Here is a 131,689-nt window from a genome sequence, read left to right as displayed (position 1 = left end):
CGGCAAAAAATACGGTACATCACGCATCCTAGGAGGCTCTGTGTGTGGGGGAATTTTTTCTACTAAGTGAAAGAGTTGCCGATCTCACCAGCGCAGTTAGATCTGCTCTCTTTTTTTCCCCTTTACAGCGGCTACGTCATTTATTCTTGCATCTGCACAGTGCAAGATCAGGTGGCGTGCCAAGAAAATAGAAAAGAAGAATACAAATGGCGGCACCTGGCACTTCCTAAGCACCAGGACAAAAGGGATATCTAGAACAACATAGGGCCAGATCGCGAGAAGGTCCAGCGCCATCGAGGGATCTGCAGGATTAAAGGTAAGTGTCATGTTTTTGTTTACAGTTTTACAGTTCTGCTTTAAATTAGAGAAAAACTGCAAGCAGACAGGTTGTTTATTTCAGAAGGGCCAGGCAGTGTTCCTACTGCAATAAAATAAACTTACAGGCTTGGTTACTTTTTTAATTACATTCACTTTTCTGGTTCTGTCCTCTCCAAGTCTTCCTCAGGGTTCCTGATCTTCAACCATTTTGATTGGCCGGGCCAGAATGATGTAACTTCCATGCATGGGCAAGGGAGTTAATTAACTTCCAGTAGCTGGGGGTATGCTGGGTTACCCAGCATTGTATACTGAGCTTTGCATGCATTAAAAAAATGATTGGGATTGTATATAATAAACCTTCCTGTTCACAATTTTTTTTCAATATATAGTTCTGCTTTATTTCCTTGTGACATATCTATAAATTATAGGTCATAGCAGGGTGTACACTGTAGATGATTGGTATGTACGGAATTACTATAACAAGCTCCGAAAACATTTTCTGATTTATATTAACCTCCTTGCCGTTAAGCCCGACCTTCGTACGGGCAAAAAAAAATGGCTACGATGGTTAACCCCGAGTTTTTTCCCATCCTTACTTACCTGGTCCCGCTGTGCTCATCCAGCGTCGTGTTCGTGTTCCAGCGCCGTCCTCCGTCGATCGTCGTCCGTCGATCTCCCTCTCCAGCGCCGGGTGCCTTCGTCGGGTGCCAGCGGGACCGGTAAGAAGCGGGCCGGCATCTTGTGTTCCCCCGGCCGGCGGTGTTGTGCAGGCTGGTATTTTTCACAAAATTTTTACTGTTGTCAAAAGTATATAACAAATAACAAAAAGTAAATAACAAATATTTAAAAAGTCAAAAGTATAAAATATAAAAAAATGTCAAAAGTAAATAACAAATATCAGCAAATTCCAGATGTCAGATAACCCACAGATACAATAAAAGAATATCAAGAAAATACTTCCATCATATCTAGGATTAGGAAAAGCAGAACATTTATGTGCGGTCATTCTACTTTTTTTTGATGACCATAAATATTTGATGTCAACTCATAACACTTTTTGTACAACCGTCCTTACAATTTTGAAATATCAGGTTTGGTATTTAATAAGCGTGTTCTTGATGTTCTATTAATTCAGAAGCATGACAGAGGCACAATGATGTTTGAAAGTACAATAATCTAGCTCAAGTGGCAGTTGTGAAGAGCTTGTTACCAAGCCATTGTCTGTTAGAGAGCTGTATTTAGTATTAACCTTTGGTCTGCAAGAAAATGCTATAACCCATAAGTGGTATGGGATGGGACTAACAGTCCTTGATCTATATGCAATGAAATTGTTTAAGGTGTGTCACCAGTTCAGGACCTGTAGGAAAAGTTCAACAAGAGTGATTAACATGTCTAGTCTTTCTCAAAGGCACAATAACCTCACCTACACTGACAGGGAGCAGTAGTATGTCTGCAGTGCTGCAGTTAGATTTTGCAATGCAATTCAATAATATCAGTGAGCCAGATAAAGAATAGTTGCTGGCCAAAAGAGAACCAGGTGCACTTAGTTTGAGATGCTACTGAAATCATGCAGAGTTCATTGACATCCATTTGACCTGCAACAAGCTGCTGTAAGTAGCTTTTGAGCTCTGTGTGAATTGTATGAAGGAAGAGGCAGTTCTGACATGGATTACCTTGCTGATCTTTACAGACAATGAAGGGGACATCTTATTCCCTTTTTAACTCAACTTTAATGCAGTTGCCATAATATTGCACGTTATGAATTATGTAAGCAGCCATAAGCAGTGTGGTTGAGACAGAACTACACATAGGAATTCAGTCAACTGTGACAGCTTTCAGCATAAGTATTCTTTGAATGTAACTCTTTGGGAAAACATTTAAATCAGTGAGGTTTTCCTCTACTTTAGGGTCGCCAAGGTCAACAGCAGAACTAGAAAAACAGAACAAATAGTAAAAACACAATAGACTCAGCAATGGCACTAATCTAGCCCAAAATATCCAAATATGGATGATAGAGAAATCTGTCCACTCTCCTATTTTAGTGTTTCATGTTACACTGGGATCCCATATCTTGTCCTACAATACCAAATAAGAAGATAGTTTTTTTCTTCTTAATTTTATTAGAAGAATACAGAGACAAATATTTATTGGACAAATAAAAAGAGACAAAGAAATATTTCTTTATTGTATATGGCATAAAATTGTATTCACAGATATAGGTCAAGTTGCAACAAAAGGAAATATTAATAGAAATTATTGGTGTAAACCCTATGCTCTTTTTATAATCTCTCTTCAAGCTTTTTTATATTCTGCCTGGAATAGGAAGTATTGTACCCACATGGAATTGTTGGTGGAACAGTGGATCCTAACCCTGATAATCATCAGTTCTGAAGACAATGTCAGACCTTAAAAAACTGGTGGGACAGGAGGAGACTTTGGAGTGTAAGTAATCTAAAGTGTTTGAGAGCACCACAGATAATTTGTAAGGCTACTTACACACGTGCAATAATTGTCGTTGGAAAGGATCTTTCATGATCCTTTCCAACGACAAATGACCGCACGATGCATGAATAAGAGCTGTACAGACAGCACCGTTCTGCTGTATGGGGGGGGGGGGGGGGGCAGCGGAGTGTTCGTGTCCCGCTGCGCTCTCTCCCCTTTACTTCCATTAGGATTGTTCCTTGTTCGTCATCCATCACAACCGTTCAGATGATGGATGATGAGCACTGTACACACGTAAGATTCTCGTCCGATATCAGCCAGGTATAATAGAATACAAATAAGCTTCTGATTCATAATGGCTTGTAGTAGAGAGAAAATGAACTGGACACTTACCTGCTTACAGGGGTTTCTAAATACAATATGTGGAAGGGTTCTTAATGGTCACCAATTTTAAAGCCAAAATGGAAAAAAAAATTGATTTATGCAGAAATCTGTAACAACCAATAACATACACTGTAATCTCTATTTCAAGTACATATTTCAGGCAAAACAATCATACTAAATTGGTATTAATTTATTGTGAAACCATGTAATATTTAGATATATTCTCTTCCGAATACATATATGCATTGAAACACAATGCAAAGCCAGTTCAGCTGTCAAATGGTGCTATTTGTACTAGGATTCCAGAAAGTTGGGCTACGTAGGCCCAATAAATACGTGGTTGGGTTCTCATATGTGGATGAACCCCCCACAGATCGTATCTCACTTGATAGAAACTTACTGCAGAGAGAGACAGATTGGTGACAGACTTGTATGAGCAAAACTAATATTTTGTTCAAACTAGATACAAGGTGTTTCTCTGCTAGAAAAAAATTACATGCCAACCACTTCTGTAATTTAGTTTTCAATGTATGTCTTGTTTGTTTTTGTAATGTAAACATTGTCCAGATTTGTTTCATGTTGGAAGAAATAAAGCTTGTTAAAGTCAGTTTTCAAAATAAGTTCTTATTTCCCTCTCCTATTTACTCTTTCTATCCCAAAAGATAGTAGAAGACTACACTCAGTAGTTATTGTTAACAAAAGTGAATGCTGCAGCAGAAAACTAATTACCTCAAACGAATAAAAAAAATCTTTTCTGTTAGAAAAAAACCTTGCATGACATTCAGAAAGAAACAACAGATGGGAAATGGAGTGCATGTTCTTTACAATGATACAGCTTTTGCAGAGTTTTTCTCAAATGAAACATTATTCTGGCTGTCAACAATGGTTTCTAAAATATAGCAGTGCAGTCCATTTTGCAAAGCTGCAAACAAACATAAACCTTGAGCCAAGACTGCAGCCTAAAGCTACGTACACACCCTCCATAATTGTTATTTAAAGGAACGATTCCTGACATATCGTTAGATAATTGTTTGTTCAAAAAGACATCCAATGTTGTCAAAAGATGACAATCCGCAGATCTGACCGATTTGTTCTTATCCTCCATTGTGGGTGCAGATATCCTTAAAGAATGAACAATTTGCCCACACAATCAGGTAAGCATGTCCAGTAGGTGTGTGATCTTTAAACAATCATAGTGCAGTTGCCTGCCAAGTTCTGCAAACAATTCTGTTATTGCTATATATTGAGCATCATGAGTTGACCTGTTAATATTCAAGGATCATTCATTTTGAATGATTATCCCACATGTGTATGACGTTTAAAGCAGAACTATCAGTTCTATCAACTAACAAAAAAAAGAAAAAAGACCATAAACCATACCTAAACTCAGAAATGTCACTTTACATAAAAGGGTAGACAATCGCCAATAAATGGGAGCGCAAAGCCCCCCCAGGAAACCTACATCACACATCCCGGGAGGCTCTTGGGGCTCCTTCTGGGCATGCCCGAGCATCTCGAGCATGTGCAGAAGGAGCCTTTTGGTGAAAAGAGAAAAATTTGCTACACGCATGCGCAGTGAGATCAGCAAGTTTTTTTTCCAACCTACGTCACCTGATCTCGCGCCTGGGTCAGGTGACGTAGGAAGAAGAACCAGGAAGGAGAGGTGAAGATGGCACCGCCCGGCGCGCCGGCTTGGAGACGGATACCGAGAGAACACAGGACCCAATGGAAGACACCTCTGGGCCTATCGTCTGCGCTGCGGGATTGGTAAGTGGATTTTTTTTTTTTGCACTTTTCAGTTTAGTTACTATCTAACAGGTGGAAAGCCCATAATCCCTCCCGATCTGATGGTGGTAAAGACCAAAAGTAGGGGTCTCCCTATCAAATGTAAAAAAATATATATAAAAAAACATTTTCCCTTGGGGTTATCCACCCTTTTATATACAGTGTAAAAGGCCCACTTTAAGGCTTTGCTACCTGTCACATCTTTGGAGAAATATTTACATACAGATTTTTTTTCTAAACATGCATAATAAAAATAAAATGTATCAATTCTTTATAGTATGCAACACATTGTATCATGTATACAGTTTGATGTGCAAACAATCAAATACATGATACTGAAATTCAAAAGAAATGCTAAACTTTGAATAACAAATCAGTCTGCTACTGTTTAATAAGCACATACCTGAGCACAGGTTGTTAACCCTTTTGATAGAGTAATCAGAAAAATGAAACCATTTTAACCCAATCACTCCAGAAGCCAGACAGAAAGAAGGAAGAAATGGCTAACATAGACAAAAAGGTAGCATATATAATTAGGAAAGCCCAACAGTTAATGAGCTAAGACGTGTTTAAGTGAACCTGTCATAATGTGAAGGTAACATAAGGGATTGTGTTTTAAATACATCTTTTCTCTTGAATTCCAGACATGCTTAAGAAAAGAGTAGAACACATAGGAAAGCCCACTGAAATCAGAACACAGCACAGGTGGAGACTAAATGGATTGGAACTTTTGTTGTGAATCACCAATTTTTCAAGTTTTTAGTGGAAATATCCTATACAAGTTTACTCTTGGGCTCAGGCAATTTCATCTGTCTCTATAAACAACATATGTTCAATAAACACACAGTGATTCTCCACCATAAAAATATTCTGTCGTCGTTCAATTGCATTACACTGTAATGAATTTTACTTTTACAATTATCCGCTAATTAGCAGCCAAGGAAACCCAAGAAAAAAATTGCCAGCCTACATTGCTTTTATTAGTACAGCATTGTAATAAGTTTTCAGCTTTAGATGTATCCAAGCCCATGGTGTCCAGCCAGCACAGAACAGGCTAATTTGCACTGCATTTCTGAAACTTAATTCATGTATTTTAAATTGAGACTCCTGGACTGAATTGTACCACCCTAGGCCAGCAGGATCCACCCATCATAAATTATCGGCTTATACAAATGGCAGGGTGGGGATGTAACTTTCTCTTTTTGTGCTGCTGGGAAAGCTATCTCTAACATGCCAAAGCCAAACTGCATCGGTGCTGTCTTATCCAAATGTCAATCCACAAAAACACCACCAGACAATTCTGTCTTAGTGCCGAAAATGAAGGCCAGTACCTAAAACTAGACATTTACCTTCATGTCTGCTGTCTCAAGCTGTAGATATTTTGGGTACGCTTTTGGCAGCAATCCCCACACTCAATAAGCAGTGAGTTATTGGGCCAGAATCCTATCTGCCAAACCATCATTCTGAATAGTAACTTCTAACCCTTAATCTCCCTATGACTGCAGAGGTGAAAGGTGACTATTTCAACTTTGCTAGGAATGACAAGCTTGCTGCTGTTTTGAAAGACTACTGAGTAGGATCCAGCCTGACTTGCTGCTGCCATGGCAGACACATTGAACACTGTTGGCTTTAATCTTCTGCTTGTAAGATCCAGCCCTTTCTAGGGTGTCAGAGGCTCTACATCTGGCAAGGGCACTGGAATATAGTTAATTATTGTTGCTGCCTCTTCCACCAGTTTCCTTTCTGAATGGCATTCCTGACGTTTCATTAAATTATCTTCTGGCTTGTCAGCATACTATGTGACAAGTTGGCAACCAATTTTAAAATGTGCAATGCTGTCCATCAATTTGACAATCTCCAGCTGTAAGCAATGTCAATTTCTTTTTCATAATTGGTTACAGACACAAATAAATATATTCAGCTGATTGCAATTCTACAACACTCTGGAAACACAGAAAAGTCAGTTTGCAATAAGTTCATATCTGACAATGTCAAACACAATCGCAAAACAATGACACTGTAGTGCGTTAAAGCAAATTTCTGTTTTTATGGTCAGAAGATATATTCCATTTGTAGGATGCAATGCCGACTCCACAAGTCCAGGATGGTAGAGGTGATCATTATGTATAATATCTGTAAAGACAAAAATGATTTAGGGTTTATAAAAACACAATATAATAACACAAAAACATGTATTAGGCAAATGTGCTACAGTACAACACAGCAATGCTGTAAAACAGAAGTTTTCACAATTTTAGGATTTAAAAAACACTGTCCATTTTTTTTACTACTTCATTGTCAGAACAATTTTCACTTCTGTGCTAAATCAGTTCTGTCTCAGTACTAAAAATCTTCCACTTAAAAAAAAGTGGAAAAAAAAAAACCTTCCACTTAATAATATGCGAATACTGTGATGGCTAGCAGTTACATCAGTCACCCCTATATACACTCAGCACATCCCACCATGCACCCCAATACATTCAGCACAAACCCTCTTCACATATCATACTAGTTTCTATAGTCTCTTTATCAAGTCATCAGGCTTACACTTGTCCGTTTACGCGTAAAAAATTGAAGTGCCGCACTGTTTGTACCATTCAGGGCCTTCAATTCCCCTCTTCATCAGGGCTTAAAGAACAGCTTTGAACTTAGTATAACAAGTATACATTGATAGCAAATCTATTGGGTCAAACAACACAATTTATATAAAGCATGACATTTATCAAAATACACATGAGCATAAATGTAACAAAGTAACACAACTCAGAATTATACAAATATTAATACATTTGAAGTATGTGTTCATTTTACATATTACAAAAGTGATATGTATGTAATATAAAATAATTCTATTCTATTTTTTACATTTTTATTAATGTGTATGTACTATAAATATTTATTCTCAATGACTAAAACAGTCCCTGCATATGCTTAACTCAGTCATGTAAGAGGGTATAGAAGGAAATACCTCTCATTTATTTCCTGAGTATTTACAAGAATATAACTATGGGATATGAGATGTTTGTTGACATACTTAAAATGGAATCCGGTTCCACGTCGTCCTGGGATTCTTCTTCGCCCTAGCACAGTAGAAGGGTTGGGTGCCGCCATCTTTGGTCTTCTCGTTCAGTCTTCTTGCTATGTAACCCTATCTCCCACTCCGCAATTGCGAGATCGGGTGGCGTAGCGGCTGAGAAGGGGAAAAAAAAGAGAGCATGCGTAAGATCGGCATTTATTTCCCCATGGTGAAAAAAATGCCCCTTCTGCACATGCTTCATGGAGCAGCCAGAGAATTAAAGGGGTGGTGCTGCTGTTTACTTTATTTAGAAGGGTTGTCTACTCTTCTATGTGAAGTAAAAATGTTGAGTTTAGATACTCTTTAGGGCTATAACTTGACTTTAAAAATAATATTAAAAAAAAAAAAAATCAATACATTGTTTCACAATATCGCTTCTAGCTAACTTTCCAAAAACATAAATGGCATATAAAATGGCAAGAATCAATATTTCTTTAGTAACGTGTTCTGTTTTTAAATAACTTATGAAATAAATCTCAGGCAGTCATTTATACTCCCCAAAATAGGCCTTGAACTGAAGCAGGTCTTGTACGCTAACCTGGTTTTAGGCATGCATAAAACAAATGCATAGTAAATGTTTGTTCTCTATACAGCTAAATAACCCAAGGCACTTTTATATATTTAGTATCCCGACATTGTGAAAATACTACCAGCATGCAAAAACAAGTTTTAGTAGTGTAATAAAACTATAAAACAACTTTTTTCAAAAAACACTATTTCAACACACTTGAAATAATGTTTCTGTTATTGTAGATCTAGTATTTAGTTAGTCATATTCAACGGACTTGATTTTGTAATGTTGACATTCTATGGCCTTGCAAGCTGCTTCTTCAGTTCTACCAGTGTAGAATATACCCCAGTATATTTATCTGCACATCATAAACACCTTATTCTACCTATAACCACGGAATGTGACACTGCAGATGTGGTTTTCCAAGATGGTGAGGGTTAAAATTAATATTAACATTTATTCCATCCTTGGTGTCAGGAAGTCTGCATAGGTGAAGCTGTAAATTGGTATTTTAGGTGTTATTTTAGGTATGTTACATATAAACAGTATGGTATATTAGGTATTTAGGTAATGTTTGAATTTGTGTTATTTTAGGAATGTAATTAGTCATTACAAATACCCAATAGACTTTTACAACTAATATGACATATTTCAACGACAGATATGATTCATAAAATAGCAATGATCGGAAATTGCACTGACCTGCAGCACTAATAAATGGACAAAGTTTTCAGAGAGCCATGTCTTAGAAAGGACAGTAACATGGGGGTAAGTATTATTAAGACACTGCACTCAGTCTGTTCATTTCAGCTTTATTTACTGTAGACGTTGAATGCCATTTTGTTGACAGCTTGGATTACACAGTTGTACTTTTTGCTGCACTCACAAACTGGCCTCGTAGTAAAGAATCTGTCGCTGCTGCCAAATTTACTTTCCACTGACAACTTGCTCAGTTCAGCAATACACTATGAAAATACTTTAATCCTCCAGTTATTTCATCCTGGACACACCTTGCCGTTTTAAAAGGGTTATGTAAAATAATGTCCTCAAAAAACCAATCTGATTTAGCAGGAGAAATAGATGAGTAATATGTGAGTCACGTGTAGTAAGTCCTGTAACAATCTCTAACATGCCATACAGCACTTTTCTGAACAGGTAATATATTTAGCATATGGGAAAATATATTAGCATGTCATTCTGGTAGCCGCAACAGCAACAGCAGGGCTCACGATAACTTGCTTACTTTTAATACTACAGGTAGTCCCCAAGTTAAGGACATCTGACATATGGGGACAACTCCTAGATATGAACAGGGCTTCCCTGCTCGCTGTGTGCAGGATGGAGGCTTGATGGGGGAGGGAGGTGGTTCACATGACTTGCGGAAGAACTCTTTTGCTAAACATAGCTGAGGTTGTGGGTCATCTTAAGAGATGAGATTTTCTGCAACATCTTGTAACTGTTTAATGACCAAGACAAACTCTGCAGTTATTTCTCTTTGCATATCAAAGCGCAGCTTGCTGCAGAAGTAAATAAATGTCTAGGGTCCATTAAGTTTTTTTTTTTTTTTTGCTTTGTTTGTGATTACCTCACAGTGAGTATTTTATACAGTAACTGACACCACGCTGTTTAATAATATATTGAGACAAACATCTGTCCTAATTGCATTTATTAAAATAATGTACCTGTTCCGACATACATACTAACTCAACTTAAGAACAAACCTACAGTCCCTATCTCGTATGTAACCTGGGGACTACCTGTATCTTTCTAGCCACTGTACTGTACCAGTTTTATAGAATAGTGGAAGAGCTCCTAATAAAAAACATTTTTTTTTGTTATTTTATAACAATGTTATGTTAAACAAAATGCTATAAAGGCAGGAAAAGAGCTCTTATGTTACTCCAAGTCAAGTTACTATGCATATCAGTGGAGTTGCAATCAAGAGTATTTCTAGGTTTGCGAAAGATAGTGTGCTGCAGTGAATAGTGGGGAAAGCTACATTGCAACAGTGGGAATTTTTTAATCATAGTAAATTTAATATACACCTGCTAACTGTATACATAAAACACATATTATAGTCCTTGTAGCCATAAAATAACAAATAATCGTTTGAGCTTTACCCATTCCAATTATCCTTCTTTTATACCTACCAACCAGAGCAATTTTTACATTTCCACTATGGCATTTTAATTCAATGATATCTTTGTCATTGCCTAGGATAACAAAGTAATACGTTTACTTTTAGTAATACAACCCTTTGCCCAACTTTACTATGCCAAAAGACAGCCACACTTTTTCTTTAGCAACCACCCAACCTTGGTACTTTTTAAAAAGTTTAAATTTGCCCCTGGTTAGTTTTCTGACCATATTTAATATATGTATGGAATATATATATATATATATGTGTATAATTTTAAAGCAGCTTAGTCTTTATCATTTTATGAATTAACAATCTTTAGATGAAGGAAATACAAACATGCATACCTGTTAGTAACAATAGGGTAGATTCTTCTATAAACTTCATTAATATCGGGCAAAATTACCTCATAAAAAAATTTACCTAATACCATAAATATCTGACCATTTGAGGAACAACCACTGCCGATAAAAACTGTCCATATTCCATATGTTTAAAAATATATAAATACGTTTTTTTAAAAGTCTGGAACATAATAAAGCACCTACTGTATCTCTAAAATGGGCTACTTCCAGGTATAATTGCAGTTATCTAGTCATGTCTACACAAACCTGCAGCTGCCTCCAGTTCTTTGTTATGCCAGAATAACAGGTGGATCTGGGCACAGATCTAATTGAAATTTGGCCACCGATCTAATATCTCACAATTTCTATTGGCCAATAAGGATTCCCATCCAAAATATAAAAATATGTGGGAGACTAAAGAGAGGACGCAAACTTTCCCACTACCAAAAGGCAAGTTCATTTGTTAGACCAGTGTATGTACACAGAATTAAATTTGTTCTATTGGTACTAAAATATCAGCTGTTTCATGAGATTCCTACTACAATGTCCCGCTATTATGTATTATGTACTCCATATTGCTTACAGTATATGAAATTGCTCCTGTCCTGTTCTTTCATCTGGCTGCTAAAAGCACAGTAAGTATATTTTGCCTGAATGCTGGAATAAGTAGCTAGCCACCTGGCCATTTAGGAATTCTGCAAGTATATCACCAATATACAGGTAGTTCTAATAGGGTTACATACGAGATAGGGACAGTAGGTTTGTTCTTAAGTTAAATTTATATTAATAAATGCAATTAGGACAGATGTTTGTCTCAACATATTATTAGGCAGTGTGGTATCAGTTACTGTATAAATTCCTCACTGTGAGTTAATCACAAAGCAAAAAAAACTATATGAAGCCTAGACATTAAATAACTTCTGGAGCAAGCTGTGATTTGATATGCAAAAAGAAACAGCTGCAGAGTTTGTCTTTATCATTAAAGTGTTACAACCAAAAGACTTCTTGTGCAAGTCATGTGAACCAACCCCCCCCCCCCCCCCCCCACCCCCCATCAAGCATCTGTCCTGCACACAGCAAGCAGGGAAGCATCGTTTGTATCTAGGAGTCATCTGTATGTCAGATGTCCTTAACTCGGGGACTACCTTTGCAAAATAAAAACTGAACTTGTAAAAAGACAGCCCCACTGGCACCATTTGCAGGTTTAGTGTCAGCAGAAATAAAAACTGAAAACAACAGCTATTATAAAAAAAATTGCTGCATAGATTTTTTTTTTAGCAAGGTAGCTTTAGCTGGGGGGCAGTTATCATAGTAATCATGGTGTCTGCTTTTATTCTATTACATCAGGAATAAATAGTATTTTTTCCTGCCATCTCTTTTTTATGAATGAATCTCATGCTCTGAACACTTGCAAGTAACAATATAGTATGCTTTTGTGTGTCAGTGCTACCTGTTGCACTAAATACCCTTTTGGAAAAGATTTTGAAGTTTGGGCAGGAATGTAGTGTCATGGTATATAAAGCAGGTGGGCAGCCTTGGTCCATCATACAGGCCCAAAAATCCATGGGATTTTGGGGTTTAGTGACTGTGGAACAATTAAGGTAATTGTTTACTTTTTACTAGCTAATAGTCCTGGATCTTTGAATCCTGTAGAAGCTGCAGCAGTCACTGTTTGTGATGTTGGTGGTGCTATCTCTCCTGCATAGACTGGAGAGGTGTGTCTGTGAAGCTAGAAGTGACAGTCTTTTGGTCAGGATTAGGAAAAGGTCAAGTGTTCTGGGTACAGAGCATGGCTTGATAATGTCACAATGTAGTAAAATCTTTCTAAAGCTGCGTTCACACGTCAGATTTTTCTCGCCCGATAATCGGCATCGGCCAGATATCGGGCGAGAATCTGGCGTGTGTACAGTTGGCGTCGTTCATCGTGCCTGCCTTATCAGGAAGGGCCTGGCATTTTCCCTCTCCATGTGCGTAGTTTTTAGGGTAGGAGGACAACTTTATTAAGGTAAAGTTATCCTTTAAAAAAGGATGCTAAAGAAAATCTCCTATGTTTTCACGCTTCCTTATTTGTACCCTCATGCTCACAGTTTTGCCTAAGAACAAGAAAACAGCAATTGGTATTTTAGGATTCATTCAGTTCCTTGTTGCATTCCATTACACTGGTACGAGACCTCTTTAATAAATGCTGTAAATGAGATGAGATTTCAATGTTAATGTCATTGTATAATCACCTGTGCTGATAGTATCTTAGAAAAGAGCATCAAATGAACTATATGAGTGTTTAATCACTATTGTTTGTAGAGCATACAAAAACTTTTATACCCATTATGTTATTACTGTCAGGTACCAACCAATACCAAACATCACTGATAGCTTTTCAGATCATTTTGTCAAGAGCCATCTTCGGAAAGTCAGCTACCACCTCTTGTTGCTGCTGTATTGACCAATCACCATCCAAAGTCATCATACCCCCACCCCTAATCAATAGTAACACCTTTATCCCTTTTTTCATTATCTTTATTATTTGCTCGTTGTCTAGGTAGATTTTCCTGAATGGTTGCAGACAATTTTGGAATTGAAAGAGAGACATAGCATCTTCCTGAACGTACAAAACTCCTAAAACATCATCATAACCGATTTACAGATTTGTGAGAGGAGCACCCTAAAGTTTGTATAGTAAGTCTTGGGTCAGATTCTGTTTTAAATGTTGCTGTTTCAGAAAGAAAACTGACCATGGAGATCATCACACTGTACGTTGTTTTGATATTCTTAAAATTCAGTAATTAAAGTATATAATGGTTACACCCATTACAATTGTTATTAATACTAGTTTAATGAGTAGTTTAAATAATGGGCGAGATTGCCATAAAGTTGCTTATACATCACTATTTACACTTGTAAAGGAGCCAGAACAATAACACAGAAACTCATTTAGCAGGGGACTATAACCACTACAAAGGGACTTTAAATGTTTATTGTCCTCCATGTCTTCCTATTGCACAGTAAGTAAAATTTGCCAGAAAATCTGTAAGATTTTAATAAATAAGAAACTTAAATACCATAAGGTGTTATTTGGGCCTTCTGTGATCCTTTTGCAAAAACTGCAGCACAACTGCAAAGCAACTGCTAAAAAGCAGAACTTCCCAAACCACCACAACGAGAACACAATCAGATACACAAAATAGTTTAAAAAATTAAAATATTTTGAGTAAATCTCTTACAATAATTATGTTCAATATTGTGAAATATGAATTCCTGATTTTTGTTTCTTTTTAGTTTGATAAGTAAATCTTCACTTAAGGAAAAAATCTTTACTTCTGGTCTCAGTAGCTAGCAACCTGAACATACATTTAAACATTTGGGTGATTCTAGCCTGCAGCTTAGAATTGCTGGTATGTAGGCGGAGGTGAAAGTATTTTTATTGGTTTCCATGCCTTTCAGGGAAAACAGGTGTATTTGGTTGGGAAAATCAACAAAACAAGAGCATAATTGCATAGTAATTTAGATTCCTTGTCTCTGATCTTTATTCAGTGTCATAGAAATCAGTACAACAGTGGGAGTGACTGGACCCCTGCTCTTGGTGGAATAGACAAAGTACATTCTTACACAGCAACTTTTCCATTGTCTCACAATTAATAGGTTTGGTCAGGCAGAGAGATCCTTTATCCTCTGCAGGAGGCTTTAGAAATGTGTGTTCAGTGCATGGCCATGAAACTTCATTGCACAGTTCTTCCATAGGGAATTAGGCACCTTTGTGTTTGACATGCAGTACAATATTCTGAGTTTATTAATTGGCTGTAAGGCAGGGGGATCTGTAAGGGATGATGAAGCAATGGAGCCCAGCAAGGAGAGACACAGCTGTGTACTATTTTAATGTCTGTGTACTATTTTAGGTAAATTTTTTATGATGTCATGTTTAATATATTTATTGGACACAAAGCACAGGTAAATCTCTCCAATAAAGGAAACATTTTTTATAGGTTGGAGAAGTGATAGAACCTTTGTCAGGTTGACATTTCTATTGATTTTCTTTTAGGGAGGATTTACCATCACTGGATCAAAATGTATGGGTGTATATCTCCAATAGGGGAGCACAGAACAATAAACACATATTCTGTATCAATAATAACAGAGCAAAACTATTCTGTGTCTAGGATATTTTTCAGTTGCGGTATGTTTGCTTTTGATGGCTTTTAATTCTTGTGTTTTTCTTCATTTGTGATTTAGTATTATGCCTATCTATAGGATATTCCTGCTTACCTGTGACTAAGCCCAGAAAAAAAGAAGTGGAAGGATCTTCCAAAATTCTTTGCACTTACCATTAAATAAAGCTGATTTTCTTCTGATGACTTTGTTCTGCGCTCCTCTCCTGTATCACACACCAATTATATAAATTATACAAGATATTTGACAATGTAGGTCTGATCCAAATCCACAGCTCATAACACTAGATCTGGTAAACCGGCAAACAAAAATGTAAACAATATGCAGTGGCTTAAAAAGGAATAATTAAATCTCTGTATACGCTACATACATATGCCACAGTCCTTGTATCTAGAAAACACGCAATAGCTGTGCCAATAGTGGTGCACATAAACATCAAAACAAAGAGTCATATAAACAAAATAAAACTGTTAACTGTTTGACTTCAGATTTGGTTCAGATCCCATCATCATATCAAACTAGAAGTAAAAATCTTCCCTCGTGTACTAGGCCTAAGGATATGTACACATGCTTGATTATTGTTACCTAAAACAAATGATGGTAGTGAGTTTTACATTCCTTTGGAGCATAGCGTAGTGCTTGTTCTCCCCCTCCCTTCATATTGAAAAAATTGCATTGTGTGTACAGTGCTCATTTATTCATGTTACTGGAAACTAACACAAAGGATTGTTTCCAATGACAGAAATCTAATATCTGTATCTAGCCTTTGATTTATAATCGTTCAAAGGGTATTTTTTTTATTTTACCTAGGACCAAAGGAATTTAATGATTGATTGCTATGTTTAATAAAGTAACGGCTAAGCCGTCTAGCAGCGTGTCTGATGAGATCCCAGTGCCAGACATTGATGTTATTCCAGATGCTTTGTTTCTCGTTTGATTTGTTCTCACAGTTTGACACAGATGGGTGGAACAGGAAATATCCCTGGGGCTCCAGACCGTGCTGCAATATGTCTGTACAGGTGAAAATTTTCAGGAAGAGCCCTGTCAATTATATCATCCGCCAAACTTATTGCTTACTATGTAAGATCTCTATCAGTACCCGGCCACTCATGTCTGTATGACGCATTAAGCAGGTGATGAATATCTGTTCAGAGCCGCCTGCTGTTTAGTCAGAGAATGATGAGCGTTACCAGCCTCATATCAATGGTAATTAAATCCAATCATTTCATTGTGTAATCGTCAGTTTCCATAAAAGGGTTGTCAAGGAAAAATATACTTCCAAGGAGCCTTGACGGAATTGTTAATACAATTACCAATATTTGACATTCCAGGAATCCCATAAAAGATAATTGTGTTTTGGACAAGAGACATGAAGCCCAACCTGGAACCAACTCTTTCATATTTCATTTGTAGAGAGCCTAAGCATAGAAGTAAGGATGAGTAGGGGTCGGGTTCAAAAGAAACATTTATACATCGAGCTATATTCATATAGAAATATTTAAAGGGACATTGGTTCTTATTATACAAATCAATCCTTGCATCTTAAAGCAGAACTAAACAGAAAATAAAGAAAACCACATTTACCTTTAATTCTGCAGATCCCTCAATCGGGTCCTGATCCATCCTGGAATTCTTCTTCACCCTAGTGCGGAGGAAACAGCGGGACTTGCTTTATCTCCTTTTTGACTATATCACCCGATCTTGCACTGCACGGATGCAAGAAAAGGTGACATAAAAAAATAAATAAATAATAAAATAAATAAATAATAAATAAATAAAGGTGACTTTAAAAGGGAAAAAATAGTGCCAATCCCATTGCGCATGCCTGAGATCGGCAGCCAGGGGCCTCCTGAGATGTGTGACGTAGGTATCCCAAAAGGCTCTGCGCTCCCATTCAGTCTTGATCACTGCTTCACCTTTTTTTGTTTTTGTGTGCAGTGAAAAAAAAAAGAATATTTTTACTGTATATAAAAGGGTTGTCTACTCTTTCTTTTTAAAGTAAAAATTTTAGTTTAGGTCTGCTAGTACCTTCCCTCCTCCAGAAAATGTTGTTGCTTGGATCATCGTTATCACAATGCCTTATTACTTCTGATTATACACTGACCCAAAAACTTCCGAAACTGAACAGTCAGAGTAAGCTTTCTAAGTTATTTATATATTAGTATCTGGGTTAGTACAGTATTGAAGAAAGAGCGTTAGAATTACAGCCAGACAACTAGCAACTGCAGAAAGCAGCCACCATGTTACTACTAAAAATGATTTCTTCAAACTGGATTTTAACCAGTTAGTAATGCAATAATAATAGTAATATTAGTTGTGCAGTAGTTTATTAATAACAGTGGAGCAATCAAAGTAGCAAGAAGGTTAACAGGGTCTCCAAATGTCAAAACTGTTATTCTAAAAAGGTATAGGACAAAATAAGGGCACACAACACAATCCAATGAATCCACACATTTATTTATTACTTTCACACATCCGTATTGCACCCAGTGCTGCACTTTGGTTGTGCTGCTTACTTTCCACACATACAAAGGGCAGCTTCTTTGGAACCCAATAAAGCTGTAGGGAAAACTGAGGTGCCTGTAGGAGATCCACATTAACATAGAGAGAACATTAAACCTTCTTGCAGATAGCTGGCTGGCTGGGACAAGGGAAGGTTGGGAACCTAGGACCCAGTGTTGCAGAGGCAAATGTTCTAACCAACGAGCAATCAAAACCACCCTGCAAGCATCATGCAATTGATAAAAAGAAACTAAATTTGTCTAAATATTAGCCTTTAATTTTTTTATAATAGAGGTTCAGGTTTTCTATGTGTTTGTATTGTTCCTTTGAATCACCCGTGGGATATATATAAAAAATTGCTCTCCACCAATATTTGGGATTACCAATGGGGCGTGCAAGTGAGGACGGAATGTATGGTGACACAAGTAGACAAGATACATATCCAACAATATTATTGGAAAAGTGCTTTGTGTTGGACTCCTCAATCATTCCAATGATAAGAATCAAAGGTTATTGGTGAACTCTATTGGTAATCTATGTGATTCATTTCAGATCCTTCTATATTAGAACAAATTGAAAATTAATGTTTTGAATTACGTATTTACCAGATGAGATTCATCAATTCATTTTAATGTCAGTCCTGTGATTCCTGAGGAAGCAGAATTTGTGAAACGCGTTGAAGATATTGGGACTGAAACTGTATCTGTACATTGGCACATTTGTAATAAAGATATTTTTCAGATTTTTAAACGTATAAATAAATAATAGATGATAGTTTTAAAAAAAGATTTACATGATACTATGATTTGATTAAGAAAGGTGCCTTAAAAGTTCTTGTTAATATATTCAAAAGTTATTGCATACCTTTTAGCCTTGTGTAATATCCTATACTCTACTAATCAGACTGAAAGAAGATGGGAACTTCTCACCAATGTGTTTCTGCTTCTTCATTCTCCAATCAACATGGAAATCAAAGTTTTCATGACTGTGTTGCATAAAGAGACCTGGTCACCTAGCCCATCCCTAGGAAGAAAATTCTTTCAAAGTGAGCATATTGAAAGTCTTTCAGCAATATCCACCAAAACATAGTAAGTATATTAAAACTGCCCCTAAGCACCTTTTTGAATAATATTTATCTCTGCCATAAATTAGTTTTCAAGCTGCCTTTTCTTTCCAGGCAGCGGTTTTAGCCAGTGGGCAGCTCTAATGACTCTTACATCACCTTTGTGGCAAAAAGAAGAGGAGAATTAGCTTTGCACTGAAGTCACCATTGTGGAAAATGGAAACATGGACCACTGACAATTCTTTAATTATTGCAGTCAAATGGGGCATTTACAGCTTAGGACCGGCAGGATCAACAGGTTAATACTTGTGAATTACAGTATTAATAATAATAATATTTAAAGCATGACTGTATTACTTTTATGGCAATAAAGTTTGCATTTTGTCTGGAGTTTCATATTAACTACAACAGAGCAAAGTCAGGTCACCCTGAGTCATACAATGTGTGTCAGAAACAAATCTACATTTACAACTATACTGATTACTCAGTCACCCTGATCTAATAAACATACAATAAATTATGTTAAGGAAGATAGTGACTGTCCAAGAACATGATGGGAGGAGTGAAAGTTTTATATCAACCTTCTTCTCATATACCTAACCAAACATAATTGTGTCATTATGTGAACAGTTTATTGTTCAAGTTACCTGGATGAGGGTTTGAATTGTTTGGTCATGCAGTTATTTATAAAATAACTATATTTTAAAAATAAATTGAAAGCAAGCAGATTATTTATTGCCAAATAGAACAGGTGATGTCCCTTCTGCAATGAAACAAACCTGCAGTACCTGTCTGTTCACAAACTTTACTGTGATATACACATGTTCTGGCCAGTTTATGGTTCTTGGTGGCCGGAAATGAATTAACATCAGTACAGCCCGGCCAATCAAAATCATGAACACATAAGAAGACTGAGGGAAGACCTTGGCACCTGCAGCAGAGAGGTACCGGTAAGTGTGCCTAAACAATTGTGAATAGGCAGGTACATTCTTTGAATTTTGTTTTCCTTCCTATTTTCAAATTTTTATTCTTAGAAAAATTATGGGATGTGGCATTGAGAAATTAGAGAGGAAACCCCATTTTGCTGTTTTGCCAGGCAGGTACATTTATTTCTTTTTTTGCCCAAGGGATATCATCTGTCCCTTCTGGAATAAAGAACCGGCCTGCTTGCAATTTTATATCTTCAAAGTTTATTTCTGCTTTAAATGGTTTTCTTGTTTCCCCAGTGTCCAGATCTTTACATTCTATGGACTGAATGCATCAGGTTATGTGTGAGATATCCTTGTTTATTATTACACAGTATTTATAAAGCGCCAACATATTACGCAGCACTGTACAAAGTCCATAATCATGTCACTAGCTGTAACTCAAAGAGGCTCACAATTTAATGGCCCTACCATAGTCTTTAATATAGTCTACGGTCAATTTTGAGGGCAATTGCCTAACTGTATGTTTTTTGAATGTGGAAGGAAACCGCACAAACATGGGGAGAACCTGCAAACTCCATGCAGATAGAGCCACTACAAAGAGAGTGCTAACCCCTGAGCCACCGTGCTGCTTTTCTCTGTTTTTATTTTGTTTGTTGTTTATTTAGAGCTTTTGTCCCTGTTAACACCATTTATCCAAACAGGCAAAAAGCAGATAGTGATCTGTATGTATGAGTGTTGTGAAGAAAACATGAAAAAAGTGAAGAACATTGGATGCAGAAAAGACATTTACTGCTAAAAACATTAAAAAAAACTTGTCAGTGGTGGTGTCTTAGATTTATGACTTAGGCGTACTTAAGTGATTTGCTCTGTTTTCATCACAGTTTTAGCTGGGGTATACACGAGGCCTGAGACCATGGTCACTAGTGATAGTATTTGAGCCCCTAACACTGATCACTGACGAGATCCCTGTCCACTTATCACCTAACTCAAGAAGCAGAGATGGAGTTGCCAGCTGTCTGCTAGAAGAAACCCGGATAGGAGGGATTGGGGTCATATAGGGGTGTACAGAATTGTCAGAAAATTGTATGTGTGTAAACTTTAAAAGTTGACCCATACCCTGTGTGTAAAGGAAAAAAAGTAGGATATCTGGGAATACATAAGGAGGAGGAAGAACTTTAGGGAGTACAAAAGAAAAATGTCAGGGCGAACAGATGGGGATGTTATAGCAAAGGGAAAAATAGGGAATGTAAAAGCAAAGTAAAGATAGATTAGGAGATGTAGTAGTAAAGAGAGGTAGACTAGGGGGTGTATAGTAAATAGAGGATAGACAAGAGGGTATGATATTAAAAAGGGGTATACTGGGGGGTGGTGATGTAGTAACAAAGAGGGAATAGACTAGGGCAGGGGTCAGCAACCTTTACTATCAAAAGAGCCATTTTGCCTCCTCTTCCACTAAAGAAAAATAGTCTGGAGCCGCAAAACATAACACAGTTTATAAACTTTTAAAAGTTTTAATATTTTTTTAATTTTACCTGTTACAACAAGTGTGCATGTGTAGGCCTACTTTGAAATAAATTAAACACTGAACTATGCCCCTAGAAGCCTCCAGCTTCTAACGTATTACATTAGAAGCTGGAGGCTTCTAACGTAACAGGGTAGAGTTTTTTGATGGGCAGAGTTCTTTATGTTCTGACGATGCCTTAGCGATGAAATTTTAAGGGGTGTTAGCCACAGGTGTCCCTCATTTGCAGCTTTAATTTTGTTCACCTGTACCCCCCAATCTTGAGTAATTGGGGTTCAGGTGCTAGAAGCCTCCAGCAATGTGTAACAGGGTAGATTATTTTGATGGGCAGAGTTCTTTATTTTCTGACGATGCCTTAGCGATTCAATTGTAGGTGGTGTTAGCCATAGGTGTCCCCCACTTGCACCTCTATTTTGGTCACCTGTACCGCCTCCCCCCCCGTTCCAGAGAAATTGGGGTTCAGATGCTAAATGCTTCCAGCAATGTGTAACAGGGTAGATTTTTTTGATAGGCAGAGTTTTTATGAATTTTTAGGAGGTGTTAGCGACAGGTGTCCCGTACTTGCACCTCAAATTTTTTTCACCTGTACCCCCGTTGTCAGATAAATTGGGGTTTAGGTGCTAGAAGCCTCCAACAATGTGTAACAGGGTAGGGGTTTTTTGATGGGTGGAGTTTTTAGGAGGTGTTAGCCACAGGTGTCCCCCACTTGCACCTCTAATTTTGTTCACCTGTACCCCCTTCCTGTTCCAGAGAAATTGGGGTTCAGGTGCCTCCAGCAATGTGTAACGGTAGATTTTTTGGATGGGCAGAGTTCTTTATGTTCTGATGATAGCCTAACAATTAAATTTTAGGGGGTGTTAGTCACAGGTGTCCCCCACTTGCACCTACATTTTTGGTTTTGTACATCTCCCCATTCCATGGAATTGGGGTTCAAAGGAGGGGGATGTCATTGTACACACCCATTTGTACACGCCCCGTGATAGATTTATTTCACTGGTAGATTTTTTTCATTAGAACACCGGATAGGGAATCCCCCTCCTCCGCAGTGTCTTGGGAGGAAGGGGATCCCCCATCAGAGATCTCCCCGCGGCAGCCGAAGGGAGCCACAACAAGGAGGCTGAAGAGCCGCATGCGGCTCCGGAGCCGCAGGTTGTAGACCCCTGGACTAGGGGGATGTAATAGTAAAGATGAGGACATAGAATAAGTAATAATATAGTAAAAAGATGATAAACTAGCAGTGTATTAGTAAGGGGGGGGGGGGGAAAACTAGAGGGGTGTATTAGTAATGGGGGGTTAAAGGGATGTAACAGTAAATGGATGATGGACTAGGGGTGTAATAGAAAAGGGGGTAGACTAGTGGGTGTATTATTAAAGGGGGGATAAAGGGGTGTTAAAGTAAAGAGAGAATAGACTAGGGGTATATTAGTAAATGGGGGTATACTAGAGGTGTAATAGTTAAAGGAGGTATACTAGGGGGTGTTTATCAATAAATATCCTATCTGCACTATTCAGTGAATGTTACTTCTTACTTGTTGTTGCCTGCTTTGTATCCAGGGTTATATTCTTGTGCAGGGATATAAATCAGTAAGCTCATTTTAACTTTTTGTATTATCCCGGTGACCAGTTATTGTTTTTAAGTGATTTTGGCTTTTTCAGAGTCACCTCTCTGGTCAGTACACCTTGTAAAGCTTTCTGTAAAATTTAATTTCCGAGTTGTCTCCTTTCTTAGTATTTCCCACACAATTGTAAAAGGTTAACTTGTAGCTACTCGTCTAAAAGCAGAAGGTGAATCTAAAAAGAGAATTCAACTGTATGTGATTTTTACAGTCTCTGCAGTTGGCATATCAATGAAGAAAGATGTGGAATCACAGGACCCCATCACCTCATCTGCTTTTAGCCATGTTCTAAGCATGGTGTCCCAGGATGCCAGGTAGGGGCATTATGTATGTAACCCAATACTTAGTGATGTTATATGTTACTGAAATGATGCTTCTGACATACAGGCCTGGAGCGGCCTCCCTTAGAATAGAGCAGCCTTTCTCTTTTTAACATGGGGTAACCCTTGACATAACTTTCAGGTCTTCAAGGATTTCTGGTAAATTGGGCAGTGGGAAGATTGCCTTCTACATTGCTGACCAGTGGAAAGAATTTCACCCTTACAGATAGCCAAAAGAACATTGGTGTCACTTAAACTGACCTGAGAAGTCATGGCTCAAGGAACCCCTGGCAGGAGGAACCCCAGGGTCCATGGAACCCTTGTTGAGAATCACTGGTATAAAGTTAATGGTACTGTTGGCTGGTTCTTGCATTAGTAACTGAAAGGTAATGGCCATATTAGGTAGATGATCCCCATAGAATGATAAAAGGATTAATTAATTACAGCAGAATATCTCCTCTTATCTACTGGGTATTATTGGCTCCCTACCAAGCCTTGTAACAGCATTCATTTTGCAGAAAGTTAATAAAATAATTGCTTGTGTTTGAGAAAAGCATATGAAAAATAAATTCACATCATTGTAAGGATTTTTATTCATACAAATGTATTTTACTGTAAAAACTCAGCATTAATTTGCTAATATGCACACATGTAATTAGTCTAATGGCTAGTCCTGCAAGAGATAATTGTCACACATTTTTGCAGCTAGATGCCCTTTTTGAACAAAATATATGAGCAGTGTATTTAGTAAAAAAAAAAAACTACAATGCACAGTGATTTGGTCTGCTTGGGTAGTTATTTAAAGCTTCAGAAATTTTCATTAATAAACAGAAGGAAGATGCAATTTATAATATGTAGGGCAATACAATTCTAGAACATCTGCTCTTTAGTTTTGGTAATTGGTGACTGCCCCATAATGGTGGGTTTTAGGTAGGTGCTGTTCATTAACTCACCAAATCTACAGAACATTTTACCAAAGGCAGCATATGTGATTTTGCATTTTCTTACTTTACCACAAGATGGCAGCAATATATCTCTGTTAGATATACTGATAAATGTTGTTATAAAATAATCCACAGGATGGCGCCAAAGCACAAAAACAGCAATCTCTATTACCTCCAAAAGGATTGGCCATGTTCTGGGCAGGATAAAGAATTGTATTGGCAGAAAACCTAACTAAGCAACAGAGGATAGCAAAATAGTCAGCTGCTTATTACCAAATATTGTAATAGAATGTTATCTGCCATTTTAGCTTTCTTTCCCTGCTCGGTACCCTCTCCATCACACATGCATTATGTTTATATAAAAGCACATGCACACCTGAGCACATACTTTTCAATGCATGTTGATTGTTGCATCAATACTCATACCTAACACACTTACAACATACATATCTTTTTTCTATGGATCCTTAACATAAAAAATGCAGGTGACCCCTTCTTGCCAACTTACCATGTAATGAAAGAGAACACCCAGAGATTTATGCACAATGTTTGTATAAAAGGCACACTTATGCACATTACAACACAGGTTCACCTACAAATAGCTGTGAATGGGTGAACGGAGCTTAACTCCACAATAAACCTTTTAGGTTTTGGATGGAAAATAGTACAGTTAGGACTTTGCTGTACTCATTTAAAGTAACTGATGTGGACTGGATCTTTGAATCCATTTTCACAATAATAAAGTTATCTATCCTACGTTGGACAATTACAGGGGCATGGCCTGAAATTCTTTATTCTAGTTTATTATTCTTTAGATACAATCCCGGAGAAGTGGAGCCTTTAAACCCCAGAAATGATTTGTCTTTTTGTGCCAGACCTAAATAAAGTTTATTTCTGGTCCTTCACAAAGGACAGGAAATAAGGGACAACCTTTCCACAAGTGTGAAAAATTTAGAAACTTGTGAAAATTTGTAAAAACCAGTGAGATTTATTTATCTTCCCAGTCCAGGCAATAGAAATCAGAAAAAAGAAAAGTTATATCTTTTATATGGAGGCACAGACATAATGTAAAATCTATAGGAGGAGTCCCATCATAGAGCCAGAGAGCCAGAGAGTGATCAAACCTGAAAAACATTGAAGCCATTCCTACTGTGTAACTCAAGTTTTTATATGGTGTTATGCTTCCTTCTCTGTAGTGGTATGGCCCAAGACAAAGGGTCGGACTTGTGCCTTCCATTAGTGCTTAACTCTAACTAAATAAGTCATCATCCTCAAGACTTCCTAAGGTCTAAATAAATTCTTTTTTTTAAGTGTTGGATAGAGCAGAAAATGGTGATAACCTGTCGGGTGTTTTCTTTCTATGTCCTAGGTATACAAATCTAATATTATGTTACATCCCAAGGCAGTAAGGAAGTCAGCACCATCCTTTGCTTCGGTACTAAGTCTGACTGTTAAGTACTTATATTGCAAGTTCGGTAAATGTGATATTCAAAAAAGTTTTTTTTTTTTTTTCTGTATGGTTGTATACTTCCATTTCCCCTAATTACTGATGAAGACAAATACATACAGTACAATCTGCAATCTGCCCACTTCTTATCCCGTTGCTTCTCTCTCTCCTTTTAACAAACTCTGTGGACAATATAGTTTCCAATATTGTGTACCCCCCTTTAGGAGGGGTTACTGAAAGGTTAAGGTCCACTTTCTGGATAGTTCTAGAACTTGATTGTCCACAGGGGAGTGATGGTCAGATGCCTGCTGCCACATAGGTGGTACATGGTTGGGCAACGCTTTGCTGTGCTAATGTCTGGCCTATGGGCTATATGGGCTAGTTTCTATATGTTTAAATATTGGAGAACTGGGGTGTCCCTTCTAGAACAATGGCATGCTGACAGGGTGATTGTTCAGGGAAGTAGGGCCTTAAAAGCTCAGGGTCCAGGGTAGGCTGGGGTTGGAAAGTGCACTCCTTATATAAGTACCCTGTGGAGGTTCTTAGTTTGGTATAAACACTTAGGGAGTATTGCTCACTCTACTTTAAAGAGTATATACTAATCCTACTGTCTCCCATGCAGACCAAATAATGTATTGTTAGTATCCAGTAATAATTAGCTGCTCCTATATTATTACTTTGCAGTCCCTAACAATTCAGTCCTGCACACGTGACCCACTCCATAAAACACAACATACTCAGCTCCTGAATACTTAATTGACTTTTGAGTTTAGATGTCAAGTGATTTTAATCAGAATGCATACAGAAGCACGGGATTGGCATGTTCTCTGCTTTTTAGAATGGATCACTTTGGAGGGCCTGAACACATATCCACTCCATGCTTCCCCAATCATAATGACAAATGCCTGTTCTTTGCCCACAGGAGTGTCACTCTAATTGATATGAACAATAGTGACAGTATCCTAATTAATGCAAGGCTCTGCTTATTTGCATATGTAAAGGATCCTAAAATGAGTAAAGTGAGGTCTTTGAGAACTGGCTAAGCCCCCGCATTGCAGAGGAGACCAAGGCAAATGGGAGACCATGCAGTGTAGTGGGGGTGAAAAGGGAGGACACTTTCCATTTTCTATCTCTTTTGAAATTGATTCTTCATACCAATATTCTGTGATTTCAGCCTTAGTATCACGATCACAGTGTGAGTTTTAGTAAAAAATATTTCCATTCTTATTGTATATTGTGTATTAACAATGTGAGTAGAAACTCACGGCCAAACTGGGACTGAAGTATGAAAAAATTTGATATTTTGTTGGAAACAATTATAAACGGTAAATTATTTACAATGTTTCCTGAATTTCTGCAGAAGAATAGCAGTACCCACAAGGACACTAAACATATGTCATTATGTGGAGGAAAGATTAGCTGCTGGTTGCCTATGGGCCAAATTCTAATAACTAGTCCTTTGCCCACTGGCTGCCATTTGTGCCAGCATAAGGCAGTCTTTCTCCAACAGGGCAAGCTTTTCTCAAATGGTTAAATCTTAAGGATAGTTTGACACATGTTAGTCTATGAATGATCACACAATAATGTGGGTGCTTGTGCAGTGCTTCGCTGTGTTCACAAATGGGAAAGATCAGCAATTGCAGCCTCTCACTTTATGACTTACTACAAAGCAAAAGTCTCTGGTGTAATCTGCAAGGGAAGAGACTGAGGACCTGTTCATCTATGTGGCCAGGATAACACTAGGGTGTAGGTCAGAGGTCAGCAAACTTTTTTTGGCCACTAGGCCATTTCAAGGGTTGGGCAGGAGCACACTAGGCCGGACTCTCTCTCGAGTTCTGCCCTAATGGCTCCGCCCCCCACCAGGAATGCCCCCTGAAGGGAAATCCCCCTCCTCCACAATGCATGTTCCCTATTTACCCTGGTGGCAGAAGTGTTACAACACGGAGGCTCAAGAGCAGCATGCGGCTTCGGAACTCCGGCGGCTCTGGCTCCCCCGCAGGTTGCCGGCCAGGATTAGGCCGGATCAGCCAGGGGGCGTTAGCCCGGAACAAACTACTGGCTAGGCTGTATCTGGCCTAAAGGCCTGAGTTTTCCGACCTCTGGTCTAGGTTGTCATATACCAGGGGGTACAGGAGTTCAATAGAAAAATGCTATTAATGAACCAGAGCATTATGGGAAGCCCACCTTACTAAACAGATTTTTCCTGATTAGTGGCATGGTCCAGTTCTATCAGAATCAAACTGTAAGACTGAAATTCTGGCAAGAAGTATACTTGACCCAAATTTTAGGAACCATAGTTATCATCTTCACCTTACCTTCACCTTACATCCATGCAACCCCTATTTAATGTACAGCGCTGCATAATATGTTGGCCCTATATAAATCCCGTAATTCTATTAATAATATTATTGCAACAAATATAATTACAATGTACCAAAAATAAACACCTTCATAAATAGGCTAGCAAAGAGTGGCAAGAGTCTACACAAGCTTTCCATGTAAATGTTATTTTAGTTACAATCTCCTGGAGAATATCCTCATACGTGAACTGCAAGGACCTGTTCAAACTGGCAGTTTTTGCAAGTGGTTTTGAACAGTTTTACCACTCAAAACTACTCAGTACAGTAGTTGAAATTGGAGAGGCTCAGACGGTGGTCAGGTTGTGTATTTGGAAACAACCTGCCTACTCTCCCATCACAGGTCTGAGCCTGGGCAGGTTCTGGCATCATGACATCACTCTGGAGGAAGTTTCTTCCCCTTTGAGTGACACATGGCTTCCCGCGCATGTGCGGTCCGGTGTCCGTGCATTTATTGGTCCAAGAGTTCCAAAAGGTTGGGGACCACTTCCCTAAATGATTAATTTAGGTGGCTGGGCAGACTTTGGAGAGGCCTGACATCTCAGTAAATGAATGCCTCTGTTACCAGAGATTTCAAATTCCTTATTTTTCTGACGTGTCACAGTTATGTCAAATTATTATTATGATAAATACCTTAAACTAACCAAATAATTAGAATAATAACAAACTGTAAATGATATGAAATTTACAAACACTGGACTGACCTAGAATAGGAAATTTTATATATAAAGAGAGAGTCTAAGCCTAATTTCTGTGCAAATGTTAGAATTTTGTATTGTATGTTTAATAATACATAACATTCATAATAATACAAACCACCTGCCGGCCTTTACTTCTCTACAGGACACAGTATTGACATAGGGGCCAGCAGATTGAATGATTGAATCATCTTCCAGGATCCCAGCAGGGGCTTCTGCTGCAGGGCTCCCAGAAAGGGGTGTCCAAAACTTAACCCCATCCTCTAGACACAAACGGGCTTTCATCTGTTGGTCTTTGCAGGACCTCTTACCATCTTCCCCGGAACTGATTCTGACTTCTTAGTCAAGGTACACACTTTACTTCATGCTGAGGAGCTTTAACTAAAAACTTTGCAAGTACAGAACATAGGATTATCTTTATCAGCAGATTCATCACTAAGTCGGAACAGGAACACTGTTACACAACTCTGACATAACATAAATTGTTCTGTCTTAACAGTTATTCTCCACTTTAGCCTTTTAATCCCCCTATAGTAGAGTAAATCTATGGGGTAAGTGGTCTCTGCACTATGTTGCCAGCAAGATGTGTTGTGCGAACACATGGCAGGCCTTGTTTGAAGGATGGGGTCAAGCTTTATAAACACTCCTAACATGTATATTGTGAATGTCTAGGTGTACAGATATGCATTGTAACATAACAGTTCTTTTTTTTTTAATGCAGGTTGATGAAGATTAATAAAATTGGAAACAATGTTTGTTTATGTCTGTATACAATACCTTCCATTAAGTAATTAGAGCAATACTGGTGAGCTTGCAGCAAAAATACCTGCCTGTGTTGTATTGTTATCTGATACAACAAATCCACAATTAGGAAAACAATTGTTATTATAATTATAAATGTTTAACCAGCAGGGGAACTAAAAAATGGAAGGTTTTACATTGAAATACAATCTGCAGCTCTGTTGCTGCTCCTGAACATTACAAAGCTATCCCACTATAATTTGGCATGGGAGACTGCACTTTTATAGTAAGGAAGTAAAGATTTGCTAAACCCAAGAACAAAAAAAAATGACATTGCAATCTACCAGACCTTTTTTGCAAGCTTTATCTTGCAGTTATCAAACAGATATAGCAAAATGTTTCAGTGGTATCTTTAACTGATAAGAGAGAAAGCAAATGAGAAGTTAATTGTAAAGCCGCATACACATATGCAATAATAGTCGTTGCAAAGGATCTTTCATGATCTTTTCCAACGATTAGCATTGCACGATGCATGAACGAGTTCTGTACATACAGCACCGTTCTCCTCTATGCAGAGGGAGAGCGACAGAGCGGCACCCTGCTGCGCTCTTTCCTCCTTCCCTTGCATTAGGATCATTAGCCGTCCATCGTCCGTGAATCTGTCAGGACGGTTGTTCGGACGATGGTGGACTGGGGCTGTACACACACCAGATTCTCGTCCAATATCGACCCTGAGCCGATTATCGGGCGAGAACTGTTGGACGTGTGTGCATAGCTTTAGGGTTTATATATTGTACACATTATGGCCCAATCCTAATTATGACAAGTTTAGTTCCCCACATTGTCCTCATATCTCTGAGGTTTCAAAATATTTTAAAGATCTGAGATCACTTGCAGAGCCATGAGATTTTGCACCGCTCCCATAATTTAGTAAAATTTCAGCTTCCCATCCAAACAGACAATTTGGTTACCAGACTATGGTAACTATCAGCCAGAGTGTCTGAGTCTTACTATGGCTGGTATTGATGCCTCCCTATATTTACAGCACCTCCACTCAGACTGTGTAGAAGTGGGATGAACCATTGTGCATAATATAACATTTGGTGTGAGCTGCAAATTAGTTGCCCACCGCACTGCTACCACTAGTTATATTGTAACTTATGTGGAGGCTGTAAGCTGTGCAGATGGAAGGGGGCCTGGAATAACAGTGCGACAGAAGACCCCAGGAATGTATTATAAATCTATTAATATCTCATGGGCCACAATGGGCCTTATAACTGGGCAGGTGGTCCTAGTTGTTGCCCTGATTTGGCTGCACCCCAAATGCTACTCTAAGCTGAATGTCCTTAAACTGCTCCTGCCATATACAAGAGTTGTTCAGAATAAACGCAACTTGGGGGTCACTGATGGCTGCTATCTTGGCTCAACCAATATAGCCACTGGAGAATGCCAGTTAATGTGGTCCGACTCATTCACAGATATTATATCATTAAAAATTACAAATTCTGACTCTGAAATTCTGAACCTGGTCAGATTTCCTAACATTCCAACCAGATTCACTCTTAGAATTAGTTAGAATTTAGAATTTGCCCATTCTGCTCACCTGTTGAGGAACTGCAACCATCCCGTTCAACCTGTTGGGTTTTAGGTACTTCTGTAATTCTTACACAAACATAATTACAGTGAATACAAATAGTTCCTAAATCTTCTGTAGGCTGCAAATTACAGTAGGGCTTTGACACACAGCTTTTATTTTCAAATATAAAACTTGCATGGAATCTAAAAGCTGCATAGAGTGTATTTTTAATGCCCTAATGGCTTGTACTGCTGCAACTGGCCATTCTTCTTTGCTAGCTATTTATTGGTAAGAAAGGCAATGAGAGGATAAGGTGAAATGAAATAGTCATCATGAGCTTTTACAACTGAATATTATGAATCATACTACAAAACAACCTTAACTCCTTTTGTTAATCCTTATTGAAGGAAACATGTCATGGCAAAAATATTAAAGCTTAACTTCGGGATAAGCAAATATTGTCTAAATGTAAGATGTAATAAGATGTAATTATAGGAATTAAAGGAAAACTTTGTATTCTTGCTGAAATCTTGGTGTGATTTGTGTAATGCTTCCATATCTGTTCATTAATCCTTTTTACTCCATGCAAGAACTTCCAGGAACATGTCTCTATTCTATGTCTACGTCTATGTCTCTCTCCTCGTCAATGCCAGTTGCCAGTGTTTGACAGCCATCTATGGCATGCTCAGCCACCTAAAACATGGCTGGGTGTGAAGCATATGTCTTGGTCAGTCCTTTTCGGTACATTTTCTTGGTGGTTCTTCATCTCTCCATTTCTTGCTCCTGATTTATTTCTCATCCCTTCCAATACTACTAATTGTGCTTCATTTGCTGTTGATTCTGCCTACTTCACTGTTCTTGCTTTCTCTGTGTCTTCCTAGACTTGATTTATATCTTTGTCCATCCACCTGCATGTTAAATACACTTCATGCACCGCAGACCAACCGTGCCCTTGTGTCCTTTATAGGAGTAGCTCCCTTTACTTTCTGGGTAACTATAGTAGCATTTGCTAGCTTGTGGACGTGGCTTCGTTGCCCCCTTAATGAACTTGGATGATGACAGAGATTGCTCTTAACAGGAAAATTTACCAGGAAGACAGTCACAGCAGTGACCATTTCCTTTTGCTTGAGTAAGTTTGCCATCACCAGATAAGTTGAATAATGCTTTATTATCAGAGGTACAATTTAGTATAATTCACATTAAAGCCTGTTTTTGGAAGGGATGTCTAGGTAGCGATAACCAAAAGCAACCAACAAGATTTCAGTTTACTTTTAAGAGCTACAACTAATAAAAACTACATTCATCTATATAATGTACAAAGGTAATATTTGCAATTATTGGTATTCTTCTATTCAGCTAAATACTTTCTCTTAAAGTGCTTGGTCAGTTGAATTTGTTAAGGCGTGCAAATCCCACTCATCAAACTTTGTGCTGAGCTTCACCAAAATAATATGAGTTTATAGTGTGATCATTACTTGGTTTGGGGGCAGAAGTTGATATGCATAACACAAAGCAGACAATTTCAATAGTACTTTCATGTTTCTTTTAATATTTTTGTCTGGACTTTTAAAGTAGAACTAAATGTAAAAAAAATAAATTGTAAACAGTGGGGTTGTTTATTGCAGAATTGACAAGTGATGTCCCTTCCATTTAAAAGAAACTTACCTCCCTGGTTACAATGTTTTTTTAATTTGCATTCCCAACTGCTGGGAATAAATGAACTCCCTGCGCATGTGTGGGATTTACATCATTTCCTCATGGCCAAGCAAAAAAGCTGAAGCTCCTACTAATTTTTTTTCTATTTTAGTCCTATTTTAATATTTGTTAGAACATTTTCTTGAAATCTGCTTTCTCAAATTTTTAATTTTTCTATATATTTATCTATTATTCATTATATACTTAAATGACCAGGCCTGAATGACGTAATTTGTGCACATGTACTCGAGTTCATTCATTTCCAGCAGCTGCCCATGCCGGGATATTGCACATGTGCAGCTCAGTGTACTATATAGAAAAGATTGGACGGTAAATTTTATTTTATTGCGAAAGAGTCATTGGCTTGTCCCGTCTGCAAAAAAGAACTTGCCTGCTGGCAATTTTTGGTTTCTTAGGTTTGGTTTCACTTTAATATATTCATTTTTACAGGTAATAAAGGTAAGATATCACCTCAACCAACTTTTTGAACAATGCTACATGCCACAATAAACAACGAAGCACAAATATAGCTGACAAGGGGGAACTTTAACAATTGACTAAAAGTATATATAAAACCATTGTTTATTGTACAGACATTACAAATTTTATAACACAGTCCTCATAGTAATAGTCTTCATGATACAGTAATTATAGTTTGACACGTTTCTCGGAAAACAAATACCGTTACATCAGGAACATGATTCATGAGACAATGAATGGACCAGCGGAGTTCTTTAAATCAAGGTGGTCTATAGTGGAATAGCCCTCAAGAACGGTTGTGACCTCAACTGGGCACAAATTTGTATGTTAGCCTGTCAGTTTCCCAGGATATAACTCTTCTACAGTTAGTTGTACTAAACACTCTTCTATCTGAATCAAATCCCCATTGGTGAAAATCAAAGAGTTGATCAAGATTTTTTTATTCCTTCTATAGCTAGAATTATTACTGCTGTAGGGGAGGCTTTGATATTCATTATGAATCATGTTCCTAATGAAGGGGTATGTGATTTCCACAAACTGCCTCAAAATATATTACTATATCATGATTTTTTTTTTTTTAATGTCTGTACAATAAGCAATAGTTTTATATATACTATTGGTCAATTGTTGAATGTCTTTAAAGTCCCTTCTTGCCAGCTATATTTGTGATTCATTTTTACAAGTGTCATCTGACAGCGGCTACTTTTGCCATTACCGGAGTCTGATTTCAGTGTATGTTTTGCTTTGATAATCTAGAATAATAGTTTACTTATAAAAGTAATATTACAGTGTTCAGTCTAGCTTGGAATTTGTGTGCTTTCCAGTCATTGGCACATCTGCACCAGGTCCTTTATGACTTGAAGATGTTATGCTAGCCTATACAGCTCTGATAAAAAGATTGTAAACCAAGCTGTATGCACATTTTTTGCTTATCGATCCATTCCCTCCAGCATGTTCTTCACTTTGTTCCTATTCATTGGGTCATGCCCAACAAAGCATTCTCTATTCCTCTATAGTTCGTTTCCTTTCCAGTTCAGCTTTCATATTTTTTCCTGTTTGGTGTTTTATTTTACTGTTCTTTTTTAAAGGTAAATAGCATTGCTATATATTTTAGTTATATTTGTTTTTTCTAAAAAGATTGATAATATTATGATCATGCTTTGTGTTATCACTAAGGAGTATAAATTATTGAAAATGCAAAAATTTGAATTTAAAGCTAAGGGGTATTAATTTGTGAAAACCTTGCTTTATGATTCACACAAGGAATGTTAGCTGGACATCACACAACTGGAAATGAGATGTGGATAGCAGACTTTAGACTTTGGAATTGTATGTAAAAGTTGTAACTATTATTGTTGTTGTTGTTAAAGTTGTTACTAATATTATTTAGATACAATCCATAAAGTGCATGCATTCATTTTGGCCATTCTTTTTTTTATATTTTATCTTATTATGTGAAGCCTCGTGGACATGGAGGGCCTGATTTATTAAAGCTCTCCAAGGCTGGAGAGGATACACTTTCATCAGTGAAGCAGGGTGATCCAGCAAACCTGGAATGGATTTTTTAAAAGTAATTTGTTATTTCTTAGCAAATGTTTTCAGTCCTGGACCAGACCCATTGCAGGTTTGCTGGATCACCCAGGTTCACTGATGAAAGTGTATCCTTTCCAGTACTAGAGAACTTTAAGAATTCAGGTCCAGAGAGTCAGAGATCTGAAATGGTTGCCGCAGTGTAACAAACTGCACACAAGGAGTAGAATGCAGCAGTTACAATAACATGATCAGAGAAAGACACATAGAAAAATAAAAACAAACGGCACTAAACTCTAACAAGCTGAGGTTAAAACTTTACATTCATTCAATGTATCAGTCATGGTAACTATCTGTGATGAAGCATGAAGACCAGGCCCAGGCCTATTATTCTATCACTTATTATGACATTCTAATTTTACAAATAGGCATTTACTGTTTTTTTTTTTTTTTTGATGAAAATAATTCAGCAGTACGGATGTGTTCACATGATTGTATAGGAAAGAGCATATGCAATTTGTAAAGTAAACAAAAAAATAAGCAGTAAAGAATTTTTTATGCAGTTTCCCTTGTAATAGGCAGATTTTCTTAAAAAAACAAGAAGTAACAAGTTCAACAAAACACAGACAACAAAAAACAAAAGGCACGGTACTGTGCTGTATGGAGACACAAATTGTGTAAATATAATTTGAATCTGGAACTAACTATATACATACAGACTATGTGTATGTGTGAATTTAACTGTAAACTCTATGTGAATGAAGGAATCTTTATGGGACATTCAAATGTTTTTAAGCCTCCCCGTCTTCTATCTCTTCCCCCCTGGGTCCATGAATAAAATCTGGTCCATAAAGCAAAAAAGTTTGCGCTACCCTGGAGTACAAGATGAGGGAAATGATGGATTCCCATGCATTCTCTACAAGATTTCATGTGTCTTCCTTGGACCATTATACAGACATAACCAACCTACAGGACCAGCATGGACTGTATGATTCCAGCTGACATTCTAGCTTGCTGGAATTTATAGTTCGTCCTTGCCACATAATCTCAGATTTCCTAAACCCAATAAATTCAGCTGAAGCTGTGTTAAATAATTCAGTTTATGCTGCTTGCATAGCAGTGTATTTATAATAAGAGCATTAATTTCAACAGAATACAAAAGTTTTATGACCGTCATCTAACAAGCATTTCCTTAAATGTCTGCATGTTTTATTTGGAAAGGAAAAAACATCCAATTATTTACCCAGGTGCAGCAATGATATTTCAAACAGCTTTTTTCCATATGCAGTAGTTGGAGCGTGCCAATAACTTATAAAGCAGAGAAAAGATATTGTCCCTGACACAACTGTGTATGTATATTCTTCCCACACAGCTGCGAATTCCCTACATCCAGATTTGTTTTCTCTAATTTATTTGGATCAACAGAACTGCATTGTGGGGGAGGGGGTTGTGAAAATTGTTTAGCGCTGCACATTTTCTGTTTAAAAGAAACCTTTATCAAACAAACCGTGAAAATACGATTGTAGTAAAATATATCATAAACTGTTTTATAGAGAAGAAAAAGAGAAAGTTAAGAAATAAAGTGTATGCCAAGCCAAAAACTTTTTTCTAGTTTTGGATAGAGTGGGGAAGGATTATATCTCCTGCCAGATTTTCAATGCTGTTTGTTAGAAAGTTATCTCTGCCGTGCTGACATTAGTAGAGGTGGAAAATCTGCAACAGGGACACAGACAAAAAAAACAAAAACCCAACTGCCGTTCTAACTTTTCCCCACTCCATCTAAGAATAAAAGTTTTGGCTGGACTAATACTTTGATTGGACATGCTCATAAACATATTAAAGTGTAGCATTCATTGTTCTGTGATGCACCTCTTAGGAATACATTAATTTTAGTTGTCAGCCAAGGAACTCTGTGATAATAGAGTAGTCATACACCAGGTTTCCAAAGGTTCCTCGGGCTGTGGCAGACTAATCTCCCATTTGATGGTATCCAACTTGCCTACCCATCTTCTTCTGTCTTTTGAAACCATCACTACTTCCCACCACTACATATCTCCCATCCAATTGTGTGTAAATTCCCCCTCCTACTAGATTGTAAGCTCTTGGGGACAGGGCCCTCTCCTCCTGTATCACTGTCTGTATTAGTCAGTCATTTGCAACCCCTATTTAATGTACAGCGCTGCGTAATATGTTGGCGCTATATAAATCATGTTTAAAAATAATAATAATAATAATAATCTACCCTAGGGTCCAAGGACAGTTGCATGACACCAGTGATATTTTCAACTGTCTATACAGGTAGTGTTCTGTTCACCACTGTTAGGGGACTCTTCCCCACTGATCTCAAATAATGAATTAATTTTTGAAGTTTTCCTGAGATTTTAATTAATTAAATTAATGAAAGGGTTATTCTGCGGTAAAAAGGTTGAGAAAAGCTGCATTAGAGAGACAGAACACAGAAAATAGCTGTTCTAATGTAGCAGGTACAGTAATCCCCATTGGAGCTTTATACATTTCTTAACCCAGGTGCAGAATCTGAGGGTTAATCAGGGTCAGTCATTTTATGTTTATAGGGGTTTAATAAAATGTGGAGTCTGTAAGCAAGAGAGTGGGGTGCAGCAGACTCGGAAAGACACATTCTAGTCTTCTGGGATGTACAAACTCTGAAAACCACAAATAAGTGCATATGGGGTAATCCACTCCGATGCCCCATCTTCTCCGATGTTCCTGGAGGTCCTTCACTTAGTTTCATATTCAGATAAGATCAGAACACAAGCCAAAAGACAGACCCAGGCCCAACCACAATAGCTTCTATAGGCTCCCCTAACTGGAATGCTTTCTATAGACATCTAAATATATTGTTTAATGGGACTTTTAGTTTGGCATATTTAGTCAAACTTTTTTATTTTGTTAAAAAACATAGGTTTTAATAATTACAAAATATAAACATCATATTAAAAGATTATGTTGTTGCAAAGTACACAACATATACCATAAAGGAGAACAATATTCTAATTAACATTAAATGTATATCGGGTAAGTATTCAACCACATACAATATTAAAGCAGTTCTCTATGCTGATTCAAAATATACATCCAACTTTCAACACATTTCGCAGATCAGGTCTGCTTCTTCAGGAATGTTGGGAATAAGTATTATAAACAACAGTATTTTAAAACATGATTATGACACATATTTAGACACATTGGCCCTGATTTATTAAAGTTCTCCAAGGCTGGAGAGAATACACTTTCAACAGTGAAGCTGAGTAATTGAGCAAACCTGGAATGGATTTCCTAAATTCAAGCTATTTGTTAGCAAATGTTTTCAATCTTGGACAAGATCTATTCCAGGTTTGCTGGATCACCTGGTTTCACTGATAGAAGTGTATTTTCTCCACCCTAGGAGAACTTTAATAAATCGGGGCCATTAATTCATACATAATTTTAAAAAGCTTTCTATAGGTGATTTGCAGTGAGTGGTTGCAGCAGACAAACATCCTTCATTTAGGATCAGTTCTCTTCCCTTCTTATCTGCTGACATCCTCATCATCTGTAAGAAAAAGAAATCAATCTCTGAGATGGGGAGGCTTGCAGAAGAAGAAACCATAGCTATAGCTAAATAACTACAATATATTCACCAGATACGTAAACTAAATTGCAGTTAAGCACTTCTAACTGACCGGGTCTCTACATTAATTATGAATTATCGCTGGCTGAACCACCCACTTGCCACTTGATATTTCTTGGGAAATCTTCTGGCTCTTCCTTCTTCCTCTCCTACACAAAGACTTTCCATTCCCCCCTGATGTTTTGTTTGATCTGTAGCCTTCTCTAGTATGAAAATATAAAAGGCAGTGGAAAAACATCTGGAATAAAGGAGATCTTGCCAGGTTAAGGCCGAAGAGATTTTAGAGGACCGTGTATTCTTTAAGCCTATAGTCCATGAGCTGTGCTATTAACAGTCATGGTTTGATAAATAATAACAGCACAATCACATAATTTTTAGGTTTTTTTGTCACACTGCAGCAAGGCACATGTGTAAAAATATCATATGGTTCTATCAAAAGGTATATTATATTACCAAAAGTATTTTAATAGGTAAGTTCCTATGTTTCCAGTGACGGGGACTCGTAATGGTTCATCATGCAGGACATTTTAAACAATTTTGTGTGGCCTACCTGGTAACAACCGATTGGGAAAGATCCATTATATTTGTAACCCTCTACACAAAACCAACTCCAAAAAGACACGGCCTGATGTGGGGGAACTTGTGTGACCTGCACAAAGCTTTAAATATATTGATTTCTTTATATTTCTACTCCACTATTGCAAGCCAAGACTTTTTTGCTCTTTTTGGCTAAATACCTAAACCTAACCTAAACGAGTGGAGGCTGTTGTATCCACAAAGGTGTGTATTCTGGTGGAATGCAGGGCCATGGTTTTTGGATTGGAATGTCTAACAAGCTCATTTACAATTTTATGTTGGGGTCCCAATTACCATACAGCTGATACTACCAATAAGTTAACGTTTTCTATATATTTGTTCAAAAAGTACAAAAACAAGTTGAACTTGTCAGAAATCAAATGAGTTCTAATCTCCTGTGGACTCTGTCCCTGCTGCAGCTGTGTTATGAAGATGAGGATAGAGGGAGGTTTTCTGTAGTTAGCAACGTTGGGTGACAGCATTGCTCCTCCATAGAACCGGTGAAATGATTCAGTGACCCCCACCCTAAAGCCTCATACAGAAGTCTGATGGACATCAGATGATTGCCACTAGAAATGTTCTTTCATTATCTCGGACAAATGAAGAAACAAGTTCTGTAAGCACAGCTCCATTCTGTTCTATGGAGAAGGGAGGGAGGGGGAGAAGTAAGCAGCACCCCATTGTGCTCCCCTCCATAGAAATGCACCGTGGTCACTCCCCACTGCTATGACAGATGATCGACATTGGGGATTCACTGTGCACATGTCCGATTTTCACCAGAGACAAGCTCAACAGTTCATCTCAGATAACTATTATTGGACATATGTACGTAACTTAAAGTAGAAAATGTGTTACTGGCAGGATCACAGGTAAAAAAACAAAGAAATGAAAGCAAATCTAGAAAACGAATGTAGCCACCACATCTGAGCCATGACTAGTTGCAATATATACCATTTTCATTCTTGGCTTTAGATATATTTTGTTTGTATGTAGCATGCTTGAGGTCATTCCCCAGCTGCAGCTGGAACTTATTACATGTGAACAACCTTCTCCTCCTCCACCTTGGATGCTGCGTTTATCAAAATCAAGTTTAAATGTAACAACGTGGCAGAAATCTACACATAGAAGATCGACTCACGTTTTATTGTCATGATTCATAATTCAACCTGTTAATCATCTGTAAAGAAGGTCATGAGCCCGCTTCCCTGATGTGATCTTGTGTCTGTTTTCCTGTTCACTTTTCTTTTTCTGTTCTCTAATTCTATACAGCTGGTCGAAAAAGTAAAAAAAAAAAAAGTTATTTCGAAGAATTGTTCAGTGAATTTTTAATTCCAGTGTCCTGGTGCATAGATATAGAGTGGGGGGGATACCAATGTTTATGCCCCCCTTACATATGTGTTTCCTGTTGTAGTGCATGATGTATGTACATAGTTCCATGCTTAACATTTACATTATGGCGGCCTCAAACAATGCACCCATTGCACTACAGATCCATGCATTGTTGTGTTTCACTTAAAAGAGCACTCAAAACCCATCTTTTCAAACTTGCCTACCCGTCTCCTCCTATCTCCTAAAACCTTCACTTCTTCCCATCACTCCATATCTCTTCTCCTATTGGATACTTCCCCGTAGATTGTAAGCTCTTCGGGGCAGGGTCCTCTCCTCCTCATGTGTCACTGTCTGTATTTGTCTGTCATTTTCAACCCCTATTTAATGTACAGCGCTGTGTAATCTGTTGGCGCTATATACTGTTTATAATTATTATTATTAATAATAATAATAATAATAATATATTAATATTAATAGCTGCACAGACTCAGCCATGTGCTAATAAAATCATTTGGCATCAATGCAATCAGATCCAAATCTATAAGAATGGATGTGTCATTCTGAAATGTATTCTTAGGTTGTTAAAATGATCTCTTTTTCAAAGTGCATTAAAGCACAGCAACCAATCAGAATCCATCTTTCACTGATCCAACTTCCGCATAGTGAACTCTGGTTACTGTGTTTGAGGGTTTGTGAAAGTTTTGACGCTGGTAGAGTTGCACTATATGCAATATCTGGAGATATTCCAGAACCTGTTAAAGTCTGTTAGTGAGTCTCGTTAACCCAACGCGTTTCGCATGTTTACGTTTCTTCAGGGGAAGGTTCCTGAGATGTGAAGTATAGAAATATCCCAATAAATGACGTCCTAAGTATGGAAGTTTGTACAGTATCAGGGTGGGGAGCGCTTGTCCTGTCAGTCACCATCTTCATCCGCTGCTTTTCTGGGTGTTGAATTTTCAGCTATCCTGGTTGACAAGGCCAGGAAGACATAATGCACAGGCGTTCATTCAGTGCCACCAGCCCTGGGGTATTCCCGCCATATTCTAGGCATCTTATACTGGGCTTTACATACACAGCTCTGTGTAAATTAATTAAAGAATTGCAAGCAGACAGGTAAGTATGTTTTGTTGCAGAATAGATACCTGTCTCTTCTGCAATAAAAATCCTGCCTGCTCTAATATGGAACAACAGTTCCACTTTAAAGCCTAACTCCAGAACAAATAAAAATGTATTAAATAATATTAAAGTTTAGGGGAAGAAAAAGAACTTACTTCTCATCCTACAGGAGGTATAAATGTACCTATTCCGGGGTCCTCCACCCACCCCACCACTGTGCATTGCAAGGAAGAGACACAATTTATCCTGGTGAACTTCTGTCAATAATTCCTGGTGATCCTGCCATGAATGTCCTTGTTTAGACACTTCCTGATACAGGGGTGACAACGATCTCTATCTGTCAATTTGGTTTCTGAGTTGTCACCCTGATACATGATGCAGAATTATTGTCACCATTGGAATTATGGTGGACAGGAGATTGGAGATCAGCAGCACTGAGATAGAAAAAATAAGAAAAATAAATCTCAGCTCCTTCGTGGCTGCCACTGATCTCTGAATCTTCCATGTCCTCTATACATAACAATAGACAAAGCTGAACTCCAGGGGAAGAAAACTTTGGAAATACGACTTAGCAGTGATTCTAGATTCCTTTATGTGATGAGAACCTTGGGAGGAATTACCGAGCACACGTGCGGCAACATCTCATGTGGAAGTGTCTGCGGGGATCCCAACCTGAACCCTGAGAAGGGGCTCCCCATCCATAGCAAGACCACCGGGGTCACGTGACCCCCCCGTCCTCCTCCGGGCTCAGCCTATGACACGCTGACTCCCCCCGGCTCTGTCCCTTTAAGTCAGGGGGCCGGTCCTGGAGGAAGTGACGGCTCTGCAAGCCACCGCCTGGGGGAGAACATCCAAGAGTCCGGCCCGGGAGAAGAGCACGGGGTGCCGGGAGAGGAGCACGGGGTGCCGGGAGAGGAGCACGGGGTGCCGGGAGCTGCGGGCCGGAACACAGCGCAGACACCGGACTGAGGACGGGGAGAGTCCGAGCATCATACAGGGTGAGTGCGGGGCTCCGGGCTGTGCTAGTCATTGTCCGGTCCTGTCTGTTCTCCATCCGTCCGTCCGTGTGTCTGTCCGTCTGTCCCCCATCCCCATGTCTGTCCTTCTGTCCCCAATGTCTGTCCTTCTGTCCCCAATGTCTGTCCTTCTGTTCCCCATCCCTCGTCCCAATGTCTGTCCGTCTGTCCCCCATCCCCATGTCTGTCCTTCTGTCCCCATGTCTGTCCTTCTGTCCCCATCCCTCGTCTCAATGTCTGTCCGTCTGTCCCTGTCCCCATGTCTGGCCCCATCTTCATACAATCCTACTAGATTGTAAGCTCTTTGGGGCAGGGTCCTCTCCTCCTGTATCACTGTCTGTATTAGTCTGTCATTTGCAATCCCTATTTAATGTACAGCGCTGCTTAATATGTTGGCGCTATATAAATCCTGTTTAATAATAATAATAATAATAATAATAATGTCTGTCCATCATCCCCATGTCTGTCCCCCATTCCCATGTCTGTCCATTGTCCCCATGTCTGTCCCCCATCCCTCTTCCCCATGTCTGTCCCCCATTCCCATGTCTGTCCCCCATGTCTGTCCATCGTCCCCATGTCTGTCCCCCGTTCCCCATGTCTGTCCGTCTGTCCCCCATGTCTGTCCGTCTGTCCCCCGTTCCCCATGTCTGTCATCTGTCCCCATGTCTGTCATCTGTCCCCATGTCTGTCATCTTTCCCCATGTCTGTCCATCTTTCCCCATGTCTGTCCATCTGTCCCCATGTCTGTCCCCCTTCCCCATGTCTGTCCCCCGTCCCCATGTCTGTCCATATGTCCCGCATCCCCCGTCCCCATGTCTGTCCCCCAACCCCATGTCTGTCTGTCGTCGCCATGCCTGTCTCCCGTTCCCCATGTCTGTCCGTGTGTCCCCCGTCCCCATGTCTGTCCCCGTCCCCATGTCTGTCCGTCTGTCCCCCGTTCCCCATGTCTATCCATCTGTCCCCATGTCTGTCCCCCGTCCCCATGTCTGTCCATATGTCCCGCATCCCCCGTCCCCATGTCTGTCCCCCATCCCCATGTCTGTCCCCCATCCCTCGTCCCCATGTCTGTCTCCCGTTCCCCATGTCTGTCCGTGTGTCCCCCGTCCCCATGTCTGTCCCCCGTCCCCATGTCTGTCCCCCGTCCCCATGTCTGTCCCGCGTCCCCATGTCTGTCTGTCTGTCCTGCGTCCCCATGTCTGTCCGTGTGTCTGTCCATGTGTCCCCCGTCCCCAGTGTCTGACCTCCTCTCTGTCTGTCCATTCTCAAACTTGGCCTATCTATCCTCATCTGTCTGTCTGTCTTTCCATCCCTGGGTTTCTTCTCCTGTCTCTGTCCTGTTCCCTACCACTATCAGTCCGTCTCTCCTCCTCTGCCTAGCTGTCCATTTCCTCTGTCTGTCCTGTTCTCCATTACTGTCTATCTGTCTTCCCCTCCAATGTCTCATCTTCTTTCCCTCTCTATTTTCCTCTGTCTGCCTTCCTCTCCTCTCTTCTTTCTGTCTTATTCTCCTCCTTGCTGTAACTTCTCTCTGTGTCTCTCCTGACTTCTCTATTCCTCCTCTTTCCCTTTCACTCCTTGCAGCAGGAATCCATCACATCTCCTTTTCCTCCTGCTGTTTCCTCTCTAATGAAATCTCTCCTCTCCTTCCTTTTTTAGGATTTATGTTTTGTGATTTGGTTTCTTTTTATTTGCTCTTTTACTTTTCAGATGTTTTTTTGTTTTACATACATGGGTTCAGCAGTGTATTGGGTTCTTTCATTGTTTATTTTATGTATTAAAATGTTCTCAACCCCTGGAAGCGTTTCTGGTGTGGGCTGGCAGAATGTACGGCTCATATTCTGTAGGTTTTTTGCATTTACAGAAATGCTGGCATAACATTCTGCAGGATATGGTTGGCATTGCATTGACAATTAAACCTGGGCTGTGTAAGGTAATGGGTAATAATTTCTTCCCTGTATTAGCGGATCTGTGATGTTTCAGCATGCTGATGGAAGGAGAATACAAAGTACCAGTAATATAATCAGTCTGCTGCTTCTCATTTTGCTGTCCAATCACAGGATAAGGGAGGGATACAATCTTTAGGTGGTACAGAAAAATCAGGTCTCTTCTCTCTCCTGCCAAACAGGTCTTGTAGGGCACATCTGTGTAGATTTGATGGCTGATTGGTCTTCATTTGTTTGCCTGGAGCTCAGCTTTAGGTTTTTGGGGAGGAATGGAGTAGTTTGCCATAATCACTTGCAGATACATTTGGTCTGACTTCTTCCAGTACTGTTGTGCCAGTCTTACACAGGTGGTGACCATCTGTGGGATGGTGGCAGGGGGAAGAAAAATGACTGTTCACATATCTGCCCCTTGATCCTAAGTGGGCGAAGTGACACTTGCCCATTCTTTAGGGAGAGCAGAAATGAAGGTGTGTTACCTTGAAATTAATATATAATAAAACCTTACAGTTAGTGTTCAACCTATAATTTGGGTGGGAAGAAATGTTAGGTGGGTGGCAGCCCCTGTATTGTGACCCAACTCTTCAGTAACCACCCCAAAGCAGCCAGGTGGTGAGTGAAAAGTGCCGGGTGGTGCACCCAGCTAAAAGAGCCTGGGGAGAACACTGCTTACATCATTTAAATGACTATTTTCGGCAATTGATGATGATTTCTCACCTGTGTTATATTCATATGAGAAATGAAAGTTGTAATAAGAAAATGATCATTTGACACAGTAATTACATTTAAATTGGTGGAGCTTAGTGAAGTGACCCTTTTGCGTCAGTTTGTCTTTCATCTCCTGGGATCTTACATGTTCAGACTCCAAACTCTGTTGTGCCTGCATTCTATAGCGTTCTTTCTCTTTCTTGTGTTTACTGTCAGCATTACTTTGCAGTCATCAAGTCACTGTACACATGATCTCTGTGATCTCCGATCTCCTCTCCCACTGTCTATGAATGTTCTTTACCATCGGTCAACTCCTTTTTAATTTCATACAACTTCTTACAGATTTATCCCATTTACATTCCACCACCTGCCCTGGCACCCTCTGCCCGGTGATGTTTCCTCTGGTGCTGCCCAGAAAGTTGTGGCTGCTACTTCCTATGCTGTGGTGCTGCCAGACAAGCCTTGCTGAGTTGAAAGTTCGCGTTCGACTTGAAGACGGCCAAATAACAGAAGAGAGCCTGCAGGCGGATAGCGATAGGGACTGCATTTATCTGGAGTTCCGGAAAGCAGATGGAACATTTATTACTTACTTGGCAGACTTCAAACAGGTGAGCACAGCAACGTGACGTGTGTCAGTATTCACAACTGCTGATTATCATTTCACATGAGTTCAGCACATACAGGTTGGACAAGCATGCAAGTCAATGGTCATGTTCTACAATAAAAGATCTGCTGCAATTATGAAAATGAACTTAGAAAATGATTTGCAAGATGCTATTTTATAAAAATCACCTTCATGATTCCTGTGTTCCTAGTTTACACGTTAGAATTTCCAAGAGGAAATCAATACATAAAGTAACAGTTGGGGGAATTTTATACCTTAGATAATTGGATCTTTTGTTTTTCAGTTTATTGGAGTTGTTAGAACTTTCCATTGAAATGAGACGGACGGATGAGCTTTCATATATATGAATAGTTACGGGATGGATCATGCTGCCTGTTAACCTATTGCTGATCTTTCCTTATGTCTAATGAAATCTTGTAGCTGCACAAATAATCTTTTGGACTTTATAAGCTAGATGGGATTGTTTGTTGCTTCTCTCTGGTAATGTTGAGCTCTTACTCTTGCTGGGCACACAAGTTGTACTATAGCTGTATCCCATTATGAAGGATCTTTTATTTTAGTTCAGAGTTTGATTGAACTATAAACATTACACATCATCTTTTCATGTACTCTGGTGTGTTAGCAACAATATTTCTCCTGATATTAGATAGGGAGCATGGTGCATATACAATGTGGTTTCATATGTATATGTGGATGTGTTGGGTAAATAATTGGTTGGGGTGTTTCCAGTATTGTCTTTCTCCACAGAAATGATTTGTATGTTTTATGAAAACCTATATATTGCATCCAAGTTTCCTTTCTGTCTTCTTTTTTTTTTGTTTTGTCCATCTGTAGAAACTGTTTATGGCTCCTCCATGTTATATGGCTTAATGATAGTATGCACCACAACAGCCATAAAGACAGACTTTTTTTACTAAGTTCGTGCAAAGGGCAGATATTTGCAGAGTTCAGCAAACCACATAAACCAATCACATTTTACATGACAAAGTTCAAGTAAAGTTATAAGTATATTTCTGATTCATTGCCATGGAATATTACCTTTTGCGTGCTGAAAAAAGCCGCCTTTTCTATTTGTAAAGTGATTCATAGGTAAATATTCTGTTTGGGTTTGTAGTCAGCCTGGCAGAAGGTATTTATTTGTTCCCCATTTATTTTGTGAAAGAACTCTAATTTTAGGAGTGGACAATTTGAAGCTTAATAATTAACACTTCTGCTACCAAAATCTAATGAACACCATTTGGGAAAGATCAGCCCAAGGATGTGTGTATTGGTCAGAAGTGTGTACTGCCATACAGTCTTCAACAAGCTAACCATACCCAGTTTAGGAGAAAATCATATTTTTTTTGTAGGCATCCTAATACTGTGAACTTCCTGACAGAAGGAGATGGCATAGTGATGACTCCATTAGTAGGGTGTTGCCTTTCTTAGTTCAATGAACAAGTGTGCAAGGATGTTCCATATTTAAAGAACACAGTTTTTGGTATTAACAGGATGAGGGGGCCTTCTTAATATAAATTAGATTTGGTAAGTGATCCTGCAGGTCCTTATTACCATGTCGGGGCTGTCCCGGATAGGAAAATTCAGCATTCCATACCTGACAAGTTAAAGTAGTCTTCTTCCTTAAAATCCCTAAATCTGCAGCTGATCCAAAGAATGAAAAGAAAAAAAAAGACTTGTGGTCCATTTCCAAGGCGAGGTTTTACTAATGCATTGCAAAGTAACAAATTACATCTCTCTCTTGGGTCTATGCCTCTTCTCATTTATGGAAGTATCTTGCTCACTTTAAAAGCTGCACATTGGCATTGTATGTTGCTATTTAGGGATATCTCAAATCAAGAACAAAAACATATGTATGCGCATGAACTATAAAGAAACACAGTTTATGTGGATGAACTTTTATTGGTCCCTCCATAAACTGTTCTCAAGCCTCGATTAGTCCAGGTAAGGCTTCCAAGGGATACACGGACACAATTGGAGACTCATCCTCGCCTGTCCAAGTAATAAATTATTGATAAAAAAGTGACACTCCTGATGATGCTTAAGATACTGGGCTTGGCACTTTCTACTCGAATGTCCTTTCTAATATACAGTGAACACATTGTCAAGATATATAATCGTGCTTGCAGTACATCTTGGCTCACACATCAGTAGCGAAAATTAGGCCATGAATGAGTAATGTAATCGTGTTAGTGGATTGGAATCTTTGGTACCTACAGGTAAAGACATTGCTAGAAAAATTGATATTGATTTTTTTTTTTGTTTAAAGCGTAACAAAACTCACGCAACCTGTCTGCATTTCATATCAGGGCAACGCTATCTTCCTTTCTTCGGGACATCACCTGTGCCCTTCTGCAATAAACACTTGTCTGATCCTTTCAGACATGCAGGATTTTACTTCCACTTTAAAACCCCAATTGAACTTTTTTAAATAAATATATTCCAGATGCTTCGAAAAAGTTTTCACAAACTTTCTGATTGTTCTTTTTTTTAAATAAAAGTAACCACCGACTGATTAGCAAAGCCTTTCCCTTGGCAGCATTCTGTGTAGGATAACCTTTGCTCTCTGTGGTCAGAGCGTGTGTAACAAGCTTCAGACTGTTTACATATTAATTTATGCTGTTGTGATTTTTTTTTAACAATGGTATGAAAGAGGCCTAAGATTAGTGTATACAGCAAACTTTTGCAGAACATTTACCTTTTCTGCAAGCTTGCAGTGGAGTTGCTAAGGCTTTAATGCACCCTTCAGTTCCAGTGTAGGGAGGCTAAACATAAGCTGAATTCCAGTCCTGAGTGCCTCTTTAAAAATCTGCTAGTGGGCTTTAGCGGTACTTAATGCTTCTTAAAAGCCAGCAATCCTTCTTAGATCTGTGTCTTACATCTCCATATTAGAACTGAAGTATTCTTTAAGGCTTCAATGAAGCTGTTTAAAACTTGCTGAAAGCTTTACAAATGATTTTCCAAAATATTTTGCACACTCTGCTCTTCTACAATCTACGGCCCGTGTGAACAAGGCTTTCAGATCCTCAGTGTTCTTCTGTAGAAACCTTGCAGGGTTTTTTGTCTCACCTTACAAGCCATAGATGGGCCTAAACTTGTGAAGCAGTTAAAGGTTTCCTTTGGTTTACTGCTCGATTACTGTACAAGGAAAAATATTCTTTTGTGGATTATTTCATGCTCCAATAATGCCTGCTGTTTATAAATGGTGTTTTGTTCCATCACGTACAATAGCACTGGGCTGGACTTGCGCTGTGATGTTCCCTTTGCTCACTACCTCTACTGTGTTCTTGCCCTATGATCATATTCCAGTGTTCTACGAGCCGGCTGTGGAACCTGGCCAAATTGTTTTGTTGTGTCCCTATGTTTGTTTAGGTGAACAAACCTTGATTTTGTACAAACCCCTTCTCAGAATTTTTGGTTAACATTTTGGGCTGTGATTTTGAGGAACATTATTATATTTTAAAACCTCTGATAACTTGTATGCAGGGATGAAAAAGTTTTAGTCCAAAGTGTCAAGTACTTGTGATTACATTCTATTACCTGTACTTCTACCTGTATGTGAGTGTTACATAAGTTCAGGATGGCAGCGTACAGTTGCCAGACATTATTACATAATAATAATAATAAGAGCCTATCTCTTGATTTATATTTGTATGCCATCTTCTATTTTTTCCTTTGATGTTTTGTTCTGTTATCCATGGATGCTGACTTCTGTTGTGATGGCTTCTCTTGTGTGGGTTATATGATGTCTCTGAACTGTGTGAGGTTGGGGGGGGGGGGCATTGAACTGAACTAATCTCTGAATTTACTGCCACTGCTGCAGTGTTCATTTTAATGCAGTGCTAATGTGTCTCGAGTCGTATGACTAGTGGGGGAGTCCTCTGTGGTCCGCAGGCAGGAATATGCAGTGAGTCCTATGAACACTTATGGGAAGTCTTTTATTCTAGCTTTGGAGCCTTGTGCAGACAGCCGGTTAAGTCACAGTGCAGATACTGCTTACCAGAGCCACATTTTAACTGCTGGGCAGCTAGGAACATCAGGGTGTGGAAAGTGTTCTTATTCAAATCTATAGAAGAAACCAACTATAAGATCCTGCATAACCACCGCAAAGCAACCGCAGTGCCTGCTCTATGACTGCAAAAATAGCATTTTCAGCTGCTGCTTTTCATTGGTGACAGAAAACTTCCACCATGTTGATGTTGGCTCATAAAATTCAAGCACTATTTAGCATGAGGGATGAGATAAGCTTTATTTCCTGTCCTGCAGCACAGTGTCCAAGTCCTCACACTTGAGCACTGTCACAGCAGCCTGAGCAGCCGGTCCGATCTTCCAATTCACACAGGCCCAGTCATTTGTATGGGGATCAGGAAACAAAGTGGTGATGGCTTGGATTCTGAGGGATGTTACCACAGGGGGGTTGACAACCGTTGGGATGAAATATTCAACGTTGATGCTATTCAGTTGGGGTACAGAAGTGGTCAGCCTCACCCAATCACTGAGGCCATAAAGAACTGCAAAATGTTTTTGTGTTCATTTCTAGCTCCATCATCTTGGTTCCACCAGTATGGGGCTCTTTCTTTTTCTTGGTTGGGGATGAAATTGGGCAGCAGGTAAAGCACCAATCCATTAGGTAGTGGTAGGGATTGTCAATCCATTGGGCAGTGATAGGGATTGTCAATCCATTGGGCAGTGGTAGGGATTGTCAATCCATTGGGCAGTGGTAGGGATTGTCAATCCATTGGGCAGTGGTAGGGATTGTCAAGGGATTGTCAATCCATTGGGCAGTGGTAGGGATTGTCAATCCATTGGGCAGTGGTAGGGATTGTCAATCCATTGGGCAGTGGTAGGGATTGTCATGTATATGGTGTCCCGTAGCTTAGTGGTTGCTAACCTTTTGGAGCACACGGACCACTAAATTTACAGAGAAAGAAACTTCCCCCAAAGTGATGTCATGATGCCAGAACCCTCCCACTCTCCCCTGTGATGAGCCTGATTCAGAGATCCAACCTGCCCACCGCCATGAGCCTGCGATCCACACGGGAGACATGGTCCACGGCTCTGGCCGGCGTGCCCCCGCCGTCCTTCTCCTGACCTCGCTGGGGGGTGCACTGTCCAGAGCCGTGGACAACCAGTTGGCAACAGCTGCCCTAGCTCACGTTACGGTGTGTGCTTCAGCATGGCCTAGTAACTGTCTACAGCTAAGTGATGTTGAACTTTGCACAGTCATACGCCTTCCCCATGCTTACTGTCTCTGTTCAGCTGGTCTTAGGTTAAAGTCCCAGTCACCAGGGCATGTTTTCTAAGTTGCCATGGCGACCTGTCAGGATTGGTTTCTTTTTTTTTTCAGGCCTAACTTAAGGTGAACCTACAAATACTGCATACCCAATATAAAGTGGCATTGCCAGCAACAATAAAAGATTATAAATGTTATAAAGCAAACCAAAAAAAAATAGAAAACTTCCCTAGATCTCCTTCCATCACTAAAATATCTCTGACTTTTACCAACAATAGCCACTGTTATTGGTATATAAGCCTTGTGAGGAACATTTACCACATTTTCCAGTGTGTTTTGTTTGTTTGGATACCATTTATGGTAGCCTGAATAAACATTGCTTCCATGGCAGCATCTTTACATTGTTTCTTTAGAATTACTGTCTGGAATGTATGGCCTGATAAACTTTCAACCCAGTCAGAAAGAATACATTATTAATAAAATCAACAATCCCCATTAGACTAATCTCTTCAAACAAAACCTATAATCTGCAGTGGTTCATGTTGTTGGTACTATAGGGCCCGTTTTTTTGCTTTGTGTCTGGGTATCAGAGTTCAGTTTGTATGGCCAGATGCAATTTGTTTCCATTCAGATTTGCACTTTGACTTCCATTCTCTGACCATTCACCATAAAGGAATGTTGTCTGTCCCATGTGATTCACCATGAAAACCCCCACCAAATGTGTCTTCCCATGCTTTCCTTCTCTATGTTCGGTCTTATTTCCCATACATTACCCACGCATGAAAACAATTGTCAATATGTTATATTCCTTTTTATTGAATTGCCACAAACCAGCTTAAGTTGAAATAAAGCCTGCAGTGGAACAAATACTCTGTAAGTTCATTAAAAGAAGAGAAAGCTTGGGGGAACGTAAAGCAGATCTGGCCATTGATTGCCTTCTTCATTGTGCACAGACTGGGTGGGTACTCTTTTAATGAACTTACAGAGTATGTGTTCCAAATGAGCAAGGGAGACCCGGGGGCCCATTTATTAAGTAGTGGTGGAACCTAAGCATGCTCATACTTCTGTTTTATATTAAAAAATAAAGCACATTTATGAAATGACATATTACACCTATTTTACCATATTATTGAATCAGGTAGGAGGAAGGCCGTCATGACACTGTTGGACATTGTATGGTAGCGTAGATGTGAATGGGTCCATATGGTTTCAATTTCACACTAACCTGAGCTCTTAGATGTGAACCAGCACAAAAAAATGATGATATATCAATGTTGTGATTGTCGGGGATTAATTCATGGGGACCTAGTCAGTTACTGGCAGAGCCTGCTCTAAAGGAAAGACTTTGTACTGTCACCAGTTTAGTGGTGATCATGAGTTGTCATCAGAAAGGGTTGTGCCATGAAGGAGCTGATAATACTCTTGAGAAAATACTTGAGAAAAGAAAAAAGTAACATTCTAGTGGCAGATCACAAACTGAAAATCCCATGACATGCTAGTGGCAAATCATAAATGGAGGAGGATTGCCAAGAGCATCAGAATGTGGACGATGGAGGTCTTGTAAGAACACATGGGTTTATACATGCATTGTCTGGCCTTTAATGTTTGTGTGTAATTTGATTAGGTCTGTTCTCTTTCCTGGTAATTCTATTGATCCTGAATAGGATTAAGGTGTGGTAAATTGGGTGTGTCGACTTTGAGCCACACTGCTAAAGCACATTGCTATAGGCTTTTATAGTTACAAAAAAAGAAGTAAACATAAAGTTTTTATATTCCTAAGAAAACTGACTAAACTTCCCCACCTAAGCAAACATCCCAATACAATCCTACTTGCGTGTCTCTATTTGTATATCTGCTGGCAAATTATATATCGCTGCACTCCCATTTAAAAGAAAACAAGATAACGTGTAGCCCCACTTTTGCTGAATAGTCACATATAATGAAAGTATTTGGCAAATGTCATAACCCAGTCCTACTTGTATTTGCATTGGAACTCATCCAGCTATTATAAAAATTATTTTTTAGCTTGAGTTGTCTTTAGTACTCTAGCTTGAATGTTATTTATTTCCTCGTTTTCAGATGAAAACCTAATTTTTTAGAACATTTGAAAGGGATATATTTTTGTCTATTGTATGACTACATATATGAAAGACTAAGAAGTTTGATGCATACTGTAAAGTGAATCTGAACCTGAATTCATATATTTACCACATTGACCTTTACCAGTGCTTTTTTTTCAGGCTTTTTCTCTTTTCCACATGATAATCCGGCAAAAAACAAACTTCCTGTCCTATCATGTCCACCCACTGGCCCTGATTAATGAAAGTTCTCCAAGGCTGGAGAGGATGCAATTTCATCAATGAAGCTGGGTGATCCAGCAAACCTGGAATTCATTTCTTCAGGCATGTGCTATTTGCTAGCAAATGTTTTGATCCTGGTCCGATCTATTAGGGCCATCATAGTGTGTAATATTCAGGAGTGTTGCAGAATGCATTGCATTTATTCTTATGTCAATGGAAGTTCAGAGCAGTAAATGGCTTTATATGAAGACTTAGTGAGAGTTGTTTGCACAGAAGCAGAACAGGGTACATCCTGGAAAAGGCTGTGTTCTGTAACCCTTCTATTAAGCCAGTTAACCTAAAGTTAGTGAATTTACCCCATCATTATATAGCAACAACATCCTTTGCATGGTTATGTCATCAACTGTCCCTCAGAAGAGTTTACAATCTAATGCTTCAAACATACTCTAAAACCAAATACCTCACCAGAATTTTGGAGTGGATGAAAACCAGGATGCCTTGAGGAAACCACACAAACTCAAAGAGGACATACAAACTTTATGCAGACAGTGATCTGGTTAAGATTTTAACCTAGATCCCTACATTTTCACCTTAAGCAGAATGAGACTGGATCGTGCAAATCACTGTCTACTCTGAAGTTGCTCTAAAAGTTGTAGCTCCCATAATCCTTATTCTATCCCTGTAATGAACCCTACCTCAGCACTAAGTTACTTTTCGTTGTGTTTGCTCTCCATCTGCCTCAGGATCCTCTCTGCATCATACTGATCATACTGCACCCCAGTGTCCTGGCAACCAGGTTTTCAGAAATGTTTCAAAGGAAAGCTTATTATGGACCTAATAAGGAAACTATAAACTATTATATGGATGCAAATAAGTTTTGCTAGTTAAGCAAATTAGAGCTTACCAATGATGAAGCTACAAAATTCTCGGAAAGAGTCCTGCGAGGCCATACAGTTATCTTCTCCTGTGTCGGAATGGCACCAATCAAAGTAGCTCTGTGGTGAGGTTGAGGGGCCACACTGGAATGAAAGAAACTATCCAACTATATTAAATAGAATTTCGGGATTTCTTTTAATCTCTTTTGATTTAGGGAAGAAGGTGGGGGTCTTGCTTAGCTCTGGACCCACACTACTGCACAAGTTTACAATAGAGATTATCCCCAAAGCGATTCTTGGCAAGTAAAGTCCAGTCCCTACTGTGCACAGACCCCAAGCGGTCATGAAACGTTTTTGTTCCAGTACCATGCAGCAAAGTATGCAAACTTCAACTCCCATTCAAAGTTATGTAGACATTACATTTGCACAAATCTGAAGACTCCCCAGACATAAAAACTTCAACATTTTATTACTTTCTCCAATGCAGGGAGACACCTAGCCATAAACTGCATGTTATATCATCACTATGCACATAGTAAGACGCTTGTCGCTGTATGTTGTAAAGGTTTATAGAGCTTTAGGAAAAGCACCAAAATCTTCACAATAGACTGGCCTCAAAAGTATTTTACAGTCTGATTATCCTGAAAATATAAAAGTCTTGAAAAATCTCCCCAACATAGGGAGAAAATGTATGCTGCTCGGTATAGGGGTGTCAGTTGTGTGGCATTTTGGAGCGTGAAAATGGTGCTTTCTATGTGGACACATGTATGTGTATATATTACTAAACACTAATGATACGCAAAGCATTGTAGCAAAAATACCTGTTTTATCTTAGCTAAAATTGTGGAACTACCTTTCTGTAACCCTGAAGCTGTATACCCAAGGCAGTAGAATAAAGGGAAACAAAGTATACGCAGGTGCCACTGGTCCAGCAACATTCTGATAGCAATGTATAGCTTGACCTGCATTTTTCTGTTCACATATACTACAAATTTAATATGAAATGTTTGAGGAAGATCAATATGAAACTTCTTTGCCCTTTGTGAACACTGCCCATTAGGATGCGTCTATGACTGATTTTATTACCGCCATTTTAGTGAGTTTGTACCGCAACACTATATTTATGTATGTACTCTACAAAGTTTATAAAAAGACCAGCATAGGTTTCTCTAATCGATTACCCAGCTGTGTGGCAGTAAGTGCTTCACTCCATTTAAAGTTCTAACCAGGGTATTCTATATTACTGACTTGGTGTTCACTATGGGTTTCCTGTGGGTGACGTTAGTGGATCATGCCTGCACAATGTTCTTTGAATGCCCACTTATACCAGGGTACCAATGCAGGTGGACCATTTGAAGACAGGAACAGAAAGTGCTTGAAAGAAAAATACATTTGAAATGACATTTACATGTTAAAGAATGTATTAGACGTCAATAATTTGGTTTCTAACTCTGTAGCGATAACATGATGCGTAATTTGTATTTGCAGTCCATGCTTCCTCTTAACACAGAAAGCTTTTATGCACATTTTCAGGTAAAAGTACAATACCCCAAAGAATTCTGAAAATGAACTACATCTGGTGGCGTTGCCACCTCACATCATCATTTTCAATACATGCAATACATAAACATTATTCCTGTAAACCCATCATGTGACACAAAGCCTAGGCAATGATCACATGGTGCCTGACTACCAGAGGCATTGTCTTTGTTTCAATCCATTATAAACTGCATAGTGTAATATTTAGTGTCAGACAAACTTGTGATGTGATAGGATGATCAACACACAGCCTGCATAGATAAGATAGAAATTAGTCTTTTCAATCCTAAAGTGTGTGTAGAGGGGTTTGTTTTTGTTAGTTATAGATGTAGTAGAAACTTCCTCCATTTTTTATAAATAAATTTCAAGTTTGACTTGGCCCCTGACTTGGTCTAACTTTTTAATTTCGGCCCTCTGTGTATTTGCGTTTGACACCCCTGATCTAAATAGTACAGCATACAGATACAAATGTTCTTAAATATAACAATCCAATACAACTGTAGCATACAAAAAAGTATTCTAAACAGTAAAAATGCATTATTACAATAAAATAAAAAAATTCCATGTATCAAAAAGTGTTTAACAAGAGACAGGAGGGTTGTTGGCCAATAAGCCGTATATGTACAACGCGATTTGATCAAATGATGAAACCACTTGTTTCCGAAGGTCCACTGGTAAGATGGCAATATAGGATTCCCAAACCACAAAGAAACCCTCTACTCCTGACTCCTTATCCAATTTAGCTTCTATCCAGTCCATCTGAAAGATAAAGCGCAATTTTTCTAAAAGGAGGCCCAGAGTAAGTGGCTCATCCTGTATCCAGTTTTATGTAAAATGGATTTCTTGGCTACTAAGGAGATACAGGACAAGAGCCTACTACAACCTCCAGCAATCCAGGTGCCCTGTATTGTTGCATCTCCAAAAATAGCCTAAGCAGGAGATAATAGTAACCCTTTTTTGAATGTGTAAGTAAAGTTTAACAATGTTGGTCTGAAACTGTACTTTTCCCTCTGACAAAAAAACTGTTGATGCAGTCAAGAAAATCTTGTGAGCAGATGATTTTGTGCTGGTATTAGCATTGGTCTTTGTTACCGAGAAGAGAGCAGGTGTTCTGTAGTCCTGTTTTAGGGTGACCACACTTCATAGATACAATAAGTCAACTTTGTCCCTCTAGAACAGAATTGTGTTATTTGCAATTGTAATTAAAATGGTGAAAAGAGAAAATGAATGTAGTGACCACATTTGAGGGCTGGTATGGTGCTGGTATACTTTTCTGCTGGGGTTTAAATACACCTACTTGAGGCAGGGTTTTTTTCTCCTTTAAAGGCTATTTCTGAACAGAAAAGGTGGGTGGATTAAATGTTGGGTTTCATTGTTTAAGACTATGATGTGGCAGGAATCTTTCCTAGAAGTTTATTCTGGTGACTCACTTTGAACTTTGCCGGAAAAGCTGATGTGGCTTCTGTTTTCCAATTTCATCTCTTTACTCTTTGTCTACTTTGTTTTTCTCTTCCCTGTATTTCCCCCTGACCCATACTCTGTATATCTGTTTTTCTACTTAATTTTTCCAGGACAGTAAACTTTCCATTTCCCTTTCTATTAACTTGTTGTTGCAGTACCTTCTCTCGTTTTGTGTCTGGCCTTGTATTCAGTCCTTGCAGAGCTTAGAGATTATTTAATTCTTTTCTATTTTGTTTGTTCCTTTTTTATGTAAGTGATTTGTGAAGTTCTTCGTATTAACAGGCTGTATTGCATCATTTTATTGTGGCTCCAATTTTTTTAGGGATTTGCATAATGTTTGTATAAAAGGACCTTAGCTTGGAGGGTATCTGTGACTTTAGATGTGTACTAAATAATAACCGAAGATGAATCATGTAAAATGAACTCCAGGTCTAGGAAATGCCAATTTGCACTGATCTGTTGTCAGAATGTTTGTTCCCAAACCTATAAAACAGTTCCTGAGCAGTGTCCCCTCCTCATCCTAAGCCATAACTGCTGCCCCTCTATGCCATCCGAGTGCCATTAGTGACGGTGAATAGTTTATTTACAATTAAGTCACTGATCGTCTAATTAGGACTGAATAAACAGTTTTATATACTGTATTTCTGTTCATCAGATGGATGAAATGTACTATTTACCAAGCACAGCATATTCTTACTGGCATTGGTTCTGTTCTAGTCTCTGCAGAACTACAAGCCCCAGCTGGCCCCATTTATGCCTCTCTGCAGACCAAAGGTCCTGTTGTAATATTCTTACATAATTATGTATTATATTCCTATATTTCCCTGTGTTTTTTAAAGGAACTTAACGTAGATGCAAACTCTAACATTGTTTTAATAGTTTAAAATTCAGAAAGTGCCTTACATTAATAATTCATGTCATTGCAACATTCCTGTGCTCAAAATGGATATAAGTGTACTAGCTTAATAGTGTCCATGAAAATACTGACATCAGTATCTTTTATTAGTTTGTCTGAAATGCCAGGGAACATCATAGAATGAAAAACTTACTAATAGTTGAACTTTTGCACTGCTGAAACTTATTCTGGCCCTGATGTGGTTACATGTTTCATGGTCCTAACTTCCTCATTTTCATTATACAGAGCATGATCAAAAGGACAAGTACAGCCATATCTGTCTCATCCACCCATTAAATATGGTTTATTTTATGTTGTTAATATTATGTAAATTTGCAGCATACATGAAGTTTTTAAGATGAAACTGCATGGAAGAAAGTTACATATTCAGATTACAGGAGGCTCTTACTTGCCTATTCCGGGCTGCCCAAGATTCCTGTGTGTTTCAACGTGCTTAAAGAATAAAAATGTGCACTGGGCTCCATAACATTAGCATTGCTCATTGTCTTCTCGCCACCACAAATACAGCACAGCCTACCAGTAGCAGAACATGCCTCTTGGGGGGGAAGAGCGGCCTGTGTATATATCAACTCCAGCTTTGGGATTACAAAACAGGGCAAAAACACACAACTTTATTTTGAGTATATGCGGTACATATATTTTGCATTGAATAAAAATAACATCCAACAATGCAGTTGTTTGCCTATGTAGAACCATTACAAGACCTTTGGAATAGAGTTCTGCCCTTGTAATATTTTAGTGTTGGGCTGTAAAAGCTGGAGCAGGAGATTTAACAGTTTCATTGATAGATGATATAAAGAGGAATCAAATGTAGGTATGTGTCAGAAGAGTTGTCTCACACTAGGGTCAGAATCTGCTAAACATAGACTTGTCCTGGCTGGGCATTCTTTGTACTCTAGCTCAAAGTGTGGCCGAGGCACAGAGTCTAAAGGACCACCAGGGCACCCCAAAAGTAGTGATGGGATTCACTACTGACAGCTCCCAGGTTGTGGCCCTCAGATGCACCTCATCGGGCAGCAATGAAGTGAGGTACCAGAAAAACAGACCATTTCAAGTTTGGGAACAAGCCTAAAGGGCAGAATTTGAAATGAGCAGACGTAATCTGAAACAGGAAGGAATTGGGTAATCCAAGAGGCAGCAGAAAAATATTTGAGAACATGAGGGATCACTGGAACACATAAGTAAAACAGGAGGAACTGGGCCAAAGGCTCTGAGGATGGATAAGGTGCTGGGGTCACAGGTAGAAACAGCAGGACGGGGGGCGTGGTATGAGCTAGCACTGTTATGCCCAAACCCCAAGGGATGAGCTGCAACTCTTTTTGGGAACCCTAACCGTTTTGAAGAACTATCTCCTGGCTGGTTCAGGCTCTGGAACTCTGGATATAACCCAGAATTGTTGGTGGCTGCCCGTAAAAGTTGAAACCCAGTGCTGCATTGTAAGTGTAAAAATAGTGATTATGGCAAATTGTATACTTGTTTGAAGTGGTTTATTTTTATAGGGTTCATTTGCAGACTTACAAGAGGCTCTCTTACTGATCTCTTCCATAAGGTGACATTTGTCAATTTACTAAGTTTTTATCTTCAAACCCTTTTTAAATAATGTGATGTTAAATTGTGATGTCCTTGGTATTGTCTTAAAAATTACATCAACTCTGTATCTTTTATGTCCTCTTCCAGGAAGTGAAGATTTTCCGGATCTTGATATTAGGAGAGCTGGAGAGAGGACAGAGCCAGTTTCAGGGTCTTTGTTTCATCACCCAACTACAAAGCAATGAAATCATACCCAGTGAATCCATGGCCAAGCTCAGACAGGTAAAAAGATAATAAAAAATATTAAATATAGGTGCCCTTATTTCTTCACTTTGGTACCCTGAGTTTTTATAAGCACATGTATGTCATTCCAAAAATTAAACTTTGCAGGAACAGCATGGTACCTATAGTGGCTGCCAAGATGTGTCCAGTTAAGTTGATGTTCAAAGAATTCATTAAAAAAATTCCAAAGTAATTACCATCAGGGTTCAGATCCCCTGTCCATCTGGCTGTATAAAAGCCATTCACAATATTGATAATTTTATATGTAAAAAAAAAAGTATATATAATATATATCTATATAAAAGCAGACTTAGGGCTATCCAATCATCAGCTCCAAGTGCAGGCTACACACCCTATGGTGGCCACACACCCTATGTACTGAGGTTCTGGTGTATTTAGGGTGTTTTTAATTTCCATGATTATTTTTTTGTAACCTGTCACAGCAAATGTGCCCACTGTTTTTGTTTCTAGTTTTATTTATATGTGTCCATTCTTCTCATTTCTGTCAAATGCTTCCTTTTTTTCATGTGGCCACTCTAATCCTCCATTATGAATGTCCACTTTGATATGTATTGTTTAAGGAAGGGATATTTTCTAGCATCTGTAAATTAGGATAACATCCATTGGATATTTACATTAAAAGAACATAATTTTATTGTCTTTGTAGTTGATATTTTTTATTATTATGAAAGGTAAACAAACACAATACATATAATTTCTGAAGCTGAGTTGGATCTATAAAAAATAGGGATGTAGAAAATGTGGGTAGAGCATTCTCCATTCAGTGGGTCACCTCTATACTGCAAAGATTAAATTCTCGTATTCATTATTCACTGGACTACCCTTGTAATGTGAGGACGGACCATCTACAGAGGTCACTTATTCTACAGCTCCAGCAGCTTTAGGAAACAGAAGAGAATGTTCACCTTTTGAAGAGGCATTTTGTCTGTGTATCGTCATAAATGTTTGCTTTAATTTTTCAATTTGTATAATAAAACCTGCTGAATGATTTGCCTTGTTCTATTTGCTATATTGTAGTCTAGTATATTGAAAATCATTTTTTATTACCAGAGGAAAAGTATCAAAAATACTTCATTGTGCTCTTTTTTTTATAATGGAGAACGTACCAGGAAAAAGGTTAAAGTTGACCTCAAACAGACTGCTAAAACCAGTTTTATTATGTACACATGAGCTGATTTGCATAGTACTGCTCTGTGGCTGTTCTCATAGCCAGGGATGGTCCTGCACTTTATGAAATTGATATCAATATATTATTAGATGTTCTGGAAAAGTATGAGGCTAAACGCCATATGATACTCAACTTCCGTCAGAGCACAACCTCCGGTAAAGTTAAAATTATATATAACTAATGATGTAATCAGTTATCAATATAAATAATAAATACAGCAAAACTTTAAATCTAACCAATGATTCAATACAGATAATCAAACAAAAATCTGAAAATGCTGTTCTTCATGTAAGAAAGGTGTCGGAACACACTGTGCTTAGCAACTTGCTGTAGACCAGTCAGAGTACCCATACTGACCCCATGTCTACCACCGAAAGTGTCTACAATGAGTGCGTTAGTTTCAGATCTAGACCATAGAGCAATGGAAGAAGGTGGCGGTTTGCCAGGTGCGTGTCACTTACCTAGGGAAGAAATGACAATCTGGGTGCACCGTTGGAAGAAGATAGGCTGCCAGAAGTTAAGTTACTTAAGAGGTCTTCTGCTGATGTGTTTGTGACATGTACCCCCGGACACCTTCAGTGGTCTTGTGAGAGGTCAGTGCCTTAATGTTTTTGCAATACAAAGGGGAACCAATATCAGGTAGCTGGTTTTAAAGACTGATCAGTGTACATGCCATTACTGTACTTGATGCCATACATCTTGGCAAAAAGGCAACATTTGCAATGTTCTACCCCCAACCACAAATTGTGCACTGAACCATTTGGTTGCATACACACTTTTACATGTGGCATGTACATAATGCTGGACTAAGACCAGAACTACCTGCCAAGTGCCTAATAAAATCACAGAAAAAATACACTGTGAACAAGCCGTAGGGTGATCTGGACTAGACTGTGTAGGCACCAGTCCTAATCTCAGATAATAAACCAAAGGTGAAAACGGTAATGTGACACAGGCACTCGCCATTCTTTGGCCAGTTTGAGGTTCTTTAGTTTGGTGGGGAAAAAAAGATCCATTTAAATGCCAGTCTGTGACAAACATGTAATGTGGAGGCGTTCATGCATCTGTCCTGACACCTATTTAAATCAATGGCTGGAGGTATTTAAAAAAAAAAATGCACAAATAACAGCATGTTGGAAAAGTCTGCATATAAAGACTATATAACTTTTTCATGATGGCAGTCCTTTATTTACAACTAGTGGCATGGCACCAGGATGGTTCTATTCAAGCCATTTATTTTTGTTCTGTAGAAATGAAACAGTTAATCTTTTCTGTCTAATATGCAGAATACACAAGACTTCTCCAATATTGGAACATTCTTAAGCTGAAAAAAGAATTACAGGCATTTCCTGGTTTGGCGAGCAGAGAAACACTTACTGTACTATTGTTGGGTATAAGTGTATAAGTATAGAATATTTGTTAATTCCAAGCCTCTAGATCAAAACAGCAAAGTCAATAGATAATGATTTGGATGTACACAGATAAAGGAGCCTATTTATTTATATCATTTTATTCATCCAAGATTCACATATTTTCTAGTTTTGGGATGTTTGCCAGAATCTCAGCTGGATCATTTTAAGTTTTAAATGTTTTCTAACAATTAGTTGTCATCACGTTTATATTTAATTCATTTTTGGCATTTTGTGATGTATACTAATTTTGGGAAACGTTCAGTTTAATGTGTTTTGCTGTCAGTTTTAAAAGGTATAATTTGAAAAGGCTAATGATTTGTTGTGGCTTTTGTAAGTGTAGCCAGCAATATCTGTACAATAGATCTTTGGGGCACAAGGCATTTGGGAAAAAGATCGGTACTGCTGGCATCCTATTCCAAAATGTCAGCAACCAGCAGCAGTTCCATGGTTTTGGTATGTCTATGCAAGGGAGGTTTTACATGTAACGAACAAGCCTAAAATATGTTATTTATTTACACTTATAATCTTAAGACTGGTGTTGAAATGAAAGATCTGGAGACAGGGCTTCCTTAAGCTCCTGTTTATGTTTTGTCCAGGTCATGACAAAACTCCATGCCTTTAAAGCTGAACTCTATTCACATGGTAAAGACACAAATCAATGCAGCTCCATATATAATAACTCAATGATAAATGTAGCAGTGTAAGTACTTGTATATAACATAACTGTACAGCTAAACTGTAGGGGGAAAGGGGCAGGAGCCAATTATGCTTATCCACTAACAAAGAATATGCTTTTAGTATAGAGCAAAGTGAGAGCAAGAAGCTCATTAGTGGGCTGCTTCTCCTTTCATTGCCCAGACTAGGGAGAGGAGACCAGACCTGTAAAGGTTATCTAACTGCAGCATTGAAAACTTAGATTACAAGTTGATGTATTGATCAGGTGGCACAAATGGCCTAATGTAACCAATATGTTTGTTTCACGCAGAAAAATCCCCACACTGTTCGTCAAGCAGAGGAGATGAGAGGTACTGAGAGTTTGCAGATGGAGGTAGCCGTAAATTTTACAAAAGGTATCCAGCTAAGCTCCCATCTTCACAACATCTGTTCTGAAGCCAAGGAAGCAATCTACACACGCCAAGAAGATGTGAGAGCATGGCTAAAGAAAGGTAAGCTAGAATTGCGCATGTAAAAAATGATCCTCTTCCTTTTTTTACTTAGGGAATTCACAAAATTTCAGCTTAATTAGGTTTTTGAGATAAAAGATGTAAAGCTTGGTGTCATTCCTATTGGGGGTTCACTGTATACAGTCACTGACCCACTACTGAACAAATACGAACCATGAAAGCTGAAACTTCCTGCACATCTGTTTGATGTCATTGACTTCCTAAGTCAGTTATCTCTATTTAAAGTGCAACTCCCTATTACAGCAAAGGCCAGTGCAGTCAAAGTTTTCTCATTTTGGTTTTTCAGTTTTTCAATTGTTTTTTTCCCTGCTTGGACTTGCTCAGGTGTTAGTACTCTATAATACAATGCTCAATGGCCACTATGCAAGTGCAGATTTCTTTCTAAAATGACCACCAAGCTTTAACCCACTGACTAGTTGGAGATTACTGAAAAAAGCAACTCTAATCTATGTTCTGGGATGTTATTTCATAGTGCCAATTATTAGTCCGGCAGCTGTAAATCAGTTTGGTTATTGATTATGCTTTCACCAGGATAGCCAACCTTGGTGACCACCAGTGAGTGAAGTTATATAAATTAAAGTTTTTGTTTGTTTGTTGTTTTTTTTTTTTCAAGGTAACCAGTAAATATTGATGCTGCAAAATTTGATCTGGGCATCCTGGCTTCAATTACCCTTGGTCACTAAGCGGGTAAAAACAACAAGTTAATGGTCTAATGTTGAGGGTAAAAATAAATAAAACAAAGGAAGAAAATCAATACTTTAGTTCATAGCCAAAACAAATACAACACTCATCCCTTACCTTCTGACATTTATTACAAATATAAGGACTGTCATTAGTTGGTTATTATTCTCTTATTTCCAGATGTTTAGCAGAGACATTCCACCATGGCTTTTTATTTTTACTTGTACTACATTTGGTCTCCCTGATCTTAAGAAATTAAATGTACAATAATACTGTTGTGTTTTGTTAAGTATTTACTTACTTTGGACTTTTCACACTGAAATAAAATGGAACTTAATGTCTAATGTATAATGTCTAATGTTGATGTGGGCAAGTAAACCCGCTTAGAAAATTATTTAGAAATGGAAACTGGAAATACATTTTTGCATTCAGTTTCTGTTTTTGAAAGCTTTAGTACACCTAGTTGCCTTGAACATTTATTTGGAATGACTTCCCAAAGTTTTACATGTACAATTCAGTAATAAAATATACAATATTATAAGTGAGGGCACACCCATAACCTAGAAGAGTGTTTCTCAATATTTCTAACATTGGGGGAACCCTTTAAATCTTCAGATCTTTGTGGGAACCTTTATATAATGACTATATCCTCAGTTCACAGTATAATAGCATGATTTGTAGAAATGCTTCCATGGATCCCTGGTTAGCTGCCCCAGAGCATTGAAGGAAAGATGAGAGTGCCAGCTGCCAGGGGAGCTAGTGATACAATAAATTAACTACTTTTTTTTACTGGTATGCAAGGTGAAAAACAGCAAATAATTCTTGCAGGGTGCTATAAGGCTCACTACAAACAATTGTGTACATTTCCCTGGTGTCCAACTCTTAGCCTTGTCAGTCAGTTTAACTTATTGACTGGAATAGCAGCTATGAGCTTGTTTATTGTTTATGAGTTGTGCTTCATAAACTGCTTTGGTCATCTCTAAAGCCACAGTCTCCTGCAAAACAGGGTGTCTGGGTATTTGTCCTAAAGCCTTATATCAAGCATGTCACCCATATATAAAAGGTTGAGCCTAATTGATTGGAAACAATCTTTAAAGAAATTGAAGCACTTTGGTATTGAACATTCTATAATGCTTGCTTATTGTAGCATCTCTCAGAATAGTTTGAGATGTTCTGCCCCTCTTTTCTTGGCCAATCACAGAATGTCTTGCATTTAGTGAACACAATACAGAATGAATTGTTCTGTGGTAAGCATTTGAAATGAATGTGATACCATCTACTGGCTAAGTGACAGACTGAAAATGCAAGCTGTTGAAACACAAGCTGTTGAGTTTCATTAGAAATGAAATGCATTGAAACAGAGAACTTTAAACATTTCTATACAAAGGAAAACAGATATGCAACTGCTGTAGTCTTGGCAAATGAAAGACATTTGCTGTAAAGGTTTTCATAATTGGAAATGGCAATCAGGGCTCAGGAGCAGTAAGGTCGGGTAAGTGTTTGACGCTTTATCTTTATCACATGTGAATACCTTTAGAGCGCAGTCCAGCTTGTCTTCCTGCTCAAACATTTTAATGATTTACCAATGATTTATTTATCCTTTTTTTTCTGTTTTTTGTAAGGTGTTGATGGCTCAATGTTTGAGATTCTTCCTCAGTCAAACTCCCTTCCAGTTTTGCACCCCTGCAAACTCTGCTCTCAGGATTGGAAACCTTGCATCTGCTCATATCGCCTAAGTTTGGAATGGATACCATGCAGCCTGAAATATTGCAAAAACCGAGATTCATCTGGCAAGACCACTTCTTACAAATGTGGCATCCGTAGCTGCCAAAAAGGCTACAGCTTTCATTTCTATGTGCCTCAGAAACAATTATGCCTGTGGGATGAAGAAACCTAGCAATGCTCTTTGTACTGTAGCTCATATCTACGCCATTGTGCCCATAAAGAAAGAGGACCACAGCTTCTTAGGAGCCAACAAGTGCATTTTCCCTAAAGTTGCTTCTGTACTGTGAAACCTTAGGATCTGGTAAGAAGTAGACTCACCTTGCACATTCACCTTACCTTTTGTTGAGAAGAAACAGGCTTATTGATTTTTTTAATTGCACAATGACTGCACCTTCTCAGCACTCTTAACGTGCCTTATCACAAATCTGAATTTTCTTAATCCCCAATAATTATTTTATCACATAAATACCGACCTCTAGTAGGACTTTACTGAAACAACCAGTATTAAAAAAAATAAAAACTGTGAATATCTGGGAATTAACCCTTCCCTTGTCAACAGGGCCAGTACTACATCAAACAATGCCTTTTCTGGTTCCTCTGGCAACAATGGGTTAAATGATACTTCCTGTGCCTTCATTTTATTTGATGTATTTTGATATAGTTCAGATATTTTTTCTATGAAGATGCCTTTTTTGTATGAAAGAAAGGTGGAAAGAAACCTTTGAACAAAATATTTATCATTTGTAAAATAAAATGATTTTAAAGTACTTTGTGTTGTCAACCTACTTTAAAGGTTATGTGCTTTCTTACATTGGCATATAGTGTCATTATTGTAGGTTGGGGATGCTCACAACATAAGCTCACCCACATAATCTGCAGTGCTGGATTAGTCTGTATTTCCATGCTGTGCACGCACCTTGCTGGTTGTTGGAGGATTAGACAGAGCAGGTGAGCTGTGATCCTTTCTCCTTGTCAGCAACAAGTAAATGTTGGGCAATTAGCATCCCCAAACATACAGTAAAAGAATTAATAAAAATGTGCATATTCCAAAAGCATGCAGCAGTAAATATGCAGAGTCTCTGGACAGGATGGGAGCTACCAGTGATCACTTCAACAATAAAACCCCCAAAAAGTAAAGATCACAAACTGGTAAGTGGTTCGAACAATACCTCATTGACCCTTCTAAGCCTGCTAACCATGGTTCAAAAACCACAATGCATGCATCAATTGGCCGGAACCACAAATCTCAAACCTCCAGAATTCAATGCAAAAGATGGTGGCAAACTTGAACCTCATTCAGAGTCAGTGGTCACTTTTTGAGCTGTTAAGTAAACTCTGGATGTGATTCCTTCATTTATTGGATCCCACTCTAACTCTCGGGTAAGAGAATAATCCGTTTTATTATCAAGCGGGACATTTTTGTTAACAGCAGCACAAAAAACACCTTATTGTTTGAGTGTGACAACATCTTTACCTATATAAGATGATTCTCTTCTTACAGTTGTCTGTGATTACATTTACATTATAACTAGATTTATGGATAATTTATAAGTAGTCCAACTCAGAACTACAGAAATAAAATATGTACCTGGGACTTTCTTATATAAACTTTTACAAAGGGGACTAATTCCAAAACCTTTCTGGGTAACCGTAATCATTGTAACAAGCTGTGCACATGCAGAAATCTATGAAACCCCCTTGGGACTTCATAACAGCACTGCCTCCAGTCCTCTGGGTTTGTATCCAATATGGCTACATTGCTCAACGCCTCTGTTTTGCCAGCCAGAAATCCAGCTGATCGTTGGAATGTACCGGTTTGAGTTAGGTGGTGCCAATGCTCTACATCTATTTCTGTTGGGCAACATCTTGGATACAAAACCTGTCCCAGTCCGCACCACATATTAACTCTTTCTCTTCATACAGTCAGTATGTTCAACAGTTCCCAAGTATCATGCTAACTTGTATTTTCCTTTTGTACTGGGTACCACCCCAGTGTTTGACCAAATTCCTTACTTAAATGAAAGCCTCCAGCAATCTCACAGGCCCATCTGCGGTCCACATTCCTTTACAATAATTTTTATACAATGAATCCCCTAGTTTATTCCTATAATCTGAGATTTCTTGGAGTTTTCAGCTACTGGGCAAAATTGCTTAGGGTGGATAGCAAAATGGCCTCTAGATACAGTCTTGTGACAGTCGTAAGAGAAAAGTGCCAGATTAATGGAAACTTGTGTTGTAATTATCATTAAAAACGTGTGGAGACTTACTACAGACAATAAATGTTTCATGGTGGATTGCTTAAAGGGTAAGGAATAAAAACTGTGCCATCCCTACATTGATCGGCCCCAGCAGTTAAACCACTGACAGGTGAAGTGAATAACACCGATTATATCTTTACAATGGTACCTGTCGAATGGTGTGATTTATTGGGCAGCAAGTAAACAGTCAATTCTTGAATTGTTTTGGAAGCAAAAATAGGCAAGCATGAGAATCTGAGAGCCACAGACGGGCCAAATTGAAATGGCTAAGAGGAGCGGGTCAGAGCTACTCAAAAACCTACAGACCTTGTAGAGTGTTTCCAGCATGCAGTGGTTCATACATACCAAAATGATGTGGTTCAAGGAAGGTAAACCAGTGAAATGCTGAAGGCTTACTGAAGCGTGTGTTGGTTGTGGGGCAGAAATTGCCGGTCTAACCTAACACTACGAAAAAAAAGCTACTGTAACACACCTTGCTGAAAAACATAATGCTGGCCATAAAGAAGTATCAGAACACAAATCAATATTAATATTACATAGTACTTATATAGCACCATCATAATACGCAGCGCTTTACAAAGTCCATAGTCATGTCACTAGCTGTCCCTCAAAGGAGCTCACAATCTAATGTCCCTACCATATTCATATGTCATTAATACAATCTAAGGTCAATTTTGAGAGGAATTAACCTAACTGCAAGTTTTTGGAATGTAGAAGGAAACCGGAGTGCCCGGAGGAAACCCACACAGACATGGGAAGAACCTGCAAACTCCATGCAGATAGTGTCCTGGCTAGGATTTGAATCTGGGACCTAGCACTGCAAATGTCGGAGGGCTAACTTCTAAGCCACAGTGCTGCATATGAAGGTACATAGGGAATTACAGGAAAACAAAACTGACCCTTTAGACCAGAGGTCGGCAAACTCCGACCTTTAGGCCAGATACGGCCTAGTCGGTGGTTTGTTCCGGCCTAACGCCCCCTGGCCGATCCGGCTTAATGCCGGCCTGCAACACGCAGCTCTGGAGCCGCAGGTTACCGGCCAGGATTAGGCCGGAAAAAATTGCTGGAGCTCTGGAGCTGCATGCAGCTCTTGAGCCTCCTCTTGCTGTGGCTCCCTTCTTCACTATATTCCCTATTTACTGCGGCGGCAGAAGTGTTAACGCCAGCCACAGTAAATAGGGAGCATTCCCTCTCCTCCGCAATGCATACAGAGAAGGATTTCCCTTCAGGGGGCATTCCTAGTGGGTGGCAGAGTCATTAGGGCGGGACGAGAGTCCGGCCTAGTGTGCTCCTGCACACCCCGTAAATGACCCGGTGGCCAAAAAAGATTTCGGACCTCGGCTTTAGACCTTTCCTCACAATTTACCAGACCTAAGGGATCTGCTTCTAACATTATGGTGCCAGATACCACAGTACAGTTTCAGGCTGTGTTCACATATACTTGGCCACAAAAGTGACACCAATACCAGTATTGCATCTTTGCTCCCTCTTTCTGCTGTGCCACTCACAAAGCACCGCACAATTGTTACCACTGTGCACTTGGAATTTTGGATTACTAACAAACAGTAAATATAGCGATGCCTAGAGCTGGGATTTAAAGACACCTAAGTAAGCTAGTATGTACATAGGTGGGTCACGCTAAAAAAAAAATAAATAGAAAAGGCTGTTGCGTTAAAAAAAGAAAAAGGCAATTTTTACTTTATATAAAATGATTTTCTACCCTTTCATGTAATGTAAAAATTTTGAGTTTCGGTCTGCTTTAAGTATGCAGCTTAGTGATGCCCTCTGGTGGCAGGTTTTACACACAGCAAAAATAGTATTTTCACAGCAAAATGATTAAACATCCCAATAGAGTCTCCTATTTTCCTAGTTTTGGAATATTTACCTCCTGCTTGCCCTTTTGTTCCTGGGACAGGTAGTAAATAGAAATGTGAATGGAATACACAAAGGAAAAAAAAGTTTTAGACAGTAGTAGTAGCAGTGCTCATCTTTAGCGTCAGGCTTTGGGATCATCATGATATGAAGGTAATGCTAACTATCTTCCAGCACCCACCAATAAAATATTAACTGGAGTTAAACTTCAGCAAAAATACCAAAATACAAAGATATCATATGTTTTAATGTTATACAGACACCCCTCCTAGACAGCATAGCCAGGTTCTCAAACTCCACAGCAGTGACAAAACAAGTCACAAACATACCACCAGCCTGCTAAAGTGTGATTTAAAGAGCAGCAGCAAGCTGATAAAGTTATCCCTCACAGGAACTTGTAATATGGCTTAGTAGTGTGCATGGTCCCCACGTGTCTGTCTGCCCTCTTGACAATGTTTGGCCATGCTTCTGATGAGATGGCAGATGGTACCTCGAGGGATCTCCCAGACCTGGATTAAGGTATTCGTGAGCACCTGGATCGTCTGTGGCCCCACCTAGCAGATTAAGATGCACCAATAAATGTACTACAGGGTCTCTATTAGCTTCAGGTCTGGGGCAGTCAATGGCAAGTATTCCTTAACCATCCAAGAACTGCGGCCACACGAGGCCAGCATTGTACTGCACCTGGAGAAACTTAGGCCCCACTGAACCAGCATAAGGTCTGACAATGGGTCTGTGTATTCCATCCTGGTATTCAACAGTAGTCTGAGTACTATTAGCTAGCATGTGGAGGTCTGTGCGGGATATGCCCCAAAGACCACCACTGACCCACTACCATCATGCTTGATGATGTTGCAGGAAGTATAAAGTCTACCACGGCATCTCCACACTCTTATGTCTGCCATATGTGCTCAGTGTGAACTGCCACTCCTGGTGTTCTCTGGCAAATGGCAATCGAACCACACAATGCTTCCTACAGTTTGGTCAGAAACAGACATATGAGTGACCCACTGGAAGGTATCTTGTAGAGCTCTTGCAATGTTTGTCCCACTCCTCCTGGCACACTTGCAGTCCTGCTGCTTGGTCATGGCTGTAGAGGAGAAACAACTTAGCATATTACGTCCTGAGGGAGCCGATTCCACATTTTCTCAGACCTTACAGTGAAGAATCCCTTCCTTATCCGCAGCTTAAACTTCTTTTCCTCCAGACGCAAAGAGTGCCCTCTTGTTCTTTGTAATGATCTCAAAATGAATAATGGGGAAGAGAGTTCTGTATATGGACCATTTATATATTTATACATGATGATCATATCCCCCCTTAAACCTCTCTTCTCAAGGGAGAATAGATTCAGTTCAGCTAATCTCTCCTCATAGCTGAGCTCCTCCATTCCTTTTATTAGTTTAGTTGCCCTTCTCTGCACTCTCTCCAATTCCACAATGTCCTTTTTGTGAACTGGTGCCCAAAACTGGACTGGACATATTGTTTTGGATTTGTTGTATTAGGTATTGATTATGGCCTTACCTAACCCCCCCCCCCCCCATTCCTTTCTAAGTTTTGTACTTTACTATTATAATATATTACTATATATACTATTATATATTATTATTATTATAGAGATGGTGGCTGTGTATTATGTACATTGCCTTAATCTTACTTTATTAAATCTATTGAAAATCTATTTCAGTCACTGACTGTTTTATGCCCTGATTTGATAAAAATGTGGTGAGGTTGAATAAATAAACTGAGTAAAGATTCTCTCTAATTACCCACTCATGTGAATAGCAAGGTCCTGTTTATTTGTTTATTTTATCTGCACATGATCTGAGTTCAGTGTCAAATAGAGGGCAGATACTTTACAATATTTGTTAATCAGCTCTTTTAAAATTAAATTGAATTTAATGGAAACGTTACCCAAACATTTTTTTTTTTTGGGAGGGGGTTGGATGAAACATGTTGATCTGCTCTGGGGTCATTACGGTCTGCAGTAGACTAGTCTTTATGGTTCAGTCATGGCTGCCAGGACTCTGCTGTTAGTTGTACTCTCAGACTTCTCTCCTTGGATTGTCCCGTCCTTAGTTTTGGATTGAGGGTCCATTAAAATGCTGGTATCACCACTTTTATAATGTTACTGACCCTCTAGGGCAATGTTTCTCAACCAGGGTTCCTCCAAAGGTTGCTGGAGGTTCCTTGAACAATGAACAATGTGTGACTCTCGGGTCAGTTTACCCAATACTAATGATCTTTTTGGCATTTTTCCCACTGTCCAGCCATTTAAGGGACATTCTTCATACTGAACACCACACTATTATACTGTGAGCTGTGGATATAGTAGTAAAAGAATGAGTTCCCTGAAGACCTGAAATTTAATTGAAAGGAAAAACCTTTCATGATCATTTTCAGCGTCAAAAGAATGACAGATGAAAGAAGGAGCACTGTACACACATCACTGTTCTGTTCTATGGAGAGGGGACGGGAAAGATGACTGAGCAGCACTCTGCTGTGCTCTCCTCCATTGTCATGTAAAGGGGTCCTTCGCTGTCAGTTACAAGTACTGAATTGTCTGAGCTCAAGTTGATAATTAGCACTGCCAGCATCTCAAAGAGATCAAGTACATGGGAAACAAATATATCAACGGGACTTTAAAGGCAGTTAATACACATCACAGGTTATTTCAAGGATAAAAAAAGTAAAAATTATAAAAAGGACGGATGTAGTAATGCATATCAAAATGTAAAATACTCAGTGTGTGTTATCACCAAAACAAGTATCCACATCCTTAACACATTATGGTAAATTCGGATAATTCAACACGTTTCGCAGAAATGGTCCGCTTCATCAGGGATTATACATGTACAGAACATCAATGAATAGAAGGCACAAGAGATTTAACTGCGAGCGTAACTGAACCTGACATGGGATGTAAGCATGGGGAGTGGGAGAAACCCCCTCCAGCAGCGAAGGAAAGACACTTAAACCAGAAGAGGGTAGAATGAACCAATGGATGCTCCAAATAGATATAAATGTTTTTACATACTTTTCTATATCAAATGGAATTTTGCTGTAGAGTAGTCAGCAAATTCAAGGGAAGAAATCCTAAATAAAATGGAGATCTGGTTTTAAGGAGTCAGTACTTCAACAGCAAGATTAGTCCTCAAGGAGGGTCCAACAGGAAATTTTGATACGGATTACTACATCCTTCCCTTTTTATATTTTTTGTGTTAAAATAACCTGTGATGTGTATTACCTGCCTTTAAAGTCCTGTTGATATATTAGTTTCCTATGTACTTCTCTGTCAGTTGTTCATGGATCTGTCAGGACAGCTTCCTGAACTAAGTTAGGCGACCTCTGTACACATGTCAGATTCTCGCCCGAGACAAGCCTGAGCGTACATAGCCTAAGCCACTGCATATCAGATAGCAGCGTAATTATCTACTTGTTCAGTTGGCTGTTATCGGATTATTCTGATAATAAGCCCAACAACTAGCTGAAGGACCTAATGTACCAGCTGACTACACTAATGAAGTGCTGGTATTGTATAGGTGAGACATAATGCCAAATATATTGAAAAACAAAACATGGGGTTTATATAGACACTTTATACTGTATGTAAATCTAAATACTACATTTGTGTGAATAGCTCTTTAGCTACATCCTAGCTATAATGTAGCTACAATACTATATTTTTAGTGCTGTAAATGTTGTTATGAAAAAAAAAATTGTTGTTGGTGAAATAGAAGAAATACTACTTGTTTCTGTTTTTTGATGAGAAGACCTCCGGTTCTTATTGCTGTAACAGATTGGTCAGCTTCTTTGTAAATTACAGTAAACTGTGCTTTCAGACAATAGTAGTCTGTAAACCCCTAGTGGTAGATGAACATTTGGTCTGACCATTTAGCAGCTGAAAATGGGACATCTTGTATATATGTAGCTGCTATATTTGGTGCCTTGTAACAGGGAGACTACAGAAGAAAAATACCAGATCTAGTAATGATAATAAAACTTTGTGTAAAGGCCATTGACAGACAACATCATATATGCTTGTGTGATTGTTAAAGGTGAAAAATGTTTTATACCTCTAAATATTTACATTTACAACCTCCCCTGACATACACAATGTCAACACCACCACCACCATCAGTCCTGATACATGACATTCCAAAACCACCACCACCAGCCATGAGACATGCCATTCCAAAACCACCACAACCAGCCCTGATAAATGCCATTCCAAATCCACCACCACCAGCCATGAGACATGCCTTTCCAATACCACCACAACCAGCCCTGAGACCCACAATGCCAACACCACCACCACCAGCCATGAGACATGCCATTTCAATACCACCACAACTAGCCCTGAGATCCACAATGCCACCACCACCACCAGCCCTTCGACATGCCATTCCAATACCACCACCACCAGCCATGAGACATGCCATTCCAAAACCACCACAACCAGCCATGAGACATGCCATTCCAAAACCACCACCACCAGCCATGAGACAGGTCTTATATTAGGGCAGGTTGGGGGGAAAAGTGCTAGGTCTTATTTTCGGGGTAGGTCTTACTTTCGGGGAAACACGGTAACTGTATAAGTAGTGTGCTAATGCACAGTGTTATGAAACCAATTAACATTTGTTTTGTGTTTTTATACCAGAATTTGTATGATCTGCTTTGCCCATTACTAAATACTTGACACTCATCATTGACACAATTTTATCTTTATTTAAAAAATACACAGTGCAAATATTACTCTTAATTAGATGATTATACAGCATGGTGACATTGCTGAATGGTTTGCAGTAAATTTACTGTAGCTTTGTTCCTCCTAAAAATGTTAAAAAAGCAGATTTGGCCATGGAGGAATGTCAAAAAAGACATTTTTGAGGGGAAAGGCAAGCCCATAAAAAGTGCCCTCCATAATAACCTAAAATACCACCATGCCCTGATTCTACTGATGCTGACAATGACTTTGATATCTCGCTTATAATAAAGTGTCCTCAAGGTGGAGGTGTCGGATATAAATGTCCCAGGTAGAAGCAAGCACAGGTGACAGGTAAAGAGAAGATTGGACAGGTGTCACGCTTACAAATGAAGGTGTTCCAACTGCCAGCTGCTCCCATCCCTTCTTCCTGCTCTCTTGGCCCGTCAAGCTATGCAAATAGATGTTTTGCATGGGCTGTTAGCCAAGGGCGCAGGATGTTGCCTTGTGTAGGAGAGGTGCGGTGTTTTGTCTAAACTGGAATTCCATATGCCCTCCTAGTGCCAGCATCTGCCCCCTGCTTCCAGCACCTCCATGCCATCCACAGCAGGCAGCAGCAGCAGGGTACACAGCACACAGCCCTCATCAGGATGGTGAATGTGGACTATTGTCATCCAGGTATGCTGCATTGTCACAGCAGTGATTTTAGTGCTGGGATTCTGGCATCATTTGGATACTCTGTCATGTGTGAACTTGTTTTTGTTATTCTAAACTCCAATTCAGACTTGTACTAGATAATCTACAAGTCAGGTCACCTGCTGGCATCAAACATCTCCATCATTGTCCATTGCAGACAAAATTGTGATTAGCACAAGTTATGATAACCTTAAAAAGCACCACTTTGCAACTATGTGTACAAGTTCAGCTTACTGTAATATATTATTATATAGAAAAGTAGATTTAAATAATAAATAGATAGTATTATTCCTGCTAAAGCACTGTGCATCATAAACATTTGCCACCTTTTTCTTTTTCTTCTCATCCAATTTCTGCTACTCCACTGCATCCTCTTTCCGTCCCTTTACTGCCTACATACACTGGCTGCAGTGGGGGTAGAGTAGCAAGGTTGGACTTTTTCTTTATGGCAATGGCAGAACACTCCTGTAATGTTCATCGACATGACATAAGGACATAAGGTTATAGCTGGGGGTGAATGTGACAACACATGAGAACAATTCGGAGACAGGAATAGTGGTCTCACGCCAATTCATGAAGGAGGATAGGTCACCAGGTATTACTTTGGCATACCTGCAAATTTTAAAATAATGAAATGACCTTTGATTTATTTCTATTAATTTGTGAAAGATCATATAAGGGTTTAGTGATTGGGTTATATTCTGTGTTAACTTTGTTTTTTTTGTGGTATTGATTATGATTTCTTATGTAGAATATTTGTAGAGTAGGAAGGTGCAGACATGTTAATATATTATGTTTATTTGTCAATTTACGCAGCATGATTGTCAATCCAGGTTAATGTACCTGTGGGGCTTTAATCTTTGTATCTCGGTTTTATGTACCCCATTATCACAGCAGCTATTTGTCACCTCTCCCCCAGTATGTGCTATTTTACTATAGGGTTCCCCTAAAGCAGCAATTCTCAATCAGGGTGCATAAAATCCCAGGGTTCCTCCAGGGGTTGGGAGGTTTTCCTATTGACCACCACTGTAATGAGAAATCCAACCATTGACCGCCATATAATGGCATTTCTCTTACTGGCTCACACAATGACTACCAATGTAAAGAAGTCCTTCTTCACTGACCACCAATTTAATGAACCTTTCTCTTAAGCTACGTACACACGTCCAACGGTTCTCGCCCGATAATTGTCTCAGGGCCGATATGGGGTGAGAATCTCGCGTGTGTACAGCGGCAGTCAGCCATCATCCGAACAACTGTCCTGGCGGATCCACGGACGATGGACGACTAATGATCCTAATGCAAGGGAAGGGGAGAGCACACAGCAGAGTGCCGCTCCGTTGTTCTCCCCCTCCCCTCTGCATAGAGCAGAACGTTGTATGTGCAGCACTTGTTCATGCATCGTGCAGTGCTAGTCGTTGGAAAGGATCATGAAAGATCCTTTCCAACGACAATTATTGCATGTGTGCTTGCCGCTTTACTGCTTCACACAATGACCACCAATGAAAGGAAGTCATTCTCCAAATAATCACCAGTCCACATGTGTGCTTGTTTAACGACCACCGGTGTAATGAACCTTTCTCTTACTGACTCTCCCAACAACTACCAATGTACGGAAATCCTTCTTCAGATAATCACCAGTCTACAAGTGTCCTTCTTCAATGACCACCTATGTAATTGGCCTTTATCTTAGTAACTCCCCCAATGATCATAAATATCTAGAAATCTGTCACTGACCAACAATGTAAGGGGTCACTTCACAACCCCAAAATGTAAAAGGCCATTTACTGACCACAAATGTAAGCAGTCCTTTTTACACTGACCATTACAATCAGCATTTTTTTTATTAGCTTCATTCTATTTGTCCTAACAAATTATTGTTCTGTAAAGAAAAGCTGTGTATGTCCCTTCTTTATTATTTTATTCTTATATAACAACCTACTGAATATGATAATAGTCATTGTTTTATTATATAGCAAGGGGTCCTTGGGACCTGAAAGACAAGAGTCCCTCTTTGTTCAGGATGATTTCCAGACAATCCCTAATGCTTATATTATTATAAAAGTATATTTATTCTGTTTAGTTAAAAATAATGTAATTTGCCAAAAATGCCAAAAATAATGTATATTTTGAAAATATAAAACTTAATGTAAAACTTAATGTAAAAAAATAAAAATTTATTTTGCCAGGCAGGAAAATGCATAGAACTGTCATAAGTAGAATATATTTGCCGTATTGAAAACTATGCAGTGTCTGTGTTCATTTTGTAATATAGTTACAGGGAGGAGCAAGGTTACATATTGCATGAACACAGATCTTAGAAAACAAAATGTACTTGTTATGTGACATCATAATGATTCTGGTTTGGTGTTAGAGCAGATTCTTTTGTGACATGGCAAATTATTTTGCTGTGGATCAAGACACAATTTTTTGAATATGGGCCAATATGGGTCAGTGCTATAGATCTCAGGTGGTATATAAAAGTTTTGGATTATCTGCAAATCTAAGCTACTTTGTTGTTACAAATGAGTCTTAAATGTTTCTTGAAAATTAACATTGGACTTTAAATGGCCAGCAAAAAGTTTAAGCCACCAGGTCAACATTTGCTGGTTTTCACACGTGAAAGAATCAAGAATTCAGCCAACATGATAAAGCTTAGCATGGTGCTTTCAGTTATCACAACAAGGAAGTGGAGCCAGAACCCAAAGAGAACTTGTTCTTCATGAGCTCAGAAGCTGATATTAACCTAAGGAGTAGTTGAACTTTCAAGCATCTATAAGGTTGTGTTCGGACTGGCAGTGAGGTTGCGTTGCAGTTACTGCTTCCTCATGACGGTGAACGCTACAAGTATCTTCTACCCATAGAGATAAATTGGGACAGCAGTCATCGGTTCAGTACAGCCTAATGCTGTTCATTGAAAATTTGTGGGTGCTGATTTGTCAACCAGCACTGCAGCACAAGTGGCCAAGTACCTGGCAAGGTGCCACCCACCGGGAGCTGTGCGGGATCACTTGATCCTGCTGCAGGTTTGAGTCTGCTTTACGTTTCGAAATGCTCAATGCATTTAAAATGTAAATAAAAATTCTAATGTTTGATCATTTGCTTTTTACAGACACAATGAGGTTGATTTACTAAGGAATTTTAGGCTGTTCATTTAGCCGATTGAATGATTACTCTTTAAAGGATAATTCATATAGTTTAGTGAATGCAATGAACATTTACTTTGTGAAGAATACCCAATCTCAATCTTAAAAAAAAACATGTTTTTGCTTGCACACAATGGGATAGTTGAAAAAGTTTACGTTTATTCACTTGGTTAATCATCTTTTTATGAACATATAATGACACATTTGCTATGTTTTATTCTCTGAAGTTTTGAAATTCACCCGGCTGTGTGTGCATAAGTGTATAAGTTTCACCGACAATGCGCACTGACAATAATTTCTCTACTAGGCTGCAGAATATATTGGCACTACAAAAGTGTAATTGATCTACAACTGTAATTGAAACATTCTTGAATTCTACTTTTCTCAAAATTTTTGTAGAACTACAAACAAACCTCAGCTGCTCTATTCACAGGTTGATCACTTCTGAACCAATATCCACTAAACAATTAAATCTGATGTGAGGGAAATCAGAAGCCAACCAATCACAAGTGAGTTTTAGGTTTCTGATTGGATGTAGACAGAAAAGACATGTTGGTAAACTTTGATCAAAGCAGTGGTCGCCAACCTTTTGGATGTCACGGACCACTAAATTTAAGCCGCGTGTCACTTCAAGGGGAAGAAAGTTCTCCCAGAGTGACATCATAATGCCAGAACCCATCCATTCCTCCATCAGAGGCCTGAGACTGCGGGAGACACAACCTGCCCTAAGCCTGCGTTCCATACCGGAGACATGGTACGCGGCTCTAGGCAGGGCGCATCCCCATGGGGGTGTTTCTCCTGACCCCGATGGGGGGCACATTGACCAGAGCCATGGACCACTAAAATTTTAGTGGTCTGATCATGTGTACACAAACAATCAAATCCATTCATAATTCTGATCACCGTCTATTCAAGAAAAGTAATAAGAAGGGCAAAATATCAAACAGGTGTGTGCAGGGCCTCGGGGCTTCCAATCTGATGGATTGGTTGAGTACAGAAATGGCAGCAGATCTTTCTGTGTGTACTAGGCCTATTGTTTTAGCAGGGTATACTGGTTTATTTCAGTCTTATGCAGACTTTCAGAGAGCAGTAAACCTTACTTGCTATAACTAGTGTTAATGACCTGCGCGGATCGCCCCTAGGGGTGCTGAGCTTGGGTAAGCACCTGCAGCTAGGGCTAGCTAGGGTTACGGCATCTGGACCTCCACACAATTAAACCTTCAGTGTGGTGATTGTGATGGGGTACTGTGTGCTAAAGGTGCATGTAGTCCCCATGAGAAGCCTGTGCCACACACAAGCCTTGTGCTGGAACACAATTAGGAGACACAGACAGACAAGTTTTATTTTAATGAAAGAAAAAATGCAAATTTAAAAAAAGCTTGTAAATACTTCAACATGTAAAAGCTTGCAGGGTATGCAGAATGAGTGTTTGGAATAAATGTATTTTGATGATCTGATAGATATTCCTGTGTGCTTTGCTTTTTAGAAGAAATAAAAGCTTTTCTAAATAGAAAGGTGAGCTGTCACTTGGAACTTTTACCATTTCCCTATGTTATGCAAAAACCCCACCAATTTGATATTTGCTACTATCAATCTTGTCTTATCCTGGTGATGTGTACTCCTCTAGCAATGGCTGCAGGACATTGCTCAGGATGGTGACAACACTACACTGTGCCAGGAAAGTGTGTGTCACCGTTTGTCAGCTGTTCATGGTCTTAAAAAATAGGGACATGAAACAGTGTAGAGTTTAAAAAAGTTATTACCCACAACAGCAAATGTCTTAAGAAGGACTTGGCAGGATCACCAGTTATTTAATAAATAAACATATATTAAAAAAAATAAATAAAAAAAAATTGCAATTAACATGTTAACACATCAGAATCCGGTGAATTCAGATCTGCTTTAAGGAGAAAGAGGCTCAGTTTCTTTAAGCACTGATATTTATGAAATGACAGAGCAACCTTGATAAGAACCAGGGCCAGTGATGATAAGCTACAAAAAAATGAGGGGTATATTTATAAATTATTTGAACATATATTCAGCCATTTTACTGTTCAGATGTGTTCTATTCCCCATTCAGTGCTCTATTCAATGCACATTAAAACTGAGAATCACTCTACTACCTAGAGGCCATTTATCAAAAAAAAGCACAGCAGTCAAGTAAACGCTATACTTTCTCCATGCCGAACAGAAAAATGGCTGAATCTCAGCTAAATTTATTATTCATAAAGCTGCAACCACACCCCTGTTTAGAAAAAAGCTAGAAAATGTATAAACATAACAATTGGCCTTACAATGGTGTTTAGAATTATTTTTCTGAATAGAAGAATAGAAAAAAGAAGGAAGGAGAGCTGCCCACCCCAATCACAAAGTTCTTTCTGCTGCATTAAGCAGAACTCCATTGGACCACACCAGATCCAAGCCACTAAAGCGCAGGCCCCAGAGTGGAGTTACATAGCGATATCCACTCATTGTTATCAATTATGTTATTAATGTCCCCTGATCTAAAGCTAGATTCACAGCTGTGCAGTGTAGCACCAAATGTGTTACCAAAATGCAGAACTGGATGGTAATGCTCATAACAATGGCAAGTTCCCAATCTCGTTGTGGATCACAACATACACATACACAACACATAATACAACACTCATAACCACATCACACTCATGGATACAAGACTTCTCTAGAGCTTCCCCAACTCTCTGGAATGGTCTTCCTCGTCCTATTCGGCTTGCTCCTACTTTCTGCTCATTTAAAAGAGCACTCAAAATCCATCATTTCAAACTTGCCTACCCGTCTTCTTCTGTCTTTTGAAACCACCACTGCTTCCCACCACTACATATCTCCCATCCTATTGTATGTAAATTCTCCCACCTACTCGATTGTAAGCTCTTCGGGGCAGGGTCCTCTCCTTCTGTGTCACTGTCTGTATTAGTCTGTCATTTGCAACCCCTATTTAATGTACAGTGCTGTGTAAAATGTTGGCACTATATAAATCCTGTTTATTAATAATAATAATAATAATAATAATAATGTAGTTATGTTGCCATACTGTAGTCGGCCACAAATGTTCTCTTTCTTCTGGGTTTTTTGACAGCCAGCATCATTTTCCCTAGTTATGCTGAGTTGTTACAAACCTTGTGCGTTATAAAATGATGTACACCATTACAGTTAATTAGAAATACTTTCTATAAACACTGCTTTGACATAACAATATGTGAACACATGAACACTAGGACTAGAAAGCTGAACTTGATGGCTACTTTGGGATTTTTCTGGATCTATCACTCCCCAGACTTCCATCTGTGCGGAATGCTTATCCAAGTTGTTCAAACAACTTCCAAAATAAAAACACACTATCTGTGCCTCTCCAATGGTACATTTGTCAAATATCAGAAAAAATGCAACAATTATGGTATTTTTTATGTTATAACATCCTATATTTTTAGGTATTATTATTAAATATCATAATTTTGTATCTTAACACACGTTGGTCCAGACAGTAGAATAATACTATTCTGCATTCTCTTCATTTGTCTGCTACTAGTAAAGGAAAATGAAGAATTACCACAGTATTGTAAGACAAGTAACAACCCTGTATTTTTGTAAATTGGTACAATTATGTGTGAAGGTTCTTCTATCTAGACAAATTATAGTGTGCTATTTGGTCACACATAATAGTCCACTTAGAAATTGCTGTTCTTCACGCATCTGAATTAGGTTCACATATACAATCTTCTATGTACCACTTAAATCAGAAAATAAAAGTATTAACAAGCAGCTTTTCTGGTACAAAGATGTATTGTCCATGTCTATCTGTTATGCAGCACTTTCATTAGCATCACAAGCAAATTGTAGCACAAAAAAAAACAAGGAAAAAAAAAACAACAACAAAAGCATATGGCTAATGTAGGCTTTATGTTTCTACACATAGTAACTGAGTGAAAGCTAATCATATTAGAAGTTCTGCCTCCCAAAACTTAAAATTAAATCAGAAAAAAATGAAAACAGGGTCAATACTGTGGATGGGCTGATGTAAGGTAATATATGGGAACATCTAGTAGATTACTAAATATAAAAACATAAAGCGTAGATTATCCATATGCTTTGTGTTTTATTTCATTCCTTAGCTTTTTTAAAGCTGTAATTAGCCAGCAATGCCAATGAATGCAGTGCTGCAGAGAATAGCAACATGTGCAGTATATATCAGCATAAATGTGTCTAGATCAGCATAAATCTAGTAATACTGGTGCATTCTGTTAGTTTATCTTTCTAACATTGGATGGACAGGCACTAGTCAGAGGGTACATGAGCAGTGTAAAAGACTGATAGACTTGATATTTATCGAATACTTGGTTATTGCTATACACAATCGACCAGCGGAGCAGACATTAAGTCTAGAATGTTCCCTAACAAGCACCAGACAATGGGAGCACACCCTGAAATCTACACTGACAACTGGCAAAGATAGGTTGTTTGTGTACACAGCAGTTGGGGCTCCCATTGGCTGGTGGTTGTTAGGAATCACATCTATCTTACAAAAAAATGCACATCAACAAATCATAAATAAATATAAAGTATTCAATATATCAAATAAACATTGAGAATGCCACAATTTAAAATAAATTACTATTAAAGTCTGTGTTTTTATTGAATGTAAAGTCTAATCTATTATTTATTATTATATAATTATTATTATTATGTATAATAATGTTTTGCCACCTGTATACTATATATACATGGACATTATTTGCAGAGAAAGCTCACTTAGTAAGTGTATGGACTGCCAAAGACTTTTCCTTGTTCCCTCTAGTAAATCTACAGTCTATGATTATCTCTACCATTTATATAAAATAAACTTTAATAAAGTCAAAGGCAACAATAAAGCCTCATATACACTTGTCCTGAAGGCAATGACTGTGGAAAATAAAATGTTGACCCAATAAAAGCTTTAAGGTTCTAGCATTCCTAATATTATTATACTTTTTTTATAAAGCATGAAAATATTTCGCATGAAATTAGAGTTGCAAATGACAGACATAATACAGACTGACAAAGGAGGAGAAGAGGTTTTGTCTGGGCACTCATTTTTTAAACATGCCTGTAAGTCTCTGTATCATTGGATGATTGTATAAAGTATACATGATTTATATATTTTACAAAAATTTAATGTCACAAGATTGGCTCTTTATTTTTACTTTTTCTTTCGTTCATTTTAGAATGTAGAAAAAAAAAGTTTAAATGCCCTGAAAGCAGCACATTGTTATCTTATTCAAATTTGCAGTCACTGACTGCCTAAGGCCTATGCAAATTCTCTGCTTTATCTGTTTGGTTTACCTGTGTGCTAAGGGTTAAAAAGCTCACGGAGGGGGGGTCAGTGTCATTTGTATAAGGTATTCCTTTTCTCCAACTGACTTTGGTCTCACCTGGAAAGGAGAAATATTGCCCTGAATGAAGACGCAGCTGCAGGACTCTTCTGGAGCTGCCAAGTTAAAGTAAATCTAAGAAGTGGTGAAGGTGAGATGTGAGGAAGGCTGTTGGGTAAGGGGGTTCAATGTGTCAATGGGGATAGATGGGTGTAGGGCGGGCAGATTGGGTTCCTTTTAAGACTGATATAGATAATGTTAAAGATAAAAAAATGTATACATGTAATATATGTCTTATGTATAAAAAAGTTACACTTTATTGTATGATTGCAACAAGGTTGTTCATGCCTATTTGAGAGAGTCTGCTATTGGAATTACTTTTATAGTAGTAAGTAATATGTCATGTATTTACCAACTAATCAGAATTTGTTGGATCATAGATTCTACAAGTACTATTTTGTAAAAACCGAAAATAATTCCTTACTGTTACTTTTTCCACTGAAGCAAAAATTGAAGTGTAAAGAAGAGAACAAACTTAAACAAATTTATAGAAATGCTAAAGGTTTCCGCCACTCCCTAAATGATGAATATGATAATAACATGTGTACTCTAGAATTTGAAAGTCGAATGAATTATATTTTAATACAATGGTTTTGTTTAGAAATAAATGCATTATTAAAATTAGTTTTTTTTTATCCTTGACTTCAGATATTACCATGAGCCGTGAACCAGATTCCACAGAGGAACAGCAAAACGGAGGGGCGCACCTGCAGAATGGTAAGTGTCTGTACATTGGAAGAGAGATCAATAAACAGGGTTTTGGTTACCTTTGGTCACTGAATGTGGCAGAACTTCACAATGGGTTGGCTGTATATGCTCCAAACAGAATCTTTTCCATGGCCTTTTTTTGTATTTCTTTATTTTTGGGTTGTTATTTTATTTTTTAAGTATTTGTTACATAGGATAACTTTTTTAAATAAATGTTTACTAGTGTACATTTCTAAGAGATCAAGTGACATTTAGAAGTTACTTAAAAGAGCTAAAACAAATGGCAGATCCTATTCCTATGCCACCAAGTAGTCTCACCAACTGCTCCAATTGCTTCTTTGGGGTTGATTTACTAAAAGAATATCGGCTGCTCAGTTTAGAGTAGAATGATAATTCACTTTGCTAAGTGAGCAGTCTAAACTCCTTTCAGGGTGTGTTTCTAATGGGCAAATTATCAACAATTCATAGCAAGCAAGAAGGACCTGTATAGAACTATAGATTGTATATTATATTATATTGTGGTATCTGATTGTGGATATATATAAGCAGCTAGGAATCTGAGCCAAAATTACAAATTATTTCATCTTTGTTAAATAAATATTAGAAAATATTAGTTTCAACTACATTTGTAGCTGGTGTTAAACAGTAGCAAACAATAACTGTGTGGGTATAAATTACAGTAAATATATTTTTAGTGGTTGGAAAGCACTCCGTCCTTATTGAAGTTGAATTTTAGTGTTCAGTACTGGGGGACTGGCACCATAATCTTTTTACACAACGTTACAAGGATATGGCACAGTGACTTCATGCACAGGAAAGGGAATTATGATACAAAATGTGTTACTTAATGTTAGGATACAGTAGGTTGGTTTAATTAACTGATATGATTAACAATAAGATTGGGTTGTAGTTGATGAAATGCTGGAAGGTTTACAGGTAAAGTTAAATGTTATTGTTAGATTAATGGTTTATAGATTAGATCAAGTGTGGGAAATGTTATTCATAAAGGCATTATTTTAGGAGTTTTTAGGTTTGTAGAGTTAATATTTTGGAAACTTAGAGGCTGCCATTGCTGACTTTCCATATAAATTCTATTTCCCTGGCTGTAATGCTAATCAAGTAGTTTAATTGTCTTATAAGTCATTAAAAGTTGATTTACTAAACGAGTTTAAATTGATAACTAAGCAAGTAAATTATGATCCTGCATGGGAATTTTTAATTAGTTTATTGAATTAGGTGAATATTCATTTTACAAGGGATTACCAATTATGTGCAAATAAATGTAAAAAAACATGATTTTTGCTTGAACATGATCAGATGTTTGAAGTTTCAGAATTTCACTTTATTCAATAAACAATTTAAAAATTCTCATACAAGCTGATTATTTACTTTGCTAAGTGAACAGCCCATATTTATCAAGAGACAGCCAGGCAACATATTTAACTGGAGAAAGCAATGACATATGACATTTTCTTCATATTTTTTTAATTTACTTTCAATTTAAAGCAGATGAATACATACCATGTGCATCCCATAATGAATTTCTCTAAATTCCCCCAGCACCCCTTGCCTCACTTTTCCCCCCTTCCCCCTATCCGTTTTCCCCCACTTGTTCCTGTTTTGTTGCCTAAATTCTCTTCCTCCTTTATTTTTCTCCCTTCAAAAAAAAAATATTATTTAAAAGGTACCTACACATTATCTACAGGAATTCACTGCACCTATTCCCCAACGTATAGATATATAGAGGAGATATATATATATATATGCATATATATAATCATAAAACTTTCTAATACTGTAAAGAAAGATACTATATAGATAGTATATTAATATTTATACTATATATATAGTATAATATTTTGCTTACAATAGTATGACTTTTGCGACAACCTTCTCACATCAGCTGCTTGGTGTTGAAGTTTACACAATAATTCATGTACTTTTCTATTGCTACTAATATTATAAAACAGTTATAGATTACTTGCTGTATGCAAGTTTGTGTCATTTGAATCACATTTGAGTAACTCTTTTACCTGAAAGACTTTTTTCAAAACTTTTACATTTTTTACTTGATTATATATATATATTTGTAGTATTATATTTTATACAGAGAGGTACATAATAAAGGAAGCAAATTTAACACTTGATTACTGCACAGATTTGGAAGAAATACACAAAGCACACCAAGATTCAAGTAAGAATACACATATCTCTCGTATTTAGACTAGATTTGCTTATCCCAAAGTTTAATATTAAACCTGTTTTGCTACAAATAAATTATGTGCAGATGACGTTCTGGTTTTATTGTGTTTGTTTTCAATATTGCTCTTCTAGATGATTGGTTACTTTCACCAAAAGTAACTATTATCCATCATTGAACCTACAATGAATCCCACTGTGCTAAATGTATAGCTGTATATTCCATATGGAGTCTTTTTCATAATTTAGCAGCATGGTTAGCATTTTAGCAATTTACCAATGAAGAAACATACCAGTGATTATGGAAAATGTAACAATTTTATTTTGCTCAGTAGACTATTGTTTGTGCTATGTTTACCGGCACTATTTGATTATGAAAACCACATGTTTTCAATGTGTGTGTTTGGCTGCATAACATTACAATCACCTGCTTCCCACTGTTTACGCTTCCCTGGAAAATGGGTATTTTAGATTTTGGAGCGCCATGGTGATTCTTTTTAACTAATTTATTTTTTCAAGCTAAAAAAGAAACATTTTACAACGTTAAATAATATTAATAATGTCTGGCCTTGTACAGACCTGTTTCCTAGTCTCGTAGCTCCATGACTGCAAAAGGATCAGGCTAAAATGTGAGAGAGTGTCTTCAAACTAGTTATTTACAAAGTTTGGAATTTATGTACTTTTAGTGCTACCTTTTAAGCCATATGAACAGACCCTCTTCCTGCTGAATTTTTTTTGGTCTTGGTCCTAGTGATGGGTGATGATGATTGGCTCCATATGCCCCTGATTTTACAGTAGTTTGTCCACTAGTCTCTCTAATCTCTACTGAGTTCGCCCTACTGTATCTGGCTATGTGTTTGATAATAGATTTGTTTTCCCCAGTCTTCAGATCATTGCATTCCTTGGTATACTAGAAATGTATTTTGCTTGGGTTTAGGTGTTTGGTCTTCCAGAGTACCAACCTCAGCTGTGTTGTAAAAATGCTTATGAGTTATTCCAATAGCCCAGCTACATATGTGATTGCTGCTTTGTGTGTTTATAGGACATATATTTTTAGTCCATCAATCTCCTCTACCTTCATTACCACCCCTATGTTTATTTAAACTAGAAATCATATTGCACAGTCATGTTTCTGTTTGTAGAATGTATCCTTATAATTGACATAGGTGGTGTTGAGACAAATGTCCAATATAAAACATTCTTACCTGAGTTGTAGTTCTATTCAGCTGTCAATAGATTTACCTGGTTTTAATAGCGTTTAAATTTTATATACAAACTAAAACAGAAGTGACAATAAAAACCTCTAAATTTAGTCCTAAATTGAATATTGTTAAATGTCACAAAGTTCATGATTTGTACCTGAATAACAAGCAGCATAGGTCAGGTGCTGTTACGTACCTTGATGGGGAGTCTAAAATGATGAGAGGGTGGCCTCTCTTGCTGCTCCAGTCCAACAACCCCTGAGTAGTGTTGTCACTGGAACCCTGGAGACTTTAGTAAGGTGGAAGTGACAATATATGGGTTACCCAAACTAGGAGGTCTATATTTCTAACCATTAATATTTAGACTATTTTTGTTTTGTTTTGTTGTTTTTTGTTTGCTTTTAGTGTGGCATTAAAAGTGCAAATAAAAATGCAGTTGAAATAATTTTCTGGTGTCTAATATTTTTTAGAAAAAGGCCTATTAAAATGTAAAACTTCTCTGGTCTATAAGTGATACAAAAACGTGAAAGTTAAAATGGTTAAAGCAGATCTATCACTACATATTTTTACTTTATATTAAAGGTTAGATTACCCTTCTATATAAAGCAAAAATTGTTTTTTTTCTGTCTTTGTAGCGCTGTAGCAGTAAATGGGAAACCCGCACCCTCCTTGGAGACATACGTCATGTATCCCAGGAGATTTTAGCCGCATACACACTTGCAATTATAGTCGTTGGAAAGGATCTTTCACAATCCTTTCCAACAACTAAGCACTCCACGATGCATGAACGTTGCTGTACATACAGCACCGTTCTGCTCTATGCAGAGGGGAGAGGGAGAGCGACAGAGCAGCACCTGGATGCGCGCTTTCCCCCTATACTTGCATTACGATTGTTCGCGGTTTATCGTCCGTAGACCTGCCAGGATGGTCATTCGGACGATGAATGGCGCACACTGTACACACTTCAGATTCTGGTCTGATATCAGTCTGAGCTGATTATTGGGCGAGAACCACTGGAAGTGTGCACATAGCTTTAGAGCTGCTCATTCTGTGCATGCCTTTGGCATGCGCAGAAGGGGCTTTTCCCACAATGTATAAACAATCTGCCAATCTCACGCATGTGCAGTGAGATTTGCACTTTTTTTTATATTTACATGAGGACTTGTCACCTAATCTCACACCAGGAAAAATATGGTGGCGTCCACTGGTTCCTCCACCCTGGCACAAATAAAAACCTAGAATGGCTAGAACCATATGGAGGCCAGTTGTGAGCTTTATGACATGCTCTTAGAAGGTTTTGATGCGTAGACAACAATGACTACTATGTTTTTTGGGATGAGACTGTTCTTCACTCCTCCCACCATCCTTGCTAGTGCTAAAAAGCACAATAAAGGTGTTAAATGCAGAAGTGACATGATCACTGCAAAATGTTTCATAATGCAAGTGTAAATCATATCAAAATTACGTTAGGAAGCATTACGTATGGGACCATTTGTTTATACTTTTGTATAGTGGTGAGCAGTTTAAATTTAGGGACTCTTCTATCTAATTTAAAGGACTCTTCTATCTTGTTTTTGTCTAGTTACAATTCCATCGTCACTCACAGCTCACAGTCATCTAATAAATAGCTAGGACTGTGTAGCCTTTCTGCTCCCAGTCACCAGTGCCTGTTGTAGTAATAGACTGGGATGACCTGCTGCTGGTGAACTTTTTGTTAGAATTAATGTTGCTGACTTCGCCTGTTTCTGACCCTGCAAGTAAACGCTGCCTGCACTGACCTTTTGTCTGTGACCTTTACTTTGCTTTTTTCTTGCCCTTGAATACCTCTGTGGTGGACTGAATACCCATGAATGGGTATGTATTCATGGGTATTGTATGGCTCTGTATTTTGGACTTGTCTCCGCTAGAATCCTGGCACTGCAATATCTGTGGGCTCCTGGTCCTCGGTCAGTCCATAGTTGATGCACATTATCCCTTGTGCACTGAATTCATGGGGGCAACCGTGTGCTAGGATGGTGCAACTATCCTCCCAAGGCTAAGCGGGGGCTTGCTATAGGTGAAGAGTGCAGTGTTAGATTGGAGGACTGGCGCCGTGCGAGTATTGTTGCAGGACCAGGGCCTTACATACTGTCAGGCAAAAAAATGGTTTTCGAATGTGCTGGTGAGAGTTTAGAAACAGTTATTGCATTAACAAGCTACTCAGCTCTCTCCTAAGTAGCTAGTCCTGTTCCATGGAGAGGGAAGAACAAGCAAGAGATGCCCCTCTGAATTGTTAAACAATAGTATACCAATAATGCTTATAATTGGACAGCTGTTATTAATACAACATGGCAGATCACCAACTACCTCCTTGATGATTCTAAATGCGAAAAATCTCTTTTGGCATTGATTTTTCTTATAATTTAACCTTATGATCTTTACAGTGCAATCTTGTTTTAGGCATTGTCTTGTTGGAAACAATATAGCATCAGCTGAAATCCCCTTAAGTAAACCTGTGCCCAGAATATGCGCACAAAAATATTTATATATTCTGAACAAGCAATGAAATTCTTTAAAACAAATCCTTATTCATCCCTTTATCTATAAACTTTGTGAAGTTCAATTAAATCTTAGTTCATTTCTTATTCTATGATAGCGAAAGCTTGGCAGTCTCCCAACCCTCTAATGTAAGCACACAGCAGGTGCTTCTAAACTGTTAGAAACTGCCTAAAACCTGGCTTTAGAGCCTTTGCTGTGATCATTGAAAATAAATTATTCAAAATAAAATAGATGACAGGTATATAGACTTAAATATATGTCCAGAGTCTAGACTGACCATTCTGTTTAAATGACCAAGAGTATTTAACAAAAAAGTTTATATAATTATTTTATAAAGATTTTTTGCAGTGTTTACATTCTTGTTCTCCCTAGTCTGGCTAGCATTGGTTTTGCAGCATTGTGTTACAAATTGGATAGAATCATGGCTAGGACACTATCTATATGGAGTTTGTCAGCTTGTTAAGAATACTTTTTGGACAGATTATAGAACAGGTAAAATGTCTTATACCCTCCCTTCACACTGAGGAAAAGGAATGGAAGCTACATGGGAATGGTGAATGGTGAGACATTGCCTGTCCCTTTCTTCAATAAGGACCTGCCTGATCACAAACTTTCAAAGCAGACACCTTTTTTTCCACTTTAAAACTACTTTGATCATCTGAGTGTTTGGAAACTTCTCTTGTAGATGCAAAAGCAAGTGAGAAGAAATCTCTCCAAATGAAGGGAAATCCCCTCTTAGACGTTTATCACCCAAACAAGCATCTCCATTGACAGATGTGATAAACCTAACAAAGAGAATACATTTTACTAATGGGGTCACAGCAATAATAACCTGACAGGTTAAACCTTCATTACTCTATCCAAACCTATGCAAAATTTGGCTTTACATACGTTTTAACCATCAATTTATAATAAATGGAAACCAACTTAAAGGTATTAAAATACATTGAAAGAGAGACATTGAAAGCGTAATGGTCATGGTGCAACATGTTTGGGATACTGAAGTACGAGCTTGCATATTAAAGATCCCTGGATTATGGGTATTATAGGATTCAGCACATCTGTTTGAACTTTTAAATCAACACAAATTCACTCTATGTGGTAAAAGTGTTATTCTTCTGAACATGATAAAAAATTGCTTTGGTAGTAATGGACATTAGGGAATGGGTTTGGTTTAAAGTCGATCACATGTGGTCTCAACATACTATTGTATGGTGATGGGTTGTATTACTAAGTATACACAACTACTAAAAACTCATCAATTTTAAATGTGCAGTAACCATGAAAGCAATTCATTTGCTGCATCATACTGATTTGAATGCAACTCACATAATGGACCTCAATTATGTAAATTGGAACACAGTAGTAGAATTGCCCGTACCAAAACCTATCCTTGGAAAAAAAATTAACCTATGAATTGGATTGGTTAATGGGGGCAAAATCCAAAGTTTTCTTCTTTTCTTTTCATTTTAACTCAAAATGTATGGAGTTTCTGAAGGCATCTGAAGAAATGTCCAGACTTAATTTGGTTACCATCTAGATGTGGCTCAGGGCTTCCATTATGCTTTAGTCACTTTGTGTACAGTAGCTTCCTACAACGTAGTATTATACATCTTCTTGAATTAGAAAATCCATTTCCTATCATTCCATTTCATTTCAAACACCTGTCTAAGGGTTTCAGTAAAAACAGGTGTTTGCCATGATTGCAGATTTAACAGACAGCCCTTCTTCATGTTAACTCTTGTGGAGTGGACATAATAGGCCTTATTTGAATTTCAAACATTTGGATGACTGGTCATAAAAACTAGGAGCCTCAGTTAGGAAAATTTGTCCCTTCTCACCAAGCAGCAATATGGAAATGAGCAGGTTATGCAAATACGCTGAACACAGTTCTCATAGTAAAGCACTGCACACACAATTACCAGTCTCATCATGCAGGTTTTATATATATTTTTCATTTCTTTTAACATGATACATTGCACTTTGGAAACACAGACTTGGAAGTGGTTTCTCTTCATATTTACATGTATTCTTATTACAGTAAAGATTCTCCTCCATGTAAACATAAGAAGGAACAAAATGTTTCCTTCCTGAATGTCCCAGCCAAGGTTGTCTACTAAACCTTCTAAACATAGACATATATGGATTGCTATGGGACTGTGCCGAATAAGAGATACGTGCTCTGCAGCACATGCACATTTACACACCATGCCCTGCACATCAGAAAAATAAAGTATTATATGTTAGCTTAGACATGGAAACAAAGCACTTTACACTGCCAAAGAGAATGTTTTTTATCAATTCTGCTACTCCCAGCTCAATTTAATTTATGTTCATGGGTCAAGCAATGGAGAGATTGTTAAATATGGAGAACTAAGGGGTTTAGTTATCAATATTTATATCCAAGATTCACAATTTTGTGTACAAAGAAATTATTAAATATGAATCCTGTATAAACAGACCCTAATGGCCTGTTCTCATCACATCTATGAGTTGTATTGTGAAAATGTATGCAGCAGTTTGTATTGCATACGGACAAATTTCTTAACTGGTTAGTTTGGGGGCCTATTCGCACCAATGTGCTGCAAAACATGTTGTGCATTGAGATGTGTTTCACTACATTAAGCAGTCCATTAAAGATGTACTTAAAAAACACAGGTCAACATGTCATTTTCATCAGATAAATTTTTATGTGGGCTATGTAGTATTTTTGTATGATGCGGATTTAAAATCTGTGTTCAGTTTTTCTCTAGCACGTCTAGTTTTTGTGATGCAGCTAATTATATATTGTGTGCACTAATTGCGATTGATTTAATTTGTCATTATGCCTAGAAATTGCCTTAATGATCGAGACAGTTATGTGTGTGGTTCATTCACGACGAAAGCACAACGTTGCCAAAATACCAAAGAACTTACAAAGATATACAAACTATATTTCGGCTGTCCACTTGGTGACCAGGATAAATCTTGGGCTCCACATGTCATCTGTACCAGTTGTACCAGACTTTGTGACTGGCTAAATCGGCGTAAAGCAGCAATGCAATTTGCAATCCCGATGGTGTGGAGAGAACAGCGGAACCATCTAATTGGCTGCTATTTGTGCCACCAAAAGTGGATTCCTAGATAAAACTAAGCACAAAAGTATATCCCAGCCTGGATTCTGCAATTAGGCCTGTTCCCCATGATGATTCATTGCCACTTCCGGTATCGCCACATGATGGACTTGCATCTGTAGAAGGTGATGAGGAATGCGCTGGAGTTGCAGCCAGTTACAACAACGAGTCATCTGATCCTGGCTACTTGGTCGATGAAGATTCAGAACCATAAACCTTTACACAAGCAGAGCTGAATGATCTTGTTCGTGATTTAAATCTCTCCAAAGACAAAGCAGAACTTCTTGCTTCAAAGCTTAAACATAAGCACTTGCTTGAAAAGGGTGTAACTGTAACTGACTACAGAAAACAAAATCATAACTTGACAACATTTTTCTGATGGCTCACTATGCTACTGTCATGATATAAATCCACTCTTTAACAGTTTGTCACAGGACCATGTTCCATCTGAATGGCGTATCTTCATTGATACCTCTAAAAGAAGCATGAAAGCAGTCCTAATGCATAATGGCAATTCCAAACCAAGTTTACTGATTGCCCATTTCGTTATCCTAAATGAGTCCTAGGACAACATGAAGTTACTACTTGAAGTAATCCAGTATAAAACACATCAGTGGAACATCTGTGGGGATCTAAAGGTCATTGGCTTGCTGATGGGAAGGCAAGGAGGATTCCCAAAATATTGCTGTTTCCTATGCCTGTGGAACAGCCGATCTACGGGAGACCATTATGTCAAGCGTAATTGGCTACCAAGAGATACCTATAAGCTCCGAACAAGCAGTGTCAAGTTTCTGCGTCTGGTTGATCCGCATAAAATATTTCTGCCACCACTTCATATCGTTAGGCTTGATGAGGAACCTTGTAAAGGCCATGGGTAAATCAAACATGGGTCTTCACTACCTTGTTGAGAAGTTTCCAAATATAAGCACTGGAAAAATTAAGGAAGAGATATTTATAGGGCCACAGATCAAGTCTTTTTTGCAGGATGATGTTTTCAAACAATCTCTCCCAGCAGCTGAGCTAGAAGCTTGGGATGCATTCGAGTGGCTGTGTGACAATTTCCTGGGCAACCATAAGTCTCCTGCATACAAGGAAGGAGTTCAGAAACTGCTTGGTTCATACCAGAAACTGGGTTGTCGCATGTTATTAAAATACATTTCTTGCACTCACATCTGGAATTCTTCCCGGAAAATCTTGGTATGGTGAGTGACCAACAAGGAGAACATTTTTACCAGGACATTCAGTTAATCGAGTACCACTACCAAGGTTTCTAGAATGAAAGTATGATGGCGGACTACTGCTCAGTAGATCTTTTCCACAGTGTGCCTTATTTTACTTCACACTGAAGATGTATTAACATTCACTTCAATGGTGCTTACGATTTAGTACAAAATACACAATGGTACAATGGTAACTATAATAGTACTCTTAACTCAGGAACTGAACATGTTAGGCAAAAGCAAATCACATTTTTTGTTGACCTGTGTAATATGCCTCAAAGCCTGAACAAATCTGCATGATAAAAGTGTTATAACATGCATTTTTGATAAAAATCCACTAAATTTCTCTAAATATTATTCAACACTCTATTAGGTACTGTATATTGGTCAATTGTTTGCCAGGATGTACCTTTTACCATGTGATCCTTACATAATGCCCCTGCACTCCTGGTACTTTCCTTAGCCTTTGGTCTCAACCCTCCTGGCATGTCCCATGATGCCCTTGAGTTGACACTTTTAAAATACCATCAAGGAGAAAATTCAGAATTATTTTGGAACTGATTGTTTCATTGGATTGGATATTTTACTGGAAATATGTGTATTAGACCTCCATATACCTCTGTGGAGAGTTGGACCATGTGTATCATCACACTAACACATTTTCAGGATCAGAATCAGGCAGCACTATCAGAAACATGGAAATTCAGATTGACCAATGTTCATGTAAATAAAGGTGACTGCTTATCTCAAAGAGAAAAAATATTAGGCAACAAGTAATCATTCATAGAATCTACATCAATAATGAACTAAAGCACCCAAACTGGACAGCTGCCATCTCACACCTCTTATCTTATCATATGATAATCTTATATGATGATCCCAGATTTTCTCACGTTTAGGCAGTCTTTGCATACACAAAACTCTCCTGACCATAGTTATAAAAGCATCATGAATTTTAATACAAATTGTTCTCCCTCCTAAAGCTTCATATCAACATTAAAAGTAAGGTAATTTTATTTATCTATTTGTATATAAAACAATATTTCCAAAACAGAAGTTTCCCTGACTTTTTAGATCAGCACATTATTTCAGCACAAAAAATTGTTGTTTGTAATTAAGAGGACTTCATTTTAGAACATACCAGGATATAACTGGGTATTGAAGTTTTAAAGAAGATACAAGCTGATCCATGGAGCATCCGATTGCCTCACAGGTTCCACTTTTATAGCAAATTTAGTTGTTTTGCCTTCTTCTTGATCAACTATATCTATAGGGTTTTATCTGGGATATGGTGGTTTGTAGTATATTTCTCTAGTGGTGAAACTTGATCGAAGTTTTGTTTTTGTCAACCTAACAAACCATCTAACTTTAGTTGGGGAATGTTTTATTTTGGAAGGTTACAAATCAGTTCCTAAAAGACATCCATGTTTGTAGACATAGATAAAATACATATATGTGAGATGATTGTAATTATGTCCATCATGTCCTGGCCTGATGGATGAGTGATGAGTGCCAAAAGGGCACTAGAAAATCGTCATCTAGCAAACAATAGCAGAATGGTACAAATACTTGTCGCATACGTATGAGCCATATACTCGACGCGTTTTGCCCAATTTAGGCCTCCTCAGGGGTGACAGTACGTTTAGAAAATCATTGAATGAATAACTGTCAGTATCTGGGTTTACGATAAATGCATGAAATTAGTATAAATATACGTTACAGTTACAATTTTTTTTTTATATAACACAGTGAAAACACAATATACAGTGGTACCTTGGTATAAGTCCTTAATCTGTTCCAGATCCTTGGACTTATACCAAACAGGACTTATACCAAACAAATTTTTCCCTTGTAAGAAATACAAGGAAAATGATTAATCCGTTCCCATGAAAAAAAATCTTATTGTTATTGGCATATTTTACATTGATGGGGCTGTATAAAATAATTTAATCACTGCTTAATACTAAAATACATAAATACAAATACTGAGAAGAGTCAAGTGCCTACTAGGATGGTGCTGAAAAGGGAGGAGGAGATGTTATAGCGTGGGTTGTTCACTGAATGGTAGCAACTGGCGTACTGACGCTCGTGGGCAGACATGGTTTTGTAAATAAGGGTAGCGCGCGGTGTTATGACTCATTTTGACCCATACAAGTTCTAGCACAAAGGTTGTATACCAAGCAAAGGTTGTATACCAAGCAAAATTTTTCGTGTCCAAACAGGATTTATACCAAGTTGGACTTATTCCAAAGCGGACTTATACCAAGGTACCACTGTATATATATAAACACCATAATAAAAAATTAGCAACCTTATATGATCTTATGCACAGCAATAATAGATAATGTCTTATTGCTGTGCATAAGATCATATAAGGTTGCTAATTTTTTAATATGGTGTTTATATATATATATATATATATATATATATATATATATATATATATTGTGTTTTCACTGTAATATATAAAAAAACAAAAAAAATTTTTTTTTACATTGCAATGTATATTTATACTAATTTCATGATCTTACCGTAAACCCAGATACTGACGGTTATTCACTCAATGATTCACTAAATGTACCGCCACCCCTGAGGAAGTCTAAATCTTGCGGAAAGCAGGGGGTATAAGGCTCATACGTATGCAACAAGTATCTGCTATTGTTTGCTAGATGACGATTGTCTAGTGCCCTTTTAGCCTCATCACTCATATGTATTGTGTATTATTACTACGACTGTAACCCAGTCTGTATTCACTGATAATGTATTATGAAGGACTAAGAATAATACACTAACTCTGTTTGCCAAAAAAAACCTTCTTTTTCTTTGTGGTCATTATCTGTATATATTACCAAGGGTTGGGATATAAGGCCTATAAAGGCAACATATATCATTTCACCGGGCACCAACGTTGTTACCTGATAAGTTTTACAACATGCATTTTTTTTTTTTTGCGTTGGTGAGCAGATGCTGGCAGACATTGACATATATTGCTTGACTTGGATTTGCTTTAGAAATGAGGAAGTGCCTTCCTAGCAAGTGTGAGGCATAGTTCTTTAGAATTGTGTGCTCTTTTTCCATAATGACCCAAATTCATTGTTTCCAAAGTCATAGGTCATTACTTCCAATTGATGATATGTTGCAAATTTATACAGATACGAATCATCCGTGACTATAAATTATAACTCCAACAGAATCAAAAGACAGATGCAAAGTCAGGCAGATCAGACTTGATGAAATAGATTCTTTCATTCATGAAATACTGTTCTCTTGAGAATGTTCACACATACATAGATAAAAAGGTTTGTTCATATGTAAAGCAATCTAAGGTTAAAAATCATAACAAATACATTGGTGTTTGAAACATGCAAATTACATGATCCAGCTCAAGGGCTGAGTATGCAAAATGACTATTATGGAATATTAATATGGTTGTAAATAAAAATGTAAAGCAAAGAGGCTTTATGTGTCAACAAGATCAGTCTGAAGGTATTCAATCTAAATAGTGCTTTTTACAACAGACACAATTAGGTCATCAGTGTGATTTTCACTTGTCAGGTAAACGTTTAAGGCCTAAGTTGTTTCATTTCTCTGTTTAAAAATCAATGAAATGAATATAGTGTAATTATCTATATCTTTCTGATATGGTATTATTGCAATTTTCTTTTCTGAAGAAGTAGACACTAATCCATGAAACATATCACACATTTCCTGTGTTGGAATGGATCGTCTATATATATAGACGATTCGCTTTAAAAGTGGTGGATTTCCAAAGCTCATTACAATGAAAACTGTTTACTCAAGTAATGGCAGAAATAAAATACATATTTTCCTAGGCCTTACATGCAATGGAGTAGAGATCTTTATAACATTCATAGAACTATAAAATGATCATAGGAGATATGGTTTGGCAACTCATTTAGGCTCATTTCAAACGGTATGGTATACTGTTTAGGAACTTGCATGAGTTGCACATCAACAGGCAAGACACTAACTGCCTGGTTTGGAAATGCAGCGTCCCATGTTACATTTCCACCTGCAGCCTGTTGGACAATGGATCCATGTAATCTGCTCTGTTTAGTTTATAAGAGGTAATCCAGGAATTGGTAAAGATGGTTAGGAAGGAACAGAGTGATCTTCCTGGTCGTGCAGTCTTATTATTCAGATCCTGGTTGGATGGGTATCTGCTGTGTGAATATCTAGGTTCTTGCAAAACATAAGGATCACTTTGAAGAACCTAAGAAGGGCTTTAAGTGCTAGGTTAAAGTTTTTGTCTAGACATAAAAGTAAAAAGTTAAAAAAAATACACAAATGTCACCAAACTTAAAACAAAGGATACTAAAAACAAAAGGAAAAATATGCAATGAAGACAGTCACTTAAAAAAAGAAATCTGAAAAATAGAATTGCATAACTCCTTTTAACTTCCCAAGATTGATTTCCTAATTCTGCGCCTCCACCACTCAAGACTCCATGACTGTATGCAGCAAAAAAAATGTCTGATTTGTAAGGCCCTCATCCAATGTCAACTCTTAATTAGATGTAATTCCTGAAATGAAGTTCTGTACTCATTACCTATTACAAACCGCAGCTCAGCCTCGAGAGGCAGGTTGTGCCATCCCTAGGACATAGATATGCAAAGGATGGATTCTGAAAAAACATGGAATGGCAGAGGAACAGAAGATCACAGGTCCAAGGGGGAGCCAGAATTTAAAGAAAAAACATAGAGCAAGAACGGGTGAAGGAGAACAGGCTGGAGCCGGGAGGAATAGAAAGAGTTCAAGGTTAACGGTCAGGGAAAGAGTTGGTCCAGGCCCCCAAATGCCAGTTCTGGCATTCAGAGAACTAATGTTGACATGTCTGAGGTGGTTGGGAAAGGAAACATCTTTGAATTGGCCTCTGGCAAATCAGTTTTTAGAAGACAGGATCAGTCCACCATACCTATAAAGTTTACTACTACTGCCAGATCCCTTGATCAATTGAACATAAACAACCAAAAAGCACAAAAATTACGTTTTACGCAGTAATAAAATACATTATTTATACATTATTTTTACCCAATTTTTATTAAGACATCATATAAAAACCAACATAAAAACTCCAACCCACAGCCACCTTCCAGGCCCTCACTGCATTCGAAAGATTATGCATGGAAGGCCTCCATGCCAAAGGAACGGTTTTTACTATTTACCGTCTCCTACACACTTCCATACAGGGGGACTTCAATAAGTTTGGCTACATGCTCAAATGGGAGGAGGTTCTGGGTCGGACCTTATCCCCAGAGGACTGGCTTGACATCTGGGAAGCAGCACACAAAAGTTCTATTTGTACATTGTATAAAGAAAATTTGTATAAAAGTTTGCTCAGATGGTACCATACGCCGTTGGTCCTTCACGGATTGTTTCCCAATGTTGACCCCATGTGCTGGAGATGTAGAGGGGAGGCTATAGGGTCATGGGGGGGGGGTTAGATTCCTCAGGCTGCTTGTGTAACTGCTACATTTGACAGCACAGCACCAGATTGCAAGGGTGGGCAACTAGCATTTTCCAAAGGTAAATTTATCAATGATACAACCATAGGTCTTGATTTCAGGTTCACTTTAGGTAAAGAGTTGTAAGCGGAGTATAAGTTTGCTTCATGTTAAAATAAGGAAATGCTTCTCCCTAGCTTAAGAAACCTTGCAAAACAAACCTTCTTCAATAGCAGTTAACTGCTATTTCCTAAAGTCTACTTCTTTTTTAAGAAGGTGAATGTTGTAGAACATTCATGGAAAAATACATATGGTTGGGTTTCATGTAATTTTGCTGACAGTTTTTATGACTATTTAGCATCCTATTTCTCTACATCCTCTATTTTGGCAGTTGTCTATCTACAACAAATTATGTTCATTCTAGGAATGTTGCCAGTCTCATCTTGGCCTCAGTGCAAAATGTGCACCAAAGATCCAAGCCATTTCCTCATTAGAAACAATACGTGCTATTTACCCAAATTACACACTGAATATAACAAATATGTACGTATTAAGCGTTTAAGAAACTGACTGCCCCATTTATAGTTCTGCTATTTCTTTCCTTAGGCATTCACAGCTAAATGTTATGTGCAGACCTCAAAAAGCAATAGTCTATATACAATACTTGCTTGTTGCCTGCCTCAACCCTGACCTTCCTTGACAATTCTTCTGCCTAGTGATTTGGTACGGTGTATGATCCTGCCCGACCTGGTGTGCCCAAGAACCACACCCTGGCAGTAACCAGCAACACAACATCCTCACCACTAGAGGCTCAGGAGAAGACCTGGTTACTACTTAGACTCTCCATCTTGGCCTTTCTTAGGGCTCACACCATTTCTGTGCAAACCGTAGTGCCCTCTAACCTCTAATGGCCCTGTCCCCCTAGTCGTGACAGCAATTTACACTATACCTGGGGTTATAGTAAAATAGTGAGACTTATTGTGAGTGGAAAATGTTCACTCAATAAACTTTTACTTTCAGCTTAATTATTCATCCTATGGAAAGTAAATTCCTGTTTACGCTGTATACCCACTCATGTACAGGTGGAATATGTAAGCACACATTTACTTTCCACATAATTAAAAATAAATATTAACACAAATCATTTGATGAGGTTTCTCAACTCAACTTTAGTAAATGTATACTTATCTGAATAAGCTACATATGGTTAATATTGTGTTTGTGCTTTTATTTTAGGTGGTGAGAGAAACAACTTGGATTTTGGCAGACAGGTATGTACATCATCTAAGAAAAGAAATTAAAATCTTTTAAAAATAGCAAAAACCTTTCTCCCCGTCACATGGGCATTAGCTGTATTGTGCATCCATTGTCCAGATTGCATCCTGTTTGTGTTTTGAGGCACACATATGTTTTGAAGTACACACATAAGATGGTTGTTGTCTGAGAGGATCGGTCGTGCTCATCTTGGAGGACATGTGTACAGTGGTTCCTGACGTCATTTATAAATCTGCTATGGCAGAGAGTTCAGCAGGGTGCCACTCACTAGTCCTCCCCTCTCCACTATCCATAGAACAGAATGGATCTGTGTGTAAACTTTTCTGTTGTTCATCTGTCACTGGAAATGATCACGGAAGATCTTTTCCAGTAACAGTGATTTTACATGTGTACATAGCCCCAGGCTTACCACAGTGAGGGGTTAGAAAAATTCTTTGGTGAAGCCGACCTAAACTCTAACATCAGACCTAATAGTAGATACTGTATCTATTCCCACTTACTTACACTGGAATGTCAGTCCCCTTAGTGCTGCTGGCTGTGTCAGTTTGCATCCATGAAAAATAAAACATCTATTATATGTATGGAAGCCGTCCTTGCCATCTACCCTTGACCTTTTTCTTAGGTCACAACCTGCCCAAGCTCTCCAACCAATCAAGAAGCGAAATGTGTTGTCTCCCTTAATTGGTTGGTTCATTTATTGTGTTTGGCAGGATTGCCATATAATTTTCATGTAGCATTCATGGGTAGTTTGCTGCCTTTATAGACTTCATTTGGTGTGATTTACAAACACGCAAGCAGTTTCAGGCATTTTTTTACACCTGGAAAATGTGCAGAATGAAAAAAAAATGCATGTCACTTTCATGGGGGATGTCACTTACATTGGGATGTCACTGTGCTGGGATCTTCTGTTCTGCTCTCCTGCAGCCTCTCCCTAAGCTGACAGCACTGAAGAAACCAATGAGCGACAAGCACTAGAACAGTGGTCGCTAACCTTTTAGACCTCACTGACCACTAATTTTTTGTTCTCCAGAACGCATATGCACAGAGAGCCGTGTGTCACTCAAAGGAGGAAGACACTCAAAGGAGTGACGTCATGATGCTAGAACCTGCCCATTTTCCCTTCGCAGGTCTGAGCCTTTAACCTGGGGGATATGGTCTGTGGCTCTGGCCGGTGCGCCCCCCCCAGCGGGGTCCTTTTCCTGACCCCGCTGAGGAACGAACTGGCTAGAGCCATGGACCACCAAAATTTTCTTGCTGACTACCAGTTGGCGACCGCTGCACTAGAACACACAGAGCTACTCCCACCAATGATGTAAGGCTCCAGACCACTCCTACCAAATGACACAACAATAAAAACCCCACCCACTGATCCACCTGTGCCATGAGACCACACCCACCGATGGCTCAAGGCCACACCCACCAATGAGTCATTAGGCCAGCTGCCTGCAGGACACTGCTTTGGCAATAGGAAACTCTGGGGTTGGGCCCAGATGTGCCCAAATAGGGCAGGAAACCTCACTGAAGGCAACAACACAACTACTTGAATTGAACTTGGTCTTATGATTCACGTAAGCCCAAGTTGCATATTTGAGTTTAGGTCCGCTATAAGGAGCCACCTGTAATTGCGTATCCAGTTCCTAATTTTGCACTAATGTCAAGTAGCATTTAAAGAAGTATACTAAAACTAAAATTCTTAGTAAACTGGAGGGGCAAATAATTTTGTGCACATTGTACCACTTGATCATATAGTGCTAAGCTTGCTGCCAATAAATTTAAATGGCACATCATTTCCAAAGAAAAGTATCTGAATGTTTTAAAATGCTATTTATAATTTTATATAGTACAAATTTGTAACACAGCCAATCTGCTGCCTGCAACAGCAAGCAACATAAAGCAACTTTGTTAAATCATTTTATAGGCTGTAATAGGCAATTCAAATTGTATTCTGGTTCCTATGCATATTTATGTTTAGAGGTTGCTGTTCTAGATAATTGGGTTTGGAAATCATTTATTTCAATCTTTGGTCTTTTTAAGAAAAAAGAAAACACAAACATTTTATATAAATGTAGAATCCCTCCACTTCTCCAGGATACTTGTACAATGTACACAGCGCAAAGTGTTTAAAGATTTAATTACTGTATAGTTTCTGTATTAAACCACTGCAAAAAAAAAACAGGCATAGAGGTTTCCATTTACTGGGCCTGATTGATTAAAGCTCTCCAAGGCTGAAGAGGATACACTTTCATTTGTGAAGCTGGGTGATCCAGCAAACCTGGAATGGATCTCGTCCAGGATTGAAAACATTGTGATGGATCACCTAACTTCACTGATGACAGTGTATCCTCTCCAGCCTTGGAAAGCTTTAATAATTCAAGAACAACATGGCAGGCCCCATGGATCTGGGCCCAAGGACACCTTACTCGTACCTGTGCATAAACAAGGGTGGCATCAGGTAAGAGTACCAGGTGCCACTGCTGCAGCCTGTGAGTCCCAATGTCCAGTCCACCCCTCCATTTTTAGGGAGTTGCAAGAGTGTTAGTTTCTGCAATGTATCTGACCCAACTTCTAGATTTAAAATTTACATTTTTTTCTACAATGAGAGTAGGACAATTCGGCTGATTTACTAAAGCAGTTAGGAATTATCCAATCATGACTGGGTATCCAAAGTAAATCCAGCTGTAATTTGAGTGAACACTTTCCAATACTTTAGTAATCAATTCAGAAATAAATCCCTCTACATCATATTTGACAGATTAAAAAACAATCTAACAGATCCAAGTAATGTTTCTGGTCTCCAAACGTAAAGTTCCTTTCACACATTCCAGCAGAAATTAAAGAGACCCTATACTTTGCTAATGCTTTGCTCTATATGCAATGGCTATCATGAAAAGTTTGCTACTTGATGCTTTAAAGCAAATCTGTGCTTTATTACTATTCTCCATTTTTAAACTAGCATACAGTATGCATACAGTATTTTAAAATGAAAAATGTGATTTTACCCAAAGTCGGGGCATTTTTTTTATTTTTATTACCATTTTGTCTGCAATCACATAGGTTTAGCGCCCATGTATTTAAGTTTTGGTAAACTGACTGTCTTTGGAATGATTTGTATTTTTGTCTGCAAGCTCAAGCAAGTCTGAACAGGCTGTCAGTGCCTACATTTTGTTATCATGCAAATGAGGCTGAAAGCTAAGTACTGTAAAAGCACATATAGGCTGTTTTACCTATTTCTACTTTTTATAAGAACAAATACACAAAAGAAAGAAATAAACAAGAAAAAAGTCAAGGAAAAGCAACACACACTCTGCTAGAGATTTGATTTAAAAAAGTTCTCTAGAAATGTATCTTATTTTATGTTGTCTGTTTATAACTTCATTTTAATGGGGCATTTTCTTTAGTCACAAATATTTGTCACAACACAACTCCTAGCAAATGCAGGACTTCAAAATATCAGGGTTAGTGAACAGTCTATTGTATGGAAAGGAGAATATATAACCCAGTAAAGATTTTTGAATATTTGTTACAGATTTGCCTAGCCTGATGGTCAGGTATACGCAGGACTAGCTTTAGAATACTGGGGATACTGGGCCTCCATCAAAACAGCTTGACTTTAGATATGGGCAGAGGGGGACCCAGGAAGTTTACCTAATACAGGCCCAGAAATTTCGATGGCCCTGAATACACTGTAGGTAGTTGCTAGCTGTACCTGCTGTACACCTGGAGCATTGCCTTTGCCAGGTAACCTGTCTGACCTTTTTTGCTGACCTCGTTTGGAACAGGAGTGATATTGATATAGGGTGTTGGATGCACTAATAATTACATGACATGTCAGGACAAAGATTTTCAAAGAAAGGTGGAGGAAATCTCAAGTCAGCTGAATGTAGCAGGTGATGTCTCCCAGTTTCAGTCTTTCATTTTTTATTGTTTGGTGATCAGCTTGGTTTGGCTTTGTGCGTACTTCTGTATCTAATTAACTTTGGGGCTAAAACTTTATTAAAGTGCTAATAAAGAGTCATATGTATGGTCAGCATGTCTTCTCCTGTGTATCTTTGCACTCCAGGATAACAAAATGTGTAGTTTTTAGGGTAAAGGCAATTGCATTGTGATTTAAAGTGCGCATGCAGGTATGTACATGATTAAAAAAATATTTGAATCTCTTAAGACTCAAATTTTAATAAAAAGTGGATATTGCTATTACCTGAATCCCAAAATGTTTGTCCATACAGAGACCATCATTTTATGGCCCTTTCATAATGTAAACCAACAAAGAGGACTTCATAATTGGAAAACAGTCGATCACATTTATTTGTCATTTAACAATTTTTGGGCACTGAAGTAAACCTAGTTTCTTTAAAGATTGGTTGTCTACAGTATTTATAAATGGTTCAAGGATTGGTCCCCAGCAAATAGAGTATATATTAGCTGTGCAATGCAAAGTGAGTAAAGGTCAATAAGGTTTGGGGGAGCCTCAATTTACTCAATGAAAATAAATTATGTTTGGTAACTTCAGGTGTTGATTTTATTTATTTTTTTAGTACTTTTGCTCATCATGCCACATTTAGAATTAAAAGATTAATTTGATAGTAAGTGCATTGAATATTTTACAATACTTGAATTGTAAGAATGTTTCAACCATACATGGAGCAGCTTTAATTTTGTTTGTCACTTGGATCAATCTTGTGTTCATGGTTAGCGTATCTCTTAAGGGGGAAGTGTGATAGGGAGAAAATGGGCAAGGACTATAGTGCAAATGCTTAGCAGTGACTGTAAATACTCACAGTATCCTCCTGGATGTCAAGATGTTCCAGCAGTCAAAGCACCATCACAACCAAAGAGGACTGCCATTAGGGGGACAAGGGGTACTTTTGTTCTGGGCTCCAATCAAAAAAGCTCTCCTTTGCAATGTCAAAACTTTTAAACATGGCGGAGGGGTGCTAGTAAGTTACCTTGTATGGGCTTCAGAAATTTCCTTATGGTGGCCCTGCTTCCAAAGCTTTCCAACCCTACACAGCTTTGCCTGTCAGATTCATTTGTAATAGGGTCTCTTTAACTATCAATATTTCAAGACTGTAATGTTTTTGAGACAACAAAAGCCATACTGACTGATGCCTGTCTATAGGTCTGTGATCAGAAATCATGTTCTTCAGAAGTCCTGGTAACTTACTAGCCCCCCTCCCCCATGGCAGTGGTTGCCAACCTTTTTGGTTCCGCGGACCACTAAAATCACTGGCTCCTGACTGCGCACCCGGGTGTCAATCAAAGGGGAGAAACCTCGCCCATAGTGATGTCATCATGGGGTAGCCCCACCCACTCTCTCATCGCAGATCTAAGCCTGCAATGGTAGAGTGGGCGGGTTATGTTCAGGGACACAGCCCGCCCACTTTCCTAAGCCTGAGATTTGTAGGGGGACGTGTTTTCCAGCTCTGGATGGTGCGTCCCCCCAGCGGCGTCCTTCTCCTGACTCCGCTCGGGGGTGCCCCGGCCAGAGCTGCGGACCTCCAAAAGTTTCTCGGACCACCGGTTTGCGACCACTGATGTAAAGCAAAGCTTGATCTTTGATTTATTTAAATAATACACGCAGTACAATTCTGTGAAGGTGTTAGGATACGCTCTTCTGGCCAAGAATCGTGCATGTAGCCTACCCAGCCTATTCCCTCTTGCGGCAGAGCTTGCAGCAGCAGAGGGGTTCTAGGAATTAGTGCTCTGTGGCATGCAGCATCCTTGTTTCCCTTTAGCTGTGTTTTCACTCTAGGCATCCCCTGTACTGAGACTGCACAGCTGAGCGGGATTTAGAGCTGTGCTGCAGCTGATTAGCTCATCATGCAGCCATTGGTTGCTTGGTCCTTATAGCCTCTTTAATTTCAGATTCCAATGCCTGTTGTAGTGTTTACCTGGGCTATTCTGTGCTGGAGAGTTTCTTGTGTGATTTACTGTTGCTGACTATTGCCTGTTCCCTGATCCATCGATTATACGCACCTTGGACCAACCTCTGCCTATGACCCCAACTCTGCATGTGCCTACTCCCTCAGTACCTAGTTTGGTGGACTGATCGCCCCTCTATGACTTTGGCTTTGTACTCTGGATTTGCCTGAAAGTTCATCTACTGCTTAATCTATGGTGGTCCCTGGTCTGCCAGCCCATCCCCAGATGCTGTTCTTTGTGCATTAAGTCCTGGGGGCAACCGTGTGCTGGGAGACGAACCCCATGATGGGAGGACTTGTGTCTGGTGAATACTGGTGCTTACCAGGGCCTTAAAGAAGGTTTATATTTTTGCCATAAAATATTATACTGATTTAAGTATACAAATAAATAGTTTTAGGTACAATCTCATTTATTTAATGGGGGCAATCTTAGTGTACAAACAAAAAACGCATTTCACAGGATCTAGCATTTGAAGGAGTGTTGCCCAATAGGGCATAACTTCAGCTTCTGCTTTTATTGGCCCTGTTTATTTCCCCATACCTGTACTATCAGGAAATGTTGTGGGTGAGGAGGGAACCCTGGAGGGAATTCTGTTCTCCAAGTTGGTTCCTGTCACATTTCCTTGGGGAAATAGGTGGGGGAGCCAAGGAAGTGGGTGGGGGACCTGCAAGATCCAGTTTGTTCGAAAATACCCAACTGTTGGATCAGACCTTAACTCCTTCTGTGCTTTTTCAAGAACCATATGTATAACTCCATCAACCTTACATCATTAAATATATGTTATAACATAATAATGTAAAAAGTGTACAAGCTTTCTCCTTTCTTGTAATAAAATTATATATGTCACTGGGTTGTTAAAAACTTTCCAATAAATCCAAAACTGTTTGTTAAAATAAATGAACACATTAGTTACGCTCTGTATTTATTTGAGTATATCCTTACAATTATTTAAAATTCAGGTAGTGCAAATACCTTAATTTTTTTGGTGTAGCAGAGCTTACTTTGGGAAAAGGAGAAGCAGGACGAGATGCCAATAAACTGCGCTCCAATGCAAAAAGTGTTCCCTGACACTCAGTGTTTTGGGTCAGCACTCAATCATTCTATTTACAATGCAGAGCTACAAATCTTGCATTGTGGGGATGACAACAGAGGTTGTGGAAAACTGATGACGCTGATGAGGAGCCTGAAAAGTGAGAGAATATAAAACATATTAAATATAATCTGGATCTGGAAAAAATCAAATCTGGGTAGACCCCCCATCTCAAACAGTGACAAACATCCTAATTGTGTTATTACATATATATGCAATCTTACAGATATCTCATTGGATGGTAGGAAACCATTAACTGCAGTTTTCTGCTTCCTATTTCCAGAACAGTGACCCACACTGAGCTGTGATTTCACTGCAAAACTCTTTAAACCCTATCATTTTCTCTAAGCTTAGCTTAGTTCATAAAATTTCCACCACCATTTTTCATGCTGTGTCTATATATTACAGATTAAAACAGAAGATTTTGGTGAAACGCTTCAGCCCGGAATACCTCATCGACCATGCCATCTGTCTCAAGGATCTATAATGGGCGGTGGACAGATGACCGGGGTATGACAATTCTGTATAATTAACCATCCTATAGTTTTAAATACTGTATATCATTTCATTTTGGTATTCTAAGCTTTATAAATATGGCCACAAACGTCTTTCTATGGTATGCAATAAACACTACTAGTTAAACAATTAGAATTACTGATATAAATCTCTTGTGTACAGTGTGCAGACTTTTACTTTGTCTGCTGGGAAATTATCTTTGTGCACAACAAGAATTGTTACAATTTCATGCATGCTTGGAAATCTAAGCAGGAAAAAAAGAGCACTTTGCAAACAAGATTTTGTTATCTCTTACTAAGGTCTACACTGTTACTGTTATTGACAAATGGAAAGATGACAACACTTCTCAAGATAAGGCCATGCATGACCGCTTTGGGTTTAGAATACGACAGAGTGGATTTAACATGATCATTCGTGGCAGTTAAATTATAGGCATTCTTGAAAATAAAAAAAAGATTGCTATACTCTAAATTTTTCCAGTTATTTCAGAATATTTATTCCGTGTTTATTTAAGGTTCTAAAGAATAGAATACTATAATCCATATTTTACATCAATTACATTATGATCGTCTTACAATACCATTAGCACTTTTATTAAGCTTGCTTGAAAGTTTACTGTAGCTTGCTAAACAATAGAACTATGCAATCAGTCACATTCATTTAGGGTATTCTTGACAATAAAATGTAAAGATTTCAGTACCATCCCAATATTTAAGTAGATACCTTTAAAAAGTCTAATTTAAAAAGCTAAAAATGAGATGACCTTATTATGAGAACCCGGCATAGTCATTTTTTTTACCACATATACGTTATATCTTTTTCATTATACCCTATATGTATTTTTAGGTTCAGCCAAAACCATCCTAATATTATCCTACCTTGATTTGTATTGTGTGTTTGATGTCCTGTATTGAGCTTCCATTTCCTATACCAGCCAGTACTAACATGTTGTTATATTTATGTCTTCCTGCAGGACATGGCATCTATACACTCTCTTCAGCAGCTAGTCCTGGTGCCCAGCCACCTACAATCAGCTTCTCAGTTCCTTCTTTCACAATCACAACCTGTCCAGCAAGGTAACATGCATGGCTTGGAATAATTATCATTTTATTTGTTCCTTCAACTGGCTAAAAATAGATGATACTTCATTGATAATATAATACCTAATTTTAATTTCGACACTAGGGGATTCTATCTCTTCATGGTCCCTCCCAAGTGACATCAGACAATGTCCTCTTGGTAGACATTGTTTGCTAAGCCTAAACACACAGCATAAAGGTTTAGCATTCAAAGTGAACTTTAGCAGTCTCTTCCCCTTCATGATTGCTTCTTAAGCCCTGTACAGATCTCTGATGAATGTCAGAGAATTGTTCCTAGCAATTAACTTTTGTGATTTGCAGGGCTGAGCTGTCAGTGAGCACCCAAGCCTACACAACATTCACTTATTAATGTAATCTACTGTTGTAGCCCCATTGATAAATTAATGATAAGTGTAATGAAAAGCAAATAAAAAAACAAAAAGTTTTTTAAAAAATTATACCGGTAGCCCGAATGAGATTTTAATAACGCCTTTATTCCTTTTTTGTTATTTGTATGTAAATGTATTACATTTGCAAAATCAAAAATGCTGTTGTATCAAGAACAAAATTTTATGACATTTATAAAAAACGAGAGTTGCTGAAAAACATTTGCAACTGTTTATTAACCTATATCAATAGTTTAGTGATTGAAGAGCAAAATTTGGTTACAATAATGTTATTGCACACTATAAATCACAATAATTTATCCAAAACTTCATCTCACCCATTTTGGTACCCAGTGTTGGTAACTCTAGAGCTGCCTGCCTGGCACATGGCTAGATATGTGTCAGTAGGAGGGAAGAGTGGATGTACCTTGGCTTCATGGCTTTGGCTGCCAGAGGACCTTTTCTGGACACTGTTTGTATGACATCCGTACCAGCACCAACATGCCAATTTTCTTTTGAACTTTGGACTTTTTGGGGGCATTAACAGCCAGGTTGGCCATATTTGTATTTATCATCTGTTAATTTACTTGTACCCAGCCTATATATTCACAGTAGTATATTCCTTTAAAAACTTATATTACAATTTTTTGGCTTAAAAGCATCTTTTCTCAATCTTTTTCCTCTAGGGGAGAATCCCTAAAATAATGTTTAGGGCCTTGATAATATTTGCTAATACTAAGTATTTAGAGGATAGTGGGAGAAATTCCCCTCTGACAGTGTTGGGCAGATTACCACACTTACACCGAGTTAAAAAGTTTCTAGGAGTCATGTCACAAGCTCCACCAAGTTGGAGGTCAATCAGTCACAGGTCTTGGAAACTCATCTTGAGGAACCTTCATAGAACCCTGGTTGAGAATGGCTGCTTTAAATATACACCGTTACTTTGCTTATCCAGGCATCTTCCACCCCCCTTATACTCACCTTACCTGCACTTCATCAGAGGCATAGCTCCATTCCGTCTTTATATCCACTGTGTCAGTGACCCGGAGGAGCAATGACCTCATTTCCTTGGTCCATTTCTTGGGCCTACTGATTGCCTGATAGGCATGAACACAAAGAAAGGAGGTCACATGATTCCCATACCCAGAAGTTCCAGGTGTTCTTGCCAGCTGTGGAGAAGCAAGGATCTGCTATGGAAGCACAGATAAGGTATGTAAAAAATGGGTAGGGGATGCCCTGCATTGGCAAGGTGACAGTTTCTCTTTAGACAATATTCTTTATATCCAGTGATAAAAGTTTAGACTAAAGATTACCTGTGGTAGGCAAATACTAATATAATGAAAGTTGTTATCACAAGAAAGGTACACAAGCTCACTAAATATTTATTTAAACTAGCCAAACATTTAAGGAGCAGGCAAGAATAAATATATTCCTTGCATCAAAGAAATACAATCTTGTTTAAAAGAAAAATGTATTCACTAATTATACCATTGTCTACTCAGATATAGCTAAGAATATTCAATTAGGACAATGTAAAGAGAAATGGTAATGTTCTCTGGAAGTAGCCAAAGGCAACCAATCAGATTACAGTTTATTATAGGAAAGTTATATTTTTGAATTGTTTATTGGTGTACTTGATAACCTGACTGGTTATCTAATAAGACCTAATTGCTTTATTTATTAATGGCCAAGGTTTTTTAATTATATTATAAATGAAAGTGTACCAAAGTCTTTGGAATGTTTACTGGGTTTTGGAGTTAGAATTAGTACCCCCATGGCATTACAAACAAAACATCAAGTAGAAGAACTCCTTGCCCTTCCCTTGCATTAGAATCGTTCGTCATCCATTGTCCGTGGATCCGCCAGGACGGTTGTTCGGATGACGGGCGCTGTACACTCACCAGATTCTCGTCGGATATAGGCCCTGAGCCGATTATCGGGCGAGAACTATTGGACGTGTGTACGTAGCTTAAGGCTACGTACACACATAAGATGATTCTCGTCTGATTATGGCTTCTGGGCTTGTATCAGATGAAAATCTGACGTGTGTACTGTGGCAGTTCAACGTTATTTATGGATCCGTCCTGCTGGATCCACAAACAACCATATTGCAAGTGAAGGGGAGGGAGCGCAGTGGGGTGCCGCTCGCTCATTTTCTCCCCTTCTCATTAAGCGGAATTGTGCTATATGTACAGCGCTCATTAATGCATCTTTCAGTCTAACGTGTGTACGTAAGCCTACTCTCATATTGGTGATATATTACCTGTCTATGTGATTAGTTTAATGCTTTTTTTTAGAAATCAGCTCATAAAACTCATAAAACTTTATGTATACCTCTGCAATTGGAGTTTTGTTGGTTGGTGAAATTTGTGCAGTTATAACAGTTTGTGCCAGGTTAATAAGACTACAGGTATATAATTGAAATTTATTGGTTGAATAAAGTAAAGTTTTTCTGGGTTCAGTAAATAAGTAGATTTACACATATACAGAAATATGCTATCCTACAGACATAAAACATCTTTTATGTCCTTTTAAAGTTCATCAAAACTAAAACTTGTTTTATGTTGCACAGAGCAAGAAAGAATTAGCATGGTGGTCAGGTCTTTATTGCTGCCTATACGCCCTCTCTGAACAGAGTTTTACAATTTGCCTTCACCAAATTAGAAAACACTGAGAGTTGTTGTTCTGTGCCAGGTCCGAAAATTATGTGAACAAACAACAATAACTCTCACCTTGTTTTAATACAAAGACCAATCTCAAAACTCTGCTCTTAAATTGTAAGGCTGGTAAGGCAAAGCATCAAAAAAAAACTTTTGCTGATCTTATAAAGTACAGAATACCTCCTTATGATACAGTATATTCCAAGCCTAAGAATAAAACACAGTCATTAATAAAACCACAAAACACAATGGCAATAAGCCCATAACATTAGAAGAACGCTGTAAAAGATCCAGAATCAATATGTTAGCCATTCAAGTAAGAGCTGTTTTTTTAAGCTGATGTTGTTTTTGGAGATTGGATTTGTTTTTGTGATTCTGTGTTTAATGCGTCAATGTTATGCAGATACTGCTGTGTTTTTTGACTTTCTGTATGTGAGTGCATTTCTTATATTTGAAATTTTAGCATGCTGCATATTAAAGAATATCTATTGAGGTTATTGTGAAATCAGCATGTTTGAACGTTCTTGTTGGCAGGGTAGGGTTCGGCAGGATCTGAGTGCCAAGTTGTGTGGTCGGGCTTGTGAACTAATATTCATGTGTGCTGTTGAAAAGTTGCATTATTTAAATGTGTGCAGCTTATAATGTGATCCCAGCAGTGGCTCAGTTGGATTAGCTTTCTCACTATTTATTGTCTCAGTTTAGTGAAGCAGAATTATTGAACTGGTTTAGAATTTGGTCACCACTGTCTGTGATCTCTGGGTTAAAGCTGAACCCATAAAACACACAGATAATGCAGTTATCTACTATTTATTACATCAATTAATTCATTTTAATGCAAACAGTGTACCAAACGGTACCAGAATTTGACTTGGTATCAGCTTCTTCCTATCCCTAGTGTGCTGACAAGGAGTATATTAAAAGGAAGGGGAAAGAAAAGAAAAAAAGAAATACATTTTTATTGTACTGCTTTTACATTGAAGATCTATTACAAGCACTGTCACTCAATGAACTGATTTTAGCCTGGGTTCACTTAGACCTGGAAATCATTTAAAAGGTCCCACTGGTGTAAAAATGATGAGTACAGTTGATTTAAAGTATTTAAGGTCAAAAGTCTTTTACTAGAGCCAGCAATTAGACAACATTTTTCAGCACCAGTGGTAAAGATATGTATATTTTAGCAAACCAAGCTTGTTGATTTTTTTTGGTGTCCTCACTGGGGATATATAATTTTATTTGTCCTGGTAAGAGCCGCCGCTATGCTTCTATGACTAAAACTAAAGGAAAATACAACATTTTGAGTTGTCACCAAAACAAGAAGAAATTTCCAATAAGGGCACCTCTTTTGGTGACAACTGTCGAAGAGGGGATTTTCCTTACTTTCAACATTTTACTTTTTGTTGTGTCTACAATATTATATAATATATACAAAATTCATTTCCCATTAGGATAGGGATGGCCAGAAAAATCCCTACAGTATCCAAAGTGAGGAATAAAATTTTAGCTTTAATTTAATTAAAGTGAAGCTGAGCCCACCACCAATCTAAACAACCAGCAGCTAAGCTTAGAAACCACCTGAAACCCCACTCTAGATTTTCTGTTTTTTTGATGATTATTGAGAATAAAGGTACCCAGAGAGGTCAGGGAAGGCTTGATTTAAAACTGCTGGTTGAGAATATGTAAATAGTTTAATTTCCATAGTCAGCTCCAGGACGCACTTTAAAGGTTACCACAGTCAATAAAATGTCTATCAACATTGCAATTTTTTACAGTCCTTTTCACATTGTGTTACCTTGTACACCCTAGCACCACAAAACTGGGTCTAAACCTTTTCCCCACACAGTACCCCATAAAGTGCGGTATTGTCCAGTGCAGTGTGCTGCAATGTATGTTCATTGTCATGTTGGAGTGTTATGCAGAATAAATGCACAAAAACATGCTGGGATGTTGTGTATTTCAACTACAATACAGTGGTGTGACACAGATTCAGACCTGCAGTGGGATCAGGTAATCCTGCACAACATCTGGTGGCTGGCTACTTGCACAATTTATTACTGCTCACTGCCCCCCCCCCCCCCCCGCCCCGTTCACTTGCTATTGGTTTGCCTTGAGTGGATGTTATTAATATTATTATTATTATTATTATTATTATTATTAAACAGTATTGATATAGCACCAACATATTACGCAGCTTTGTACAATCATTAGGGGTTGCAAATGACAAACAGATACAGATAGTGACCCAGGAGGAGGAGAGGACCCTGCCCCAAAGAGATTACACTCTAGGAGGTGGGGGAAGTAACACACAATAGGATGTCGCTTCTCCTCCAAGGCAGCGGTTCGCTGGCTACGGAGGCCGTGATTTAACTGCAACCTTTTAGCCAGTCTGAAAATAAAATTTTAAACAATGTTTTAATTAGCTTTTATTGAACAGATTTTTCAAAATAAGATACAACGCAGCGTTTCCAAATTCCCCCAGTGTGACCACATATTAGTTGGTCACCCTTTTTATATCATATTCTTCATGAAATGTTCTAAAGGTTTGTGCACCTCATACATCAGTATAAATGCACATTTATTTGTAGCAGTAGTTTGTTAAAAGGACTTGTCAGAATTCACAGTTAATGTAATCTCCTCCAGCAGGGTTGTATAGTGTGCATTGACAAACCATTACTAGGAGATTACAGAACTAGGCTGATTTACCTTTCCATATTAACACATTATACATAATATAAGTCTGTCCATCCTCCAGAAGCTAATAAAGTTTAATGATGTTTAATTTGTGTATTTATATTGAGTACATTTTTGAGTAAATTATTATTGTTTTTTGCAGTATTTATTTTATATTTTAAAATTTTTAATATTTTAGACATGATGCCAAAAGGACAGGTAGCTGAAAACCTTACTTATATCAAATATAGATTACTTGTTGGTGTTGAACCTTTTTTTTCTGGAGTTTTAGGACATAAATAGCAGAGATTGCTATATTATGTTGTGTAGCAAGATGGTGTTACAGCGCCACCATCTGGTAAACTACATTCCTGTCATTCTGGGTGAAAAGAAATAGCCAAAGATGCAAAATGACAAATTAAACCAATGGCATCAAGTATAGGCATAAGCAGGAATAAGTAAGGAAATAAAATCCCTGTTTAAAAACTGAATAGCAAATTCACCACTCATTTGGTGGCAGATATATTGACAGCAAGGATAAAGTAGAACTTAAGTTTGCTTGATACAAATTGTTAACAGGCAGGCTTTTTTTAACTATGAAGTCTCTTCCGTAAAAGCAGTTTCTATAAGCCATTCATCCATACACTGACCCTCGCATGTGAAGCTCAGTCTCAGCCAGGATGATGTACCGCTCATGCACCTGGGCAGGTGTTACATCATCTTGATTAGAACATGTTGAACTAGATTGTAAGCTCCTTGGGGCAGGGTCTTCTCCTCCTCTTGTGTCACCGTCTGTATCTGTCTGTCATTTGCAACCCCTATTTAAGGTACAGTGCTGCGTAATATGTTGTTGTATGTATTTCAGAGATATTCTACATAATTGTATTATTTCTGCTATGATATACACTTAAATTCTAATGAACTAATTTTTTTTCCTTCTAACTTTAGGTCTTCTTCAACCAAATCTAATTGCTCTGCCCCATCAACAAGGTGGTTCATTGCAGTCCCAAACTGGAATGGGCCTGGTTAACCAGGTATGGTATTTTTTACATGCTATAATTATATTTGAATTTAAATTTAAAAAATGTCTATAAATTTACATTTGCAACAGTGTTGCAGATTGAAGGTCATTAATCAATGTGTACTTTTCACACAGGCAGTTGGGCGGTCCAGCCTTTCAGGTTCTTCTGTAGAACCCCATTTAGAAATAGGACAGCACTTACATCCTCCAAAACATATCGCTGTTGCTCCAGATGAACCCAGTGATTTGGAAGAACTGGAAAAGTTTGCTAAAACTTTCAAGCAGAGAAGAATAAAACTAGGCTTTACACAGGTAAGACTATATTATTTTTTTATAGCTACCAATTGTGGGATTAGCTCTCCACTATAGGTATAAAATGCATATTATCTATATTCTGAGCTGCAAATACATAGCAATTTCCTAATTTTTAGCTACTTTCAAATTGGCAGGTCCTTTGTTGCAGAAGGAACAGGTGATGACCCGCATGCAATAAATTAACCCTAACTATCTGATCCCAATTTTTTTGGCCATCTTGATTGGCCGGGCTGGGATAATGTACCTCTCTCACAGGCACACAGAGGTTCATTGAGTCCTGGCAGCTACAGGGGAAGCCGGGATTTTTTTACATTAAAAAAATCCTGCGGCACACCACAAATCAAAAGTGTTACAAAATTACACTTTGTAGCTAATTCTCGCCTCTAAAAATAAACAAGGCGCTTGAGCTACCTACTGCCACCCACTGACATGGAAGAGTATTACATTACTCTGCCAGTCACTACAGCACAGGCACTCGACAATGGTAATTGGATAATTTCCCACGCTACACCTGAAGATCTCTCACGGCACACTAGTGTGCCACGGAACAGTGGTTGAAAATCACTGCTGTATATAGCTCCTTCATGTTTGTTGGCTGCTATACTTAATGAATAATTAAATATATATTCATTTTATATCAAAACTTCAACTAAATATATTTTATAGGTCTAAGGATCTGATCTTACCCAATAACAAATTTACAAAAACGTGAATAACTAAACAATGGGACTTTTAAGACCTGAATAAGCAATATTTTAAATCATTTTGAACAATGTATAAAACAGACAACCTTATTTATTAAATAGCATTAAAAAATCATACTGATTAAAAAGCCTTCATGAATATTGACAATTCAATGATGATCTCCCTCATAGATATCCATTACCAGATTTATCCAAGGTTCTACGGGTTTCATGGATTTTAATCCGCTTCTTCAGGAAATGGGAGATCTACAACTATAATATATATATATTATACGTTTTTCCCCATATATAGCAATTCAAAAAAACATTATTAAACATATCAATAATATTTAAATCCATTAAATTTATAACTTACATTGATATTACCCAATATTGTACCCAATAACCACATTTAAAGCAAGCTTGTCATTAACTAAAATATAAAGCAATACTAGTACAGAAGTGAAGACATTATAAAGCATAAAGTGCCAGTACTTACATACATTTGTGCATTTATAAAGTTGAAACATAAGCAAGCTTTCCCCATTCCCCAGCATCCATTTGGCAATACCAATGGTTCTAAATATTTCACACCAGTGTTGAGCATTACACTGAGGGAATCACAGTAAGGGGCCCGGCCACCTGACTATGCTTCAGTTTTTTGCACTTTTCAGTATTTCACTGCAACATTTGTGGGCAGCATGGTGGCTTAGTGCTATATTACCTGGCGTTTCCAATGGGATATACACATTAGGGTGTGAGCTCCTCTGATCTTTACTGCATATGGACTATGTACAGAACTGTATTATACGTTAACACTATAGGAAAGCAAGATACTAATAATAGTTTAAGCTGTACAATACTAATCACATGTTGAACAAAATTGTTGCCTCTGGACCAAACGTGTTATTCTCTCGTGTACTCTTACCTGGTCCAGGTATACAGTCTCTGCTAAAGTTTAGTATCAAATAGTATGGAAAGCTGATATCACTTGACAAATACAAACCAACCTGGCCACATCCCTAACCTAGGACAATCAATTAATGGGACTTTTGAAGCCATTGTACGGGTCTATGAAAAAGTTCATCTTAATAATAAAAGACTTTATTTAATACATTTTGTAAGAACAATTAGACAGTAAAAACAAATTTTCACATAAATCAATAAAAATCTTGTTAATGGGATACCCCTTAAATGTGGGGGTGTCCACACTCTTTCCTTTGCCTTTCGCAGAACTGACTCCGCTTCTACAGGAAAACAGGTGATCTACAATCATAAAAAGTATTTATAAAAACATAGGATTGTAATTTAGAATATCTAAATAGCACCAGTGAGTTCAATTCATTTAGCGTCTAATTAAAACCCATAAAGTAACTGGGACCCTTCTCACACAGAATAATTTTTTAATATTTTAAAGTTTAGTTTCACTTTTCAGTCTGTGCTTGTTTTTTGCATCAATATAATTATTTTAGGGTTAAACACAGTTTAAACTAGTGGACACCACAGGAATGAAAAATTATTGTTACTGGGATAGGATAAGATTTTGTATTTTAGCTTTTTGTAACTATGACTGTGATATCCTCCAATTTTTTATGTATCTTTGTGTTATTGTAATACAAGTATGAGTATAATGTACCTTTTATTTGCATTCGTTCGGCAACAGGGTGATGTTGGCCTTGCCATGGGGAAGTTGTATGGGAATGATTTCAGCCAAACAACGATATCTCGATTTGAAGCTCTCAACCTGAGCTTTAAAAACATGTGTAAGCTGAAACCTCTTTTGGAGAAGTGGCTAAGTGACGCAGGTAATACTCATATGACTATGTACAAATTAAATTATGTGCTACAATATAATATAACTAAATAAATTGCATGTTTGAAATGTATAGATGCTATATATGGATAGTTATACTCAGATTATCCCTGGCTTTCTAGAATCAGCCCCGTCAGATGCTGCTATGACACAAAATACCACATATCCACAACTAAGTGAGATGTTTGGGCGGAAAAGAAAAAAAAGGACAAGTATAGAGACTAACATACGTCTGACTTTGGAGAAACGGTTTCAAGATGTAAGTATACCACAATCGGTAAGTCTTTCTATATTTGTACACTCAGTTACCGGTACAATCATGGCCAATTTTCTCTTCCAGAACCCAAAGCCAAGCTCAGAGGAAATCAGTATGATAGCTGAACAGCTGGCTATGGAAAAAGAAGTAGTGCGGGTTTGGTTCTGCAATCGTCGCCAGAAGGAAAAAAGAATTAACTGTCCAATTAACTTGCCTCTGAAGTCTCCCATCTACAATTCAAGGATGGTAAGATTTAACACTGACTACAATAGACATATTTACTAAACTGTTACCAGCTGGCATTCATATGCGAGCTATTGAAATTTATGCAATCAGTAAAAATCAATTTGTCTTGTGTATAATATAAATACTAAAAGCTCAGTACACAAAAGCATAAAAAAGGAGCCTGCTAAGAGTGTATAACTATAATCTGGAACAGCAAAACAGAGAAAGGATACAACTTGTGCATTGTAAAACCCCATATGAAAAATGAAATTGATTATAATTAATTGCAATTCTAAATTAATGCATTTCTACTGATATTTAAATAAGGGTTTGTAGGCATTGTTGCAACTGCTTTTCTTTTAATGCATGGATAAAGCAACTTACCTCAAATTAGTGGGTGGACAACAACAGGTCAAATGGAGGTAATTTAAATGGATTTTATCTTGAATGCAGTCTAGAAGCACCTCAATGTATGCTGCATTTTGCTTATTTATATGACCCCTAACATTAATGAATTGGATGCTTCTTTTCCTTGTCTTGAAGAGCTATGGCCTCTGCCTGAATCCTTACATCTGATACATCAGGAAATGTCAGAGTCATATTGTTCTGTCCTGTGACCGTTAGATCTCTATAAGGTTACTTTACTAATGCAATGGATGATGTTCACTGAGCAAGTAAATTATTCTCTTCCAAGGGATATTTCACTTGGCGTGGTAAACATGGCTAAAACTTTCTTTGCAAAGAATATCTAGTCATATGCATGGAATTTTTTGGTAGAATAGTAGAAGTCAGCAGAGGTTTATTTTATTTCACAGATCAGTGGTATATTTCTTGCAAAGAAATAATTCAGTTTGCTAAATATAGGGACTTTAATCCTTTAGTAAATCACATCCATAGTCCAAAAGTCAGGTAGGGAATTGTAGATGCAACCACAGTGCATGCCAGAGGAATGAACATTCAATACTCTTGAAAATCTTCAAGATGCTTGTCAAGATAAATACCACTTGCTGGAGAGGTAAATATTCTTTATCGTTCCTTGCAGGGGCACAAAAAGTTTACATAGAAAGTGAAATAACTTTTACAAGACAATATTGTCCACATAATATGTATGTTTTACATTGTGTGTCACATACATAAAAATTCAATTGAAAAGCTTACATTCTAGTTAATCCTAATTCTAATTACAAATAATGTTATTAAAGTATTTCCAATGTAAAAGAGAGTGTACAAATATATATATATATATATATAGTCAATCTGATATTTGCAGTAGCTAATTAAGTGAGAAATTGTTGCCATAATGATATTCTTTTCTGTGTCAGGTACCTACATCTGGTCCATTGGGGTCTTTAGCTATTGCTCCAGTACATAGCACAATGACCAGCACAGGTAAGATAATAATAAAAAGGGGAATGATTACAAATACATTATTTACTGATAGGAAACCTCTCATTTGTTCTGTATGGGCAACGTTATGGTGTCAATACAACAGATATTATTTGTATGTATGAAATCTGAATCACGAATTATTAGTGTTTATGAATTTTCTGGTGTGCACTACAGTAAAACTAAAATAGTACTTTTGCCAAATTAATATTCATAAGTTTACATAGAATTGGTAAATGCTATTGCTGGGTATACCTTTGCGATAGCTTGCCCTGGGATTTTTCATTGGAAATGGTCCTCAATTCATTACATTATGAATCTACTTTCATAGGGCCCTTTTACCCTTGCGGTAGAAAAATGCAAAGTTAGCCAATCCCAGGTACATAGAAAACTGATGCGATGCACCCAATGGCAGAAAACACATTGTCCTTGCATTTGTGATGTAGTTCTTCCTCCAGGAAACAGAAAGAAGAAACTGCCAATAACTGAGGCCCTCAGGCTTCATAAACCACTAGAGCAAGTAACAAATATAAAGCAGGGTGGAAAAATGTTTTGAAATCTCATTGAAATCACAACTATTGGATATTATAGATGAATTCTCAATATGTGCACCTGCAAAGTTACCTATAATTGTCTCTTGTTTCATAGTAACTTCTTCTTGTTCTCCTGGGAGTTCCAGCAGACCATCTTCGCCAAGTTCAGGTCTTCATCCCTGCAGTCCTGGAATCTCTCTAAACAGTTCCAAACCCAATGGGAATACCTCTAGCTACAGCTCACCTGGGTAAGGTCATTTTGTTTGCTTATCATATGTATGTGTGTATCTATATATAGTCAGTGTTATTGTGGGAAATTTTATTTGGAACAAACAGAATTGTCCTGATCTCATCAAGAACTTTAAAATGTATGCATACCTTTATTAGGAGCATTATTAATTTAAGACATATTAAGGGCTATACTTAGAAATGATTCCCCTGTAAATTCAACTTAAATTTGATCATTAATTCACTTGGACATATAGCATTTACTATTGTGACTTCTGTGCATTTTTGATGATTAACCACTAGGTGGCAGAACAAGACATTGTTTTATTAGGCATTGAAGCGAGAAATGTGGAAAAATTCAGTTTCAACAAACTTTCAGAAAAATTGACAGGGGGATCATTTATAAATATACCCCTAAGAAATGGTATTTAATCCATTTATGTTGTGAATGAGCAGTGCTGTCAGTCTAACAATGAGAACCTGCTTACAGTAGGTAAAAAGTACAGGGATGATTCGTCTGAGTTTAGCTGTTTTATTATTGTCTAATCAGAAGGATGCAATGAATATTTAGCCGGGTTGTATACAGTAACTGCAGTGTAGACTTCAGGGATGTCCAGGACTTGAATTAGCAAGTCAAAATATTATATATAACTTTCGTGGTGTTAATATGCACATAAAAGTTATGTTATAACATTTACAGGTTAATGCATTTTTTTTAGTTTTGGGTTGGTTATTAGCCCTTAAATTATCTTTTGCAAAATTGTTGGCCACCAGTAGATGGAGCTGTGTCCTTAAATAAACTGTGACAAACAGCTTGTCTTGGCCACTCTGATCTGTCAAATCAGAGACAAATGCAGTTCTGGGAGATGCCACTAGATGTCACCCCAATATAAACTAAAATCTTTTTCTAATAAAATATTGAAGGCAACAGAAAAAAAATTGTTTTTTACTAAAGCAGTAGTTGGTAACCCACGGCCCCGGCACCGCATGCGACTCTTCAGCCTCCTAGTTGTGGCTACCTTCAGCCGTCGATGGTAGATCCCTGATGTTGGATCCCCTTCTTCCCGTAGACAAGGGGGACCCCCCTTCCATTGCTCTAATGAAAAAATCTACCCGTGAAATAAAACTACCACTGGGCCTATACAAATGGGCGTGTACAATGATGTCAGCATCATGAAACTATCACAACTGTGTTTGTGTATGAATGCAGCATGTCATGTTCTGCAGCCTTATATCTCTCCCAGTACAAACTTCCAAGTTTCATCTCTGCACCATTAACAACTTTCAAAATATTCGGGTCATTATTGCTGGAAGCTTCAAGCATCTGAACCCCAATTTCTCTGGCATGAGGGGGTACAGGTGAACAAAATTAGAGGTGCAAGTGGGAGACACCTGTGGCAAACACCCCCTTAAATTTCATTGCTAAGGCATCGTCAAAACATAAAGAACTCTGCCCAAAAAGAAAATCTACCCTGTTACACATTGCTTTAGGCTTCTAGAACCTAGACCCCAATTTCTCAGGAGTGGGGGGGGGGTACAGGTGACAAAAATTAGAGCTGCAAGTGGGGGACACCTGTGGCTAGCACCTAATAAACTTTCATTGTTAGGCCATTGGCAGAACATAAAAAAATCTACCCTTTCAAATGTAAGTTTCTTAAGATTTATTCCTACAATGTAATATAAGATAATCATAATTGTGTGTAAACATTTGATATAGATAATTATGTAGGCTATATATTATTTATTTACGTAACTTTATATTAATACTTTTATATATATTTAATTACTTATTAATCTATTTATCAATTACCAAATAAATTATCTAATAATTTGGGAAAAACAAAATATGATTATGACTTTAAAATATAAAAGTATAAACAAGTAAAAATAACTGAATACTTTAATGAGTATATTAAATCCAGTGAAATACAATAAATACTGCACAAATTCATAAAATAAATTATGATACTAGGGGCATAGTTCATTGTTTACCTTATTTCAAAGTAGGCCTACACATGCACACTGCACTTCTGTTTGCTGTATTCTGTTGTTGTAACAGGTAAAATTAAAAAAAGATTCAAACTTTTAAAAGTTTATAAGCTGTGTTATGTTTTGCGGCTCCAGTCTAATTTTTTAGTGGAAGGTTGCCGACCCTGTACTAGAGTATTTACAGTAACTGCAAAAACAGGTCTAGAAATGACAGACAAATAGAAGAGTGTTTTTGGCTGTCTTTTCTATATATTTTTTCTTTATATGCTTAATACAGAGGCCGGCTGGATGTTTTGATAGATTAGAAGAATATAACCACCTTCTCTACAAGCTATTGCAAAAACAAGTCAAAAGTGTCATCACTACGTAAAGTGATAAAATAACAAAGAGAATGCATAACATGTCCAAATGCACCCACCACAGAGGAACCTAATTGTATAAAGAATCCAACAAGACTGTCTGGTGTAGCACTTTAGGTCTCTGAAATGCACAGGTCCCCTCCCCAACACATTAGACGGGGACCATTAGAAGAACACAAAAGTGATGAAGGCCAAGATCAGACATCAGATATGTGTCTGCCCCCCATCCTACCCATGCCCAGAATATGTCTATTCATGTACTTTTTTCTATATTACTTTTATAGTATAGTTATCTTGCCCTATTAAATCAGTAATCAGTATAATTCTACAAGTATAACTCAAATCCAATGTTTGTCTTAGCCTATCTTGTCTGAAAAGCCTAAATATGAACAAATGTAAACCTAATTGTTTCACATACATAAAACACACAAACTAAACCAAATGGGTAATAAAGCTAAGTAAGGAAAAGAAAATATAAACAGAAGGTGGATAATATATGTAGGGATGTTTGTTTCTGATTTATTGCAAGTAATCACTTGATGACTTTCTTTATGTAGGCAATGGTATCGGTGGAATCCCCCAACATACCTTCATTAAAGAACATCTTGTCTCTACTAATGAACTCCATGAATGCAGAATCCCTACCACCACTAGATGAAGACCAGCCATGAAATCTGCAGGTTATGTTGGGAAGCTTTTCAAAATGTTCCTTTAAAATTGCTCTCCATCTCAGGATTCCACGGACTTTGCTTTTTTTTACCAAGCTAGAGCCACCAATGTAACATAGATTGATCTTGTTTAAATTGGTATTTTTTTTACTTAGTTCTGCCCATTCCTACTCCTTGAATGTGATTCAGAAGGTGAAACTATCTTACCGCTAAATTATTTAACGTGTAAATATTTTGTCTTAGTATTTTTACATGATGTGTGACTTTAAGAATGATATTGTAATTTTACCAAGATTTTCTGAATGATAAATTCAGTTTATTCTAAAATGTCTTTTTTTTAATAAATGATGCATATGATGATGTAGATTCATCCAACATTTTACACATGGTACTGCCCATTGTTGATGTATATTTGAAGATGTGAAGTACAGAGCCAATGCTACTTAAATAAAAATGTCTAATATGCAGAATGTGTGATTTTCTTTACTTTTAATGCATACACATAGATATCATTAATGTTTACATTGTTTTAAAAAATTTTAACCATTAAAAATGTATTTTTTACTGTAATGTGGGGAAAGGGGGGTGTCTAAACGGGCAGCATAGTGGCTCAAAGGTTAGCATTCTGGCCTTTGCAGTGCTAGGTCCCAGGTTCGAATCTTGGCCAGGACACTGCTTGGAGATTGCAGGTTCTCTCTGTGTTTGTGTCATTCCAAAAACATGCAGTGACCCCAAAAAAACATATGACTATGGTAGGGGCATTAGATTGTGAGCCCTGTTGAGGGACAGCCAGGCAGATGACTATGGCCTTTGTACAGCGCTGTATATTATGTTGGCTATATAAATACTGTGTAATAATAACTGTTACATTGGTATTACATGGAATTTTTAGGAAATATTTCAGTATCTGTATAAAAAATACACACTGACATGAATTAAAAGGGATTTATTTTGTTTTACCTGTGTCTTTATGGAGGAAAAAGCTGCCTCCTTCCAATCCTGCTATCTATACATGGCTACACATGCCCCATAGCTGGGAACTCATAAATTTAAATTACCCTAGCCAAGTGTGTTTTATTAACATACTTTATTAAGGGGCACATTTTACAATAAAGCAAAAAACACAGGAGGAAGAAAAACAAATACAGAATTCAATAACAATTTGTCCAAAAACAATAGGACATGGCTTAAATGTCAAAAAAGGACAAAAAATAAAAACATAAGGGGAGTGGACACCAGACAAACACATTACAGACACGAGATGTGAAATAATGGGAAGGATAAGACTGGGAAAGAGAAAAAGCAGTAGAACAAACACACTTAGATAGTGAGTTCTACAAAAAAAATTATAAAAACATATTAAGGGTGATTTCTGCAATTACAATCAGGGGGAGTACAAAGTCCTAGAAGCACTGGTATTGTTTCCAATAGCACCAATTGTTGAAAACTCTCTCCTCAGTGCTCTGGATGGGAGATGTAAGATCTCCCATAAATATGATTTCATTCACTTTCCTGGACCAGAGACCAATATTAGGAGGATTTGGGTTTCTCCACAACAGAGGGAGACGTGACCTAGCCTACCTAGTGCTTTTTTTATTTTATTTTTTTTTGTCATTTTGGGTAGTGTGGGTACAGGATAGACAATGTTCTGTGTTTTAGCTAGCACAGGTTACTACATTTAGCACACACATTTAGCTGGTGATCACATGAAGTATTTTAATTTACAGTACCTGTAATGCACCTAAAATGTGTGTCAGGTTGTAATGGAGATTTCGTAACAGGGTCACAGTAAGTAAATCTTTTGGCTGGGTTTTAAACCACCTACTAGGTAATTTTTGTCTGTGGGTATGCATATTCTAGCCACACTATTTTGTATACCATGTTTTGCCTCTCTCTGAACCAAAACTGCAGAACTTGTAGAAGAATAAACTTGATGGACAAGTGTCTTTATTAGCCTGGCGGAACTTGTGTGCAACTTTTTATATTACAATGTAAATAAACTAAAAACTATTCATCATGTACTTATACCTTCATCCTATTTTATGTGTAAAGGGACACTGTCGTCACCAACAAATATCCTTAAAGCAGGTCCCTGTAAAAGAAGTTTAGTTGGCTAGTTCCAGACAGATCAGACTCCTCTATGTATCTTTGGGTAACAGAAACCTGTAGATTCTATATTCTTTGAAACATACATTTACTGGTACTTATCTATTAGAATCTCTGCATGCCTCCACACACACAAATGGCACCTGTAGTATTGTGTTACAAATAGTAAAGTCTGTATTGTAATTATTTTTGTATTCATATATAAAAATAGAAGCCTATGTTTCCCAACTATACAAACTCCAGGTGGCAATTTAGCTTCAGCCAGCCATTTTTACTTTCACACTACGCACACTTCTATTTTGCACAAAGAAAAAAGAATCAACACCCTGCCTAACATTCATGTTCTATTTGCATATTCACAAAACAAGTTATTGCTAAGTTTCCTTGTCACTTTTTTAACAAACACAACTGTTAAAGTGATGCTGTGCCCAGCTTAGACCGTCAGTTATATACTGGACTCCATATTCCAATTGTACAAAGTTGTAAGATAACACCAAAAATGTATATATTGCATTTTTATTTTTAAACATCTACTTAATTTTCACCTTTCTATCTCAGGGTGGCTATGTTCACTCCTCCACTGAGACTAGTGTGCAAAATATGAAAAATAAAACAATGGAACATATCAGACCTTAATTTTGCAGGTACGTGCACAAATTAGCTAAAAGTATCTTGTCACTATGTATCACAATATATATTATGTAAGATGTAATTACTTTGTTTCATTTACATTTTAGAAAGCACAGCATACTATCCCACCCTACAAGTAGGTATTTTGGGGTTACTTTTGGTAAAACCAGAATCATTTTCCAGTAAATGTGTTTGATTCCATTGTTCCTAAACTTTTTTTTCTTTTTCGTCTTTTCAAAACTTGCAGATGAAAGTGAGTATTTAATATTTTCTCTGTTAGGAATTCTGATCCGCTCCTAAAATCTGCTTTAATAGGTTTCAGTATTTGTCAGATTATTCTTCCTTTTTTTATCCATCTTGTTTTATTGTTTACTCATCAGTTGTTTTTCTACTTAAATTGAATTTTTCTGAAAAAGTAGTGTGCAGTCATCACAACCGGTCCAACACACACTGGGCTATGGGATGGTATTGCAGTGGGGGGGGGGGGCCTCAGGATAGCACTTTGAGAGAGGTGGAGGCACTGGTGCTGATAGGCATCAAGCTTGTAAATGCCACTAGTTCACCTGGATGTGTTGGGAATTATTGGAATTAGGCACAATTAAAAGTATCCTAAACAAAAAAGTTTAACAAAGAACCCTAAAAGTATTACATTGGCTGTGTATTTGTATAGAATTACCTGTAGCTAGTTAAATTGCATAGTATAAACCTTTCCTTAAAACACTTATTCACCCACTCGTTTTAACACTAACTGCGAAATAATAACCAAAAACACATTATTTGATACATTACATTCAATCACTATTTGTACACTTTCAAAACTGCTCTATCCTATTTTATGTACAGTACATAACATTCTCTAAAAGTCCCCTGAAGAAGCCTGTAGGCGAAATGCGTTGGTAAATTAGAGCATTTTTTCATTGTTCATAGTTTAGTGATTCCTTTGTCTAGACACGCGGTCCTACCTCCCATGAAGTTTTTAATAGGATTGACCAAATTGCATTGTGTATGTTGTATTCAAAAAATATGTGAATGATTACCTAATTTACTCTAAAAACATTACCTTAAAATATACTTGAATTTGCTGATTGGAAACCCTGTCTTCCTTTCTCTCGTTTTTTCTATTATTATATTGACTGACTAGTAATTGATGACACAGTAGCAAAAATCCATGTAGTAAAGATGGGAAAAACATAAAAAAAATTAAATAAAAAATTAAATAAATGATAAATAAATAAAAAATTCAACCAGATGTAAACTCATCCCATGCCACAACCCCTTAAACCACAAAGGAGAGAAACAAAGCATTTGGGACTTTTGAGGGATGACATCAACAGACAGCTAATTCAACATATATTATAGGACATAAAATTATAATCAGTTTATTGATTACAATTAAAGTCCATAAAACAACATCGTATTTAAATATCAGTTATACTTGTTACATTTGACATGGTCTTTTGTTGAGAATATTATACTATTCTACGCATTTTGCTGAACAGAGCCTGCTTTTTCAGGAATAAAGAGACATATATAAATCCTCCATCAATGCATACAATGCAATGCAAAGGGAGCGGAGTGGTTCTTTCACAAAATGGTATAGGAGACAGACCCATCAGGTGTCAGCAAAACCAATGAACTACCTTTTCAAGAGCACCAACTTTAAATGCTTTATAAACAAATTAATCAGCTGATGTTGTTGGTATTCAAACTTTTCAAACATTCCACTTTAGTTGTCTACTACCCCTCAAATGGCTTAATTCCTGTATATCAATGGGGAGATCAAGAGCAGCTCTAACATCAACATAAAAAAATCAGCATCTAACATTAAAGGACAGAAAACTGGTATCAGCAAGGTAGAAAAAAAAAGCCCCCCAATGGGTATACCAGTCTACATTCTTTAGTACTTGGAAATCAGGAACAGTCTATTTTGTTTTCCTAATTGCAGTTGGGAAATAAGGAAAGGTAAGAAGATATTGATTATATGGAATTTAGTATAGGATGAATCTCAAGTTTTTGCTGAACTTTAGTCAATATTAAGGATTAGCGAGATTTGTAAATTCGATCTCGTGGTGAATCGGTCCTTTCTCGCTTACCGAAAATTTAAGTGAGAACGGCCTCGTGATTTGCCCTGAGGTCGTGTTCTCGCCGAACAAATGAGGGAAAAAGCAGGGGGTGGAAACGCTTACTATTTCCGGCAGGAATGGCGCGGCTGGGAGTGCTTCATTTGCTCCCAGAATGCATAGCAAGGCCCAGCAGCCCAATCAGGAGAGATCTGAGCAGAGGCATATATACAGGGAAGGAGGGAAGGGTTAGTCACTCCATCTTGTGTTCTGTGTGAGGGATAGAAGCAGGGAGAGACATGGATTGTGGCAGGGACAGGTTAGGAGCCTTTTGTATATTTGTATATATACAGATATAGCAGTTTTTTATGCTACCTGTACCTATTTACTAAAGAAGACAGTTTGCTACAGAAAAAAAATGTGTCCTACTCTCAAAAAAATGCAGATATTTCAGTGTTTGATACCTCTTGCTTTTTACCAAAGAAAAACGTTTGTAAAAAAAAATTCTGTCCTACTATATAAAAAATACAGATATTTCAGTGTTTGATACCTCTTGTTATTTACCAAAGAACAGTTTTTAGTAAAAAACAAAAATTCTGTTTTTCTATATAAAAAATACAGATATTTCAGTGTTTGATATCTCTTGCTATTTACCAAAGAGGACAGTATGGTACAGAAAAAATTCTGACCTACTATATAAAAAATACAGATATTTCAGTGTCTGATACCTCTTGCTATTTACTAAAGAAGAGCGTTTGGTAAAAAAAAATTTCTGTCCTACTATATAAAAAAGAAGAGCGTTTGGTAAAAAATAAATGCTGTCCTACTATAAAAAAAACAAATATTTCAGTGTTTGATACCTCTTGCTATTTACCAAAGAAGACAGTATGGTATGGTATTCAGTGTTTGATTGTTCTTGCTATTTACCAAAGAAGAGCATTTGGTAAAAAAAAAAAATTCTGAACTACTATATAAAAATACAGATATGTCAGTGTTTGATACCTCTTGCTAATATTTACCAAAGAAGACAGTATGGTACAGAAAAATTTCTGTTCTACTATTTGATCTTGCTATTTACCAAAGAAGAGAATTTAGTAAAAAAAAAATTCTGTTCTTCTATATAAAAAATACAGATATTATTTTATAGAGTTATTTACCGTATCTTTTATAATGATAGCAGGTACATCACACAAGACATGGCATGTAAGGCACCAAGCAGAGTCACAAAGTCCTTGTGCAGTCTATCTTGTGTGATAGTTGACAATCCTATATGTCCACTGCACCCTGGCAGCTTAGTGTGTACAGCACAGCACATCTGAGACTTAAAATAGGGTAAAAAAAAAAAGCATAAAAGTCCCGATATCAAAAAAGTAGACGTTGCTCATTTTCCAGGACTGCATTTGGCTTCTTCTCTAAATTTGGCAAGAATGC

General features: G+C 38.0%; 2 protein-coding genes and 1 long non-coding RNA gene across 3 annotated transcripts; 2 read left to right on the top strand and 1 right to left on the bottom strand.

The window, feature by feature from the left end:
- Positions 1-38,015: 38,015 nt before the first annotated feature.
- LOC140340376 (uncharacterized) lies at positions 38,016-41,971 on the bottom strand. The gene is made up of 3 exons (XR_011922638.1): positions 41,854-41,971; positions 39,927-40,057; positions 38,016-38,134 (listed from the first exon to the last, which is right to left on the bottom strand). It is a non-coding gene; the product is annotated as an uncharacterized lncRNA (long non-coding RNA).
- A 129-nt stretch (positions 41,972-42,100) lies between these two features.
- OAF (out at first homolog) lies at positions 42,101-66,613 on the top strand. Its single transcript, XM_072425526.1, has 5 exons — positions 42,101-42,231; positions 45,240-45,505; positions 59,521-59,655; positions 63,242-63,422; positions 65,744-66,613. The coding sequence occupies exons 2-5, from the start codon at positions 45,290-45,292 to the stop codon at positions 66,016-66,018; spliced, it is 807 nt and encodes a 268-aa protein (XP_072281627.1). The 5' UTR covers positions 42,101-42,231; positions 45,240-45,289; the 3' UTR covers positions 66,019-66,613.
- Positions 66,614-75,248: 8,635 nt separating this feature from the next.
- Positions 75,249-125,866, top strand: POU2F3 (POU class 2 homeobox 3). Its single transcript, XM_072426067.1, has 13 exons — positions 75,249-75,356; positions 84,595-84,663; positions 101,628-101,662; positions 109,087-109,188; positions 110,168-110,270; positions 116,935-117,020; positions 117,143-117,319; positions 119,669-119,810; positions 119,941-120,077; positions 120,159-120,320; positions 121,622-121,688; positions 122,334-122,466; positions 125,352-125,866. Exons 1-13 carry the CDS (start codon positions 75,329-75,331, stop codon positions 125,389-125,391), a joined length of 1,281 nt encoding a protein of 426 aa, XP_072282168.1. The 5' UTR covers positions 75,249-75,328; the 3' UTR covers positions 125,392-125,866.
- The last annotated feature ends 5,823 nt before the right edge of the window (positions 125,867-131,689 follow it).

This window comes from Pyxicephalus adspersus, chromosome 11, assembly GCF_032062135.1.
Source record: "Pyxicephalus adspersus chromosome 11, UCB_Pads_2.0, whole genome shotgun sequence".
In the NCBI taxonomy this organism is placed as follows: Eukaryota; Metazoa; Chordata; class Amphibia; order Anura; family Pyxicephalidae; genus Pyxicephalus; species Pyxicephalus adspersus.
The sequence above is the reverse complement of the archived record's forward strand: the minus strand, read 5'-3'. Positions and strand labels throughout refer to the sequence as shown.

Bases quoted from the DNA above. Each gene is read 5' to 3' on its own strand.
- OAF (XM_072425526.1), top strand. From the start codon at position 45,290: ATGTTTCCTCTGGTGCTGCCCAGAAAGTTGTGGCTGCTACTTCCTATG. The intron at 45,506-59,520 runs GTGAGCACAGCA...GTCCTCTTCCAG, and splicing joins ACTTGGCAGACTTCAAACAG to GAAGTGAAGATTTTCCGGAT. The intron at 63,423-65,743 runs GTAAGCTAGAAT...GTTTTTTGTAAG, and splicing joins GAGAGCATGGCTAAAGAAAG to GTGTTGATGGCTCAATGTTT.
- POU2F3 (XM_072426067.1), top strand. From the start codon at position 75,329: ATGGTGAATGTGGACTATTGTCATCCAG. The intron at 119,811-119,940 runs GTAATACTCATA...CTGGCTTTCTAG, and splicing joins GAAGTGGCTAAGTGACGCAG to AATCAGCCCCGTCAGATGCT. The intron at 120,321-121,621 runs GTAAGATTTAAC...TTTCTGTGTCAG, and splicing joins CCATCTACAATTCAAGGATG to GTACCTACATCTGGTCCATT.